We start from the raw sequence: 101,385 nt of genomic DNA on the forward strand, positions 1-101,385 counted from the left end.
ATTTTGTAGCGTTAATAGTGTTTAATTGTGTCACATTGTCTGAAAATGGTGCCCCAGATATTGACTGTAAAAGTCACACAATTAAATGTACTTTTTTCAACTAGTGATACTGTTTTGCTGTGGTCTAACATATTATTTTTAGCCCTTTACAGGGTGAGAAAAGTCTCATTTAAATGCTTTTAAATGGATTTACAGTCTCCTTCGCGGACACTGCCTGCATCATCTGTATATAAATCAACAGAAACCCACCAGTGTGCCCACTGATCTCACAGGCTAGAGGTCCAGTATGCAGGATTTAGGAACATCTACTGGCAGAAATGGTACATGATGTTCATAACTATGTTTTCATTATGAATCAGACCTCTGACTTTTTACAGCTCATGATTTGGTCTCCACACAGCATTTAAAAGAAAGACCTTGGCATCTCGATTCATGATCAAACCTGGGATAGTTACCTTAAAGACATTCACAGATGCTCCATAAATTCCAGACACCAACTTTCTCAATTTAAAGTGCTGGGGCATCGGTAGCATTGTGGATAGTGCCGGCGCCCCATGTATAGAGGTGACACCTCGCTGCAGTGGTTGCGAGTTCAACTCCGGCTTGCAACCCTTTGCTGCATGTCGTCCCCCCACTCTGTCTCTCTCCCCCATTTCTCACACTGTCCTGTCCATTAAAGGCAAAACACCCAAAAAAATAATCTTAAAGTGCTTCACCGGCTGCACTACTCCTGAGCTAAACTACACTCCCTTTATCCCTCTGTGTCTCCAACTTGCCCAAAATGTAAATCAGCAGAGGGCACCTTGGGCCACCTCTTTTGGTCTTGGTCAGATATTTTTAAGTACTTCTCAGAAGTATATAGCTGTGATATAACACCAGACCCATGTGCTGCCATCTTGGGTTGAACCCTTCATCTATCAGCTTTGTCCCACTTGCAGCAAAAGACAATACAATATGGCATGGTTGTGGCAAAAAGGAATATTTTAACTCTTTGGAAAACAGGGGATGCACCTTCTTTTAAGACCTGGTTGGCAGAAATCACCAACTTGTTACACATTGAGAGAGTCAGATATAGTGTTTCCCCCGGCTCAAGGATTGACTTTAAAGTCTTAATAATTGCTTTTAAGGCTCTTCATGGCCTTGCTCCAGACTGCAGATTACATTTCAGACCTGTTAGTCCCGTATGAACCTCTGCATAGTTTGAGATCCTCTGGCAGAGGTCTTCTGCTTGTCCAAAAGCCCGGACTGAAGACCAAATGGGACAGAGCTTTTGCAATCAGGGCCCAGAGGCTCTGGAATGACCTGCCCGAGCATATAAGGCTGTCTGAGTCACTGGCCTCATTTAAGTCTCTTAGATCAGAAAGCATATCCTGAGTTTATCTAAGCTTTCTTTATTGCTATGTTATTGATTTTGTTTCCTATTTATTATCTTGATTTTAGCTTTGGACTTCCTTATTTTATCTTTTACTAGATGGCATTTTATGGCATGCCATTTGTTTTAGTCTTCTTGTGTTTTTAAATGTGTTAAGTTTTATTGCATGACACTTTATAACTGTGTTTTGAAATGAAATTGAAATATATTATAATTATTACACAGGGAGCTTGTCCTCCCTCACAGAGTCTGCTTTGTTGTTTTACAGTAGCCCAGATTGGACAAAGGCAACGCTTGCTCTAGATAGGGTCATTAAAGTTTTTGAGTTTTTGCGTCGTCCGCCATAGTTTCTCCTACACTCTTTGGACATGGGAGACGTTTCAGTGCTGCAACCTCACCGCTGGGTTGCCGCTAAATGTTGGGCTTTCGTCCTTTGAAGCAACTTTTTTCTTTCTTTCTTTTTTTGTCAGTAAATTGAATCGTAAATTCAATAGTATTTTTATTCATGATTGCAATATTAAAAGACAAACATCTGTTGCATTTATCGATCAGTTTAAAAAATTCAGGCATTATATTGTCTTTTTAAAATCATTTTCTTTTTATCTTTTTGGAAAAATTGTATGTAGTATGCATATAAAATATCATGGGGAGAGAAATTAATTGTCGTGCTGGCCCTTTACTTTCCTGTGAAGCCCCATTTCCAAATCTTGGTGGCCCTCTAGTGGACAAACTACAGCACTACCGTTCATTCTTGTGTTTATCCTTACTGCTATCAAACTTATTGGACTAAAATGAAACTGTATGAGACATGATAGGTAATAACAAGGCAAAGCTGCTGATTGCTAATGTAACTTCACAGGATGTTTGCTGTAGAAAAGCTGCAGTCAACTTTTCCTCTTCTGCTTCCTCTGTGTTATTATTATGAATGTACAGTGTAATAATGAGCAGTTGTGAAGAAGCCAGAGCGTGTGACAATATCTTATGATGATGTATGATAACAACGTGTTGCCTTGAGCCAGCAGGAAAATATTTTTGCTCTCCTCGAAGACAAAATGTTGACAATAGATTTGTGGAAATCACACGTTGCCTTGTTGTGGTGACAAATACTGCACATCAGATTGGTCTCAGTGATGCACATTGTCCATGTCAGCCTGTTTCTAAAAGTAAGAGCTGTAATTTATGCACAAGTTGGAAAAAGGCTTCAGTCATGGATGGAAACATCCCAACAAGAAAGTCTTGTTTTGGTGTTTTGCTGTTTCAGACTGCAACACAAGCTGCATTCAGCCCGACAGGAAGTCCAGTAACCCTCAACAGGCAGAGCTGTACACTTGAGACTTGAGTTAAATAGCTCGCCCAAATCACAAAAACATATTTTCCCACGAACCCCTGCTGGTAGCCATGCAGATAGTTTTAACTTTATGTGGTAGCCTGCAGCAGTATGTAAAGTAGTTCATAGGAATTGCAACAGTCTGTTGTGTTTTTCTAATAACTGATGCTTTGTTATTTGTTTCTAACCAGGCTTGTAGAGACGGCAGTGTCAGTCAGTTGGTCCACAACTTTAATCCAGCCTAAAATATCTCAACTTGACAATTATGGTGACATTTTGTACGCACACTCATGGCCCCCAGAGGATGAATCTTACTGACTGTGATGATGTGGATTTATTGTCGCAGAGGGAGATTTGTTTTCACGGCCGGTACAACACATTACCCTTCTGTGCAGGGTTTGCATGTTCTCCCCGTGTCCGTGTGGGCTTTCTGTGAGTACTCCCACCATCCAAAGAATGAATAAACACAATCATGCTCTTTTCAGTATCCCACAACAGTGTCAGTGAGGCAGTTTGTTGATGGCTGCTTGGCAGAAGGGACAAAACACCCGCTGAAGTGAGCCCTTTCAAGTCCCATATCTCTGACCAGATGGTAGTACTGTGAAGTACTGATTGAGGAGGTGATCAGCTGACTTTTTAGCTGGTTGACATGTTTAGATTTGAGTAGATCAGAGGGTTTTTTTTATCTTAAAATAAATAAATATCTTCAAGGAATACATGCCGTTAGTGAACAAAGAATCCAAAAACTGAGAAGAAGTTTTATGAACTGAAGCCAGAGGCAGCAACATTAAGTAATAGCTAAACTTTGTCAACACATTGGAGCACAAACTCCCGCACAACACAGGAGCTGCTGGTGTGGCACTGCCTCGGCTGGTAGTTTGTTTGTGTTATGTGTGACTTTGATGTTTTAAAGGGTTGGTTCAGATTCACACAAACAAACTACCACTCAAGGGAGTAGCAGACCTGCAGCTCCACTGATCAGTGAGGTCGGTTTGTTACTTGTAAAAGTCCTGCAGTGAAAAAAATTACGTAAGTTAAAGTATGTATTGAGAAAATGTATTTTAACTTTTATATTTATTCTCTTGCAATATCTGTATCTGTATACAAACTGTGAAATATCTACACTTGATATGTGTAGTCATGTAAATTCTGCCACTCAGCCTGTCTATTTATTAATATAACTTATTATTTTTTATTTTTTACTGCTTATGATCAGTAACTCAGGGGCAATATCAGTATTCTTAAACTGTGTAATATCTATACTTCTGTCGGTCAGTAATGTAAAATCAGTCACTCAGGCGGTGTCTATTATATTTTGCTTCTTTTTGATGCTTCCTTATTATATTGCTTTGTATTTTTTCTACTGATGCCTGTTTGCACTATCCCTCTGCTGCTGTAATGTTGCAAATTTCCCGCCATGGGATGAATAACAGATTATTTTATTTTATCTAATCGTATCACATCGTATTGTATGGTATTGTATCTTAAATATTAAAAGTAAAGGTAATCAATGCAAAAAGATAATAAATCAAAATAATGGAAAAGATTGCAATACATTATTAAAATAGTTGCCAATTAATTTTATAATCAATCAACACATTTTTATAGCCAAACTTGCATATTCTCACCTTCGGTGTGCAAAAACCTTAATTTATAAAGTGACTGTAACTAAAAGTATCTAATAATTGCAGTGAAGGAAGTGTAGTGGAGTTGAAGTAGAAAGTGGCATCAGATTAAAATACTCAAGTAAAGTAAAAGTACCTCAAACTTGTACTAAAATACAGTACTTGAGTACATGTAGTTACGCTCCACCACTGCTGCGTAGCAATGTTTGCATGATAAAAAGCTTATCTAAGATGATGAACATTGTACCTGCTAAACATCAGCATGTTAGCATCATTATGTGGATGTTAGGATGCTATTGTTAGCATTTAGCTCAAAGCAACACTGTGTTGACTGAAGGGAATTTGATTTGTGACCCTAAAAGTGTTTTAAAAAAAAGAATATCTCTCTGGAGGGCGGCACAGTGGTGTGGTGGTTAGCACTGTCGCCTCACAGCAAGAGGGTTGCTGGTTCGAACCCAGGGAGCCCTTCTGTGCGGAGCTTGCATGTTCTCCCTGTGTCAGCGTGGGTTTTCTCCAGGTACTCCGGCTTCCTCCCACAGTCCAAAGACATGCAGGTTAATTGGTGACTCTAAATTGTCCGTAGGTGTGAATGTGAGTGTGAATGGTTGTCTGTCTCTATGTGTCAGCCCTGTGATAGTCTGGTGACCTGTCCAGGGTGTACCCTGCCTCTCACCCTGTCAGCTGGGATAGGCTCCAGCCCTCCTGCGGCCCTCAAGAGGATGAAGTAGTTAGAAGATGAATGTATCTCTCTGGAAACAATAATCCACAGACCTCACTGTTAACAACTGTCATCAGACACTGACAAAGACATGCAGCAGTCCCGGTGAAAACAGCTGACAGCAAGGTTTGTGGCTTATCCTGAAGGATGGATTCATGAAACTCAGGCTGCCAGCTGGTCATCACAAAATCTGATCTTTTATGTCTTTGCTGGAAGTTTTTGTGCTGTCTATCTGTGTGATGTGGGCAGCAGAGGGGCCCACTGCTGCTGACTGTCTGAGGAAGATTGAGGAGGATCTCACCTTTGGAAAATGTCAATTAAAGGGTTTGAAATCACTGACAGGTGAAGCAGGTCAGAAAGCAGTGCCTGGGAGTGGACTGACAGCTTCACTGACTCTATAATAAGATGTTGCAGTTGGCAGTTTTGATAGCTCCTCTCCAACTGAATAAGCTCCTGGCAAGGACACAGGCTATTCATCTTAACTCCTTTTCTCGTGGGCTTCCCATTTGATGGTGCTCCCCACATTCTTATGTTTCTTAGCGAGAATGCTGTATTTCTGTTTTCTTCAGTGGGCATTCTACTTCTGAAAGAGAAAGAGGATCTGAAGTGTCCATGTGGGTGGTGAAACTATCACTTACACATCTGAAGGCCTCCGTGTTTGTGGTGCTGAGACATCTTACAGGCTCTTCAGTACCCTCCAGAGTCCACCGACAGACTGAGGTTCCTTTACAGTGTGAAGGACTTATTGAAAATAATGCGACAAGAAAAGCGATAATCGTCTTCAGAAATTCTGTCAGGCATTAAAAGACACAGCAGGCGTCTATTATGAATTGCAGTGTTAATAGGCTGTTTTAATTCTGCTGTTAAATGACAGACAGAGACTTTGCAGTTTTGTTTCACTGGCAATCTGACATAAGCGATGCATTAGATAGCTTTATTATGAACTGTGTAGCAACAGCCTTCTTGCAGATTCAATATGCGTGTCTTCGCTTGCACCGTGTCATTAATTTCACCTCTTTTTCTAGCCGTCTGTATCAGCTCACCACCACAAAGTCAGAGAATCCATAACGTCCACAACTGCTGTGACTGTCTTGAACATACATGATTCTTGCAACACTGGCAGCTGTCGTTGCCAAGATGCAAATTAATGAGATGCAAATTAATGAGCTGGATTTCACTTTTGGGGAAAAGTATTAACCCTAACCCTTCTTTATACAAATTTTAATATAGCTCAGCAGTGTCTTTTTATTAGGTGAGGAGAAGAAGAAGGTAAAGGTGCAACTTGTTTCCTTATTTTTTAAATTAAGCACTTTTCAGCTACTTCTGGAAGGCCGAGAGTTACACTGATTATTAAATGTTCTTCAATTAGTCAGGAAGATTTTTATTGATTTATTTGTCTATTTATTGTACCCTTCCTGCTTCTGAGGAAATAATTTGGGTGTCATGAAAAGATATAATACTAGACCCCACCATTAAAGGCAATGCAAAGTCTTTCCGACTGCTATAACCACACCTCCAGAACCCAGTCAACCCATTCAAAGCTTTAAATATCATCTATCTAAGAGCCTGTGTCCTCTCTGGACACTGTTTTGTTCTGGAATATTACCACTACATATTGAAACTGGTCGATACAGCAGAGAATGAAATTCACTTTTTACTGTACTGTCCATTTTATGATGACTTAAGGAAAATTCTTTCAGACAAAGTACCAAAACAGGTAGGCATGCTCCAGGATTCCAGTATAATTAAATGGCTTTTTGATAATCACATATTTACAATATCTATGTATATCCATAAAGCCTGGAACAGAAGGAAACACACAACTTATGTACAGTAGCGGGCTCTTAGAGTGGATCTTATAGAGCATCACTTTGCCCAGTAGATTAATGTAATACACTTGCAGGTATAGAGACTTTATACTCCACTACATCTATTTGACTGCCATAGTTACTACTGACTTTTAAAGTAAAAACATATACATGTTCTGCTAATGTGATATGATGCAGTATTATAATGCTCCCGACTTTTCTCCCCCACACAACGCCATTGATGGCGGTGAGTAGTCGACTGACTCAGTGTGGAAACATTGAGACATACTGTTGAAATCGCACTTGTTTTTCTTAAGACATCTCAAGATTTGTAAATTCACATTTTCAGAATGTCCTTTGTTACACTAAAAGAAAGAGAAACGTTGATTATGAGGCCCATGAACCAGACTCACTCTATCTATCTATCTATCTATCTATCTATCTATAGCTAGCTAGCTAGCTAGCTAGCTACCTACCTACCTGGTCCTTTTCGGCACTCTAAGCGGACTCAGAGTAGTGACTTAGCATTTTTGGGCATATGTGAACACTCCAAGAGAATTCAGACCCCTCTGAAGCGAACTGAACTCAGACCACCACCCAAGATGGCTTCAAGTCCGCGGAGCAGTTCACGTAACCAGTGCATTGTAAACTCAGGGTGTTTTCACACTTGGACCTTTTTAAATGAACCAAACTCAGTCCTCTTAAAGTGCACCAAAAAGTGGGCCGACAGAAAAGGGACTCAGTTCATTTTGTGTTCACATCTTCAGTTCATTTGAAAGATGACTCAGTCCTCGATCTGGTAAACTTCAGCTCTGATGGGGCCTCAGTCCTCTTCCTGTTCACACTACAGCCTATATATAATATATATTGATGTAGGTTTGTTTATACTTTGATGTGGCACTGCGGTTGCTGTTTGATGTTTTCCTCGTTCCATAGGAGGAGTGCAGCTGTTTCATTGTCAGACCAAAGTACTCCTCGTCCACTGGTCGTGCTGTCATTACCTGTGGCCATGGTTCCGTTGTGTTTATTGAAATAGCGTGTGATCTGTCTACGGCAAGTTTGGAGGGCTACAGTACAATAGCGAAAGGCAAAGCGGGCCCAGAGTGCTTTGTGTTCACAAGGCGCAGGTTAAGTGAACCACACCATGGACTTGAAGCGACGAGGTGGTCTGAGTTCGGCTTGCTTTAGAGGGGTCTGAGTTCTCTTGGAGTGTTCACATATGCGCAAAAAATTCTGAGTCACTGCTCTGAGTCTGCTTAGAGTTTCTGAAAAGGACCAAGTGTGAAAACACCCTCAAAGCGCTCCAGGTTCACTTTGCTCTTTGCCATGGTATTTAGCCCTCCAGATCACATGCTGTTGCACTGGGATGCTTGAAAAAACAGACCACGTTGGCCTGTAAGGCTTGCAAGGACGCAGGACAAGGAGTAGTTTGGTCCACAGAAGATACTGCATGTCTCCAGATGTGGAATGTAGAATACACCAAACAGCAACAGTCGACAGCACAGAAACACAAAGGTTTTCCTCTAATTATAAGTGCACCTGCAAGTGAGGGGTTTCATAACCACACTGCAGTGCCACATCAAAGTAAAACCAAAACTATGTCAATATTATATATAGTGTGAACAGAAAGAGAACCGAGTCCTCTTTCAAATGAACTGACAATGTGAACAAAAAAAAGAACCGAGTCCCTCCTCTGTAGGTCCACTTTTTGGTTCACTTTAAAAGGACTGAGTTCGGTTCACTTTAAAAGGACCAAATGTGAAAACACCCTTATTTAAATGGATACTTCAAGATGCCAAATGTTAAACAAGAACCAGGACTACATTGTACTTTTTCTTGAGTGCCTTTCAACACACGAAATATTAACACTTAAATAAAGTTTGTGCAAATGCAATACTATGCTGTTAACTTCCTGTTTGAGGACAGGCCTACAGTCTTCTCTCCATCCTTAGTTGTGTTTCTTCATCTTAGTGCACGCGCGTGCCTTTGCATCTGCCACTCAGTGTGTGCGCGCATTATAAAAACCCTTTGGTTCACGTGCGGAAAGGGACCGTGGAGGGGTGGGGAAGAAGTGACTTGTGGGATGCGGCAGGAGAGACAGAGGGGGAGAGTGACTGACACACAGAGTGGAACAACAGCGAGAGGAGCGGGAAAGAAACGGAGGAGAGCAATAAAACAACCGGTGTCACGGTTAATTTAGCGCCTGACATTCAGGTTTGCGCAGACAGACACACGGACAGACAGCGGAAGAAAAAGTTCAGATCCCACGAACCATCGCGTGGGAGTGGGAAGCAGGATCGTGACTGACTGAGGCAAGCTCCACTGTCTGTCTCGTCATGGCAGGTAATTCAGTTTAACATTACACACATACACGAACAAGCCGGCGTTTTTACACCCGGACTCTAAACCAACGGGCTCCCTGTCCCGACGGTTGCAGGATTTCGCCAACCCAGCCCAGTGCCAGTTAAGCTAACCGTTGCTAGCTAACAAAACTTAGCTAGCTAGTGCTAACGTTAGCTAGCAAGCAAACTCGAGTGTCATCGCCCCTCTGGCCTGTCTTTGCCGACTAAAGCTAACGTTAGCTAGCCAGCTGCTGCTAGCAAACGATAGCTGTTTACCATTATCACCGGCCCGGGACCAGTCTGGCAAGCTAACGCTGCATACCATGCTAGCCAAACATAGCTATCCGCGACACTAACCCATAACGTTAACGCTAACTTCTTGTAGCCGTAACCGATGCTGCTCATACTTATGCACCGAATTTACACACTGCTACTCTCAATTATCTGATCTGGTGTTGATGTTGAAACATAAAATGAATAGCTAAAGGCAAAACTGGCGGTTTTCACTCCAGTGCACACATATCTTTAACATGCCATGACTGGCTTGACAAGCCAGGCTAGCTAACGTTAGCTCAAACTTTGACATTGCCCACATGCAGGCTAGTACTCCAGGCCTGCTGCAGGCTGAACAAGCTTCTAAATATTCTGTGCAGTTTCTGACCAAACGGATTGAAGAGTTAAGAGAGCCAGTAGGGACATGTATATGTTTAAATGCAAATATTCTCCTCTTAAACCAGACCCACATAGTCCTGTTTGTTTGTAGCCTAACGTAGCATTTCGCATTTCATTCATCAGCTGATGCTTGTGCAGTGAATGTAGAGTTATTAATAATTATATGCGACTTCAGTCCCTTGTATCCGATTGAGATTGGTGTCTATTTATTCATAATGCAAAAAAGGTAATATGCATTTGGTCCATTTGGGCGGGGAAATGACACAGGTCTTTGGGCAGAGGTTTTGCACATCATCCTTTTGTTGGACCTTACTGACTGGGATGATTTGGACATTAAAACACCTGCTTGCTATGTCATTTTCCTCTGCAAGGAATGAAGGCAGTCTGTGAGAGAGTTACATTTTGTCCTGACCAGTACCAATCCTGTCCTGGCTGTTTGTTTTAAATCATGATTCATCGCAGAATACGTGTATGATGGAGCCAGGGTGACTCATAAATGTCCTTGATTATTCTGCAGAGCTGTTCCACTACATGCTATCAACAAATCAGAGCAATATCCATCCTGTAATGACAGAAATGATCACATGTAGAAGTATGTGGAATCTTACTAGCTATGTTGTGCAATGCGCTATGTTGAGGGACGAACCTGTTGAGGCTAGTGATGGAGGTTGTTATCAAATGAGCCAGCATGTTTTTTCTTGTTGATATATTTTTATCATACAGTAGGAGCCGGGCGTGAGAGCATCTCCTGCTGGTATATCAGTTGCCCAGTCTTAAAATAAAATATGTTTCAAGATGGTATTCACCTACTGTACTATAATATGGAGTTAAGTAAGTATTTATGAACACGATCTGCAGTCAAAGTTTTTCTCAAGGTGGGAAAACCACTGCACCAACCAAGGCTCAAATCTGATTTTTGATTCGGTGTATGCAGTTACACTCATTAAATATTAAAGATCTTTGCCATCCAAGTGGCCTGTATTTCTTTACTGTATAAACTGTATGTGGCTTCTTAATATGCCCATAGACTAACTGGTTTTGCAGGTATCATGCCTTGAACAGTTTAGTGATATCTTGCCTACATCTTCTTGTTTAATGTTTGAGAGGTTAAAAGGTCTTATTTGGAGCCAGTGTCATTTGTCTTTTGAGACTAGACTTGGAGAAGTTGTGGGAGGATATGTGCACATGTGTGACCACACATTTATGCAACAGGTCAGCCATCTGTCTGCAGTAGTTCCAACATAATGTCAGTGATCCCACGCTGCCTGAGAGCAAAACATTTCCTTATAGAGGTGCAACTATTTGCATATACTAGCAAGGAAAGTCTAAATGCCCAAGAATGCACATTATTGCTGAAGCACTCTGTTTCATTATTGCCTGAAACTGTGAAACTTGGCCATCTTAGGTTATCCCAACCACTTGTACATCACAGTCAGTGGCCAGGACAATGCAGTTAAGATCTGGGAAACAGTTTGACATTGAAATACATGTATCAAACCTGCCAGAATTGTACATAAATGTTTATATTTTGCTTTATCTCTGCAGGACCTGGAGGTGACATGCAGTGGTGCTTCTCTCAGGTGAAAGGAGCCATTGATGACGACGTAGCTGAAGGTATGAGCTCTGCCAAGAGCTAGTATCTGTGAGCGTAACACACATATGGGAAAAAATGTAATAGGTATTGAGTAATATACAACAGCTTTCAGTCAGTAAGCAGATAGCAGCGCAGTGTTGTCCTCATTTGTTCCATTCCCACCGGCTAGATATAGCACAGTTAAGCCGTGCCGCGGTGTGATGAGCCGTGATGGTACGCATTTCAACTATGAACTGCACAATAATACACTATAATGGATCTTAACTTAACCCTAGCTGTCAGATGACAGGCTCACCATGTGTGGTCCTTGTGTAGATGACTAGAGAGAAAGGGACATTTTTGAAAGGCTCACTATGTTAAACAAATTTGTGGTGCCACACTCCTACATTATGCTTTTACTTGTAGCATACAGCAGCCTGTTTTCTAAATCATTGGCTATATTGGAGCTGTGTTGTGAGGCGACGCTAATGCAAACCGAACACTTCTTCCTCTCGTTGCTTCACATTTAAAGCTTTCCACTGGCAAGCCTCAGGAAGTCTCTTATATTTACAGGAAGTGCAGCCTTATTTGTCACTGAGGTTGAGGACTCTGATTTCAGTTGCTCATGTTCTGGTGCAGGTGTCCCAACTATAGGGACATGGCAACAGAGCCTTCAGCTGGCCAGATGGCTGATAATGAACAGAAGTTCAGAAATGCTGAATAATATATCCATGATTGTGAAGGCTTATCAGACACTATGCAGGAGTTTATACTCCTGTTTGACAGGCTTTCTGGAGAGTTATCGCAGTAGCAATAATTTCCACTTCTGTCTCAATGCAAGGTTTACAGAGGAATTAGCACTTATGCTATACACCCTTTGCGGTATAATGTGCTCTGCACATGTATTTTACCAGTCAGTGTTGCACATTGCACAATAAAGTTGCACTGCATTCAGTGGCCAGTTTATTAGGTGTGCCTACAGATGGGTGACAGATTAAAGGAAAAACGAACATCACAGTAGGAGTCAGACCACCATGAGCTTAGAGAACAGCTTCACCGCTCCTTGCCCAGTCTGTCATAACAAAAGGACATATAGCATGATCACAGACATCACTAAACAGATTTTATTCATGTTATTTTCAAACTCACCATCCATTCAGTGAGCCCTGGTGCCCTGTAGCATCTGCATCTGTGTTTCCTCACCCTTTTTGTTCAGGTTTTTTCTTTAACTCTTTGAAACCTGAGCAAATTGGTTTGATGTCTTTTAAAAACATTGGGAGAAGGCAATGAGTAATGAAAGAAGAAATGGCTTGTAAAATAGCAGGAAATTAGTAAAAAGAAATTAAATACAAGAAAATTAGTAAAGAAAGAAAGTTAAAAACAAACAAGAAAATGACCTGGGAATAGTGTTTTAACATCATTTTTAAATGTAAAGATAATTATCAGAATAAATATAGTTTTCCATGTTTTTTTTAATTATCTAAATCCATTATTATTATTATTATTTTTTTTTTTTTGCAGTTTGTGGGACATTTCTTACGAAGTTGCTCATTGCTTTTTTCCCATGTTTTTGAAAGAAATGACACTAATTTGCACTGAAAAACTTGCAAAAGGTGTTTTAAGAGCAGCACAAGAAAAGTGACGTTGCTCCAGGTTTCAAAGGGTTAATTTGTTCCCCATCGGTAGCTAAGAGAGGTGAGAGGTGTTTCTGTTTTTGCCTACCCTTCTTAATATAAATAGAGTCGACAAAATAATAGAAACACCTGTCAGGATAAAACAATACAAATCAATAGCACCACAAACTACAGCCTCTAAAACACAGTGCTGTCGTTGGTCTTCCTGTCAAATTGTGGCTGATGGCCGCACCCCAAGAGATGCACCATATTTCCGTCATGCCTGATGCATGTATCTAATCATATATGGTTTCTCTTGATTATATTTTATTGGAAGTTGCATTGAGTCAGCAATACAAATCTGCTGTTACAAACACCCAAAGGACGGCCGTGTAGATGGAATTTAAAGAATGACAGTATGCTTGACTGTAAAACAGTCATGTTCACTTGATGATGCTCTGCAGCATGTTTTGGCCCTTTAACACATTCCAACAGTGGCGTGACAGAGAGATGTTACGTTATTGTCCGCCCACAGTCTTACTCTCACTGTTATTGATTTATGTAACATCCTCATATAGTCAGAGACTTCCATAAGCCATTAATAAATAATGCAGGTAATTGCTTTGCTGTTGCCAAGAGTTATTTTATGTTATACATTTTATAGGTTAAATCATTGACTTGATGGATAATGACTAACAGCAGTTTAAAGTATGTCTTCTCAAATAGCCTTGCTGCTAGTTCAAATATATTAGCCCCTATTTTGAGCCTCAGGGAGCACAACATACACAAAGACCTCCTACTACCACCTTTGGCAGCATTGTCTTTCTGCTCCAGTGGGCAACAAAGGGTTAAATAAGTGTGTATGTGCGTCTGAGTGAGTTTCAGTTGATAAAGCAACATACTACTGCTGGGGGAAACATGCTTTGCTGTCAGAGTGAGGCAAAAACTAGGTTACTGATCATTTTCCGTCTGCTCTACATGCTCTGACATCTTTCTGCATCTCAGGCCTCCACGCTCGTCCCTCTAGTGCACTCTGGTCCCACTACAGATTAATCAAGGGTTAGCTGGGATTAACTGAGTGCTTCCTTATTGTCTTTTGGCAATATGTCTGTTCACTAATTTAAAAATAACATTAAATGTCTGTCATGTTTGTGTCTTTTTTTGCAGCGGACATCATATCCACAGTTGAGTTTAACCACACAGGGGAGCTTCTAGCCACAGGAGACAAGGGTGGCCGCGTAGTTATTTTCCAGCAGGAAATAGAGGTACAGCTGCAAGTTCATCTTCTGTTGAGTTTTATTCCCACACATTATCCATTACAGAAAAAAAGTCAACTCTGAACTCGAGTAAGAGTTTAAAACTTTAGCTGGTGATATGCTTTATGTCCTAAAGTAGCTGTCACTACTAATTCAAAACATGTCTTTGTAGAATGAGACTTACAAAATCTAACATCTGCTCTTTTCATCTTTGTCTGATATTTCACCCGGCTCCCTGCAGAATAAGAATCAGCCTCAGTTCCGGAGCGAATACAATGTTTACAGCACTTTCCAGAGCCACGAGCCCGAGTTCGACTACTTGAAGAGTTTGGAAATAGAAGAGAAGATCAACAAGATTCGCTGGCTTCCTCAGAAGAATGCTGCTCAGTTCCTGTTGTCTACTAACGGTGAGTTTGTCATATTTTGTTTATATATATATATATATATATATATTATAGAGAGAGAGAGAGAGAGAGAGATAGAGATATGTATATTTAACAGCAGTCTGTCGTGACATTAAACCATTTTAACGAGGAAACTTAATGCAGCCCCACTCACACTTCACAATCAAATGTGAGCCAGAACTGGAATGAAAGTTTATGAAAACGTAATCGCAGTTTCCTCTGCAAGACTGCAAAATTCCTGGTAATTTGAATATGATTACAAGTAATGTTTTGTGCTTTCTATCTCAAACAGAACATCCAGGTTCTCCTCACATTTCTTTAAACATTATATCATGCAGTGTTTCCCACAGCTATGACATACACAAATGGTCAACTGCAGGTGACAAACATCAAACATGTGTGACTCTATTTTGATTAATTGAATATTTCTTTTAATTTCATACACATTACATCATTGTGTTCTTTTCTAATCACACACAGAGCTAATGCTTATCATTTCTCTTTCTCTGTCTGCTTGTGTGTGTATGTTTGGGTTTGCGTGTCTCTCTCACTCTCTGTTAAGACATGTGTGGAATAAGTAGGCTGTGTGTTATAAAAAACACAATCACAAACAGTCACAAATTTCATTGTGGGGAGTAATAGGGGTGGGCGGTATGGCCCTAAAATAATATCACAATATTACAGGGTATTTTTGCGTTACCAATATTCTTGACGATATGACAAATTGGTTTAAAAAAAGCAAATAGAAGTGACATGCAGCAAAGGGCCACAGGCAGCAACAGCCTTGTGCATGGGGCGCCTGCTCTATCCACTAAGCCATTGCAGCGCCAACATATATGTTTTTTGTCGAGCTGCGAGTGTCACGTAGGTTTACATTACCAAAGACGATACCAACTCACATGTGCGCATGGCGAGAGAGGAGAGGGAGAGACGCTGTGCTGCTGCCGGCGGAGTCACTCAATGAGTTCCCTCTGCAGTAAGGGTAACTCTCGGTAGCATCCAGGGCACCACAGTTTATTCCACACTACTGAAGCTGCTCCTCTTTTAGGAACCACTGCACAGAGTCAGTAATAATTTTGCTTTTAGCCATGAATTTTTTATGTTATTAAAAATTATACCTGTATTATCATGAGTGAGATCATAGGGCACATTCCTTGGTAGTAAAATTAGAGGAAATGAAACTCCAGGAGAAACGCAGGGTGTGGGGCAGTAAAATCAAAATGGCTGGCAAGCATGGGATGCAGATTTTTAACAGTTATCATAATCAGATCATATATATTCTTTCCTATTGATAAGACACTGAGGTTGTCCCCATTAGACGTGTCATTCTGACAGGAGGGAAACGCTATTCATTCGACGGGGGAACAGATTTTGAAACGCCTGCGTTTCGGGGTGCCTCCGCTTCAGTCACAGTAGCAGAATGAACAGGTGCGGGAGGGATAGAATGAGAGGCGATTGTCCACTAGTCAATAGATTGCAGATGGTGGCATTCTCTTGGGCTGATACAAAAATAAAAAATGCTGAAATGGGTCAGCAAATATACTTTGAAAAGTCTAAGTGTGGGGAAACACTGCATCCTGTACGAGGCCATTTTTATTGGGGATCAAACCCTCAATAAAATCTGCAGTTTGTACCTTCCTCTGTATGCTAAGTGTGTGCATTTGTCTTTGGTGCTGCTGTTACTGACATTGTTATTTTTCTCTTGAAAGATAAGACAATCAAATTGTGGAAAATCAGTGAACGAGACAAGAGACCAGAGGGCTATAATCTGAAAGAGGAGGATGGACGCTACAAAAACCCCAACACTATCACGGCACTGCGGGTCAGTCCTTGCATCACACACAACCTGAGTTTTATTTTAAACAGTTGGATTATTCTGTCACACTAGAGTTTCTACCTCTAGCTGAAAGTTATCTCTACACTTGTATTTTATTCTTGATTTATTAAGAGAGTTTTGTGGGTTTGTTTATTGACGTAATGCCAACATTCTTACATTACCTGTGGTTATTCAGATTGTTATGGTCGTTCAAATGTTCGAGTTGCCCTGAAAATCCATACAGGTTAAGTGGCCACAGCTATCACGGATTTGGGTGAAACTATGCCGGGAGTTTGCTGAGATCACCAAATTATATATTTAATAGAATCAGTTAGGAGCAGGTTATCCTTCCCAAACAGGAACAGGTGTGACAGAACTGAGTCATCTAACAGGACAAGTGAAATGTTGTCAAGCACTGACTAAGCTAACACAGACAGGAGATGTCTGAACAACCAGAATAACTGAAAACACTTCTGTGGGTGTAACATTATGTGTGGTGGCTTTAACTGTGGGCACTGTTTACCTGTCATAGTTGTACCTCTAAATTCAAAGAGAGGCTAATAGTTTGAAATTCCGGTCTGACAAACTTGGATGCAAAAGAATTAAACATGGGTGTGTGACAGGTCGGGAGCGGCTACCAGTTTGGCTTCCTTTTATGTCGCTAAGGGCAAAGATAACGGCAGCTCGCAATCTGTGCTGCTTCAGTTGCTCCTCAAGCTAATGTTTGGACTCATGCACATTCTGGGTGTATAGTTGGCAAGTCACTCAGCCAAAAAGCTCATGTTTCACACTGCTGTAATTGCTTAAAAGTTAAAGAAAGGCAATTCAGGTTTTAATGAGTGCATTTTAAAAAGGATCTTACAGCCTGTGTAGACTGCTGTAGACTGCTGTATTGATTTAAAAAGAAGCAAATCTGTTTGTTAGACTTACATTAGATTGATGACTAAAAAAAAGTGGCTGGAATTTTTCCTGTACAGAGACAGTGCCAGTGCTTTTATTTCATCACTGGCTAGATGCTCTGGTCATAAAAGTCCATGAAGAGCTTTGTGACGGACTAGAAATATGCCACAAGGAACTTTAAGAGCGTCAAAATCCATCCCTGCCTGTGTCATGTTAAGTTTAAATATCATATCCTGTGTGTTTTAAACGCAGGTACCAGTTTTAATACCCATGGACCTCATGGTGGAGGCCAGTCCACGGAGGGTGTTTGCCAACGCTCACACCTACCATATCAACTCTATCTCCGTCAACAGTGACAATGAGACTTACCTGTCCGCAGACGACCTCCGCATCAACCTCTGGCACCTAGAGATCACCGACCGCAGCTTCAGTATCCTTAAATTTGCCTGTTCACCTGCCAAATCCATGAAACTCTGATTTGAATATGAGATTGTTTAACAACAGGATCAGCTGTATTTTTGAAAATAACCTGATATTTTTCCATCCACCTAAAATAACATTTGATGCTCTAAACATTTGATAGGGAGAAGAAACAAGGAAAATATTTTAGAGGAATTAACAGTGGGGTCAAAATAAGGCTGTCACAGGAGACAAAGCTGTGTCTTTCATGTCCTGCTAATGAATGCCATCCCTGATGTTTATTTTGTCTCCACACACTGTTCCATTATCAGTCTAATGATGCTTTTGTTTAGTTTTTTGTCCCCTGTGTGAATGCTCTATTCAGCAGACGCTGTCACCCAGTTTGACACTTGCCAAAGAAAGTTGCGACGATTTTTCAGAGCGTGATTGTGGAGATACTTTAATGTGAGCTGGAGGCTTTATTCCTTAACCCCGTGCTCTTCAGATATTGTTGACATCAAACCGGCCAACATGGAGGAGCTAACGGAGGTGATCACAGCAGCAGAGTTCCATCCTCATCAGTGTAACACCTTCGTCTACAGCAGCAGCAAAGGAACCATCCGTCTGTGTGACATGAGGGCTTCGGCGCTGTGTGACAAGCACTCCAAATGTGAGTACCTGCTTTGATCATTTTTAATCACCATTCTTTGACAGGTGGTTTAAGGACTGGCATCATTTAGCTTAGCGTCCTGTTTGTCAGTGAACTACTCTTTATCTAGGGCTGCTGAATTTTCCTTTCGATCAATAGTCGTCACTTAGGGCCATTGGTCTGCTAGTCGCCCGCATGCTAACGATATTAATTTAAATATTAAGTTATATATCTTGGGCGGGGCAACACAGTGGTTTGAGTTGAAGGTGTGAGAAAGAATCAATAACATTGTTAACACTGTGCTACATTACAGAGAAATACAAAACCGTACTAATGAACCTTCATTAATATAGACCTATATTTTATCTACAAGTGCACGTCACACACTGAGCGAGCCGCCTGTTAATGACGCTGATAATGACTTTAGTTGTTCTTTTATCTCAGACATGTTACGATGTTACATACCTTGACATGTTTCAGTGGAAACTTCTGCCTTCCTCCGAAGTGTCACTTGGTGGTTGTGACGCGTCTTTATCAGCTGATCTGTCAATCAGCCGATATTAGGGCGACATGACTGTCCTGTCAAAAACTGACAGGATGCCACCTGCTGTCCGCCAGACATAATGAACACCAGTGAACTGTTAATGACTGTGGGCTAATGTGCATGTAGCTACTTCCATGTTTCAGATGATACGTCATGTTTGTAGTCGACCAATGAAGATGAGTTTACATATCAGCTTGGGTTCGTCCTTCACCTTCTCAAAATGATCCCACACTTTGGATTTCCTGCCCGACATGTTATTAACTAGCCTGTGGAATAACCGCAGGTACCAGCCCTGGAAATTAGAGCTGATCTTCTTCCAGGAGCTGTTTATAAGTGTGTAGCCCTATCGTCCATGGGACAGATGTAAAGCTCTGGATAGCCCTGCACTAACATGATCAACTTTTCCGTATTTATCAGACTGAATATTTACAGAAGAAGGGAAAGATATCTGTCGGCTGTGATTGGTTTGTAACATGACTGGTCGACTAATGTTTGATTACTGTTAGGTGGCAGCCCTAAGTAGCAGTGATAACATTAACCAAGACCAGGTGTTCTCAAAGTGGCCAAGGTGCAAAAAGATTTACCGATTCCCCATTTAGGCTGTTGTCTGTTTATAAATAACCTTTCACCACATTTAAAACAGTAGCAACACTTAAACATCTTCTGTGAAAATTTTCATTCATTTCATTCTTCTCATATACTCTCAATCACTCTGGTTTGTTTTCACATCCCTCATGCACTCAGAACCTTGGCTATGCTGTAGTTGGTCAATATTTCATCTTCCTCTCTCTTGTCCAGTGTTTGAGGAGCCAGAAGACCCCAGTAATCGCTCCTTCTTCTCGGAGATCATATCTTCAATCTCAGATGTTAAGTTCAGCCACAATGGCCGCTACATGATGACTAGAGACTACTTGTCTGTTAAGATTTGGGATCTGAACATGGAGAACAGGCCAGTGGAGACTTATCAGGTAAGACCCACAAACACATGCACAGTTACAAAGTGTCAGGCTTGTTATTGAAGTGTAAACTGGTTATGAGTGACTTTTCATTATCAGTGACACCGTTTGGAGGGCCCGTTGCTCTGGAGTGTAGAGCAGCAGTCCCTGTTTTAACTTAGTCTGCATGTCAAGAGTCTCTTGTTAGTGATGTTGTAATATCAGCATTAGACTGGTCATTTATTTTTAGTGCTGCAAAGATGTGACTTTGAAGCCAGCCTCATATATCACACCACCTTATTGAAACTAAACAATATTTGATCACTTGTCTCTAAGGCTCCATCCCAACACACACCTTGCCCCTACCACTTGGCCATACCCCTCTGTTTTGGGCATTCACAACTAAGGGCAGGGTGTCCTGATTCTTGTTAGGACAGAGGTGCAGGGTGAAGTGTCAGGGCTACATGACCCTTCAAATAGAGGTTTTTCCAGAGGCAAGCTCTAAACAGAATGTTGTGAGAAATTGTTGGCAAGATGGCTGTGCAAGCTGCAAAAGAAACCCACAAATGGATTTTCGATATTATGATAATCACCGTGTTATCTTAGTTTAACGTTGTTTCAGTGACTTATGCTAACATTACATTGTTATTGCTGATTTGTGCGCAACAGTCCTGCATTTTGATGAATTTCCATGTCTCATTCCCCCACTTTGATGGCATATGACACACGAAATTTACCTTATGTCCAGCGGTGACATTGCTGCACTTGTTACCGCTCTTCTAACATCAGTGCAGACTGGCATGATAGGAGCACAGGATGCTACTGCTATCCTACAGAGCACCGATAGTGGCCTTTGAAGCAGTGTTTTTATTTGATGGCCTGTTTGATCGACTGTCAAACTCAAGTTGTGAACAAATCACGAGTGCCCATACCTTGCCTTTAATAGAACATTAAATATAATTTTCTTCTCATTTCAAATTTAATTCAGTGGCCAACATGCATTTATTCTTAATGGTGACACTGTGCTGTAGATATGCTGCTAGTTAAAGAACCAAATCTCTGAACAATGGCCACACCTTTTTTCAATCTGTCTTGCAGTTCCAAATAGTGGTCACATGAGGGCACCATAAATGCATGATTGGCATTTGCTCCACTGTGACAAGCTTCTACACAGTATGAAGCACAGAGATGGCTGACATGTATGATGCTTACGCTGGGTGTGTGATCCTTGAAGTCACCCCCTCACATCTGTGTTTCATCGTTACAGGTTCATGAGTACCTGAGGAGCAAGCTGTGCTCGCTGTATGAGAACGACTGCATCTTTGACAAGTTTGAATGCTGCTGGAATGGCAATGACAGGTGAGGAGAGCACCTTTAAATTACTTTAAATTCATTTTAATATCAGCTGCATGCCAGTGGTGAGTGTACCGTTAAACCTAGGACTCTGAGTTTCATTTCAATCTTTTACTAATGGACATTATTCCAGGATTGACTCGTGTTAAACGCTCGTATATTTTTCTCAACCTCCCCCATCAGTGTGGTGATGACTGGCTCATACAACAACTTCTTCCGGATGTTCGACCGTGGTCAAAGGCGGGACGTAACCCTGGAGGCCTCCCGAGAAAACAGCAAACCCATGCAGGTCCTAAAGCCTCGCAAAGTGTGCGCGGGCGGCAAACGCAAGAAGGACGAAATCAGCGTGGACAGTTTGGACTTCAACAAGAAGATCCTTCACACTGCCTGGCACCCCCAGGACAACATCATCGCAGTGGCGACGACCAACAACCTCTACATATTCCAGGATAAAGTAAACTAACAGCGGGGTGAGCTTACTTGATCTGGCGCGGGTGACGCCACGTGCACCACCCACCGCCTCATCCAGGGTGATCTGCGGTAACGCCGACAACCAGCATCCCTGTCCGTTGCTACTGGGTGACCAGACTTTGCCACTTTGTTCTAGATGTGGACAGAGGATGCCTCGCTCTTGCCCATCATCAGCCTGTCTGTGGCGGAGTAACATCTGCCTTGTTGTTTAAGTGATGTTGTGCCAATTGTTTTTTTTTTGTTTTGTCCCCCCCCCCTTTCGTATGGCGCTTTTTTTTTTTTTGGCCAGCCCACCTGCCCTTTTCTTCCCCCGGGGTATCATGGGTAAACAAGTTTAATTTCCTTAAAATTCTGAATACAGACACACTTATTTTTATAACTTTCCCCCAAATGGCTCTGTGGTAGAAAACGAAAAACACTTATTTAGTATTTCCCCTTATTGTTCTGTGCCATGGTAGTGTTTATTTTTCTAAGAAAAAATTGCCAGTCTTTTTTTTTGTTGTGTGTGCGTGTGTGTGTATACGCCTTTTATTAATTCATCTGTTATACTGTCATAGTATTCTTTGAGTCTCTTCACGTCTCCCCTCGTTCATTAAACCAAACATACCCAACAGTCACAAATGTATGCTCACGGTTTTCTTCACAAACTAGCTGCTTGTACCAGACAGCAACAGGAGTCTGAGAAGTACAGTGTGTTTTCACAGATTGACAGAGGAGTTGTCCCGCTCACTGTTGCTGTGCCTCAGGCTCTGGGTGGTCAAATAGGTCCAAACTCCTGCAACGATTTTCTTTTGGATTGGCTCCGTGTCTTGACATCATCACGTTATCGGTTCCTCTTCCTCCTTTTGTTAGTGTTCAACAATAGTCAGGTATAAGAGATAGCCTATTCAAAGATAATTATTATGATTGTCATATTTATATTTAAAAAAAAAAAAAAAAAAAGTATCACCAGATTTGTTCCGTCCGATTTTGTGAAACAAAGCTGGACCTCACACATCTTTTCTCCAAGTATTGTCTTCCCATGGGGTGTACCACAGCTCTGAAGCAGTACTTCACAACAGGGAAAACCTTTTCTTTTTGTTTGTTTGATTTGACACTGGACTCTTACTGCACCAACTGAAGTACTTGGATGTGTTGTAAGTTTAAAAAGAAAAACATTATTTGAGGCATTAAGTCACTTAAAAGTGTTTGTTTAAACTACTGCGGACATTATTACTGCTACTGTATGTGATGGTACCATAAGCTGCACAAAGGATTTGCAGCAGTTGATGTCTCCACACGTATTTAAAAAATGGACAGCTCAGACTATATTGATGCCTCTAGTAATGTATAACTACAATTTTAATCTATGACGGTGAAGATAATAAAGGAACTACTTTTTGCACCCTTGTGATTGCGTGATTGTTGATGAGATCTCAGCAGTATTATGCTGTGTTTAATCAATGTTGATCCCTCATAGTGACAGCCTATGATGCTCCTTTGCATTAAACCAGGCATGACTTTTAACCCTGAACTGCACTGATTCCCTATTTTGGGCACCTGTTGGGTGTTCAGTCATTAAAAATTAAGATAACCTGGCACCCTATCTGTTAGTCTATCCCTGATGTGACTGCTGGACAGTGAAAATCACCCGCCCTGGCACCACTTATGGTTTACTGCAATCAGCTGATGTGTCTGGTTGCCATAAACTAGAGTTGGGCACACATCTGCATGTGCTGCGTACGTGGGAGCATGCACGCCTCCCCTGAAAAGGGGCAAACGGAGCCAGCGCCAATTACCACACGCCTTTTAGCTTGCATTCTCACTTTCCACTAACAATCCATACTACCAGTTCATGCATGACGTCTCCTGTGCAGGTTTTTTTTTAAATTTTCTCTGATGGTTATGTAATTCGCCTCCCTCTCCCTCTTTTGTGATCAACGGGACAGCGTGACGTCATCACCCAGCTCCGGGAAGGTCTGGCGGCTCGCGGCTCCTGCTTCCAGACCAGCTAACGGGCGATAAACAAACTGCAGCGGTGCCTTAGCTTAGCTTAGTTTAGCTTAGCTGGGGGAGGAAAGAAAACACCAAACTGGGTAGAAGGCCACTCGGGTCAGCTGTACTATCGCACGTCTGAATGTGTGCAGATAAGGTAGTGCGCGTTTTTGCACTGACTTGAGCCCCTTTTTTATGCAACCCGCCCTGCTCACCAGGCACCACGATGTCCGACGCTGCTAACGTTACTTCCACAGACAACAACGGAGACTCCGGGCTAAACGGTAAGCTAACTGCTAGCAAACTGCCTATTAGAACAGCCTGTCAGTGTGTTTTCTGACAGGGCAACGCACCGTGGTATTGAAAATATATTTTTAATAAGTTTATTGAGGGTTCTTGCTCATTTAAAACAGTGTATTTAACCGTTTATCTTTTTTTTTCGCCGTGGAGCTACATTAAAGGGGAGACGTTAGAACGCTATGTTCCGTGTGTTTATTGACAGTGGTTGAACCAATGGCGTTTCGACAAGCTTGACTGACCGGCGAATGAGCCAATCAGCGAGTCACGCGGAGAGGTGGAGGCGGGTTTAAGCTTTGTCAACAAGGCGAGATGGAAGAAGTCAGAACAGGCAAAAATGGGGGCAGAGAAATGTTTCACACGTAGTTGTCCTTTTATAGTAAGTAATATATGTAGGAACAACATATTTACAGCCTCTTTTATTCCTTTTCATGTGCTATATTTTCAGATTTCAGCAAAAATAATCAATTTTAAAGTATTTAAGGATTTCTAAATAGCTAACTAACTGAATTCTCATTTGGCAAATTGCACTTTTTTCCACATTGCGTTCACTGTTTCACCTGAAGATGCATTTGTTGAGGATAAGCTCCATTCAAGACCTCATGCAAGGCTTGCGTAAGCCATAACAGACGTAAACAAAGGCATTTAAATTACCCTTCCGTCCTGACTCAGGGGCTTACTTGCAGAGCTGAGGTGGTTTAAGTTTTACCACACTATGGGGGGCTGTGACTTGGCATGCTATTTATGGCTCCAGTGACTCCAGGACAGACGTTTTGGACGTGAGGAACAGGGGGAAAGAGTTACACTGTAGGAACATTGAGGCTGGTTGATCCAAAGCCACAATGGGCAGCAATCAAACTTTCCAGCCACCTTTTTTCCCTTTTTTTGGAGACACGTGGATTCATTTTTTTTTTTTTTTTTTTTTAAAAATGGGATTGGATAACTAAAGATGGACATTACTGTGGAGCAAACAGGTTGCCAGCATCTGTCCAACAGCATGTCCAGTGTTGGCTATATCTTCCTCTGTTGTATGAGATAGAAAGCAACAAGTGTTTTCTTTTTATATTCCAGTCTGGTATTCCTTTTAACTTTTTGTCTAAATACTTTAATTCCCTGTTTTGCCAATAACAGGCAAAAGCCTGGAGAAGACCTGCAAACTTTTCAGAAGGATCAGATGTATTTTACTTTGTCCAGGGCCCCGTAATCCCTTGCTACCACAACATTAACTCAGCACTATTCTTGATTAACTTACTTTCACATGAGGCTGATAAACTTTGTGTTGACAGAGTCAGAATAACTTTAGAGGCATAAAATTCACAGGAGATTTTATTGGTAGCATTCACCAGGATATACTGGACAGTGACAGTACATGCTGAGACATATCATGAGGGACAATAAGACCCTGCACTGATCAGATGAAAAGGCCAGCAGTGTGCTCTGTTATCTGACACCATGTTATTTTTGGCATTTCCTGGAGCTCCTCCAGCATGTCATTTTTATCTAATACCTGGGATCTTCAGGCAAGAAGCAGCGTCAGCCCTCCTCCCTCCTCCCTCAGCATCAGTAGATCAGAGGTCACATCATGTCTGCTTCCTCTAAAGCCACCCAACAGCTGATAGCTGCTCTGCGGCCAGAATGTTCGGAAGCCTCGGCACCATGGCGATGTGGTTTTAGTCCACAGAGCGGAGACAATGGGCTGTCGCCAGCAGCTTGGCTCCCGGTCCGCTGTGTAATCCGCAGGATGAGTGCAAGTGCTGAGTTGAGGCCAGTTTAGGGGGGGAGGGGTGCATCATTTGGGCGGTGGGTATAACTGGCTTGATGCCTGTACTGTGAAATTCAGTCCCCTGAAAGCTCATGTGAACATGATGTTTACTTACTGTTAAAGGGTCAAGTGACCTGCTCAAGAGGCCTTCCTCTTTTTTATTTCAGTGAGGACAGCAGGAGAAAGTGTTCTCAAAGCTGCCTGACAGAGGATCTTGGGAAATATCTTCCTTATTCTTCAGATTCTTGCCCAGGCTAATCCTCCCCTCCCCTCCCCTCCACTCCCCTCCTCTGTGTCTGCAACCCACCTCAGGCATGCTGTGCCTCCTCAGCTGCCCGTCCATGCTAGAGCTCACGTACAAACAGGGAGGGCATCATATATCACAGCCAAGGTCTACAAGACACAGCAGCACATACACAGGCAGGCATTTACTGCCCTTTCATCACACAGCAGTAAATAGAGCTTTACTCTTGAACCTCTCTGACTGACAGGCTCAGTCTGGTCGTTGTGTTGTTGACCACCCTCAGTTTAGGACTACGAAATCATTTTGACATCTCCACTCTTTTTCTCATCCCCCCTATTTTCCTGTGGCTTATGAGTGAAAGCCTTTTGTCTGTGCTCTGTGGGAGTTCCACTTATGAGAGGTAGATATTTTGACATGTCATAGCAGGAAAAGCAGAGGTGCAATTAACAGCATTAATGATGTTTGCAAATCCATTTAGGTGTGTTGGTTTTCGGCATTGTGCATGCTGGGTCACCAGGAGACTAAAACCTGCAAGGTGCCACCATTAATCTTCTTCGTTACAGCTGTGCTCGTCCTGCTGTAACAAAGTCTTTCAAGGCTGTAACTTTCTCCCCTCACTGATAGTCCAGACAGTATGTCAGAAATTAATCACTCTTTGGACATAAAGTGAATAAGATTAATGCTGTGACAACACAACGAGTCAAAGTTTATTTTGAGTTGTCAGTAAGAGTCTTTTTCCCAGCGGACAGAAACACATGTCATTGAGGCAAAGATGATGGTTATATTGAATTTAGGTGTGTCACTTTCAGGCTCCAGTTATTGTGCGTGTATGCTCACTGGCCTGGCTTACTGGGACACTTAAATGTGACCATCATCAATGATATTAGCTTTACCTGTGCTTTTCTTGCAATGACAAGTCAAAATGTCTGATATAGAAAAGGTTATTGGAAGATACTTTCTTGCCCAGAGTGAAATTGTTCGTCAGAGCTTCTGGAGTCCATATACAATCCAAAGTGCACATAGAGAAAAATCAGTGGCTGCACCAAAACAGAAGATTAGGTATGCAGTGCATTGTTCCCTTCTGTATAGGCACAGGCAGCCTATTGTTATGGGACTGTTGCCAAAAGGGTGGTAAAATGCACCAAAATAAACAACGACACAGTTAAATGACGCTAGTCATTTGCGCACTTATTATTTTAGCAGCCAGTGTAAGCAAATAGCCTGCTCCTTGGGGCATATCAGATCTTGGACGGAGCAGGATATTGTTTTATTCATTTATTGACATGACTTTACATCGACTCCTTCTTATCAGCCGATGTCACACGGACATGTCTATACACAGGAAGTCTTTGAAAAGGAATGCAGATTTTTATGATATCTAATATTCATGTTGTAATATCATGCAGTCAAGCTCTTTTGTGGTTTAACTTTTATCAAGTTTTACCTTAATATCATCTAATAATGGTTCTCTACAATTATAAAGGGGGAAAATCCTTTAAAACCCTTTTTAAAACTTTGCTGCAAAGGGATCTTGTGTAGTAAACTACATGGTCAGTATTGTCCTGCAGCAGGAAATAAAACTTTTAAGTGCACTAGTGGGGACATAAAAAGTGGGTGAAAATGTTTTAAACTAACCTTTTTAAAGAAATCAGTGTCTTTTGTGAACATTATTAAAAATCAAAACAAACATTCTCACATTCTTCCCTCAGGGTCCTGGGTGGAGCTGGAGATGAACAGAGCCGCAGCCGGATCAACCCAGTCCTCCTCTACAGGCGGCTCATCTCCAGGCCTGCTGCCTCTGCCTCAGGTGGAGGAGGAGGAGGCCATGGTGGGGGGGCTGGAGCACGTCCCATCCTCGTCCTCAATCCACAATGGAGACATGGAGAAGATCCTGCTGGACGCCCAGCATGAGTCGAGTCGCAGCAACTCCTCCTGCGACAGGTAGTGTTAAAGGGGAACTCCACTGATTTACACATCAAAGCTTAAAGGTCATGGGGAGTACTACTGCATGTATAAAGCCTTGTGTGGCTCCAGGGAGGGCTCTGTGAAGCTCGGGGCTGCATTAAATAGGACCTATTATCCTCATTTACGCGTTCATACTTGTGTTTTGAATTCCTACTAGAACATGTTTACATGCCTCAGTGTTCACACAGTGTGCTGTGGAACACTTTTATTGACCCTCTGTCTGAAAGGCTTTGTTTAGCATCTGTCTCATGAAGCCCCCTTCCTGGGAAAATCCCAATCTGCTCTCATTTCCATATCTCAGTGTCTGCACTGTTGTTGCAGCTGGAGGAATGATTGTAACGGAGACTAGTGGCACTTTCTACTCTAAAAAAATCACCATTAAAAGCTTCTAAACCAAAATCTTAACAATCGGACATGTTCCTACAGGAATATGGTCCAAAACTGGAGAGAAATCAACAACATCGGCAACCAAGATTACATATTTCCTTGGCGTTAGCATCTAGCTACATGTAGCAGTGTAGTTGCAGCTGGGGAATGACTGTATCGGAGAATAGTGGCACTTTTTACTGTGAAAAATCACCAATAAAAGCTTCCATACCAACGTTTTAACAACCAGATATGTTCCAGCAGAAATAACATGAATAATCAGGGAAAAATACAACATCAGCAACCAAGATTACACGTTTTCCTGACATTAGCATGTAGCTACATGTAGCAGTGTAGGCTACATAATGTAGACACTAGCAGTAGTGTGCCTGAAACGGATGACCATATAAAGAAATCCGTCACCAGCTTCTCTGGAAAGTAGAAAAAAAACAATTCAACCTGAGGTTTTTGCTCACAGGAAGTACTTTAACATATATTTAAAACTTCTGCCATGTTTAATATGAACATCCAACATTGGGATATTTAATATATGACAGAAAATAAGGAAAAGCATGATAACTGCTACCAGGAATCTCTGAGCGAACTGTCAGTGGTCATGTTTCATTGTGGGTAAAGTGGGCGCCAGGATTTTAACAAGAAAGAAGAATATGTAGAACAAAGAAAGACGATATCTGTGTTTCTGCTTCATAGATTTTGATCCTTTTCTTTGTTTAAAAACAGTCCATCATGAATCCAACGATGTTATAGGAGTGCAGTGCTAAATTGTTGTAGCACCCATATAAGAATCAATGAAAGGTGGTTGATGCAGTTGTTTAAAATATCCAAAGATCTGCCCTGCTGAAGAGTCCTTTGAAAACACTGTGGCTCCAGGGCTGCTGTTCTGTATCTGAACCCGACCTCTGCCCTACTTGTAGCTGTACTTGGTATTGATAAAAAGAATTTGACTGTATCTCATAATCAGACCTCATAAATAACATGGTTAACAAACAAGTGAACAAACTAATTGTCCATTATCTCTAAAAGTAACGAAAAAAAATAAAAGCAGTTAATGTGTGTGCAGAAAGCTGTTGCATATTTCCTTAATGCCTGAAAACATGAAATACAGATGAAGACACAGGAATTCCCACCATGAAAGTCACGAGTTCTTGGGTTCACAGAAGTCTGTGTTTATAGTTGTGGAAGATTTAGGGCACGAGGTGAATTTTTGGTCTAATGACTTTCACTCAGTTAAAGAGCAGTAATTCTGCAGTTGAACAATTTCTTTGTCTTTTACTCATAACCTGGTTTTTAATCAGCAACTCTTCTGCATTTTGTTCTGTTTTCGTAGCTTTCCTTTACCCCTGAACAACAGTTAAGTGTCTTTATGCAGCTGAAAGTTCTTCTGAAAATCAGTATAAAAACAATAATTGTAGGATAATTCAACTGTTGAGAAAACTGCAGTCTTGAGGAGCTGAGGAGCGTGACTGAAATATAACTTTAGTGAAATGCTTTCTGCCTCGATGCCCAGATGGCTGTTCATCTGCCAACCACACAATAAAACCTCACTGGAAAAAGTGACATGCCTTTTTCTAGAAGAGGTGTTTAATATTGGTCACTTTGCTCAACTCTCCTTAACGTTCCAGTCGGAAACTGAATTCAGCCCACAAATCAGGAGTGGCTTCTCTTCTTTTTCGTAAATGCACTGTCAACATGTTCAGTCAGCTTCTCAGGAGCTGAGCTGGCTTCTGAAAATAAAATGACGTCCATTTTCACAGCGTGCCTCCCATTTTATTGAGCACGTTAGAAAAGTCCTGACCCTTCAACTCCCGGCCACATCATTGTGTGTAATCCTTGGAAGGCTGCGATAAGGCCGAGCTTATCAGGGAGGCTGGGCAGTCAGCTGTCACTGAGTCACCTGAGGATGTTTGTGAGCAGTTGGGAACACTAGAACACTGTATCAACAAGCTGTTGTGAAATGAGCTGAAACACAAACATGATGTCATCTTAACGGTTTTGGAGCTACACAGGTGTCATGTTACAGAGATTTTAATGAGGAAAATGTTTTATTTTCTTGCTCTGCCAACACACACACGTCTTTAGTGCACATTTCTCCCGAGAGGTCAGAGTACAGGAGCAGCAGCACTTAACTGCTGGGTAAAGGACTGGTGAAACATTCTGTACCGTCCTCGTCAAGGTGTTATAAGGTCAAGTGTTCTTGCTCCGAATCTTCAATGAAGAACCAGATGTGCTTGAAGGCACAAGAAAAAAGGAATAAAATACAATGCAAAATTACTGTCACGTCTTATAGATGAGGGTTAGTAAGTCAAAGTATATGAGACTAGATATCGTCTTACATTATCAATCATAGTTTCATATTGTCTTCCTAGTTTTAAAGGTGGCATTACAGTAAAGTGATGTGATTTTCTGAACTTACCAGACTGTTCAAGCTGTTCCATCATTTGCTTTACCCACTAAGTTATCATATTCATATTACTGATGATTATTAATGTGTGATTAAAATGTTACTGTGTACATATTTAGTATAATAGTCAACCCTACACTATTGTTGCAGCATCGATATCAAGGTATTTGGTCCAAAATACTGTGATAACCAGTGTAGGTTGGACTGCAGTGATCAGTGAGGTGATACTAGTATTCAACATGTATACAGGGATATGAATAACCCAATTTATCTGTGCTCAGGCAAACATCAAGTCCCCACTATGATTAAAACTGGGATAAGCCTCATAATTGCGTTACTCATATCCATGTAAACACACTCATTTAGAAATAAATATTTTAATTTCCCATGGTATAAAGCCTCTTAACTCACACCTGAGAATCTTCCATGATAGCAGGCTGTCTGTGGGGCCTTAAACGTTCTTAAATGTCTTAAATTCAGTTGTATTAACCCTTTGAAACCTGAGTTAATTGGCTTGATTTCTTTCAAAAACATGGGAGGAAGGCAATAAGTAACAAAAGAAGAAATGACCCCAAAATGTGCAAGAAATAAAGTAAAAAGGGAAAATTAAATAACAAGAAAATTAGTAAAAAAGAAAAAACAAAAACAAGCAGACAAACGAGAAAATGACCTGGGAAAAAATGCATAAAATATTATAATTCTGTACCATTTTTTAAAAATACATAATGATGATAATTGTAATTTTCCCCAGCTTTTTTTGTTTTTCCTATTTTTTTTTTAAATAATTTTCTAAATTTATCTTTTTGCAATTTGTGGGACATTTCTTACCAAGTTGCCCATTGCCTTTTTCCCCATGTTTTTGAAAGAATAATAATTTGCTCAGGGTTCAAAGGTTTAAATACTTGCAAGAGGTCTCTGAAAGCAGCACAAGAAAAGTGATGTCACGTCAAGTTTCAAAGCGTTGATATTAGGCTTTAAAAATCATTAAGGAGTCTCAGATTTGAATTTGTGAGGGCCTAATTGCCAAAAACATTTGATCTAATTTCATTTCGCCACCTTTTTTAAGGTATTTTTAATCAATGAGTTAAGCTCATGATGTTATAAATCTTAAAACCTACCACTGTACCTAGCACTAACCTGTTGGTAAAAGGTGGATTAACCAAACTCACTATGAAAACTATATTCCCACACAAAACCTTTCTCTGCATGTGACTACATACCTACCTCTATCAAATAAATCTTAAATTTGGTTGCAAATGGGGGCGTTGGTGGCTTAGTGCATAGAGCAGGTGCCCCATGTACAAGGCTGTTGCTGCAGCGGCCCGGGTTTGACTCCAGCCTGTGGCCCTTTGCTGCATGTCTCCTTCTCTCTCTCCCCCCTTCACACTTCACTATCCTATCAATTAAAGGCAAAAATGCCTTAAAAATATCTTTAAAAAAATGGTTGCAAATGATCTTATAAAGGTCTTGAAAGCATTAAATTTAAGTGTCTGATACCTGTAGACACCCTGTATGATGTGAAGGTAAGAAGGAGTCATGACGTTGCGAATAACGCCGCCGCTGATTTATCATTTCTGTTTCCGCCCACAGCCCTCCGCGGCCCCACAGTCCCCAGGATGATGGACAGATCATCTTCGACGTGGACGTGAGCGGCAGAAGAGACAGCCTAGTAAGAGCATACGTGCACCTCAGGTTCTCCATCAGTCTGTTGTCATAGCAACCTCAACCACTGGCCCTGAAGTGGTGCGTGTGCACATGAGAATGACAACTGCTGTCTGCCTTTAGTTTCCATGGCGATGGCTGCCGCGCCCAGTGTGAATTTCTGTTTCTGCTGCACAGCGTGTGTTGTCACCGTTACTCTCACTCTTCTTCATCACCCTTTTTCTCTTTTGATCTCTGTCAGGGCCCTCTGCCTTCAGTGTCCATGACTCACACACACACGCATGTAGAAATACACAGAACATGTCTCGTCTTAAAAAGGTTGTCGTCGACTTAAAGCCTGAATGCCGAGGTTGCTAAGTGACGTGTGCGTGTGTGTTTGTGTTTCTAGTCAGAAGAGGACGTCTTGGACAAGGAGAGGGACATGGACATCCTGATGAAGGACGCAGACTGGGTTGCTGACTGGTCTAGTCGACCGGAAAACATTCCCCCCAAGTAAGTCTCAACTCGGTAAACATCTACGTGACGTTTCCATGGCAACTGAACACACACAGCTGCTTGTGTGTCCAGAGAAAGTGGTCGGTTGTCCAAGCAATAAAGTTGGTCTGAGGCACTAATTTAAGTCCAGCTGACAGAGTGTGTATGAAACTATGATGCAGACAGCTTATAAGAAAATTAAAGGTCATTTGATCGACAAGGTTAAGCCTTTTTTTCAGAGCTGTTCATAATTTGTCTTGTGTCGACACCTCTGATTTTCACCCCTTCTTAAACATTTCAGTGTAATTAATAATAATGACAATAATAATGTTTGTATGTCACTTATCAAAACAAGTGTCACAAAGTGCTTTGAACATAAAACACAGCAATGAAATGCAGAGTTAATGTTTGACTAAGCAGGCAAGTGTAAGGAAAAAAGAGGGAAAACTAGAGAACAATGGATGATTAAAATCGGAAATAAAACACACAGGAAAACTGTAAAACAATGGATAAATTTAAACTTAAAATATAGCAGAGCAAGACTCAATTGTGACATCAAGAGTAAGATAAAGTGTTACTCAAATGTTAAGAATAAAAATAAACCTAAACATTGAAAGGAGACGTTATTGGAAACCCTTCAAAAGAGAGAAGACTTCTGAAGTGTTTTAAGAGGAGTTACTGATTTAGCAAGTCGGAGTTCATATAAGCTGTTGGTTGACTTCTCCTGGTCATTTTAATGCTCCCATGAAAGACAAACAGCTTATGTGGTCATTAAGTATGTCCTGGGTCTTTTTTTATGCTGCACACATATGTATACAGTAATGTTACTCCATAAAATGATAGAATAGAATTTGGGATGATCCAGCCAATCTTTCCCAACATAGAAACCCTGCAGCCTTTCCAAAACCAGTCTACAAAGCGCCAGCAGCATTAACATGGGTTAGATGTGTGTGTTGCTGCGCAGTATGGAAAAGTATAGAATTTGATTATAGTCATTTCCATGTCTGGATAAGTATTTAAAAAAGAAAAGAGTATGGAAAAATGTCAAAGCAAGGCAAAAAGTATAGTGTGTGACTGAACGCACGCTCCTACACAGAGCTGTCTGTACGCCAGCAAAGCAGCTCCGCCCCAGTGTCTCATAACTGAACCAAATCTGCTCATGTGTGACCAAATTAGTGTGAAAGAAAATGCGTCAGTATCTTTGACTCACATATATACATAGCATCACAAATAACCGAATATTAAGTTTGTCTGAACATTTGGAAGTTTTGCCGTGATGCAGTCATCAGAAAAGTAAACTGACTATCTTCTCGACGTGACAGATCCTCTATGGCTGCACTAATGTATTTTATTTGCTCTATTTATGCTAAAGTTTTTATTGCACTTTTAATTTTTATATCCTGGAGCTTTATTCTTTTAGCCTTACCTGTTACTGCTGCACTACATGGTTGTCTCCTGTGTGTCTTGATTGCATATGATGGTTGTATCTGCTATGCAGCTCTGTCTCACTATGTGGCCAAAACAAATATCCCATTTGGGACAATAAAGATTATCTTATCATTGTCATTTCCGTGGCAACAGTGAATAAACAAGGCTGCACAGACGCCATAAAAATTAAGTAGTTGGTCCAGATGAATACGAACAGCACAACTGAAGCGCTGTCAAGAGCACACTAAATTATTTATGCAATATGTTAGGGCAATACAATACGAGTACAGGTAGCACTGGTTGGTTTACTTCCTATTTCGGTAGAGATGAACTTGTCTGGGTTTGTTGTTGATTGATTTGTATGGGCAATTATTTGGCAATGTAATCGCATAAATGGTCAGAATGTAACACTCATGATAACAGTTGGATTTTAAAACCATTTATTTACCTAACAAACATCTAGCTGTTTGTACTTGTGTCAAATATGGTCTGAAAAATCTGCTGAGAAGTCTGGAAATTTGGGAAACGTAAAGGAAACCTGGCAACAATATTGCCAACATAATCACATCTGAATCTCTCTATGCTGCCAAAGACTCAAACACATACGGGATGGGAAGTGGAATAAGAACAGGTTCCACCTTTTCTATCTGTTCAAATAGCAACATAACTGACTGCTGAAAGATATCGCTCCTCTTATAATTCCTAGAATATGATCTCAAATTAAAGCCTGAGGACGTGAGAGCACCTCTGTGCAGTGTACAGTAACTGAAGGCAGCTTTAACTAAAGAATGTTTGGCAGTTTAGACTTAAAAAAATGATGTTCCGGGGCATATTCTCAGTGACTGACAGGTGTCAGGTTGTCACTCAGCTGTGCCGCCTCTAAAATGACTGACATATTTTGCAGGGAGTTTCATTTCCGTCACCCTCGACGCTCAGTAACGCTCAGCATGAGGAAGACCGGGGCCATGAAGAAAGGAGGAATCTTCTCCGCCGAGTTCCTCAAAGTCTTCATCCCCTCGCTGCTACTATCACACATCCTCGCTCTGGGGCTGGGGTAAGAAAAACACACCGCAGATCACCTGTCAGATCACAGAGTCACTGAGCGCACATCAGACCTGACAGCAGTTTAATGAAACACGTAGAACTGATTTCCATTTTGTTTCATCAGTGAACAATCAGACTTTTCATGTTCATTTCATTTTTCCCCCTCACCGTTTAGAACATCAGAACAATTTTATATCTCCCAGTTGTACATAAGCCCCAGCAGGGGGAGCTGTACGGCCACAGACACCAGTCAGCAGAGTCCTCCCTCCCTCCCTTCTTCATATCTGTGTGACAAACTCACAGAGCAGCTGCTGACTGAGAGGCTGCACACCTGCTGTCTCATAGTGAGCTCCGACACTCCCAGGAGCACTCTGATAACACACGTTATAATAATCCTGGCTCCTCAATCAGATAATGTCACAGCGGTGATACCTGAGACTGCCGTCTTCTCTCCTACGTGATGTGGTGTGCAATGAGTGTCATTTACAATCCTGCCGTCATCACAACATGTCTGCTGGCCTTTAAGGAGTTTACACAGTTATGGAATGACTCACAGTGGTGTCCTCACCCAACCTGTAGCAGTTGTTTGTGAAGAAGTTTGTGAAAAAAAACAGCTGATTATTGATATTTCTGTCTATTTTAATCTTTCATAACCCTCCTCATGTGTGAGATTTAGAGTAGTTAATGCTGTTTTTTGTCGGTGTTAGTTTCTATGCAGAGAGATGCTGATATTTTGGCATCAGTTTCAGCTGATATCAGCTGTTAAAAGCTATATCGACTGAATTTGTCACTAATCACTGTTAAATTACCAAAACATAATGAAGGTACCCGCTGATTTTCCAAAGAAAAAAATCTTGCAAGAAAACTGTATTTTCAATCTGGAAACTAATTATTTATTAATTATTATTGGTAGGGAAGTCGTATCATTCCATTGTGCGTGGCCTCTGGGATAAGCACTGTTACGCACACATGCTTAGTCAGCAGCACCGCCTCCGATTTGTCAACAGACTCCACCCAGTGCATCATGGGATAGATCAGTGGTTCCACACAGTTTAATATATTCAGCGTCATACTTTTGTTTGGCTATCTCTTCGAGTTAGTTAGCTGTCTCTGTTAAGTATCTGTCCTTAAGTCACTCACTCTACAGCAGGAAATGGCACTTCAAAATAAAAGCTCTGTGCTGGAAATTTGCTGTACTTCAAAATAAAGTGTGTTTTTTACAAAGTTGACATGTTCGAGAGTCACTTGCAGTTCATTCAGAATAGACCTGCGACCCACTGATTGGGTCGCAGGCTTCAGCTAACGGCTAATGACAACAGTAACTCATTCCAACATGAATAAATGGATAGATAATCACAAAAGACATTCTTCGTTTGATCTGTTAGTTTTATTTAGTCTTGAAAAATACACTGCTGTTCCATACTGGATTACAAAGCTTCTGAAAGGAATACAATAACACTAGAGCACTTGTTTAAAAGCGACAATGGTTAGCAAAGTGAAGGCAATCTTTTTTATAACTTTATTTTTATTGGTGTTTTCAGGTTGAAGGGAAAAGAAGAGGAAAAAAGGGGTAGTGGGATAGGGGTTACTGAGAGATATTATTATATACGTTGATTAAGTCGCAAAAGATTATTTTTCTCTCTATAGTGAATTTTGTTCATAACTGCAATCCAGTCATCCTTTGAAGGGGGGCTTAACTGTAGCCATCTTCGTGTGATGGCTTTCTTGCTTGTGGCCAGAAGTACTTTGTAAAGGTGTTTGTCTTGGGGCATGAAGTGGATGCAATCTGGAGTGAGTGTCTAAACAGCGACACTTTGGTGATATTCTAATAATAGTGAATAAAGTTATTTGATGCCCTAAAAGTTATTGCTGATCTCAGGTTTAACAGCTGTAATTGTACTGATCAGTGATCGAGCACTAACACACACACACACACTGGCAGTCAATGTTAAATAAGCCCAGATTCTCGCCTGCAACATAGAGTTGGATGTGGAGACCATAAGCTTCCTCGAATAATACATGAAACCAACGTAAACCGCATATTTTTATCATGTTTTCCCGTTTTCATTTGTTTGATTTTTGAATGGGGCTTTTCTAATGATGTCATCTTGTTGTGGCACATGACTAGAGCATCACTCATAATATTCACATGACAGTAGTGGATGTAAATGCGCATTTATTTGCATTTTTACATGGCGATTTTATGGAAATTCAGGCAAAATTTGCACTAAATTTGAATGGAAACTAATAACATTAACCATGGTCCTGTTCCAGCAATTATCCAGTGCCCAATTCATGTTCACACCTGTGTAGGACAAGTCAAAATACACATGTGGTGATGTGTAACCTGCTCCTTGTCTGTGCACCTTTGTCTCAACAGAGTCTACATTGGAAAGAGGCTGACCACGCCACCTGCCAGCTCTTTCTGAACCCGAAACAGAAGAAAAGTGCCTGAGAAGTGGCCACGAGTTGTTGGAGAAAGTTTTGCTGTTGTGAGAAGAACGCCCGTCTCTTCTCCCTCTGTCCCGCCTGCCCCCCTCCTGCTTCCCCTCCCCACCCCTGAGATATGACATGTTCTCAGGAGAAATGCATCTGCCTTTTCCCCTCTCTATCCTCCTTCTCCGCCCTTTTTTTTCTTGATCGGCTGTTCTGACTGTCTGTAGATATCCCCTCCCCCCCGCCTTATATCCTCCATTCATTTGTATTAGCTTTTCAAAGAATGAATAAGGTCATATTTCCCCTCAGCGATTGGGCGTCATGTTTGTAACGGGTGGGTTTTCAGGGAGGGTTGCAGCATCAAACCAAACTTTTCCACTACACACACACACACACTGTCCCAGTGCCCCTTGATCACGTGACAACAAGGGAGGACTGTCCAGTTTTTAGAACTGACCACAGATTGTGCCACCTACACGAGTAGCCCAACACTGATCTTGAAAGGGTTCGACCAAATTCAGAGTCGGCTACGCGAACTGAAAATGTGATCATGCCTTTTTTGAAAGTAGCCATTTTGTTCATTTTCTCTAGGCAATATTGTTTTTTTAATTTATTTTACAACAGTGGTGATTTATTGAGAAGGTGTAACGATGAGAGGAGTTACCGTAGTGGCCATCCTTAAACCACAAGCGCTCATGAATTGCACTGGGGAAGTCTCTGGCTCCGTCTGAGAGATTTACGTGACATTTCTTCCGTGATGGAAACGAGAAATTTTAAATTTTGAACCTGAATGAATATTTTTGCAAAGTGACAATAACTGGAAACCAGGGTGAAGGTGTGTGTTGTGCAGGCAGGCAGCTTGTCCCCTTTTCAGTGTGTACACTAACAGTATTTTGTGGTCGGGTCTTGGGTCCAGAAAAGGGTTCACCCAATCAGTTAGCGTCCATGTTGTCCTTCCAGTGAGCTTCCTGGTTTGTCTGCAACATATTGTAGAGCTGGTCTGGTCCTGACTGCTCAGTTCCCACCCTTACTCCACGTAGGGCCGGATACTACATGGTACTGCGCTGACTGTTTCTTTTTGTTTGGCGTGTTGAAAGGATTCGGTACCAAGATGTGAGATTTGAATTACAGAGAGGCTTTGTTGGCATTCGAGTAACTTTATTTAAATCTAAAAGTTAAATATTAAACTTGAAGTAATTGACTTTTATTTTTAAGATATTGGTCGGGTCAGGAGTTTTTGTTCGTGAAAAATAGCCAGTAGTAGCCAGCCCTGCTTTCTAACACTCCGACATGTTTGCCAAAACTTCCACAGAATCTAAAACTTCAAGCTGCAGATGAAGGGAACTGACTGCAAGGTATAGACAGCCATTTGTTGCAGTGACACTAACGACTGAAGGGAGCTTTGATTTCACCGAACAAGGGTCTGCTTTATGTGTAAACGCAGGTACAATAAGGTCCACAGCATGATTGAATCGCTTGATATCAGACACTGGCTTCACTGCAGCATCTGAGGCTGCACTGGGGTCAGTTTTGTCCCAGTGGACCTTCCAGAGCCAGACCTGGGTCAAATAATATTTGATTTAGTAGTTCGGATCTTCGAATGCCATGTATTTCAGTTAGTCATTATCATTTGCAGTTTTTCTTCAGCTTATTTTCTCGTTGCTTTGTTGACACATTTACAGGATTTAACTTACAGGATGACACAATGGGTTTTAGTTTTATCGATGAGCTTTATCTGATGTTGCTTTGTTGCCTTTTTAGAAAATACCGAATGATTTTTATGATTACTGCATTTCAGTGTTACATTTCATCGAGCAAGAAAAAACGTAAAGAAGTAGTTTCTGTGAGCTCTGACTTGTCTGAAAAAGTTATGAGTTTGGCATTCGTCCTGAAGACATAGATGTGAAGAGTCTGAAAACATAAACTTTTCGTGAAGTAAAATTAGCCTCTCTCTGAAATAATTTTGCTGCAAATACTATTTGACCCAGCAGGTCGACTCAGGACGTGATATCTATATCTACCACCACTGATGACTGGGGGTTTGTCTCCATGCCAGCCACACAGATACTGTTGTATCGTGCGACATATGCGTATCTGCCTGTGTTTGTACATGCAGCGCTCAACAGCGGTGTTTTGGATTGTTTCTTTCCCTGTTTGTTTTGTTTTGTCTGTTTTAAGTTTATTTTCCTGATGTTGCGGAAAGATTGTGAACGCACAGAGCGGGAGTTTAACAGAAAGAAAGGAGAACCCCTATTGTTGATGGCAGGGCCTAATGTGAATAGGAAGCTGAAGGTGTGGAAAGAGACTTCCCTCAGACTGCGATGGTCTAACAGTAGTTATTGTAATGATGCATTTGCTTTGATTTTTCTTTTTCCCACTACATTGGAAGAATTGATCAACATTTTGTCATTAAAGATTACCTGAATGAAGATATTCGCTGAGTGTGCCTTTTTACATTTTGACAGGTATTAATAAATCAGTGTAAACCTGTTTAATTATTCAGTCGAAAGCGGCAGTTCTCTGGGTGAAAATGCCTTGTTGATGCCAGAGGTCAGAGGAGAATGGCCAGACTGGTTCAAGATGATAGAAAGGCACCAGTAACTCAAATAACCATCCAACACATCCAACCTTGAAGCAGATGGGCTACAGCAGCAGAAGACCACACCAGGTGCCACTCCTGTCAGCTAACAACAGGAAACTGAGGCTACAGTTCACACAGGCTCACCAAAACTGGACAATAGAAGATTGGAAAAACGTTGCCTGGTCTGATGGGTCTGGATTTCTGCTGCCACATTCAGATGGTAGGGTCAGAATATGAAAGCATGGATCCATCCTGCCTTGTATCAACGGTTCAGGCTGCTGGTGGTGTAATGGTGTGGGGGAGATTTTCTTGGCACACTTTGGGCCCCTTAGTACCAACTGAGCATGGTTTAAACACCACAGCCTACCTGAGTATTGTTGCTGACCGTGTCCATCCCTTTATGACCACAGTGTACCCATCTTCTGATGGCTACTTCCAGCAGGATAACGCACCATGTCACAAAGCTCAAATCATTTCAAACTGGTTTCTTGAACATGACAATGAGTTCACTGTACTCCAATGGCCTCCACAGTCACCAGATCTCAATCCAATAGAGCACCTTTGGGATGTGATGGAACGGGAGATTCTCATAATGGATGTCATCATGTCAATGTGGACCAAAATGTTCATAAGCACAGGTTCTTCCCATCAAGTCTGTTTCTATAGATCCCAACTCCTGTGTGGGAAGTAGCGTATGCCTCTGTCAGGCCTCGTTTTGTGCGTACACAATGATTATATGAGACCCCTTGACTCTAGTTTCATGCGCAGGTGTCTGTCTGATGGACATAATATCCAAAAGCTGACATTCTCTGCACTTTCCCAGTAGTGTTTTATACTTCTATCTCCATCTAAAGGCTGTTAGGAGGGTGGAAACGTGCAGAAGTGCATGACCTGTGAACTAGTGGGTGCTTTTTGCAATGAACTCAGTTGAATGACATTTTTGTTTGCATGTGACTTTTTTCCAAGGCTGCACAATATGCTAAATAAATAAATAAATATATCACTTTCCATTTTTTTTATAGAGCTTATGATATGATATGCAATTTTAGTAGGAATGGCAATTTTTGCATTTTATGAATTTTGTATCACGTGCATTGTCAATTTGATCACCTCTTCTTTACGTAGCTTTAGTTAATCAAATTATATTTCTCCCAAGGGAATCTTCCAGTGTGACATAATTGGTAGCTTGCAAAGCTATTAAAGTAGCCTTACCAATATTGATTGTTATAAATGGTACAGGTTATCAGAGTGCAAAGTGAGCAGTGTCCTAAAAATGCTTGTTTTATCCGACCAGCAGGTCAAAAAATATCCACAATCTTCAATTTACCATAATATGAAACTGTTAGAAGCAACCAAATAAATATTGCTACAGAAGTCCATGAAGTGGGCAGAAAAATGGAAATATTAACATTTACTAATCCATAACAACTGGCAAACTCCATCCACAGAGGGAGATTTTAAGTAGAGATAAAAACGCCCAGGCATGGTTTCTATTTTCTATTACTTTGTCATTTGCAAGTGCTTTCATCATGTTAAGTGTTAGCAGTTAAAACATGTCTTGAATTAGGTGGTTTTCTCCATCTCCTTGGTTCCACACCCTGTCACCCCATTGTTCTGGGCGTGACTCAAGTCCACAGCAGCAGCAGAGGTTTCATACAGTGAGTAAGCACACATAGCTGAGACCTGAGGCATCGGGCCTCTCAGGAAATCATTTCCTAACTCGCTGGGTATTCCCATGAGCTCTGCCTGACACTTACAGTACACAGAAGCTCAGATCAGTTTGGAATGAAAGCAGCTCTGGTGAGAAGATGCAGGATTTGTCTTTTATCAGTGTAGAAGCAGTCACATTTAAAGCACCTGTTGGTGTTTGAGATTGTTTATCGTCTCTTGTTTTGTGTCCTCAGCTGCCTTCCTGCAAAAAGTGTGTTTGTTAAAGCCCCTCCTGTCAAATATAACATTACTGGAAGTGTCAAGTTGTTCTTCGCAGAATTCCTTGAAACCTTTGACCTTGACCTGGATGTTTTAGCTGCTTGAAACCAGAGCAGGACAACACTATGTCAGCACTGACTTAAGCTATATGAACCTGCTCAGTGAGGCCACACACAGCGTCCATAAATGTCTCTCACCCTGTGTGCCCTCACTCTCTTGCAGAAGACAACAGTGAATGTGCTGCACAGAGCTGACTGGGGAACACTGCACTCCAGTGGCAGACACTCTGCAGTGCTCACTTTCACTGGTGCCTTCTCTGATTTCCTGAAGAGGGTTTCCCAACGGTTACCATGGATTATCGTTCTTATATTTGCCTGCATACTGTATCTTGATGATACCAAAATGTCATGCACTGGCATTAAAATCATGAAGGAAACTGTAGGAAACTATCTTCTCTACTAAATTGTTTAAAGGGACAGTTGACACCAACATCACTTCAGTGAGGACACAGACTTCATATGTTTTCTCTGATTCGTCTCCATTCTCTATAGGCCTAAATAACTTCTTCTGTCATGTCATTAGCTGGGTCATGTGATTGCCTCCCATTGGTTTCTGCTCCAATAAAGACCACACCTGTGTTGTCTGTTTCAAAAGCCCAAATGAAGACTGACAGTGGTTGAAACATGTTGGATCTTTAAATGATTTAGCTGCTATAATAAAGGCTTCCTTCCTGGTTTATTAATTTTTTTGGAGTGCCTTCCCGTGTTTCCCGAAGGCCTATGGATTATCTTGAGTAAAGTTTTTTAAATGTATTTTTTGGTGCTTTGAGCACCACAAGCTGAGTGCCATCTAGTCCCATTATACTGGAGAGAAGGCAGACATCTCTACAGCCGATATCTCCAACACTCTGCAACTCACAGCAGCAAAACAATTTAGACTCATAAATAGCACTACAGGTAAGAGGAATACTCGTGATACTCTACATTTGGATTGGGCCCTTAAACATGATAGAAATGCATCCTCTGGATTTAATTTCATTTTCTTCCTCACATAATGACGCACAATTTACACCATTATTCCTCCAGAAACTGCAGCCATCACCCATAAGAAGAACATCTGCTACTTTCATCACCACACTGGGGCTTCCCTTGTGTCATTATTCAACAGTTTCACTGGGATTTGTTCACGGGCTCTCCTGTCAATCACTGATCATCCCAGCTGAAAGATATTAAAGCTGCCTCACACACATCACTCTGGTCTCTGTGCAGTCGTAGCTCCTCCACCTTCATTCTTGTTGACGTACTGTTCGGACCCCATCTATAATTCTCTCTTTGAATGAATAATATTAGTTGGATTTTACTCGCAAAGTCCAAAGTTGATTAATGGAAATTAAGCATGAGTTGTATCTGTCCTCTCATCTAACTCAGCAAGAAAGCAAAACATTTCCCAAAATTTCAATCTTTTTCTGAAGGATTTTGAACTATAATGTTTAGTCATACAAAGAGGCCAAATGAAGCTGGAACAATGTTTTGTTTTTTTAATAGAAACAGCTCCAGACAGGTTGAGCGTCTTGTTATTGTCATTTGGATGTGGTCGCAGCTATGTGTAAAAAATGGTGGTTTTCCGACAGGTCCAGCCACGGGGTCCAGCTTTCTCCTTAGTCACTAGTTTAAGGTCCACACAGTTAAATTTATGCAGTGTCATACTTGGGTCTGGCCATGTCAACGGGCTACTTTGCTGTCTCTGTCATGTAGCAGTCTGTTAGTCAGTCACTCTAAAGCAGGGCACAGCACTTCAGAATAAAAGCTCTGTGTCAGAAATTCACTGTACTGCAAAATAAAGTGTGTCTTTTACAAACTTGACATGCTTGCAAGTCACTTGTGGTCCATTCAGAGTGGACCTGTGACCCACTTTTGGACCTGGACCCACCAGTTGGGAACCACTGGCCTAAATGAATGGAAGAAAAATGCCAGAGCAAATGTCCAAATGTCAGAAGTTGATATAATAATTTAAATTGGACAAAAACGAGAGCAGATAAATCTATGAATAATATGTCAGGGATGAGTGATGTCACTGTGAGCAGTTTTAATCTGCCGAACAGTAACTGATCTGAAAGTGATCCCCTCCTGAGCCCTGCTTCCTCCTCAACAATGCCTCCTCCAGTCCTCCTCCGTCTTCCCTATATGGAACCTCAGCACACCTGTTCCCGGCCAATCCAGTCACAGTGAGACGCGTAGCTCCTCCCACTGCAGCTGATGGCGTTACCATGGGTTACAGGGTGGTGGCCAGCTCCTGTCTCCATCCCTTTGGTGAGGAGACTTTCCTTCCTCAGCTCCTCAAGATTCAGCAGCACTACACTGCAGCAGCTTTCAGTGCCAGATAAAGACACGCTGTGTGATGGAGTGAGCCAGAGAATCAGAACCCTGACTGTCTGTCAATGATTAGCTATAAGTCAGACTGCTCATGTGCCTGATTAGCTTCTTTAGATGCTGCGTGTGCAAATCAAAACAGCTGTCGTGTGATGTAAATGTGGAACATCAGCTGTGTTCATGCTTTATTTATAGAGTCAGCTGATCAAACAGCAAACTACAGACACATGAAGCCATGAAATATAGAAAAGGCAGTTACTAGTAATTCCTGTTTATTTATAAAACAAGTCAGTGGCATACAGTGTGTGACAGAAATGTCTTTATCTGTTGGCAAGCTGTTTGTCCTGTTTGTTTTTCCTCACTCACTTCCACTTGTCTTCCACAAGAAAGAAATGTAGGTTGAAGTCTGAGTCAAATCACTTCCTTCACTTTTTGCAGTTAATGATCTGCATCAAAGTGATTTCTTTAAATGTAATATATATTCTCCTGAGACCAAGCTTTTGTTTGGTATGCGTTTTAATTTAAGGATGTGACAAAAAACTAAGCAGTACCTTTGAACAGGAAGTAGTTTTTGGCAATAAAGTTGTACTCATATGGGGACAATGGGTCCAAGTATGTAATCATTGATAAAAGTCTTAGCTAATAAGCTATGTATTAGTGGACTTTTCCCCTGATAGATGTAGGCTTTCAAATCTGAGGCTTTTTGTGGCTGCTGTCTGGCTGTTAGTCATTTTCAGCTAATGACACAGTGGTGATGTTACTACTTCCCACAAAATCACTGGCTGTTTGCAAAGATGCTTTTTGTATCTGATATTTTGATGACTTTCAATCAGGCGTCCATGCTTATCACAGCACTGAAACAGCTCTCATTAAGGATTTAAATGACAAATGTCTTGACACTGATAAAGACAACATCCTAAACACCAATGTGCTTGACCTGTGGTGTCCCTCAGGGGTCGATTTTAGGTCCTTTATTATTAAACCTTTTTTGGTCTGGTTTGATTGTTTGTTGGTTTGTTTTGTGCATTCGTCAGCATGATTGTGGAAAAGCTACTGGTCCAATTTCTATGAAACTTGTTGAAAAGGTGTAGCATGGGCCAGCGAAGAACCCATGAGGGCAGATACACAAATTATGTTTCAGTCTCTCTAACATTGTGAGATAGAGCATTAGGCCTTGGCAGAAGTTTGCCTTCTATTTTTAAAGTAGTTTTAAGTAGTTGCATTCAGGTAAGAAACTTTTTTTATAAGGGAGACCTGACCAATATAACACCAGGGGCCCACTACTTATTTTTGGCCTCATGGCACCCAGAGGGTTAATCCAGCTGTCTTCAGGGAGGACACGAAAGCAAAGTAAAGGAAGGAAGAAGACTGGTATGGATGGTGCTTCTATCCCCATCCCATCCCATCCGTTCCTTTCCTTTCCTTTCCTTTCCTTTCCTTTCCTTTCCTTTCCTTTCTGATCCAATTATTTCCATCCCATCCCAATCCATCCTTTCCGAACTGATCCGATCCGATCCAATGCTTTCCTTTCCTTTCCGTTCCTTTCCTTTCCATCATATTCCTATTCCTATTCCTATTCATATCCCATGTTGGTTTTAGCGTCTTTTGAAACATTACCACCGGCTTCATGACGCAGGCTGACAAATATCAATTTCTCATGTTTGGATTCGATTTGCAGCAAAATCTGCAAATATTAAACTGGCTTCACTCAGACTGACAAACTGCTGTGTAAACTGAGCTGAACAGAACCAATAATCTGATCTAATTAGCAGAACCAATATGTTTCCACGAGGAGCGGCCCATTAGAGAGACCACTCATGCTGCTGATCTCACTACATGTCCTACATCTGTTCCTGGATGCCAGGACCGTGCCCTTCCTGTCCGGAGACCAGACTCTCTCTCTCTCTGCCTCTTCCAACTGTTTATCGGGCACCCTGCCAACTTTCCCCTCTAATTATCTAACACTCCCCTCCGTCCCTGGCCTCAGCGGGGGACGCTTGTTTTGTTTTTGGGAACGATAGTGCCCTGTCTCAGCCTTTGGGTGTGGCTGCACCTTTAACATTTTCACTTTTCAGAATCCACCTGTGACATTCAGACATCAGACTGTGTCGGCCTGCAGAGATGACCACCCACCCACACACACACACACACATATACACACACACACACACACACACACACATACACTCAGCGGCCCTTGCAGCCCTCTGGGAGGGGAAATAGTAGCGGCAAAGCCATTTGCTGCCCACCACGTTGTTATGGAAACTGAGTAGACATGGACTCTGCTCAAATGTTTCCCATGGCCACTTGTGCAGTCGAGGTTTTGTCTGTTATTATGTGAGTCAGGAATTAACAATGTGTGTTAGAGTAAGCTGTTCCTGCCTCTTATTGATCACCATGCAGCACTGATTTATTTATACCTCACAGCCATATAGTCTCTGAGTGGCTCAACACAAAAATAGAATAATAGCAGTTACAAACCATAATTAATGCAGATACATATTCTTCATATAACAATCTGTGAGCAACATTTTATGTTGATATAGGTCAATCTACATCTGTAGGATATTACTAGTTGTCATTAAATTGTGGCACAACTCATAATACATTAAATTCCTATATGATAATGTCATGTATAGATCCTGTTCGTGAAATTATTATATTAAATAATTATATGATACATTTACTCAAGTACTGTGCTTAAAGGAGGGTTGTGTAAGATTTAGGGGGATTTAGAGGCATCTAGTGGTGAGGATCGCACATTGTAACTGTCTGAAATCTCTCCTAGTTAGAATTCCTTCAGTGTTAATTGTTTCAGATTTTTTTTACTGGGAGCTAAATTATCCACAGAGCTCTCCTCCTCTCCAAAATGAACGGACCCAGTGATTTAAACTGGTAAAAACACTGAAAAGCAGTTTCACTTAAAAAGAAATCAGTGTTCTTCCAACACTGCCTGTTGTGGAGGGGCTGTTAGCTACAGGAGCCGGTGTGAAAATGTAAAAGTGTGAATGGCCCTGTCTTGAGCCAGTGTTTAGTTTGTCTGTTCTGGGCTAGTGTAGAAACATAGAGATGCAACATGGCGGACTCTGTTAAAGAGGACCTCCTCCCTATATAGATATACACAGCTCATTCCCAGGAAAACACAGTGTTCCTTATTTTCAGGTGATTATACACTAAAGAAAACATACTCACTGACACTGACAAGGAACATTTTACTGCTCAATGACTACTTTTACTTTAGGTATTTTCCTTAGAATACCTAAATACAGGTTAAGTGAGGAATTTTACTTGTAGTGGAGTATTTTCACAGTGCTCTAGTATTTTTGCTCACGTAAAAGATATGAGTACTTCTTCTACTGATGCAGGACCCAGTGGCTAAAACTACAAGATAATTTTTATAACCTCATAACACTTTATGCTCCTGTGACCTGTGTATGTTAATATCCATGGCCTAATTTAGTGGGGTTTTATCTATATGTCTGTCTGTCCGTCTGTCTGTCTTTGCATATTGAAACACTTGAGGTTATGTAATGTGTTGATGAAATATTTAAAAGTAAATCAATACAATGATATGACTCCAGTAAAGGTCACATGACTGAATAATAATGCTATGATGCATTGATAATGTGCTTACAATGTCTGATGACTTGAAGGGCGTTAAAAACAATGATTAAAGAAGCCTCACAGAGACAGTAAGAATAACAAGCCTTGAGAATGCTGTTAGGACTGATTTGTCACTGAAAACACAAAGTTGTGTGCAGAAATTTTACCCTGTGGCATTCTTTTAATACATGCTTTTGAGAAGAGAATTTGGACTCAAGACTAACACACTGTAACATGAAAGAGTTCAACCAAAATGCCATAGTAAATGTTGACATTGTTTGTTAACTGCAAACCATGATACATTTGTACCTTATTATGTAGCAGATAAATTAAAACTTTATGATTCTTTATGGCTACACTATGGTTAACGTGTTGTTAGGTTTAGGCACAGATTCACTTTGTTGTGGTCAGGAAAACACCTGCCTTTGGTGGCACAGTTCTGTCTGGAAACAGAGCAATGTTGCTGTAAAACAACAACCACTTTTAGTGATATACCCCAGCTGGAAACGAAGCAGTGATTGCTTTACCTGGCACTATCCCCAGTGTAAGAAACAGCAATGGGTTGCTAAAAAATACCCAGTGGTCTGCAGCTTGGGAGACAACTTGCCAAGGTTACAGGCCATCTTTATTCCCTGCACCTCCTGATGACAAAGTTACCTCATAGGCCATGGCATTTTGAAACTTAGACAGGATGATATGAATGGTACAAATGTAAAGTATCTCTGGTTTGTAGAAATGTACAATGCCAGCATATTCTTCAGGCGACTGGGCTATTTTCATTTGTGTAACAATCAGGGTTGTGTGCAGTGAGCATGTTTCTCTTCATCAAGCCACATTTGTAAATCAGTGATCTTGTTTTTACCCTCGTGGATACAGAGCAAGAGCTGATTGAAAAATTAATATATAATTACACTAGCCCCAAGTTCAATCAATGTTCAGTAATTTGCCAGTTGCCATGTGTTTTTTCCTCGTTGTAGTGCGTCTGTGGAACCCACTGGTAAAAAAATGTACATACTAAATGCATTTAGCATTCTGGACACTGTACCTGCAGTGTGGTATACTGTGTGGTTGCAGATGTATATAGTCATGTAGCAGTACGACAGCAGAGAGTAAAATGCATCAAATAAATTGTTACTTAATGGAAGAAAAGAATCTGATACTGAAAAAGTGCCAAGTTTGCATAGTCTGAAAACACTAGCAGAAGCTTACAGTGCAGGATTTTGCAGGGTTAACAATCAATATGAGGCTGTAAATGAAAGCAGTGAGGTTTACAGTTTTACTGGGTAGTGAGAGATTGCAGTCATTTCCAGTGGTGAAACTCTGTCTTTGATGCAGGCCTTCAGTTTGTTTAATCCCCAAGCTCAACCATAGATAACCCTGATGATGTCATCAGGGTTTAGAAACTTTACCGTGACAAGATGTTCATGTTACATATCTCAGTTTAAAGGGGCAGTTCACCCTAAAATCAAAAATACATATTTTTCACTTACATGTAGTACAATTTAGATTGCTTTGGTGTGAGTTGCCAAGAGTTGGAGATATCTTTCATTGAAGTGTCTGTCTTCTCTCCAGTATAATGGAACTAGATGGCACTCAGCTTGTGGTGCTCAAAGCGCCAAAAAATAGAGATCCAGAAACATTGCTGTTGTCAAGTTGTCAAAATCTGGCGCTTGGGCAGTGACTCGTGGTGTTAGACACTGACGAAAAAAGCCGTCCTTTAACATTGGCATGATACGCAGCCGGTCACCATTATAGTTCAAGGGCACTCAGCAGTATCAAGGGGAAACGCAGCGGGACAAGAACAAAAGTTAATGCGGCAAAAGTCCAAGTAGGGCAGGCGGGAAGGGCCGTGGATGGGTCCAACAAACACCAACTTTTACCTGGGAGAGAGGTGTTTACAGCCCATAAGATTATAAAGCCTTTTTTCCTAAACACAACCATGTGCTTTGTTGTTGGCGGGGAAAAAATCAGTTTGCAGTGTTGTACTGGTGTAGTGCATTTATTTTGAAAGAGAATGCATGTAAACATAAATTTCCTGTGAAAACAGAAGTGTACCTTGAAAGAAGACAATGTACGTAACAGGCAGAACTTGACACGGAGTCCCAGAATGTCAACAACCAACACACTCCGGGTACCTTGCACGTCATATTTGGACATGGACAGTCCGTGACCAGGCGTTGCTATGTGATGAGATCGGAGTGAGAATGTGATGGTCATTCAAGATAATCCACAGACCTTGTTGGGTTTCACATAGGAACTATTTTCTTTCCACTGAACTATACCCATTAACTGTATCACCGCACAGAAGGAAGTGTGCATCTACTCATGGACAAAAGACTTGTGACGGCATGAGATCTAAACAATGATGGCGTCCTCCCTGGCTGAGCTGTAACATGAGTTAGCTCAGTGGAACTCGGTGAGCTAGCAGAATATGCATGCTTCCTTTTGTGCTGTAAAAACCACACCCACCAAGTTCATCACTGCACAGAAGGAAGTTTGCATCTTCTGCAAGCTCATATCTCACGCTGACACAAGCCTGTTGTCCATGAGTAGATGCACAATTCCTTCTGCGTGGTGATACAGTTAGCGGGTGTAATTCAGTAGAAAGAATGTATAGTTCCTACATAAAACTGCTCACAACAAGTTCTGTGGATTATCTTGAGTAACCAGGTCATGATTTCTGTAAAGAGACATTGCTGTTGAGTTTTTTAAATGTATTTTTTTGGCACCTTGAGCACCACAAGCTGAGTGCCATCTAGTTCCATTATATTGGAGAGAGGACAGATACTTTGATGGCAGATATCTCCAACTCTCTGCAACTCACACCAAAACAATCTAGACTGATAGATAGCTCTACAGGTAAGAGCAAAAATATGTGTTTTTGATTTTGGGGTCAACTGTCCCTTTAATGTCACTCAGCAACTGTACCTTTTGACGACTGGTCACTTGCCATGTTACTACCAGATATAATCTATGTATGACTCAGCATTTTCTCTACCTGTCCCATGTGTGCTACATGTAGAGACATCTGACCGTGGTGCTGAAGGGACAGCGCCCTTTCATGTTGGACTGGGTGTGACTTTAGGGAACTCTCCATGGTGCTGATCTTGACCTCAAACTTTGAGAAACGCCCTTCTGAGACCCAACTGCATGACATGCTTCACTTATTACATTACACAGCTTTTAGCCGCAGTAACATGCAGGTCACTGTACCCTGATGGATTAGACCTCTACACAACAAGTCTTTCTCCGGACCAGAAAGGACCCATCATTTCCGGAGGGTCAGATCTGATGCGCTCTCACACAGGCTACAGGTAATCCCTCATCGGGAAACATCCTCCTCCTGTAAGGCTATTGGATCTTTATTTTGACATAGACTTGGAGGTCTCTCCCTCATATGGTGACTCGTGAAATCGCACAAGGATATTTGGCTGTAGGCGAGAAGCTCATTTAGACTCATGAGTAAGCAATTCAAAACTGTTTGCTGATCTGGAGGAGGATCATAGACCAGGAGAACAGCGTCAGGTCTGCCTGTGTCTTTACCTAACATCTTATAATATCACGCATATTTATGGTGCACCTCTCTCTCTACAGTGGGAGTGTTTTCATGCAGCATTAGCCTCACAGATCTTTTGTCACAGTGCGACCACCTGCGCTTGGAAACCAAAGGCGGTGGCTGCCCGGCGTGCGGAGCTGAAAAAAAAAAAATCGGAGACTCTGAGCATCTGTGCAGCTACTCCCCTAGAAGCCTGCTGCAAGGCATGTCGACCGCCGGGGAAGTACCAGCCTTCTTCAAGAGCATGGGCTCTGACAGCCCCGCCAGGCCGAGGCAGAAATTCTGTGGCATGTTCTGCCCGGTTGAAGGCTCCTCGGACAACAAGACGCTCGACTTTGATGCGCTCTCGGCGTGCAGGGGCAAGAGTGACGGGCGAGTCATTGACCGGCAGACCGACATCTCCCAGCCGAGGAAGGTGGAGATAAGGGAGAGCACAGGGAAGGAGGCTCTACAGAACCTGGATGATAAGAGGGTAATTTTGCATGCTCATTGTGGATTGTTTGGACCATGTCTATCTTTCTGCCATGCATCATTCTGATCTTTTGCACGAACCTGCGCCATTTCCATCTAAAATTGCTCCAATTACAGCCCCTGTCACTCCTTTGAGTTGGCTTAAGCCTACCAGACAACTTGCCCTGACTACATTTCCCAGAAAGCAGTGTGATGTAACAGTGTGGATGGAGGGCCCTCCATGCAGAGCTGCCAGAGGGAGTGGCTCCTGTTAGTTGGAGCTTGCATTACTATTTTATCCCCTCTGCTGCACAGAACAGCTGATCCTACCCAGTGTCCTTGAGCAAAACCATCTGCCTACTCAGTGTTAACAGGTCTGCATGAGAATAAACAGCAGAGACGTGAACGTGTTCTGCACAAATGATGTGATACACGCCTGCTGCATTGTTGTGCTCCTGTGTTTGGGCTCTCGAACAGCAGAATTCAGGGTGTGGAGCTGATGGACGAGACATGGCAGCTCTGACTTGCATGACTTGCAGGAAAGTCTGGCAACTTTTTCCCACCGCTGCTTCATCATCCAGGTTTTATAGCTGGGTGGTAAACTGAGGAACTGACGGTCTCAGTGCTGGACTCAGGATGCTGTTAAAAGCTTAAAAGCTTTGTGCAGTGGTGGTACGCCTCATGTTACATATTGATTGGAAGCATTAGCCACACAGTCTGCTCTTTAGCTACTCTCTCTTATGTCTCTATTTAAGTCTTACATGTGTGGCAGCTTGCCCTACCCTTCTCTGATAAGATAATACACATTGCGCATGAATTGATTTGTTCTTGCATATTAATCATAGGAGAGAGCAAATTAAATGGGATGTTTGAAGGCTGGCCTTTATCTCAGGATCAAGCTTGATCATCATGTTTGCAGACTGCAGTGGTGGAAAGTAACTAAGCACATCTACTCAAGTACTGTACTTAATTGCAACTGTAATTTATCTGAGTACTTATCTACATTATACTTCTACTCCACTAAATTTCAGAGGGAAATCATGTACGTTTTACTCAAGTTGGGAGTAGTGTATCGGTAATTATATTCCATGGTATAATACATTATTCTGAAAAAGACCACTCTGCATAATGAGCACCTTTTGGTACTTTAAGGATATCTTGATGCTCGTACTTTAATATTTTTGCTTCAATAAAATATTAAATGCATGAATTATACATTGTAGTATTTCAATTTTCACTCAAGTTAAAGATCTTCCACCACTGGCCGACTGCAAAGCTCTAAAGGTTGAACCTTGGTGCAAATGAAAAGTTGAATCCATGAGAATACACTCAATGGTTTGGCAGTCAAAGCTTTTTTTTCTGGTGTGACAGAGTAATCAGGTCTAGTGGTTAGCAGGGGCGGAGTGGGAGGGTGGTGTCTGGGTGCTCCAGTCCCGACTGTTTTCTCTTAGGCCCTGAATCTATGCTATCCACTGAGGAAATCTAATATAACTGAATAAATTTTCTTTTGGTGGCCTCATATAAAATTGAGAGTATTAAAGAGCACATTCACTTGGCATTGTTAGGGATCCTTGATGTGTCATTAGAGCAGCCTAGATTATTATGGTATAGATATGTTGGCTAAATGATCATTCTGTGAACTTTACTCCAGCATAGTTTAACAAAAAGAGGTTTCAAGTTTAGTAATGCTGTTTTCGCCGGACTCCTACTCTACATACAGTACAGGCCAAAAGTTTGGACACACCTTCTCATTCAATGCGTTTTCTTTATTTTCATGACTATTTACATTGTAGATTCTCACTGAAGGCATCAAAACTATGAATGAACACATGTGGAGTTATGTACTTAACAAAAAAAGGTGAAATAACTGAAAACATGTTTTATATTCTAGTTTCTTCAAAATAGCCACCCTTTGCTCTGATTACTGCTTTGCACACTCTTGGCATTCTCTCCATGAGCTTCAAGGGGTAGTCACCTGAAATGGTTTTCCAACAGTCTTGAAGGAGTTCCCAGAGGTGTTTAGCACTTGTTGGCCCCTTTGCCTTCACTCTGCGGTCCAGCTCACCCCAAACCATCTCGATTGGGTTCAGGTCCGGTGACTGTGGAGGCCAGGTCATCTGCCGCAGCACTCCATCACTCTCCTTCTTGGTCAAATAGCCCTTACACAGCCTGGAGGTGTGTTTGGGGTCATTGTCCTGTTGAAAAATAAATGATGGTCCAACTAAATGCAAACCGGATGGGATGGCATGTCGCTGCAGGATGCTGTGGTAGCCATGTTGGTTCAGTGTGCCTTCAATTTTGAATAAATCCCCAACAGTGTCACCAGCAAAACACCCCCACACCATCACACCTCCTCCTCCATGCTTCACAGTGGGAACCAGGCATGTGGAATCCATCCGTTCACCTTTTCTGCGTCTCACAAAGACACGGCGGTTGGAACCAAAGATCTCAAATTTGGACTCATCAGACCAAAGCACAGAGTTCCACTGGGCTAATGTCCATTCCTTGTGTTTCTTGGCCCAAACAAATCTCTTCTGCTTGTTGCCTCTCCTTAGCAGTGGTTTTCTAGCAGCTATCTGACCATGAAGGCCTGATTCGCGCAGTCTCCTCTTAACAGTTGTTCTAGAGATGGGTCTGCTGCTAGAACTCTGTGTGGCATTCATCTGGTCTCTGATCTGAGCTGCTGTTAACTTGCGATTTCTGAGGCTGGTGACTCGGATGAACTTATCCTCAGAAGCAGAGGTGACTCTTGGTCTTCCTTTCCTGGGTCGGTCCTCATGTGTGCCAGTTTCGTTGTAGTGCTTGATGGTTTTTGCGACTCCACTTGGGGACACATTTAAAGTTTTTGCAATTTTCCGGACTGACTGACCGTCATTTCTTAAAGTAATGATGGCCACTTGTTTTTCTTTAGTTAGCTGATTGGTTCTTGCCATAATATGAATTTTAACAGTTGTCCAATAGGGCTGTCGGCTGTGTATTAACCTGACTTCTGCACAACACAACTGATGGTCCCAACCCCATTGATAAAGCAAGAAATTCCACTAATTAACCCTGATAAGGCACACCTGTGAAGTGGAAACCATTTCAGGTGACTACCTCTTGAAGCTCATGGAGAGAATGCCAAGAGTGTGCAAAGCAGTAATCAGAGCAAAGGGTGGCTATTTTGAAGAAACTAGAATATAAAACATGTTTTCAGTTATTTCAGCTTTTTTTGTTAAGTACATAACTCCACATGTGTTCATTCATAGTTTTGATGTCTTCAGTGAGAATCTGCAATGTAAATAGTCATGAAAATAAAGAAAACGCATTGAATGAGAAGGTGTGTCCAAACTTTTGGCCTGTACTGTATGTGATGTGACCAGCACTGTGGGGCCCTGTCCTGTAGCAGTCTGCCTCATCTGTAATGTATTGTTATGTTTCATCTTTGTCGACCTCACCATTGCCTTTTAAAACATAATGATCAGCTCTGACGTATATAACAAAAAACAAAAAAAACTTTGGACCAGCAAAGATTTTTGCCATATTTATTTTATTTTCTGCCAACGTTGGGCCTGAATATGCATCCTACGTGACTGTAGTTTTTAAAAATGATAAAACATTTAAAAAAAAAAAAAAAAAATTCTAATCATAGTCGTTGTTGCCAGGCGGGAGCACAGCCCATTTGGGCTGCGAGGGCTCTGGGAGTACACTTTATGGGCCAGGATGTAACTGAAAATGGTAACAACAGACAAGTTTTACTTCTTCCTGGGTGAAAGGATTAAAAGATGGTTTAAGAATGATGATGACAGCTGGAGAACAATTAGATACAAAATAGGATGCGAGCTCTGCAAGATGTTTTCTTTCATTGGCAATACTGAAAGTTTGCAACGTCTGGCTCCGCCCTGGGGGTTAGCTAATATTAGCAAACTTTCGATGACTCTGTAACTAAAATCACTGACGCGGGATTTATACTTGCATCAGCTTTATGCAGAGCCTACACCGTAGCTTAGGCATGTGGCCTATGTTGTTGTGAGCGTTTATATTTGTGCGGTGGTCTGTCTGTGTCACTCTGCAGTTACACCTCCAAAACACTAGTTGGCGGCGGGGTTTCTGTGAAGTGCTGTAAAGTTTAGTTGATTCAGAACACACATTAAACACACATTAAACGTGGCTTAATAGAGACAATTTCAAACACAAGTACACATATCAGCTTCACTATAACTCGCAGCATTCACAGACAATGCATTTGTCTTTATCTATTATATTATCTATTTCCTCTACTCATATGAAGCCAGGGACAACAGCAACATTTAACAAAGGTAACATTACAAAAGTCAGCTCCATTACAACTCACAAGGTTCACTGACAAAACAACTGTCTTATACTAAACACGTTTTCCAAGCAAATGTAACATGCTAACATTATTAGCACAAGCCTATGGCATTTTGCATTGTATAAATTAGCCTAGCAACTAGCTGAGATTTCCTCTGCTCAATCACACGCAAGACTTAAAATGCTATTTTGTGGAGGCTTTATTGTCTTCACAAATTATTGTTTCTTATCTGTGACAATAAAGTAAATAAAAGCTTTGTTTCCACTGAGGGAAATAAACATAGTGGCCTGCGTCGCCGCAACGTGTATTTACATTTCTGGGGAGGTGCATGTCAGGCTACAGCGTAGGGTACAGCGTCGATTCAACGCAGAAGTAAAAATCCTGCATGAGTCAGTTTGTTGCAATGATTCTTCCCTGCAAGTGTACTCTAAGTAAAACTACATATCCCAGCTTTAAAATAATTGCAGTTATCCCTAATTTGGAGCAGAGATTGAGTCCATTAAATCTTTCTCAATCTGATTTTATTCTATCTCTTGTGATCAAAAATGAGGCATCCATCCTGATATTTAACGTGCACACAAAGTGTAGGCGTCTTCTCCTGCTCTGGCAGTGCACGAAAATAATTTTAAATCAGTGGAAGTCAGTCTAATTTGACATTTTTGTTGTTTGTCTTCAAACAGTGGAAAATATAATCCCATGTCCTCTCTGATCCCAACAAGTGTCACTTCCTGTTTCTGGTCACACCTTGAAACTATCTTGGCACTTTAAATCACCATTAAAAAGTGATTCAAGAAAAGTGCTGATTGGAGCTGGGGGAAGGTGAAATGATCTCACTCTGTGCACTGACTGCTATTTAATTTACTCTAATCAAAGGTTTAGAGACACAGCAGATGAAGTAGAGTTAAGATGGCTGCTGGGTGTTTCTTCATTTGTTCACTTGCTGCACTCTCTCTGCCTCCACTAATCCGAGGAGAGCAATTGATGGCATTAGTGGCTCTTTCCTGTCAATGGAGCAGGGCGAGGCTCTTGCGCATGCTCCGTGGGGTTCTTTTATGGGAAGAGGCTCTCAGGCAGGCGGTCCCTCCCTCCTTCCCTCCCTCCTTTCCTTCCTCCCTCCCCTCTTGTCTGACTCCGTCTGGGAAGGAGAGGTTTGGTGCATCGGCGGAGACCGGGGAGGCTGCCAGGACGCGATCCGGAGTTGAGAGTTAGTTTGGTTGGGTACATTTGTGGCCTCCCAAGGATCAGCTGCGTGTTTCTTCATCTTCCTCATCATCCTCGTGTACCGGCGAGCAGCGGTAACCCGAACATCCCGTCGCATTGATTGCGGTCCACGGCGCAGCGCGAGACGAACCACCGGTGAAGATGTCTGGCTATCAGGGCAAGAAGAACATCCCCCGCATCACAGTGAGTGTTCGCGTGCTTAAAAGTTGGTCTAGATGAGGTTAAATCACAGTTGAGTGTCCGGTGTCTGGTGGCGTGGGCCTGCGGGTGTGGGTGCAGGATGTCACCGGGGCGGCATGGTGCCTGCGCCGCTGCGCCCCTCCGACAAATGTGAGCTCGGAGCTCAAGCATAAAGCTGCTTCTTTAATGCACTTTGCACATGCATGCTGGTTTATTGTGCAGTCCTCATGTGCACTGACCGCACATTAGGATCGATTAATCGATGTGGACACCGGTGGGTGTAAATGTGATTTTTTTTGTTGCAGCATCTTTGCGACAAGTGCTCATCTACCTATAAAACCCAGCGCTTAACCTGAGAGTGTGTATCTCAGCTGCAGACTCACACTCCAGGCTGCCATGCTTTGTGCACACTATGCATGACAGTGGAGATTTCACGCCGGTGGTCTTTGTTACACGGTGTGTCTGGTCGCCGGGTATCACCGCACACCAACTGCTGGGGCAAATGCCTCCCTGCATCCGCACAGCACCCGGCTCTTTTATCCAAGCTCTTCTTTCACTCTGCTAAAACTGACTTTTCATTTATTTTTAGAGGCGCAGAAGCATGCAAGGGCACGTTAATTGTGTTACAGATTATTTCCCTGAATTCATAGCGGAGCTGCGGGGATGGTGGTGCTGGTGGTGGTTCAATGGAAAGTAGAGAATAGGGAGGAGAAGGGAGGGGAGCCAGGGGAAGGGAGGGGACGGTGGGTCCTATTTCCTTCCATGTTTCTCCCTCGGTTGTGTGATGAAGGGAAGATGCATATAGGCAGAACTGATCAGGAAGGAGGTCACTGTCTTTCCATGCTGATGTTAGTGCAGTGAGGTAATTGGGTTAAACAGTCAGAGATGGCTCAGAGCATGCAGAACGAGTCACACAGTATGGAGGGAGCGTGTGTGAGTGTTTTATTATGGGCTCCCAGTACAGATATGGGTCAGTGCTTTGTGCAGATAGATATATGCATTACTAAATAAATCATTCATTTGGCGTATACTCATTTATCGAACAGGCCTAACAGAGACAGGCCAAGGAGCCAAAGTGCTCAGGTGGCCCCTAAGCTTTCCAAATTTGGACCACGACAGAAAGCCAGGTGGTGTTGAACATTTTCTAACTCACAATAAAAATCAATTGACCCTTCCCTAAGGGCTACCCCTGGACACAGACTGGCCAATCATAACGTAGCAGACCAGGGTCCGACAACAACACAGCTGTGCTCCATTGACTCTAATGCAGTCGTTTCAGATTTCCTTCATTGTCAGGCTGGTTTCGTGGATTTGGAGCTAAATGTTGTGCTATAGATATACGTTTCTTCCCTGTTCCAAAACCAAAATTAAACCCTGAAAAGTGTAGGGTCAGCTAGCTAGCTACTGAAGATATAGCCTACTGAATGTATACACATGCTGCTTTTGCTTTTTAATGATTATAACAGTGAAACAAAGACCAACCCTGCTGTACAGGAACCAGTGAAGGGAAGCAGGGAAACTTTGCTGATATTGAACCAGCTGTGTGTCATCACAGTGTGTGCAGATGAACATTGTTTGACTTCCTCCAGAGATCCCTGCACACACTGTGATGCCACACAGCTGGTTCAATATCAGTAAAGTTTCCCTTTATATTCATTGTCTTGTGTGGCGATCAGCAGTGATGTGGTGGTTCACTTTTACACTGTGATCTGTAGCCTATAGTTCGGCTTTAGCTTCTAACTATCTTTGTCTTTTTAACCTGTTGTTGCTGCTGAGTCAGTTTGACATCCTGGATATATCCTTCAAACACAGACTGTAGACCCCTCTGTCTGCTTCTCTCTGGAATCACTCTTTCATTTTTCCAAAAATATGATGATAATTCTTCAGGGAGTGCAGTTAATTACAGTGTGGGCTCCATGCTTACTCTGACAGTTTGTCGGACCACTTCAAAAGGGTGGAGCTTAGGAAAAGGTCAATTGATTTACCTTTTAAAGTATTGGTAAGTAAGTTGCCAGAGTGCATTAAAACACACCAAAATAGAGCTTGCTTATCAATGGGAGGATCCGCCAACAGAGGTCCAAGCGAAGCACCAAATGTTCTCAGATCCTAGAAACGCCCCTGAGTACACCTGACCTGTGTGGGCTTGCAGCAGCTGACTCCATGAGGCTGCTGCGACTGGATTTCCCTCTTGGCAAAGATGAGTGAGGACAGCAAACACTGACAGTTTGAAAACTGGCAATTTATTTAGTATATATGCTGAAAATCTTATTAATGTTTGTTTATTGGCTGGCCCCATGGCCTTCTGTTATTTTGCCAAAGTGGCCTCTGGGTAATGCAAGTTGAACATTCACGTTATATGGCATCTGTATTCAGTAACTGATGTTAACACTTCAATTTACTTACTGTAATACCCAGGACTATGACATGATGTGGGTGGGGTGGCGGCTGCTAGAAAGGACAAGCCCAGCCTGCACATGGTGGACATCATAAAGAAAGTGCAGCTAAAGTGACCGATCAGACAGTACAGACTTTGGCACCAGTGTGTCCATGTTTGTGCAGACATCTGAAGTTGGAATCACAGTTCTGCAAAGATATATGTGAACATCTCTGTGCATCTACAGAGAGAAAGAGGAGAGGAGAGGCGTGTTATGGGTACCTGTAGGCCATAAACACTTGCGGAGGAGCTTTTGTGCACACCTGCTGAGCCCCAGCAATTTGTCCAAACAGCCTTGGACGTCAAAACAGCTGTTTGGCGTGTCCAATTTTATGTCAGGAGGTGAAAGGTAAAATAAATTACACAGTTAGGTTATATCCAAAGGTGTCTGAACAACACCTCTGCATGTTTGCTTATTTGTGGGTCCTGCAGAGACAAAGAATGGTCAAGCAAATAGTCCAAACATTGTGTTTTCCACTTTTTAAATGTGAGGATTTGCTATTTTTCTCTGTTTTAAACCATTGTAAATTGAATTTCTTTGGGTTAGACATCACAAGCAATTTGAAGATGTCACCTTGGACTCTACTATGCATACTGACAGGAGAAGAGACGTTGAAACACAAACTGAGACAAAAAAAAAGTGGCATATTGCAAGTGGAGAAAACGGTTCAGAAGGCGAGAGTTTAATTTAACCTTAAATTCACTGCATATTGTAATAGTTACAGAGACAAAGGATGTTAAATCAAGTACTTTATGATGTCATGACTGCTGATAATTCAAAACATATTCTGGGCTGTGCTGATATCATGGCGTCCCGGGTGAAACCAGGCAACCCTCTCAGGTGAATCACTCCCCCTCAGCTCCCTGGAGAGTGCTCGAGGTGCAGCAGCCAGTTGGTGGAGAGAGATCAGAGGATTAGCAGGGGTTGTAGTCCAACAGTGATTAAGTCAGACCTAAATGGATCCACTGCCTATTCTTAAACAGAGCATGAAAGAAAAGAGGCTCAGGGACTGAATTTAAATGCTTTTTTCTGAAGGATGGGATGCGATAAATGTGTCACATGAGACTGTTGCTGCTGAACAGGAGCAGGAGAGTCTCTTAGTGACTTTGTGGGTTTCATTTCTCCAGCTGGTCCTGGGTCAGACATACTTCTGTAACCACTGTACTTCATCACTGAGCGCCAGTTTGAAGAGTGGATGAGCTTATTAAACCAAACAGAGGCTGGAGAGGAAATGAATGAGGTTAAATTGAATAAAACTAAACAGGAAAGGCTGCAGCAGTGACAAAGAACCTCTGTGTGTTCCGTGTCTTTCTGCATAAGCTAATTAAATTTAGAGTTTAGATCATACATAACGCCAAATCTGAATGTTACATCCATCCATCTCCAGGCCATTAGGGGTGGTGTCTGTGTAACGGAAGAGCTTACTGGTTTGTCTTGGACAGATGGAGCCGGCCGGGTCAGCTGCACAGGCAGAGACATACTTAAGGCACGTCTCATCAAATATGAATGAACCGCCACAAGTTCACCACCTGGTTTAGAGCTCCTGTGACTCATGCCTGTTCTCAAAATCTCAGATACATAAACCAAAGCTGAGTTAAAAGGTACGTGATAAAAGTGGATATAGAGGCAACAAAATACCTTTTTTCAGCACTTAACTTTCTCTGTAATAACAGAAATGTAATATTTCAACTAGCTGCAGGGGTAATGTAGTAGACTAAATATTACTTTCTTATTTCTGAAATATTATAGAAAAGAAAATAGACCAGAAGCAAATTGGCACTGCAGCGATAGTGTTGGCCTGCAGGGAAGCTAAGGGAGTGGCCGTGGAGCTTGATGGTAGGGCTCCCCTCTTTAGGGTGGGTCCGCCTCCTGTCTGACGTGGGTCTGGTCAATATGTCCTGAAAATTATATCACAAAATTTTTAAGCTATATTTTGATACACGATATATATCTCGATATTTTTTAAATCTCCTCAAAAGCACTTGAGACAAAATCGAACATTACAATATTTCTGACCAGATACCGTCTCTGATGGAAAAAAGTTGTATGGTTTGTTTGTTTGTTTTTTCAGAAAATATTAACACAGTTAACGACTAAGTGGGTTAAGGCAAGTGTTAAAACAAATAAAAATTCTACTAAGAACATAAAGTTACATCACTTTCCTGTAATGCAGCCTTTAAAACGAGGGAAAAAACACTTTAAATGCCATATTACGACACAACCATATTAAAAATCTAAGACGATATATAGTCTTATATGTCGATAACGATATAATATCTTAATATTGCCCAGCCCGAGTCTGAAGTTGAACCCAGTTCGTGGCACTTTTGTCTCTTTTCTAAACTCTGCATTCTCACACAGATGTACTCTCGGGTACTGAAATATGGAACAGATGGCTTTAATGTGAATCAGCACTCAGTAGTAATGATGTAATTCAGTCAGTACCCTTAAAAGTAATGAGTTTGGTAGCCAACCCTGTTCACGATGTTATCTCGATAATCATGAAAACTCTTAATAAAAACACACTGCACACACACTAAGAGACAAACATTTCTATTGCATCACAGAGAGGTGAAAAACAAACAATCTTAAAAAGCCAGGCTTTTCAACTTTTTGAATTGGCGTCATATCTTTCACTATGAACCATGCTCATGCTTGATTAAGATCTCTTTGTGTTCTGTTCTGTTTTTGCGGAGTCTCTTTTATTGTTCGTTACCCAGCTGTCTCTTTAGGTACTGCTGGACACAATATTCACAATTATGCCAATAATGAAAATCCACCACGTTCAACTTAAAGGGTAACTTTGGTTTTTTTCAGCGTGGACCCTATTGTCCCATGTTTTAGTGTCTAAGTCAAATGGAGACAGCAATTTTGGAAACTGGTCCAGGATTGAGCAGGAGTGCTTCAGATGGGAGCAGCTATACAGGCTGCAGTGTAACCAATGGGGGCATTTGTGCACCGTCACTTTACGCCCACTGAAAGTGCTTTCTTTGCCACTGACAGGCTCAGATTGTTATTATAAGTGTCTGAAAAAATTATGGAGAGGATCCCAGGGTTTATTTTAACCAAACTAGAGTTGGTGGTGGTTGTTACAGTGGAGGTATGGGTCAAGATGGTTTTTGGTAGTTTTATTCTGTTTCTGTGTGTGTTTACGACAATAAAATTACTGCTCAAGGCAGCATCTTCAGATTACTTGTTTTGTCTGACACTTAGTTTATATATTCAGTTTACAGTTTTCAGTACAACTTTAATCACAGATGAGTTATTTAAGCCCATACAACATTCTCTGAGTTGCTGTTTCTTAGTTTTACATCACTGTAAATTAAATATATTTGGGTTTTGGACTGTTGGTTGGACAAAGCGCTTGACTTAAAGATATCACATTTGACTTGGTAAAGTTGTGATGGTCATTTTCACAATTTGGCTGCATTTAATAGAATAAATAACTACCCAATTAATCAAACAAATAATCAACAGATAAGAAAGTAATGATTAGTTGCAGCCCTAAATTATATTAAACAGAGAAAAGCAGCAAATTTTCACTTTTGTGAAGCCGAGATCAGAGACTATCTGGTGTGTTTGCTTGATAAATAACCTAAATGGTGAGATTATTAAAACTGTTGGCGGATAATTTCAGCACTAGACTCCAGTTATTGTTGCTCCAAACAAAAGCAGCATGTCCCGATTTGCTTTGCAGCACAGTGAAAGATATAAATACAGATGAAAGCAAAGTAAAAAACAAAGCTAATGTCTTAGCAAAGTAAATTCAGCTTTAATGTCCACGTTAAGAAAAGGTAAAATTAGACCAAGGCTATAATAAGACCGTCCTGGATTAAAGTCTCTGTGACTACAATCCTCAGCGGATGAGAGATCATTAGGCAGTCTGTTAGTGTACCTGTAGTACAGTAGTTGTCCCCAGTGGCAGCTCAGCGTGTGTGCAGTTTTCCTTCAGGTCGCCTCAGTGTGTTCACGCTGTTATCTCACAGTGCACAGCAGCCCGGGGCACAGTCTGCTCACACATCGCACACAGCACGCTGCTCTCCAAATCACCCACCCACCGGCTCAGCCTCCTTTTCACGCTCAATATGATCCTGAATTCCCCCATTCATAAAGCCAGAAGTCAGAGAGAATACGTAATGTGTGTGTTTGATTGTGAACAGAGAGTGAACTTTTTTTTATTAATCAGAACCTGAACAAAAGAGATGACTGTTGAGTAAAATCTGTAACAGGACCATGGTGCCTCTGGGTGCACTATATCCTCCATGAACTGCAGAAGGAGGTCAATGAGTAAAGTTTTCATAGTGAAAAGGGAGGGTTCAAGAGAAATCCTAAGTTAAAGAGTGTGTTTAAAGGTATAGTCCAACTCAAAATCAAAAGTCCATATTTCTCCTCTTACCTATAGTGCAATTTATTAGTCTAGATCGTTTGGATGTGCGTTGCAGAGTGTTGGAGATATTGGCCGTAGAGATGTCTGCCTTCTCTCCAATATGATGGAAGTAGATGGCACTCGGCTTTTTGCTGCTCAAAGCACCTTAAAGTACATTTGTAAAACTCAACAGCAGTGTCTTTTTCCAGAAATCATGACCTGGTTACTCAAGATAATCCACAGACTTTCTTGTGAGTAGTTTCATGTAAGAACTATTTTCTTACCACCGAACTACACCCACCAACTGTATCGTTACTCAGAAGGAAGCGTGCATCTACTCATGAATGAGAGGCTCCTGCTTGTGACAGCATAAGATGTAAACATTAATGGCGTCCCCCTCGGCTGAGCTGTAACGTTAGCTAGCTCAGTGGTGCTACGTGAGCTAGCAGCAGATGCACGCTTCCCTCTGTGCAGTGATTCGGTTGGTGGGTGTGGTTTTCACAGCACAAAAGGAAGCGTGCATCTTCTGCTAGCTCACCTAGCACCACTGAGCTAGCCAACATTACAGCTCAGCCAGGGTGGACGTCATCAATGTTTAGATCTTGCACTGACATGAGTAGATGCACACTTCCTTCTGTGCTGTGATGTGGTTAGTGGGTGTAGTTAAGTCGAAAGAAAATAGTTCCTACATGAAACTGCTCACAACAAGGTCTGTAGATTATCTTGAGTAACCAGGTCATGATTTCTGGAAAGAGACATTGCTGTTGAGTTTTTCAAATGTATTTTATTGGTGCTATGAGCACCACAAGTCGAGTGCCATCTAGTTCCCTTATATTCAAGAGACGACAGACATCTCTACGGCTGATATCTCCAACACTCTTTAGGTCACACCAAAACAAACTAGATTGATAAATAACACTACAGGTAAGAGAAAAAATATCTGTTTTTGATTTCGAGGTGAACTGTCCCAAGGATAAAGAGAATCTTAAGTAAAATGTCATAGTTTAGAGAGAAATTAAGGGAACATTTTAATGTAAAAAAGAGATTTTAAGAGATTTTTTTGTTGTTGTGACTAGCAGCTCTATAGCTCGTACTCAGTTGGTCCACAAAAATTTCCCCACCCTCCGACTGCCACAGTTTTTGCCCTAAGAGGCTAAAATCTGGTATGGAAATCACTGCTGTTGAAAATATGCACTTGTTTGTAGTCAAAGAGATTTAAGTGATTTTCTTCAGTAAAAAAAAAAGAATATAATTGAGCTTTTAATAGGCAAAGACAAAAGTTAAGTCAATATTTCAGAGGCAACAAAAAGTTAAGTTATATCCAGTCATGTCTCTATCCTCTGAAGCCTCTAGCTATCGGTTTCTCTTATGATGTGAACCAAAACATAACGGTCATGCTGTTTCTATCCAAATCCCCTATTATCTGTTTAATAAAAACACAAAAATTACTTTTCTGATATATATTTTTTGTGCACAGTTTGAGCTGTATTTTGCAAACTCAAGGTGTTCAGTTCCACATCTATCCCTCTGGGAATTAGTTTAATTCCTGTTTAGCTGGTTATTTTGAAAGAGCAAGTGTTCTGTTTTAAATTTAAAAAAAAAAAAACAGTGAACATGTGTTTCAGTTGTCTGAACATGTACAGAGATTATTTTGTTGCAGGCTGGTTTTTGAATAATACAGGACAGACACACATAAATCACCGTGCTGAAAGTCTGACCTGGCAGCGTGCTCCACCTGACTTCACAAATGTTCCCAGGATATTTTCCATTTGGACAACAACACACAACGTTGCCGGGTTACGCCTGACACTGGCAGACGTTTTCACGGCGCCCAAATGGATTATGTCCTGATTTCATGAAACTTTTCCCCTCTGTCGTGCGTTTCAGTTTTCACCTGTGTGCTTTTTGTTTATACAAAACACGTATTAAATCATCAGAGTTCACAGGAGTCATATGATACAGCAGATTGATCTGGCTGGCTGTGGAGAAACAATCAATATTCCAGAGTCCATCATCAGTAGTCTGTTTATTTTATACTCAGCTGCTTTTAGCATCAGAATTACTTCCATAGATACGCTTATTTAAAGCTGCTATCATCAGTATTTTTATATTAAGAATGACTGACTATGTATAATGTTAAAGGGACCACTCTGAATGAAGAGCCCATGCAAAATTATCACCTGAATCTGCAGCTTCCCTCAGTCCCATGGAGCATTTTAGCATCTTTGCTTTCATTGATTCTCACTGTGTCACCATCAGTGTTGTTTTTAGATGCAGCAGGCTGCTGTTTTCAGCGAGAGCTTTCATTAACCCACTGCAGGTGGCCTTCACAGCAGGAAATAGCAGACAGATGAAACTGGCTACCAGCTGGTGAAGAAAGCAGCTCAAGCAGGGGGACCATATTTCCAAACCTCCAACCTGGACCCTTAAGTTTATCACTTGTACATATGTATGCGTTTATGCGCACTCCATTGGCGGTTTCATCAAGATTGAGGACATTTAAGCACTTAGCACACCTACCAAGCTACCTTTTAACACCATGGACAGCACTTCAGCCGAAAAAAATGATGTTTTGCCTCCTGAAATCCACCAAAAAATAGTTTATCTGAAATAATAATAACACTGTAACACACAAGAGCAGCTGTAAGAGTCCATGGATCAATAGCTCCTGTTGTGTTTCACCAGATGGTGGGCAAGGATCCCCTCCTGAGTCGCCTGTTTCAAATGGCCATCACCTGCATTTGCCCCCCTGAAGTTGGTTGCAACAGCGCTACTTCCTGCTAGTAGCCACCACTTAAATCCCTGACGAAGACCTACAGTGGGCGAAATATGCTGGCTCTTTTAATGATTTAGGTACTAGAATAGAGCCTTTTTAATATATCCGTCTTTGTTAGTATATTCTTGTAGTGCCTCGATTGCCTTCCTGTGCATCCTCTTCTTCCATGACATAAGGTTTTGATGTGCATTTGACTATACAGAGCAAACAGTTATTATTTTTGTAAGCCGCTGCTTATGTTTAGCCATAGCATGACGGACATGTTATGTATTGGGTATGTTTTTATATTGGGCTGGGTAAAGATGAGTGAGACAGAACATGAGAAATGTCGACGTAAGTTCAGAAAACTAATATAAAACTTAATGTTATTATTTTAATTGTGGTCAAATCTGAGACAATTTAGTAATGAATGTTGAAAACTGGAGCATTTTAGTGATTTAAAGATACTTATCGGGGCACCCAGCTTGATACCGGGACAGTCCCAGGCAATCCAAGATGTCTGGTCACCGTATGCTAAAAACAGAGCCAGAGAGAGTAAAACAGAGATGTTTGACTTATAATCACCAGGTGTCCTGAAACACAAATCTAAGTGAAAGCTAATGTTGCTTTGTGTCTGCCGGATGTGTAAATAGGCAGCCATTTGCTAACCCGTTTGCCATATAAACTTTATAAAGTGATAATATGTTAGTATTTGTTTAGAGCTTGTTTTGCTGCCCCCAAGTGGCCAAAAAAAAAAAACTTTTGCCGCCACCCGTCCTTTAAACAAGCTATTTTTTCAAGCATTAAAATAAGCAACAAAACAAACTAGAGTTGATGCAGTGAAATATCTGTTTTGTACTTCGTGTGTGGTTTTGCTTTCTAACATGCTAACTTGCTAGCATAAGAGCACACTTGTTATTGTTCCCACATGAAACAAAATTATCATAGCTCTACTTCTGCTCCTTATTTTTCTTCACCGTCATACAGGCCTGCCCCCGCAATGCTTCTACACCCCCCAAATGGGGTCCGCCCCTAGTTTTATTGGAGCCAGGAAATGTAGGCGAGTGAGGTCGACGCTGAGGGCTTCAAAACAGCGTTTTTGCTCAATTGCTAACTGTCATTTTGTTTGTATGACATTTACATGAGTAGGGTTACGTATTGTGGTGTGGAATGAAAACACAGCAGTTCACTGACAGTGAGCCCATTGAGCTTTGTCCATATCCTGTTTGTGAGGCTGTGAGAGGTTCCCATGAAGGAAAGGTCACTGTCAAGTCTGGCTCGGAGCCAGTACAATCAGACACTCTCTCCAACCCCTGTGAGCTCCAAAACAATCGGAGGATTATACAGTCTGGAATCAGGGCAAGTAATTGTTCTGCTAATTTCCCGTCTTTTTAGCGCTCTGCAGCTGAAGCTGAAAACAAGAGAAAAAAACACCTTTTAATTTCCAAACCATCTGCTTGTCTCACACTGAGAAACCCAAAACTAGCTCCTCTTTGTGGATCAAACATGATTAATTGTTTCTGAAAAGATAATTTTGCCTCTCAGTTCTGGCTCACGCAGCTTTGGGTCTGTGAGTGTCGACTCAAGAACCCGAGTCTCTTGGCGAACTCGACTGAGTAATGTGATAATGACAGTCATGATGAGGCGCATGATGTAACGGCATATTTCAAAGCAGTTGTCGGGATGAGAGCGGGCCAGCGTTGGGCTGGAGCGAGGCCAGCCGTTCCACCAGAGTGGGCTGCTCCGCATAGATCGAAGATTACCACATGATCTATTTGCATTAGTTCCATCAGCGCTGTCAGAGTGTTGCCACACCTTTCAGATGACAACTGCAAAGCATTTTCCAGACCTGCTGCAGTCAGCTGAAGTCCCCTGAGTGTGTGTGTGTGTGTGTGTGTGTGTGTGTGCTGCAAGTGTTTGTGTGTGTCTTCCTGCCCTCATTGTAGAGCTATGAGTGTGTCACTGGCGGCATAATGAGGTTAAAAAAATCTCTTTCCAAAAGCAGAGGATATGACTTATGTATGCCATCATCTGGTTACTGTACAGCTCCGAGAACAAAAGACATGACACTTTATTCTTGCCCTGTACTCAGATAGCGCTGCAGCTATTCTTTATTCCCAAAGGAAGAACGATTTCTTTTCGAAAATAACTGGCAAAACGAACCTTACTTCATCTAACTCAGCCAAATTTGAACACAAACTGGCTCCTATAATATACTGAGAGTTATTTTTGTCTCAAAAACAGATACTGGGAGCTTCAGATGGAGATGACCTTTACATATCTGCAGTATTCCAATGACGAATGCCTAGTTCAAGACTTCAAAGGATCAAACAGGAAGTGCTCCAATTTTACACATCAAAGACTGTTTATACGTCTTGGGGAGTACCACTGCATATATGGAAAAAGTTGTTTGAAGCCTTTTGTGCACAAAGTCTGATAAATTACCTCGAGTGATGTCTCCTGACTGGCTGAACTGTTGGCAGCCAAGGTGCATAATGGGTAATATAGGTGCCAGGTTTTAAAAAGGAAGAAGAAAAGATAATATTTCTGACAGTGTCTGACAGTCGGTGCATTTACATGGACCCTAGTATCAGAAACAGAAATAGTAGATGCCAGTTTATTGACTCAGAGTTGTACAGGGTGATGGCCACAGGCAGGAATGACTTCCTGTGGTGCTCTGTGGTGCATCTTGGGATCATGAGTCTGTCACTGAATGTGCTGCTATGTCTCACCAGCACATGGTGGAGAGGGTGGGAGACATTGTCCAAGATGACATGTATCTTAGACAGCATCCTCGTCTCTGACACACTGTCCCACTAATAATCAGATTAATAGTGCAGTCAGAATAAAAATGCTCCATGTAACCACCTCAGTCGCAAGATGGGCCTGTTGGACAGAATTTTCAATCTGGATGAGAGGGTTGGGGTCAGCCTTTGATAATTTGTTCAGTAGGACAATATTGGTGCCTGATAACTGTTTAAATGTGATTGTTTGTCTCTGGATGGAATAAATATTCTCTCTCCACATGTTTGCCCCATGGGGGGGTAACGTCAGGTGATGTAGCTGGTGCGTGCGCTGTACAGGACATGCCACAACAAGTGCTTCTACGTGCCCCCTATTTGAAACAGTGGCCTTATGTAACGTTGTTGCTACAGGCTGAACTGTGGAGTCACCGGACGTAACAATCGTCCATGGTAGTTTGCCATATAAACTTTATATGCTGATGATATGTCAATGTTGAGTTTAGAGCTTGTTTTGCTGCCCCCAAGTGGCCAAAAAGACCCCAATTAATATTCAGATTTTTCTGCCACCCTTCCTTTTAAACCAGTTATTTTTTCAAGCATTAAAATTAGCAACAAAACAAGCTGTAGTTGAAGTGAAATATCTGTTTTTTATACGTCATGTGTCTAACGTGCTAATCTGGATCTCGCTCCAAGCATAATAGCACCTGAGCACGCTTGTTTATTGTTCCCACATAAAACAAATTCATTACCAATAACCATGTCATTGCTCAATGTAATTGTTTCTCTCTGGTTGGAATAATTCTTTCTGCAGATGTTTGCTCCACGGGGGTGGGGGGGTAACATCAGGTGATGTAGCTGGTGCGTGCACTGTGCAGGACATGCCACAACAGCTGCTTCTACGTGCCCCCCATTTGAAACAGTATCCTTATGCAACATTATTGCTACAGGCTGAACTGTGGAGTCACCGGACATAACAATTGTCCATAGTAGCAGCAGCCTGCATATGAGATGTTCAGGGAACATTGGTAATTTGTAGTCTTTACCGATATGAGGTGAGGACATCTGTAATTTGTAGCTGCAGGAAATAACCTGGTTACACTTTGTATTCACAAAACCACTTCTTCTTCTTCTTTTCTCAATAAGGTTTAAAAAGCTTTTTCTTCTTCTTCTGTTAAATTTCCAGCAGATTGGTTGCTTCACAGCAGGCAGAACCACTTTGCACAAGTCAGAAAAATTTTATTCTGATGGAAATGCACATCCTATCAGGTCACTTCGTTTAACGTCCATGTACATAGTTCCGTGGGAATCTCTAATCAGAATAATTTCTGTCGGACTGAAGAACCGCAGCTAATGTTATAGGATGATAGGCAATGGTGAATCAGTGGAGTACTTTGCAACTCACAGTTATTTTCTGTTTTGATTAATCTGTCTGTTATTTTTCCGACTTAGCATCTAGTCTATAAAGGTCAGAAAATAGTGAAAAATTAGTTTCCTAGAGCCCAAAGTGACGTCTTCCAACTGTGTTTTTTGTCCAAGCAGCAGTGCAAAACTCAAAATATGACATGTGCAGTAAATTGAAACAGAGAAAAGCAGCAAACTCTCACATTTGAGAAACTTAAATCAGAGAATTTTTGCATTATAAATCAATAATCAAACCACAAAGTGCATGTGAATAAAAATAATGTCAGGTATATGTTTGCCTGGGAGCTGTACAGCTTACACATTATACAGTTTGCATCATGTCCCAAAATATAAATTCCACCTGCTTCTGGTTGTGCATACAGAGTGTATTACCAGGGGTCTTGAAAGGATTAAAAAAAACATGTAATATCTGACAAAGTTGTGCAGTGCTCAGCTGTATATGTGCTGGTTCATTTGCAGGGCGGGGCTCGGACTGGGAGCCTTTGCAGAGCAGCAGCAGTTGTGTTTGGGGCCAGAGCTGCTGGCCGGGCTGCAGCGAGTGGCTCAAACAGAGCGGCCTTTGTTAGCCGGGGACGCCGGAGTCCTTGTGACCAGAGCTGCCACTCCCTTTTTGGACAGAGGGCCCAAGCTAACAGGGTGGCTTGAGGGAGGGATGGGGGGGTTAGTGAGGGGCACAGGGTGGGAGGCTGTTGAGGTGAAGACCCCCCCCCCCCCTCCTCCTCCTTCTTTCCTGCACAGAGACAAGTGGCACAGCAGCAGGCATGGATGATTGATTACACAGCCTGTGCTCTGATTGGTTCTCTCGTGTTGGTTGCTGTGACAGCTCGACCACATGAGGAGGTTGGAGGGGTGTGTCTGGAGGCGGGCTGCTATCTTCATTGTTGCGACAGTGAATACTTTACCCCTCATTTTGTTGTTCAAGTAGAGCTGGAATTAGCAAAGAGGAGCAGTGATGAATAGTTGCTGTTTGTGTTGCTGCTGTGAAACCTCTCTCAAGAACGCCTACGTGTTTTTTTTCCTTCTTTCTGATTAAGATATAAGTTTCATCTGTACACTGATTAGTTTCATGAAATATCCCGAGCAACCACGCATATTCACATTTCACAAAAGCTAACCTAACATGTTTAATACTCCCTGAGTTAATTTTAGAATTTCATGTGATTTAAAGGTTACAAATTTGAATAACTTTTCACAAAGCACTCAAAGATGCTGCTTACAAACTGCTTATATCAGAGACAGCAATCATAAAAATAGATAAAAAAGTTTTATACAACACAGAGTTTTATTGTAACTTCCTGGTTGCACACAGAAAAGGGTCTGTTTATTTATTTCTTCCTTAAAGGAATACTTCATCGCCCAAATTTCAATTTACTTACTCCGTGTAAATTTGTAAAGAAATCTTTCTTTCTCAGGCTGCTTTCACACCTGCCCTGTTTAGTTTAGTTCAATCGAACTCAAGTTTGTTTGCCCACTAAGTGCGGTTCATTTAGGCAGGTGTGAACACAGCAGTCACACTCAGGTGTGCACCAAAACAACCAGACTGAGACCTTCTTGAAGAGGTGGTCTCGGTCCGGTTACAAACAAACTCTGGTGTGGTTCGTTTGTCGTGAGGATGTGTTCCGACCTGGATCTGAACCAGCTGCAGTCACATGACACATTGTTTGGGTTAAACATGAGCATGTTACAGTCCTGGAGGATTATTAATGTGCACCTCCTCCTGTACTGCCTTAATATGCACATTCAGCACATCCAATGCATCAAAACATTGTTTTCTAGTTGGAGCCGCGCCTCGTTTTCAAACTGTATGGTTTGACTAAAATGAACAATGACAGCAATATAGTCCACGATGAGCAGCGCTAAAATCAACCTGCGTAGTTGTCCCTCCATTGTGACATTAGAAAGTGTCACATTTATCTTGCAAGTGTACTCTTCTTCAACGTTTGCTTTACTTCCTGGATTTTTCCCACATGGAAATTCTGACCAATCAAGAGCAGCTTTCTTGTACAAGGCATTTGATCTGGTCCACTTGCTGTCTTGAGAACATGAACCAACTCTAGGCAGTTATACAGCTTTGTAACAAATTAATCCCTGATTTGGACCAAAGCAAGACAACTCTAGGTCTGAAAGCACCCTTGCATGCCATGCTCTCTTCAATACCAGACCCCACTGACAAAAACAGTAATTTTACCTCGCTGAACACAGGAGCTGCTGGTCTACTGCTGCCTCAAGTGGTCGCTTGTTTGAATTATTGTGTGACTTCGGTCAATCTGAACGAACACTTTAAAACACCGAAGTCACACAATAATTCAAACAAGCGACCACTTGAGGCAGCAGTAGACCAGCAGCTCCTGTGTTCAGCGAGGTAAAATTACTGTTTTTGTCAGTGGAGTCTGGTATTGAAGAGAACGCAGATAAGGTTCACTTTCAATTCAGTTCCCTGTTGGAAAGGGCTGTCTGTTTTGCTGTTGTTTAAAGCAAACCCCTCTTATTTGAATTGAATTGATTTTCGATCCATCGTGCAGTTGCGGCTTGCAAGAAAAACAATTTCCTCACAAATTCAGTGTAACACATGGTCAGTAACTGATATGCACATGGCCATTTGGGAGATAAAGTCTTCCTTTAACACAATAAAATGCTAAATTTAATAATGTCACTGAGTAAATAGCAAATAAATCAGATTGTTAGACTCCTCAGATCCAGCCACAGGTTTTATTCAACATTTTTTCCTTCCTGTCCTTCTCTCCCTGCATCTTTTTCATTATAAATTACGTCATTATTAAAACATCCACACAGAAATCTGGTGCTGATCCAAAAATCACAGTGCTGTCTTCTCTGTGTCATCGCCTGTTTCCCCCTCCATCCATGCATCAGATTATTATTAAGAGTGTGTACACTGTGTTTATGGGTATCTCTGGGTGTGTGTGTGCATGTGTGTGAAGATGAAGAAAGCCAGTATCAGTTGAAAGACATTGCACGGCCATGTGTTCCTTATCAGAATGCATCCTAAAAAGGCCAAGTGAAGGCTGCGGCAGGTTTGGCTTATTTATCTAGTGTTGCGAGTGCCAATCCGCCCTTTTATGTGACATTTCCCAAAGTGTCTTTCATCAAATGCACTTAATCCAGCATCCAATCGGGCCAAATCGGATACTCGCCCTCATAAGCGTATTTTTATAGGCGTCTATAAAGCCCCAGAGCAGCGTTCATGTGTTCAGGTCTGCAGTGTCCGGTTCCCACAGCTTTACATCAGCTTTTCCTGAGGAAATTTTGGATGTGTGTAAATGTAGTGAAATGTGCAGCTACTTATCATCTTTATTGTTTTCCAGAGCGACCGTCTCCTGATCAAAGGAGGGAAGATCGTGAACGATGACCAGTCCTTCTGTGCTGACATCTATATGGAGGATGGAGTCATCAAGTGAGTTTACTGTTTTTTTTTCTCTCAAACTGTTGACAGTAAAAACCAGATTGCACCATGTTTACATAATACATCCACATGTCTGACTTTTATCTCTTTTTATTACAAATACAAAAAGGGGTAGTAGTGAAAATACAATAGTTTGCCTACATTATGGATATGGATCTGACTTACAGACTTTGGCAATGCCTCGCAGACAGCCCGTCACTCAAGCAGTCCTGCCTTTAAATATGCGTAACTTTGGGCCTTGATAAAACATAAATGGATGAGTTATAAAAAAAACCTCCGTGCAGTTGTTATGAGTGTTGAAATTAATTATAGAGACCAAAACTGTTTTTAGTTCCAGGCTGTAAACATGTTTATTTGTGCTGTAAAGTGAGGCATTTTAACATGGAGGTCGGTGGGGATTTACTCTGTTTTGGAGCCAGCCTCAAGTGGCCATTTGATGAACTGCAGTTTTGAGTTTTTTCTACATTGCCATCATTTTTCAGCCTTGGAGGGTGCCGCTTGTTCTGTCCCTAGATGTTACTGTAGATTGAGCACTCATCGCTTTCACGCTGCTCTCTCCGGTACAGGCAGCTGCTGATCCAGAGCCAAGCTTAGTCTGAGTGAGAGGTAGCTGCTTGGAGGTTGAGAGGCTTTGCACCGTCTTGCTTTGAGAGAACGTTATCTTCTGCTTTCTGCTTAGAAGTGATGAATTTACAGCTCACAGCAGCTTGATACGATAAAGTCTTCTATAGTCTTAGACACACTTACTCCTCCATAGTCAGTATGTAGAACATTTGATACCCAGTTTCTGTACCCCTATGTTCACCTTTTGGGGGTACCCCACCTACAAAGGGGTGACTTGTGCCTTTTCATCTAATTTCTGTGTTTTAGCGCTGTTAAGATTAGTTTATAAGTTAATTTTATGCAAACATATTCCTGTGTCACTTGATTTGTGTAGGGGCTCGAGTTAACATGGTTGTAATTGACATAACGCAGACAGCACTAGTGTCCACAGGTGAGACATGGGCGCTGCTGTCACCTTGAATGTCCTGCTGAACCCCGTTTGAACTCTCAAACTCTATATGGGGGGAAAAAAAGGAACGAATGGTCAAATATTTGTGTTCAACAGCCAAATCTAATTCGACTGACATAATTCTGAGTTGGGTACAGCTCTACATTTTTGTATTTGTTCATCAAATTATCAACCTTTTTTTTAAAAAAAAAAATGCAATTTAATACATTTTTTTCTTCTCCTCATTACAACTGTTCGATGAATTCCCTTACTCAAGTTAACTTAAGTACAATCATCTTTTTCATTTGTCCTTGCCCATAGAAAAAAACAAGAAACATTCCTCTCAAATTATTTTGCATTTTGCACACGATAAGTTCTGTTTTAAAGTCAACAAAGTATGAAATTAAATATATAAAAAATGCCTGAAATGTGGAACCTTTCCTAATTATGATCGTAAATACAAATTTAAAGCTTATACTGAGGGTTGTGTAATGTAAAAGCTCATATCTTTGTTTGGCATTTAATTTAACACAATAAATCCTCTTTGTTGTTTTTTTTTATTCAATACACATATGATGTTGTTATTATTGCTATGGTATTGTGATGTCTGGATTGCTTCATTAAAGAGCACAGTATTTAAAACAGGTGTAAAGTTGAAATTTGTTTTTTGTTCGTGTTTTTTAGTTATTCTTTGCTCTGTTTTGTAAATTCTGACGTTCTTTTCTTCAGACAAATCGGGGAAAATCTCATCGTGCCCGGCGGGGTGAAAACCATCGATGCCCACGGCCGCATGTTGATGCCAGGTGGCATTGATGTGCACACGCGTTTCCAGATGCCCGATCGAGGCATGACCTCTGCTGATGACTTCTACCAGGGCACCAAGGCCTCACTGGCCGGAGGCACAACCATGATCAGTAAGTTACTGAGCAGAAAGATCCTTCTGTTTCATGCATGACCTGATGTATCAGTTCTTTCTGAGTGCTTTCTGTGAGTGAATCAAAGATGATTGAGGTGTTCGCTGCGCATCTTGCCCTGCAGAGGTTTCTCATTCACTTATTGGCTTTAATTGAAAATCTCCTGGTGAGAACAGGAAGGGTGCCAGGCCTGTTCATGGCCGAGCCAAAATATTAAACCGTCCATCTGCTCCGAGGACTCAGAGCCACAAGGAGCTGACTGCTGCTCAGACTGAGCCAGGAAGTCAGTTAATTTCCCTCTGGACACATAGATACTGAGGACTTGACATTGTTATGTTACACACCCACTATGGATGCGTTTCCTCATATATTTTAGACTTCATATTCTTGGAGTTCTGTTTTGATTTGCATAATGTTTCATATAAATCTCAGGCTTGTTCCCCCTGGGTTGGTTTGGGTTTCCTCTTATGCTGCTCAGGTTAACAAGAAAGTATAAATTATTCTCCAGACACAGGATTGTTAGTATTTGTGCATAATTTAATATCTACTAGCTTAATGCTAATGGCTGGTGCCATGTTTATGGTGTATTCCTTTAATATGGGCAGCCTAATAGTCAATCAAGCGTTAGTCGACCTAAAGGTCATTCGTCGGCCAGATTTCATTGGTCTCTTAGTCGTAGAAAAAACAAAAATAAACAGGATAATTTATTAGGAGCTGCACCTTGTCAAAATAAATCAAAACCTATATGACTGGACCATGTGGGAGTTTATTTGAAAGGACAGACACAGGAAGAGGCCATGCTCAGCAGTCAGACAGGGGCTGAAATTGCCATCCTGAACCACAGAAGCAGAACAGTGGTGTCACAGAATCGTAGCGCTCAGCCTCTGCTTTCCCCCCAGGTTAACAATGTCAGCTCTGTCAGCACTGTTGTCATTGTTAGCACTGCGTTATAAGCTGCTAGCTGCTAGCTGCTAGCTGCTGGCCCAGCCACCTCCATGTTGAGAGGCATTTGCAGGCAATCCTGGCTCACACTCTGAATCAAAGATATGCCTCTTTGAATAGTTGAAATCTAGATAGATTTGTTGCAATTGAAAGGAATATTGATTCAATAAGTAGATTTGTGGCTACATTTTGTCTGTATACTCTATCAGTCTCCAGCTGTAACAGTGGCTTAATTTAATCATCACATTATTTAAAAGAGACACAAGGCTGTAAAGATAAAAAAGCTAATGTGAAAAGATAATAAAATTTAATTAGGCTCTGGCCCTCCCTCTGCTGACTCAGCAGCTGAACTCTCCTCTCCCTCACAACACTCCCACTTAACTTGTGTGTCGTTGTCACCTCGGGAAAACGCTGACTGCTGCAGGGTCCGGCAGGTCTGGAACATGGATGTAATGCATAGCAGCCCGATGACTGGAATGTCAGTGGAGTGCACGTCACAAGTGAACAGATGTGACGGCACCGAAAATGGAAAGTGACAAAGACAGTTTGAAATGTGATTTGAGAAGCCAGACAGAGACAAACTTTATAATGTTGGATTTGAATTAGATTTAAAACCACAGAAAAATATGTTTAAAATCTGCTTTGCAAAAACCAAGATTAGACCTCATGTTCCATGTGGTCTGGAGTTTGATGTAATGGCTCTGAATCTGGTCTAGATATGTCTGAAATCAGAAGCAGCTTCCAGTATGGACATAAAGAGACAGAATCAGAATCAGATTCAACTGCGGTTACATGATTGTGGAGCAGCAACCGCAAGGGCTCTGTCACCCTTTAGTTTCAGTCATGATTGTGGGACATACATTGTCAGATCTGAGAGACCAAGGGCGCTAAGAGCTAGTAAATAAGGTCTGTGATGTCAGATTGGGCCTCACAGTTACAAGCCTTGAAAGTGATCAAGTCTTAAACTGAATTCTACAGTAAACAGGGAGCCAATGAAGAGAGGATACTACAGGGTTGATGTGCTCGCATTTTTTAGTACCAGTCATCATCCTTGCAGCTGCATTTTGGACCATCTGTAGATGAGTTAATGAGGATAGGGGAATTGACTCAAGTTTAGAAATGATTCTTAACTGATGGAAACTATTTGTAACAACAGAACTGATTTGCTTATCAAGACAGAGCCCAGAATCAAATATAACACCAAGGTTTATTGCATGTGACTTGACCATATGGGGCGAAGAGGGCTAGCTTACGGGCAAGATGGCTTCTGGATTTGTAGGGACCTAAGATAATTACTTTTTGTACTGTTTAGCTGAAAGAAAAATATTTGGCATCCAGCTTTTAATGTCCTTGAGACAGTCCAGGAGAGGCAATTGGGAGTCCCTAGATGTTAGTGGGAGATAAAACTGTGAATCATCAGTGTAGAAGTGACAGGAGATGCTGTACTTTCTAATGTTTCCAAGAGGGAGGATCTACAGGCAGAACACAACTGGGCCCAGGATGGAACCCTGGGGGACCCCATTGATGACAGCATTGGCAGAGGAGGAGGAAAACTGACCTGTAAATACTGAGAATGTCCAATGACTAAGACATGACTTAAACCAATTTAGTTATATACCCATAATACCCACCCACTGTCAAAAGGATATCATGATCTGCACTGTTGAAGGCAGCATTAGGAGTTAGTAAAACCAAGATGGCAGTCCTCCCAGAGTCAGCAGAGAGCAACACATCATTTGTCACCTTTAGGATTAGCCGGTATATTGAATATCTCTGGTTTTGCTCTCTCAAGCACATTAAAGACGTCACCTTGGGTTCTGGGAAATTGTGATGGTCTTTTAAAACTATTTCCGGACGTTTTAAAGGCTAAACAATAAATCATTTATTTGAAAGACCTGCCGACAGATGAATTGGATGAAAATAATTGTTTTTGCAGCCCTAATGTGAACACACATTCTTTCCTGACCGAGCTGACGGACCACACATCAGCAGATGTGAGCCATTACATTCACTCATTCTTGTCTGAAAAGTAACATCTTCAACAATACCATCTTGAGCTCATATAGCGCTTGTCTTTGTGTGGTGGAAACCATGAGCAGATGGAGCATATGATGGTTTGTACTTTGAGCTTGGCTCGGGTTTGTACAAAGACAGGAGTCATGTATCTGGTAATTCTCAAAGATCAATAACAAGCGGTCACTTGAGACAAAGTTGAAACATATTTGGCCGGCTGGTGTGAACTACAATCGGTCTCAGTTTGTTCCACACATAACAACATAATAACAGATAAAAGCATCACAACAGGTTTCAGTCAGTGTGTTTGACTTTCCATGTGTTTGTGTTTGTGCATATCCAGTTGACCACGTGGTTCCTGAGCCTGGCGTCAGCCTCATCTCGGCTTTCGAGCAGTGGCGTGAATGGGCCGACAGCAAGTCCTGCTGCGACTACTCGCTGCATGTCGACATCACCGAGTGGCACAAGGGCATCCAGGAAGAGATGGAGACACTGGTGAAGGATCATGGTGCGACCACACCCAAACGCAAAGTCACATGTTATTTCATCAGATCCATATGTTACACAGAAACCCATTATTTTTTATTTATTTAACACTGCTAAAGCACCTTTAGTTAAGTGTATCAATTCTCAGTCATGTAACCGGATGACGCAACAGCACATTGATGTTTAACAGCACAATTTGTTTGACAGAATCCCATTAGGACAAGAGAGGAGCAAGACATCATGTACTCAACCCCCTGTAATAATCTGGATGCATATTAGTTTTTCCTCTCTTGGCACTCATTGTTAAATATTTGATTAGATTAATGAAAGTCACATGTTATCTCATGTTCAGATCAGAGTCCATGATATTTTGGATTAATTTGTCCTGTTTAAACCTTCCCTGTCCCTCATGGTTCTCACACTGAAATCTTTTGTTTCTAGGCGTCAACTCTTTCCTGGTCTATCTGGCTTATAAGGATATTTTCCAGCTTACTGACGCTCAGGTGGGGCTTCGTCTCTTCTTGTCATTTCATTCTTTGTCATACCAAGTATTGCAGAGAAATAGAATACACAGAACACATTTTCCATAGGGATGGTGAATATTATATTAAAGGTCCAATGAAAATCAAATAATACCTTAGATGTGGATGGAACTGAGAGGAATTTTGGCATGTTAGGACCACAGACTGTATAAAAATAATGGACAAAGCCACTTAAAGCCAACACCCATTGGTTTGTGGCCTCAAGTTTGGCATTTTGGCCATTACATCTTGGATTTTTGGAGCCATTAGTGACCATCTGTGCATTTAATTACCCATACTACCATACTATTATGTCCCAATGCATAGAATTTCCAAAACAGTATGCCAAAAAAGACCAGGGTGTTCTACCGCATCCGGTCGTATTTTGCTGTTGGCACGCCAGCATGTTTTTCTGGCTACTCTGACTCACAGTCCTCTGCGCAGCGGAAGATTCCTTACATTGTCTGAGCGCAGACAGATGACAGCTTGTTGACAGCTGTCAGAGGCCACACTGATGATCGACATCACATTCAACTGACTAATGACTATTCAAAATATAATAATAGGCAAATTAATCAAGGGAACAAAATAATCGTAAAGATAACTAACAACAAAACGACACAACTATTAAGATACCAGTGCTCTCAGGGTTGACCTCTGTCTCTGGTTAGCTTGGTGAATAGCGTTTTGTTTTATCTCCAAGGTAACAACTATATGAACAAGAGGGTTGAGGTCATGGGCGTAATGTTAAGACAAAGCAGTATGTCCCCATTGTCTGCATACTACATACAACAGTAGGCATTTTGTAAGGGCAGCCGCAGTACCTGCTGAAAGTTAAAAGAAGAAGTATGCACATATTTGGGCTGGAGGGTGACACTACACTTATTGCTAGCTGCTAGCATGGTTAGCATGGTGCGTTTAAAGTAAATGCTTCACCCAGTTAATGCTAATGCTAATTTCTGCAGGTGAAAAACAGACTTAAAACCATTTAAACAAAGTTAAAAGAAAAAGTATGTGATTTGTATTGCAGCACATATTTGGACTGGAGGGTAAAGCTAACCCTAATGCTAGCTGCTAGCTGCTAGCTTAGTTAGTATGGTGCATTTACAGTTTACGCTTAGCTGTGATAATGCTAATGCTAATTTTCGGTAGAGAGAAAAGGGCTTACAACCATTAAAATAAAATGAACTTAAAATAAAAGCTGAACATCCACTCCTTAGACAGTCTCTTAGTTCAACCAAATGATGAGCACAACTTTTTTTTTTTAGGTTTTTTACCCATCCAAACTTGTCAAGGGACAGTACCCACCTGTCACTCAAAGCGGCCACGCCCTTAATTATAAATAACTATAAGTCTTACTAACATTTAAATTGGTAAATTATATAAATATTCAACCCCTGTGCAGTTGTCATGAACGGGGAAATTGGCTATAGAGACTAAAACTGGTTAGCATTTAAAAACATGGCTGTCTATTGTGATTGACTCACTTCTGAAGCCAGCCTCAAGTGGCCATTTGAAGAACTGTGGTTTTTCGTCCTTCACTTTGACTTCATCTGCCCCTTTGTTGGGACACTGCTGTTAACAATGGCCTTGATTGGCCCCATGGAGCTGCAGCCTCTACTACAATAAATCAAATTAAACCCTTTAACATGAAACTTGCTGCTGCACATAAATCAAATCCATTCAAATTGCATTCAGCTTGAAGGTCATCGCTGTAGCATGAAATATTAAACATGACAGCACACAATCCACAGACAAAGATGGTGCTGTTTACTGGAGAAGCCACTAACAACTAAATCACATCTTGTTGACTGTCATTCAGAGTGAGGGCTCAGCCAGAATAGCAATTATTGCAAAAGTAACTTGAAAAAAAGGCAACGATCAGTAGCCAACAATAAGTCGGACATTGTAACATCATGGTAGTCATATCACAGCCTTGATTTGGCTCTTGCCCTCATCCTACAGTCAGAGCTACGGTGTGAGACTGTTTGTCTTGGCGAGAGACGTCGCTTCTTACTCATCATCTGTGTTTTTCTCTCGGGATAGTGAGAGCATGATGAAAGCCACATCTCGGTCCAAGACTCCATCTGACTCATGGTTAAAATGAATTAATTCCACTTGAAAGTTGTTTTGAAACAGAGCCGTGTTGGTCTTTGCACCTGTGCAAGGAATGAGTTTCTCTCCCGTGTCAAAATTTGACGGCTCTTTATTGTTGCACGTTTGGCAGCCGACCGGTGATGACTCACTCAACATGTCAGTTTCCCTCCAGTCCATGAAGTTACCGCTATGCTTAATAAACAATCAGGGTGTGGGAGACTCACATACTGTGTCAAAACCAGGATCCATGTTTCATTTCACCACAGAAGTATTCTGAGTCACTGAAGTTATGATTATTTTCTGGTTAATATTGCATACTTCTGGGGGACTTGATGTCTTGTCTGCTACAGTCGATGTAAAGTGATATATTTATAGTAGTTGACTAAATATAGTATATCTCATTATGACGACTGTGTTTGCTATCCAAAATACCAAACCTTCTTTGGTTCCAGCTTCTTTTCTCTGTTTTATATCACTATAAATCAAGATGGGTTTTGGACTGTTGGTCGAACAAAACAAGCAAATAAATTACGCTTAAAAATGAGATAAGTCTGTAACATTTCAGCAGGGTAGACTAAGGCTGCTTTCACACCTGCCCTGTTTGGTTCGGTTCAATCGAAGTCAAGTCTTTTTGCCCTCTAAGTGCGGTTTGTTTGGGCAGGTGTGAACACAGCAATCACACTCAGGTGCGCACCAAAATAACTGGACCGAGACCCTCTTGAAGAGGTGGTCTCGGTCTGGTTACAAATGAACTCTGGTGCGGTTCATTAGTGTTGAGAGCATATTCCGACCTGGATCTGAACCAACTGCAGTCACATGACACATTGTTTGGGTTGAACATGAGCATGTTACAGTCCTGGAGGATTATTAATGTGCACCTCCTCCTGTATGCAACAGAATTAGTCCCTGATTCGGACCAAAGCAAGACAACTCTAGATCTGAAAGAACCCGAAGTGTCTGCGGCAATGCTAGTAGCTCTGTGTGGCTGCACAGTTAAGCTAAATGCTAACATCAGCATGCAAACCAGGCCCCCAGGAAGTGAGCTGGGTTTCAAAATCAATAGCATTACTGTAAATCAGTGGATTAATTTTTTTGAGTGTCACAACCCCCGTGAAAAGACTTGTTCCACTATCACGACTTGATCTATTCGGTCCATAAAAAATTGGAAAGTTTACAAGAGTTGCACGCTTAAATCATTTAATCCCTATTCGAGTTAGTGAAGCACGAAACAGGAAGTAGCAGACTTGGCCTGTGGAAGTCTCTACTCCGCCTGCTGTATGAGCCCAGTGATGCAGAAACAGCGCTGATCATTGGGGTAATTTTATACGTGGCAGTTGAACAATTTTGGCTTCACCACTGAGCAACTTGATGTCCCACCTTAAACGCTGCATCCAGGTCTCTTTATACATCCATGATGCTTGTATGCTGACATTAAGCAGATATAATGAACGCCATGTTGTCCATTTTAGTTTTGTCTGTCAGCATGCTAACACTTGCTAACTGTCACTAAACACAAAGTGCAGCTGAGGCTCAGTGGAATGCCATTAGTTCTGCAGATATTTAGTCATAAACCGAAATATTGGTGCTGACGGATAGATAAAGAACTTACCAAAGACATTACAATTAATCATGAGGGGGACATAAATGTCTGCACCAAATTTCATGGCTATCCATCCAACAGTTGTCAAGACACTTCACTTAAGACCACAAATGTCAAACTGGGATTGCCATCTCTAACATGGCTAAAAGCACACAAAGAGAAAAACAGCATCTGGTCAGAAGTGCAGCAACTTAGGCCAACATGTGGGAATATTTTCTTGTGATTAAAAACCAAGGTGTATGCGTTTGTTAAACCTTATATTCTCAGTATTAAAAGAGTATTTTTACCAATGGTATTTTCGTTGGTGACTGACATTTTTCTTTTCTTTTTACCTTTTAGATCAAAGACAGCTTTACCACCAAACTAAAGTATTTGTCATTGAGAAAATGCATTGGTAAAAAAAAAACTCTTTTAAAGAAAATGGATGTGAGGAAACAGTCACCCTAAAGAAACACAGAACTCACAGGGTTTCATCAGTCTGGTATAGTAGTGGATGTACAGTAAAGATTAAATTCAAGGTTTGTGTTGACAGACAAAAAGTTGCAGTCATGCATCAGAGATCATAACTGTCTTCCTCTTTGCTGCAGGTGTACGAGGTGTTCAGTGTGATCCGCGATCTGGGAGCCATCGCCCAGGTGCACGCTGAGAATGGAGACATTGTGGCTGAGGTATGACATCTCACTCTGGGATCTAAAATAGATAGTGACATGACTTCCTGCTGCCTTTAGTATTGTCATCAAAAGGAAAATGCAGCCCTGAGCTTCAAGTGTCCATGTGGTCATCTGGTCATGTGGAACATGCTTGCACCTTTACATGACTCAACATCTCCTCCTCCCACAGTGGTCAGTTTTAGTCTGTGTCTATGTGTGTGTTTATTCAGGAGCAGCACAGGATCCTGGAGCAGGGGATCACTGGGCCTGAGGGACACGTGTTGAGCCACCCTGAGGAGGTGAGACAGAGTTTCAGCCTTGTGGACGTAAACTGACCTGTCTGGGTTTGGGGTGAAAAGCTGGTTTGACTTTGGGGAGTGAGGAATCATCTTTTAGTTATATTTGTCCTGGACCTTTCCAACTTTCACAGCTGTTCGTGTTGCGTTTGACAGTTTTACATTGAAGCCGTGGGTGTCTCCCTGCCTTGGCAAATACGTTAACATCATCTTCAGATTCACCTCAGCCATAGACGCATCACAGATAAAAGCACATCCTTTACATAAATCATTGCTGTTACTCAAGAACATTCAGATGTGGCAACAAAGTAGAGAAAGCAATTTGAAGTTATGACTTACAGCAGCTGTGTTTATGACTAAATCTTATATTTTTCTTATTAAAACAATCCCAATTATTATTATTACTGTTTTTATTATCTACTGCAAGAATTAAATCATCATTACAAATATCAGGGGTAAATTACAGACAAGACACACAGTGTTCTCTCGTCTTGGAACACTCTGTTAATGTTAGTCATTGTACTGTCACAATCCTGTCATCTCACTTTTCAAAATAAATAGCCAAGTTGCTCTTAAGTGTTTTACCTTATTTTTGTTGCTATGGATGGAAAACAGATTGTAAGCACATTAAAGGAAAACGTTCCAACCTGGACCCTATTTTCTCATGTATTTGTTTCTAAGTGACTAACGGGAACAACAAGTTTTGAAATCGGTCCAGTATTGAGCGAGAGTTCTGCAGCCAGCAGCAGCTAGAGAGAGAAGTCTCGTTCTGAAACCTTGCAGACTTTTACACATTATCAAACTCAGCTAAATATACAGCCACGATTATAGAAAATATTTTAGATAACACTGAGATACACTTTCTGTACTCCAGCACAGCAAATTCTTCCCAGCACTCCTCTCTACAGCTCTCCCTTTCATTTTTCTGTAGGGCCTCTTCAAAATATCGTCACACATTACAATCTGATCCTGTCAGTGGCAAAAACAAGTAGTTAGTGGATGTAAGTTGATGGTGCCTAATGCCCCAAGTGGTTATGCTGCAGCCTCTCTCATGGCTACCAGCTGCAGCGCTCCTGCTTCATTCGAGACCAGTTTGTGTGACCAATCTCGTGCGGTATTTTTCACGACATCGTGTGCAATATCACTTTTCAATATCATGTGCAGTAACTCTTATACTTATCTTACTGCTATTGTTACTCTTTAAGGCACTGCTTTTGCTCCTTAGAAGCACTTCTTATCTTGTATATTTTGTCAGATGTTTAATATTATACATTTCTAAAACTGGGCCCAGTGAGTGACTTGGACCAAGGAACCCATTGGTTGTTCTAGTTTTTACTGGTTGTGACTCTAAACTGTAGCTACTATACTTCATGTTACTGTAATTTGAAGCATTCTCTGGCACAAGAATTTCCTTCTGGATAGATGAAGTTCTGTTGAATTGTATTCAAAAACAGTTGTCTCCATTAGTCACTAAAATACTAAAACATTGGATAACAGAGTCCAGCTTGAAAAATACCAAAACTTCCCTTTAAAACATCAACAAACTTTAAGGAATAGTTGGACATTTTGGGAAATATGCTTCCTCGCTTTCCTGCCAAGAGCTAGAAAAGAAGATTGATACCACTCTCATGTCTGTGCAGCAAATATGATGCTTCTACCAGCAGCTGGTTAGCTTAGCTTAGCACAAAGACTTGAATCGGGGGAAACAGCTCGCATGTCTCTGGTTAAAAGTCACAAAATCTATGTTATAAACATGCTTTTAATCTGTACAACAACCAAAGTGTAAAAATGACATGTGGGGTTATATGCAGGCAGTTACTTCCTCCAGCTGTTTTCCTCTGTTTCCAGTCTTTATGCTAAGCTAAACTAGCCAGCTGCTAATCGGTAGCTCTATATCTGCATCACGAACATGAGAGTGGTTTTCATTTTGTCATTTAATCCTTGCAAAGAAAGCAAATACACACACAGCCCAGAATGATGAAGAACTCGGCATAAACCTGCTGTGTTGAAATGATTTCTCAAAGGCTGTGTGTAAGTTGATTTATTAAACTCATTTGTCAGCTCACTTTGAAAGTCTTTAACTCATTTGATCCGTGTGTAGTATAGCCTATGTATAAGTCTGGCAGACCATTAGCTTTAATGTCATCACTCAAAACCCTTACAGCAAGAAGCAAGGGAGGGTGAGAGAAGAAAGAGTATCAAACTAATGCCATTCCTCCACTTTCCATTGTTCCTTCTCTTCTCCAGGTGGAGGCGGAGGCCGTAAACCGCTCTGTGACTGTGGCCAATCAGACCAACTGCCCTCTCTATGTCACCAAGGTGATGAGCAAGAGTGCTGCTGATGTCATCGCCCAGGCCAGGAAGAAGGGTGAGACTCAAAAAAAGACATGCATCTGCTCTTGCTAACTATAAAGGGACAGTACACCCAAAATCAAAAACACATATTTTTGCTCATACCTGTTATTTATTTATCAGTTTAGATTGTTTTGGTGTGAGTTGCATAGTGTTGGAGATATGATGCAGACATGTTACCAAAATGTCTGTCTGAACAGGTGTGTCTTTAGCTGGCTTTTAAAGGTAACCACAGAGTCAGCAGATTGTAAGGAAGCAGGCAGAGCGTTCCAAAATCACCACGTGTCTTATGGCGAGTGCGAGCGACAGACAAAACATAAATGGGAGCCTGACCGTGTGATGCTCTATAGGTAAGAATGAGAATTTTGAACTGGATTCTAAAACAGGGAGCCACTGAAGGGATTTTAGTATAGGTCTGTGGATTATCTTGAGTAAGCTATCAGGATTTCTGTAAAGCAACATTGCTGTTGAGTTTTTCAACTGTATTTTTGTGCTTGAGCACCACAAGCCGAGTGACATGTGGTTACATTGTATTGAAGAGAAGGCAGACATCTCTACGGACAGTTTCTCAACACTCGGCAACTTTCGCCAAAACAATCTGAACTGATTAAAAGCACTATAGGTAAGAGAAAAAATATGTATTTTTGGGGTGAACTGTCCCTTAAATCAAAATTTGCTGCACATTTGTCTCTATTTTAGTGCCCCCTTTTCCCAAACCAGAAACCACAGAGATGAGACTTGAAATGAAACCTCAGTCTACCCCACTAACACTGACATAAATACTTCATTTGTGGAGTCCCACAAGTCTGTTTAGGGTTTGGACCAGTAAACCCCTACTTACTCACAATTACTCTAGCTGCTCAGCTCTAATCAGACGTGTTGTGCTGTGCTCACACAGTAGATCTTTACAGAAAACAGAGACAGTAAAACCGACACAAACAAGCACAAACAGGAAACATTGCAACAGCCCATTTAACGAGCGCGAAACAAACTCCAGGAGCGTAGTATCTGGTGTTATAATGGGATCTGACTTTCAGGCACTGTGGTCTATGGAGAGCCAATTACCGCTAGCTTGGGAACAGACGGTTCTCACTATTGGAGCAAGAACTGGGCCAAGGCTGCTGCCTACGTCACCTCCCCTCCTCTGAGCCCCGACCCAACCACACCAGACTATCTCAACTCCCTGCTCTCCTGGTAAGGGGATGATGCAACCAATCACACTGGATATAGTGAAATTATATAATTGGATTTGGTGTTACAACATAATTGTCTCTACAATGAAAACCTCTTTTCTCTTTCTCCACTTTGACCTACGTGTAGTGGTGACCTGCAGGTGACAGGAAGCGCACACTGTCCCTTTAACACTGCCCAGCGTGCCGTGGGCAAAGACGACTTCAGCTTGATTCCTGAGGGCGTCAACGGCACTGAGGAGAGGATGTCTATCATCTGGGACAAGTGTGTGGTACGTATATTTATACCTTCATTTTTCAAATGAAGAAAATGTAAAAATGACTGTGTGCATAATATATAACCAAGAAACAAAAACCATGCACACATTAAAGTGTACATTGCTCCAAAACAATCAACATATCCAAAATTATGTAATACTAAAAAACACAATAGCCCACACTGAGCAGGACTGACTGAATAAAAAAATGCACGAAGAAGAATGGCATGGAGAGGATCGGCAGAACAAGCGAGAGCAGTTAAAAGTCGGAGAGCAAAACCTGTACTCACTCTGAGCTCTGATTAATTTCAGGTGACAGGTAAGATGGACGAAAACCAGTTTGTGGCGGTGACCAGCACCAACGCCGCCAAGATCTTCAACCTGTACCCCCGCAAGGGTCGTATCGCCGTGGGTTCAGACGCCGACCTGGTGCTGTGGGATCCAGACATCACGAAGATCATCTCTGCCAAGAGCCACAACTCGGTACCAACTTCACTCATAACTTCATAACTGATAATATTTACCCATTAGTAAGGCCCTGATCACACAGGAAGCGTTTTGTAGGTTGCAAAACGCAAGGCGCACTGGTGGCATTTTTAATTGAATGCCACGAGTAAAAATAACACTTGCTGCGCCTTTTTATTGTTGCCAGGCAACTGCCCCATCACGTCCTTGCACTAACCTTCCCATGTTATCAATCTACCATTGTTTTTCTCTTACAGTAATCAGTAGCTAGCTCCTAAAATGTTGAGGCACAGGGTACTTGCTGTAGCTCTGGTTGAGGGTGAGAGGCTGTCAGTAAATAGTTTGTTGGTCACAGGGAAACCGAGATCTGTGTGGGTACATGAGACCCTAAATAGAAAAGGAGGATGACTGAGGGGCAGTTTGACAACCTGCTGTCTATTGTCAGCCCGTATAGCTCTGGATATCCAGCAACCGCTACCACCAGTTTCTCTTCGATTGCTTGCCAACTGTAAGCTAGTTGTCAAGACCACCACAGAAGGCCCGCCTCTCAAATGGAAAAAAAAGATGACGCGGAGCACTTTTCCGCTTTGAGTTGAAGTTTTTTCAAAATGAGGAGTTTATAGCGCTCTGACAAAAACGCCAGGCACCTAGAGCGCAGAAATGCGAGGCGCTGGGGGGGGCCAAAGTCAGGGAGTATAAAATTCTACCCATAGTGGCTAATCTAGTGGATAATCTCTATCAGCATATCTGCATATGTATGTAGCATCTGTAGGCAGAGGTACAAGATCTTGATATTGAAAGCATTCTGGTTTTTATTTGCAGCCTGAGTATTGATCAGTCATGATTGAGTGTGCGTCTAGGGAACAGAAGAGGCAGAGCGCTTTGGCCGAAGTGTAATCTCGGAACACACCAGCTATAGTCTGATGACGATTTAGTTATTTTTTTCTAATTCATCCGCATTGATATGCAGACATCTGATATTTTGCAATCAGCTGAACTGTTGTCCAGACCTGTCTCAAGTTGCTAATCAAACTGTAATCGATGAGCAGTGCACGGAAGAGGAAGTCTTGGCCCAGATATCTGCTGGTTACACCGGATCTCCAGGAATATTAGCTGTTGCCCCCAGAAGCATCATCATTGGCAGCCGATAGTGGATGGGATCAGAGGTTGCTTCTGGACTCATCAGGTTACTGGTGTCGTAAATGAAGACAGTACTCTACAGTAGTAGCCGAAATGAAAATATAAAACTTCATTTATACATCACCCTTGAAGCAGAGATGCAGCTCAAAGTGCTTCATAACACAGGATTTAAATGAGTTAACACGATAAATCAGAACACTCAAACAATGATCAACAAATCTTCGAACAATTCAGACAATAAAGTGAAAATATCCATCATGTCAAATGATTTCTGTCCCAGAATCTTTATTAAAAAAAACTATTTCAAGAACTTTCTAGAAATGTCTGTCTTACAAAAGATAAGAAAGAGACTGTTTGGGCTGCTCGTTAGCTCACCTGATAGAGCAGAAGCAGCATGTACAAAAGCTTTTTCCTTGCCACAGCAGTTGCAGGTTTGATTCCATCCAGCCCTTCACGCCAAAACAATTATCTGCTCAATTAAAGGCAAAAAAGACTTAAAAATATCTTAAAACAAAAAAGATAGAGACTTCTTGGTGAAAAAAAAAACTTCACGTAAAAATGTCTTTATGGACTTGGCTTTGTGCCTCGGGACATTGTCAAGTTAACACAGGGGAGGATCTACCTCAAACTGCCGCCATGAAGTTGGAATCACACTGTTGGCTGTGTCCACTATTCCGATGATCAGTGGTTCGATCCCTGGCTCATCCTGTCCTATGTGGAAGTATCCTTGGGCAAGATACTGAACCACAAAGTGCTCCTGATGTGTGTGAGAGTGTGTGAATGCTTACTGAGTAGAAGGTGGCACCTTGTATAGTAGCTTCAGCCACCAGTGTGTGTGAATGGGTGAATGTGATGTAGTGTAAAAGACATTTGAGTGGTCAGAAGACTAGAAAGGTGCTATACAAGTGCAGTCCATTTACCATTATTGTATGATGCAGCGTTAAGAAAGTAAAAACCCCTTTTCAATGTCTTAAAAATACCAAGCAAGTAAGTGATTCTACATAAAATACATCTTAGATTCTTAAAAAACCCAATTTATTAATTAAATAAAAATGTATTCTAGTATCTGATAATGATTAATAATAAGAATAAAGTTAATATATTTGATGACAGCCAGAGCAGCAGGTTTATTAGTGCATTTTTGTTGTGAGGCTGTTGTGTGACTGTTGAACAGGGTGTGGGCCTCACACAGCGTCAAGGGAGTGATGTCATCCTTAAAATCTGCCAGAGAACTGGAACACATAGTTTCTGATTGTTAGCAGGCGGATCACTGAGTATGTATGTATCTGTGTGTGTGTGTGTGTGTGTGTGTGTGTGTGTGTGTGTAAGAGAGACACAGAGACCATTGCTATGTATGTTCTTGAAGTCTGTTTGCTTAAGCCTGTCATGTTCTTTGGTTTCTTTTTATTCCGCTTGGTCAGAATAACGACGGGACTAATGTTCATGGGAGAAACTGCTCGTGTGTGTGTGTGTGTGTGTGTGTGTGTGTGTGTGTGTGTGTGTGTGTGTGTGTGTGTGTGAGACAGGATAGCCCAGCCCCCTGGTGATCTCATTTCAGGCTCTCACAGTCCACCAGATTGCCATGACCTCAGCTTTAGCTCCAGTAGCTTTTAGGAGAGAGCAGTCATACAGCTTCCAAATTCGTCACACAGCAACTTCCCCACCCTCCTTGTCCACACACTCACACACACCCAAACACCCAAACCACTTGTACGACCCCGCTTCTTCTTCTTCTTCTTCTTCTTCCTCTGGCCTGAGAACTCAGGCCTCTGTGCCACATCACTTGTATTTGCCCGACGATTGGCTTTGCTCTCTTTATTAGCATTAGCAGCCAGAGGGAGCGCTTTCAACTCTAAATCAGTTAAGCTCCTTTCACAAGTGCACTTTAATCCATAAATATTCTGGCAGTTTTACACGGCGGCATCATGTGTGAACACAAACTGGAGGTCCGTCAGCATCGCTCTGGCAAATTTCCAGAGACAGACCGAGTGAGATTTTCATAAATCCGTGAATCAAAGCGGCAACATTCCCACATACAGCATGTGCTACAGGGAGGTTACATCATCTCATGATGGGGGGAAATCAGCTGGAGAAGATGAATCATTGGATCTCTGCTTTGAAGGTCTTTCTGCAATGATTTGATATATCTGCATCGGTTGTTTGAGGTACAAGCAGCTGCAGTACAACATCACAGGAGCACAGCTGTCGGTTGGCAGACGAGAGCCTCAACCTGCCTTAGATTTTAAAAACACTCTTTATGACATGCTTTATCTTCAGTGGAGAAAGCCAAGACACTGCAAAAATGATTACATCAATATATCAGTGTTGGGGTTTAAGCCAGGGCAGACCTTTAAAACTTGAACGCTGCGTAGGATCAAGACCTTTGACTGTTCACGACACCTGTACCAAAGATAAACAACAGGTTTTATGACAGTCAGACAGATGCTCATGGATTTACGTCCAGATCTCCACCAGGCAACGCTCTTCTTTGGCAAAACTGTTGCTTCCTATTGGTCAATAGCAGAAACATTTTGGGGACATTCCTCATTGGCTTAGGTTACAATATCCACGGAGTTCAGTTTGGACAAACCATCATTGATTTATGGCCAAATTTTGCGAAAAACCTGGTGGCACCCCCTATGGAGCAATTTCACATTTATTTAACACACGTGGTTCAACATAATGGTTTAACATCTTCTGCAACTTTTGTAATAAATTAACAAAAAAAATTCTGATTTATAGTCTGATTTGTGACATGTCATGCCCATTTTTGTGCACACCGCCTCTGAAGTTCATCAGCCAATGTTTTTAAAATCCACTGAGACATCAACAAGCCTTTAATAAGGTTTCAGCCCTTCTTGTTTGAGCCCCTAATTAAATGCGTAAAGTCAAATAACTACTTGAAAAACTTGAAAACAATAAAACAATTAATGTGAATAATTACATTCAAGATTTCTAATCATATATATGACTTTAGGGTCACCCCCAGAAAATCACATTTTGAAGGTTTTATTGAGCTGACGACTATGTTTGGCTTCGTAAGCAATATATCAGACAAATTAACATTGATAAAGTAGTACCATTAGGCACAGTAGAATGGGACACATCCAAACTTAGATTCGGCCATGTTTCTTGGACTTCCGTAACACAAAGAGGGGTTACAACTAAACATGACAGCTTATTTTGCTTGTAAGAGCCAGAGCTATGCGTATGTTGTCTGAGGGTTAGATACATAAATCAGTTTATCAGTAAGCCTCAATTAATCATTAACATTTAACCATATCAGTCCAACCACTGGGACTGATATGGTCGAATGACATCATTTTTGGCATTTTCACACAAATTTGGCAGAGAGAATAAACTTCCTTTCATCTTTAAAATGAATTTTTAAAATCAATAATTGAGGCAGCCTCAGTGAGAATTCAGAACACTCCTATTCTGTATCGTCCTCCTCTTCCAACTGGTGATGTATAAAACATCTATCAAGAGAGCTACATGAAGTGTGATGTGTGAACAGACTTGCAATGAGGGGGTTGCGTGAACAGGTTTTTAGTCAGTCCTGTGAATCTAGTGTGTGAGTGAAGTGAGTTCATTTACATCTGACGGTGGAGATCAGAAACAAAAACGTCTAACCTGAAATGAATCATAAACTCATGTAAACTGAATTTATTCACCTTTTTTGATATGAAATTAAGTCACAAAGTGAAGAGTAGAGTCTTGGTGTAATTTCTTTGCATATACATATATATGTATAGACCATTTTACAGTCTGCAAACAATAGCCCCTTTCACGGCACCTGTTCAGAGTGGGAATATCACGCCATTATGCTGCCTCGCCATTTTTTGTACAAGGTATTATTGTGAAATTGGGGGAAGAGTGGTCTCACCCTTAAGCCGCCACAGGAGGTAGTGACAGCACCAAAATGATATCTGTATAAACAGGACAGCCTGCCACAGGATCATGGGTGGCACAGGTTTTACATTTTGCACCGTGGGAAATTTAAAAAGTTGCTGTTAGCAGTTAGCGGCTAACTCAAAGAAGAAGAACAAAGGCTCTAAATGTCTGCAAATTGGGGAAGTGCTGAGGTAGCTCCTTACCCTCTTAGCAGGGGATGAGATCAGCAGTCATATAACAGGGATGGTAAATGTTGTTATTGACACATTAATGCTGTTGTTGTTGTTTAGAAAGCCCTGCCAACATGCATGTTTTATGTCACACTTGAGGCCAACGCTATTGTGTTACATGTCACACCCGTCACACCTCTTTTGATTCCGCAGTGTATAATCGCACACTGGAGCGGAATGATGTCGTCGTCGTTTGGTTCTGTGTAAAAAATGCAAAGGTGGTATAAAGAAGTGACTTTGTGGCACAGTCTTTGTGTAAAAAGGGCTAATGCTTGTGGGAATAGAGAGGCAAACCACACATATTTTTTGGGGATGTCACAAGCTACACCAAATCTGGGAAAATTGGAATGTTACAGTTAAAGACATTCTAGGATGTGCAGTACCTAATAACTTCAAAATTAAGTACCTTGGATATACAAATGATTGTGTCGTGGATTATGATACTGTAGATACTTGGCTAAGATGTTATTGATCACAAGCAAGAAGGCAACAACAAGGAATAAGCACAAGACTGAATCCCCTACTATAGAACAAAAGGTGGACATTATAAGAGAGATTTGTGCTATGAAAAAAATGACCTGTCAGCTTAGAGTGAGAGAAAATGTTTTTGTTTGTAAAAGGAAGAAATGGATGATTTATGACACAGTAGAAAAAACATCTGGACTAACTGATACATGAACTTCAAGATACTGGACACAGATATGACATGTGTTACCATGACTATTAGTTTTTACCTTTACCTTCCTGATTGTGCGAAGAATGTTGTGAGTTGTTACGAAAGATACATATGGTCGAACACACAAACTAAAACTCAATTAACATTAAAGTATAAGAAAATAAAATAAAAAAGGGCTAATGATGACGTACCAAAGGCTGGGCATGCAGTATGGTAATGGAAGTGTGGTAGAGTGCAATAGCTTGTCAAGCAGGGGCATGAAGCACCAAAGATTGCGGATGCTACCAAAGCATATTGACAAATAGTGTGTCCAACTTCCAGATCAAGTCGCCCAATAATCAGTGGCCAGATATATACATACATGTGGTGGAGACGTGTAGCGTGTACATCAACAACACAATACAAGCATACAAGTCACAAGATGCTTATGCCTATGCAATCTGTGGTCATGTACAGAATGTCAGATTTCATGACACAGACTCAGAGTTATGTATCTTGAAATCAAGAATCTTCCCAAGCCAAAGAGGACACTAGACCACATTGTACGAAGCTTGTGTCAAACAGAAAGGTTCAGAGCTCGGCGGTACAGTTGTTAGGCAAACATGAATTCTGCTTCTGTTTCACTGTAACAGAAGAATTTTTGATCGTGTACTCAGTGTAGTGTCAACACATTAAAAAGGCTGCAGTCATAGATGTCGCTGGGGTCTCAGTTTAACGATGGCCTGTGTTAACTTGTGACTTTCAGCTGAATGCATCCGTGGTAGCTCGTAAATGGTTGGCGTCAATAATAAACACAGATGAGTGTGTATTTAAAATTGATTAAAATAAAATTGAAGGCATTTTGTTGGTGTTTCTGACAACTGTTGTCACTATGAGTAACCACAACTCAATAGGCTGGGTCACTAGTTAACACGGCCACTCGTTAAGCCGAAACACCTGTTACTCTGAAACTGTTGTGATCCTGAACTTGAGTCTGCTGCAACAAACAGATATTTTAATGCTGGAAACACTTTCAATACAATGTTTACCTTTACCTTCTCCTCTACAGACTGTGGAGTACAACATCTTCGAGGGCACAGAGGTGCGCGGCGGGCCTCTGGTGGTCATCAGCCAGGGCAAGATCGTCTTGGAGGAAGGGAACCTCCACACCACAGAGGGCTCGGGACGCTTCGTAGCCCGCAAACCTTTCCCTGACTACGTCTACAAGAGGATAAAGGCTCGCAGCAGGGTACAGTGCTGATTCTTTTTGCTCTGCTAGTATCTGTGTTTAATTATTTTAGCTGATTCCATATTGGCAACTCATTAAACAGCCGCTTGTGCAAAGTTTGTCCAGTGAAGTTGTGATTGTTGACAGGGAGGCTCCACACCCAGCTTTTTTTATTATGATTGATTGTTTTGTGGAAAGCTGGAGCGATGATGCAGCTCATTACAGATCGGCCCCAAACTTGGAATAACTCCTTGTCCGTTTTCATTGCTTTGAGTGTTGTGTCTGTTTTCTTTTTAAAATGCAGCTGGCTGAGCTGAGGGGCGTACCCAGAGGACTGTACGACGGTCCGGTCTGCGAGGTGTCAGTCACACCTAAAACTATGACTCCTGCCTCCTCTGCTAAGACCTCACCTGCCAAGCAGCCCAACCAGCCCGTCCGTAATCTGCACCAGTCTGGTTTCAGTCTATCTGGTCAGTGCAAACATTAGTCCATAATCACTGTGTTAACTTGTTTCCCTCTCAAAGTGAATAAATCCTAATGTTTAATGGTGCCGCACTCTAACCTTCTGCTAACAGCTAACTGAAGCTTCACGTAAAACATCAACTCCTCAGCTCGAGATGAGCCAGAGCCTTTAGAAATAAAGCACCAGTGCTTCTTCTTGATTTATTTCATTAACACAATACTAAGTTTAACTATTTTATAATTGTTGTTGATTGTAACAGTATTTAATCTTTATTATGGCATTGCTTTACTTACATTTATTGTATCAGTACTTTACTGAAACAGTGCTTCGTTTAATTTCATTATAACTGTTAATTCTAACAGTACTTTAACTTTATTATAACAATACTTTTTAACTTTATTATAGCAGTACTTCATTTAACTTTATTTAACAGTATTTTGTACAATTTACTATAACAGTATTTTATTTAACTTTATTGTAACAGTTCTTTACTAAAACACTGCTTCGTTTAACTTCATTATAACTATCGTTTATTGTAACAGTACTTTATTTAACTTTATCATAACAATACTTTATTAACTGTTATAGCAGTGCTTTATTTGCCTTTATAATAGTACTTTAACTTTACTGTAAAGGTACTTTATTTGATATTATTGTAACAGTTCTTAATGTAACTTTTATTATAACAGTACTTTATTTGCTTCATGATAGTACCTTCATTTTTTATAACAGTACCTTTAACTTTATTCTAATAATACTTTATTGTAACGGTACTTTATTTAACTTAATTGTAACAGTACTTTATTTAACTTTATTTTGATAATAATTTATTGTAACAGTACTTTATTCGCCTTATATTACTTTAATTTTATTGTAACAGTTATTTATTTAACTTAATTAAAACAGTATTTTATTTTACTTTATTTTAACAGTACTTTATTTTCTTTCTTGTAATAAGTTCATTAAGTAGTTTATTATTTCAGTAGCCTACAGTAGTTTAGAGGAGATTTTTAAAATATCGAAATATATACAGTATATGCCCATACAGTCTAAAAATATTTATCATTTTGTTATTTGCCATATCGTCCAGCTCTATTTATAAGTAAGAAGCATAAAATCTTCAACACTGGAAAAGGGGTATTCTCCTACTGTTGACTGTGTCATAGCTCTATGTTCTTTGTGTTTATGCTAGCAATATGTTGTTACGTTGGAGTGGAAGGGTGAAATGGTCGACGACAGACTACGACACTACGACACTGAAGGATCTAACAGTGGGGGGGTTTAAACACAACACAAAATGAACCACAGCCAAAAATCTTTGCATGAACTACTAATTAAAAATCTTATACTTAGAATCAATAATACTGTTGTTGAGGATCGATACAGTATCATCAAACGTAATATCGCAATTCTCGAGTGTATCAATACTTCCTTATACCCCTGCTTTTGAGCAGTGCTGCTACTCGATACCATAGACATCCATAAATTCAGCTGCGCTCAGCATTCAGCACCAGGTCTAGTCTAAACACAACTTTGAACAGCCAACCCTCTTTTTGATCTCACAGGTGCTCAGATTGACGACAACATTCCTCGCCGGAACACCCAGCGTATCGTGGCGCCACCAGGCGGCAGGGCCAACATCACCAGCCTGGGTTAGAGGTCCGCCCCTTGGCCGCTGAGGAGGAAACAAAGGTCTGAGGAAGGACGGCCTACAGGAGCTGAGGGGTCAAGAAAACCCACGTCACGACACCAGGAGCCAAACCCCTTCGCAGCACCCGACCAGGCCATCCGTCAGCCTCGATCTTTCACCTCCTCCTTCGCCGCTTTTCACATACCCACTCTCCTCCTCCCCAAAAGCCCGACCCTAGAGGACACAGTTAGAAACAAAAAAAAAAGGTCTGCCTCATATGATTTAAAAAAAAGAGAAAAAATGAAACACTCCTTATTTGAGCACTTTTGACTGCATTATTTTGTTTTTTTTATACCGTCTTTTCTCCCTGCCATATTTCCTTCTGATGTTTGTTTTACTGTTGTTTTAATAGAGGGATCCAGTGAGACTAAACTGAAGTAACACAGTTAAGAGAAGAGGAACATTTCATGCAGGATGTCCATAATATTTCCATTCTGTCTTGTCATTTTTGAAGCCGTTTAAATGGCTTACGGTTATTAAACCAGTATTGTTGTCTTCTTTTCTTGTTTCTCCTGAATAGGCCGAACACTAGGCTGCTTTAAATCTAACAGTCTTATAGTTAATTCAGCCGAAAAGAATCAAACACTTCTTTCAAGCTGTCTGTGATTTGTATTATGTTGCATTTCAGTTGCTTCACTTTCCAGTGCATCGCCATCTGTCACACACTCCTGCAGTCAGTACCCAATTGATAATTCGCCAGGATGACGGCCTTAACGGTTCGAAAAGTTGAACAGATCTTTTATTAGAGTTATTGACTCTGGCTGCACTGGCTCTCATCTCATGTTTTCCCACCTGTGGCTTTGCTAAGGTACATAAGTAAGAAACCATATTCCATATTTTGGCAGCTGCCTTAGAGCTTGTGAGTCTTGCGGAGCAGAAGGAGCTTTGGCAGGTAGTAAATAGAGCTTTATGCCTCATCTGAGTGTGGAGAGGGAGAATTGATGGAAGGATTTAGGGAGGAAAAGGAAAGTTGTACTTGCTGTCATTTGAAACTCAACCTTTCCTTGCCTTATTGACTCTTAATGCCGTCCTTTTAGAAAACTTCACCACGCAGCTACATACTTTCCGGTTTGTTTGCATTCCTGTGAATCATAAAGGTCCACTTTTCTTTTTTTGTTTGTTAATTAAACGCTGTCAACACAGCCATCATCACCAACCAGTGCATTTACATACAGAATGTTTCTCCTCCTCCAAATGTGACTGTTTTATACTCATCGAAATCCCTCTTTCTTTTCTACTCTTTATGTGCCTGAACCCACAGAAGTTGTACTGATAGTTTTAAAAAATGTTTCTTGTTTTGTTATTCTTATTGAGGTAAGTGAAGGATGTAAGATAAAAAAAAGAAAAGATGTAAAATAGCCAGGATTAACCGATTCAAAGGTGCCAGACTTTGCGCTTTCGTAGGGCCTATTCTGCCGGTAGAGCCCCTGTAAAGACGAAAAAATGCTCGATATCTTGAAATGTTCTAATGTTTTAGAGTTTTTAACTTGTTGTCAAACTGCTTTTTAGTGTCATTCTGTAACTAGGTGCCTAAGGGCTGAGCACTATTGATTTACGCTTGAAAGTAGACATGAGCTAATGTACTTCTGAATAGTGTGCAGTGTTGATGTGTGAGGGATGGGACACGCGCAGCAGCAGGCTCCTGTACAGCACTCTGAACTGCTGTGGATGTGACATCGCTCAGGGCCGTGCTGAGCGCTCATACACTCTTTTTTTTTTGTGCATGATCTGGTTTTCATTAAGCCAAGCAACTGATTTCCTGTGTTAGTTCTTATGTCAATGAGGTCTTGGCCACTACTCACCATCCCTCTGCAGCCGTTTACTTCCCCATGACTCAACACGGAGCAACGAGCTCACCCTGACACGGACATAGGGGCCAGTTACTTCAATCTAGAGTAAGAAATTAGACTTAAACAACAGGCTTACTCACACATATACATTCACGCATACATACATATATAATGTAGATACAGACGACACCACCTCTGTTTGTGCTTTCAACCCCAGTTGTTTCACACTCCCTCCCCTCTGATCTAACTGGGAGCCTATAGAAGGCAAAGTCTGTCAGTGCTGCGCATGGTATATGTGTAAAGCATCCACAGCGGGGGGGAATGAA

General features: G+C 41.4%; 3 protein-coding genes across 4 annotated transcripts; all 3 read left to right on the forward strand.

Moving 5' to 3' along the window:
- The first annotated feature begins 8,852 nt into the window (after positions 1–8,852).
- On the forward strand, positions 8,853–23,161 carry ppp2r2ab (protein phosphatase 2, regulatory subunit B, alpha b). The gene is made up of 10 exons (XM_049603516.1): positions 8,853–9,193; positions 11,410–11,478; positions 14,218–14,315; positions 14,548–14,713; positions 16,420–16,532; positions 17,679–17,856; positions 18,331–18,495; positions 19,817–19,986; positions 21,221–21,312; positions 21,490–23,161. The coding sequence occupies exons 1-10, from the start codon at positions 9,187–9,189 to the stop codon at positions 21,767–21,769; spliced, it is 1,338 nt and encodes a 445-aa protein (XP_049459473.1). The 5' UTR covers positions 8,853–9,186; the 3' UTR covers positions 21,770–23,161.
- Positions 23,162–23,535: 374 nt separating this feature from the next.
- On the forward strand, positions 23,536–40,280 carry bnip3lb (BCL2 interacting protein 3 like b). Its single transcript, XM_049603527.1, has 6 exons — positions 23,536–24,035; positions 27,764–27,995; positions 32,398–32,476; positions 32,858–32,961; positions 35,276–35,425; positions 37,796–40,280. The coding sequence occupies exons 1-6, from the start codon at positions 23,978–23,980 to the stop codon at positions 37,842–37,844; spliced, it is 672 nt and encodes a 223-aa protein (XP_049459484.1). The 5' UTR covers positions 23,536–23,977; the 3' UTR covers positions 37,845–40,280.
- Positions 40,281–51,720: 11,440 nt separating this feature from the next.
- On the forward strand, positions 51,721–101,133 carry dpysl2b (dihydropyrimidinase like 2b). Of its 2 annotated transcripts, none has more exons than XM_049603496.1 (14): positions 51,721–52,361; positions 75,098–75,186; positions 76,916–77,100; positions 80,399–80,563; positions 80,983–81,044; positions 85,347–85,427; positions 85,640–85,708; positions 87,953–88,073; positions 89,095–89,251; positions 89,378–89,519; positions 89,817–89,987; positions 96,958–97,137; positions 97,421–97,586; positions 99,145–101,133. In XM_049603496.1, exons 1-14 carry the CDS (start codon positions 52,095–52,097, stop codon positions 99,234–99,236), a joined length of 1,947 nt encoding a protein of 648 aa, XP_049459453.1. In that variant the 5' UTR covers positions 51,721–52,094; the 3' UTR covers positions 99,237–101,133. The 2 variants fall into 2 exon arrangements, with proteins under 2 accessions (XP_049459453.1, XP_049459454.1); XM_049603497.1 differs by lacking the exon at positions 51,721–52,361 and adding an exon at positions 57,753–58,055.
- Positions 101,134–101,385: the final 252 nt, after the last annotated feature.

This window comes from Epinephelus fuscoguttatus, linkage group LG18, assembly GCF_011397635.1.
Source record: "Epinephelus fuscoguttatus linkage group LG18, E.fuscoguttatus.final_Chr_v1".
Taxonomy (NCBI): domain Eukaryota; kingdom Metazoa; phylum Chordata; class Actinopteri; order Perciformes; family Serranidae; genus Epinephelus; species Epinephelus fuscoguttatus.

What these genes read in the sequence shown, in the direction of transcription:
- ppp2r2ab (XM_049603516.1), top strand. An exon ending in ACACTATCACGGCACTGCGG is followed by an intron (nt 16,533 to 17,678) that starts GTCAGTCCTTGC and finishes TTTTAAACGCAG; the next exon opens with GTACCAGTTTTAATACCCAT. An exon ending in GTGTGACAAGCACTCCAAAT is followed by an intron (nt 18,496 to 19,816) that starts GTGAGTACCTGC and finishes TCTCTTGTCCAG; the next exon opens with TGTTTGAGGAGCCAGAAGAC.
- bnip3lb (XM_049603527.1), top strand. Translation starts at nt 23,978, where the DNA reads ATGTCCGACGCTGCTAACGTTACTTCCACAGACAACAACGGAGACTCC. An exon ending in AGCAACTCCTCCTGCGACAG is followed by an intron (nt 27,996 to 32,397) that starts GTAGTGTTAAAG and finishes TTCCGCCCACAG; the next exon opens with CCCTCCGCGGCCCCACAGTC. An exon ending in GCGGCAGAAGAGACAGCCTA is followed by an intron (nt 32,477 to 32,857) that starts GTAAGAGCATAC and finishes TTGTGTTTCTAG; the next exon opens with TCAGAAGAGGACGTCTTGGA.
- dpysl2b (XM_049603496.1), top strand. Translation starts at nt 52,095, where the DNA reads ATGTCGACCGCCGGGGAAGTACCAGCCTTCTTCAAGAGCATGGGCTCT. An exon ending in ATGGAGGATGGAGTCATCAA is followed by an intron (nt 75,187 to 76,915) that starts GTGAGTTTACTG and finishes TCTTTTCTTCAG; the next exon opens with ACAAATCGGGGAAAATCTCA. An exon ending in GACACTGGTGAAGGATCATG is followed by an intron (nt 80,564 to 80,982) that starts GTGCGACCACAC and finishes TTTTGTTTCTAG; the next exon opens with GCGTCAACTCTTTCCTGGTC.